This window comes from Malaclemys terrapin, chromosome 13 (assembly GCF_027887155.1).
Source record: "Malaclemys terrapin pileata isolate rMalTer1 chromosome 13, rMalTer1.hap1, whole genome shotgun sequence".
Lineage (NCBI taxonomy): Eukaryota > Metazoa > Chordata > Testudines > Emydidae > Malaclemys > Malaclemys terrapin.
In genome coordinates this window covers 40,774,084-40,895,979 of record NC_071517.1, presented here as the reverse complement: position 1 = coordinate 40,895,979, position 121,896 = coordinate 40,774,084, and the positions used below count along the sequence as shown (strand labels likewise).

The 121,896-nt window shown below is 50.6% G+C and overlaps 5 protein-coding genes across 10 annotated transcripts; 4 read left to right on the top strand and 1 right to left on the bottom strand.

The window, feature by feature from the left end:
• The first annotated feature begins 1,300 nt into the window (after window positions 1-1,300).
• Window positions 1,301-9,220, top strand: LOC128847509 (zinc finger protein 585B-like). The gene is made up of 5 exons (XM_054046987.1): window positions 1,301-1,543; window positions 4,591-4,677; window positions 5,208-5,334; window positions 5,862-5,975; window positions 6,309-9,220. The coding sequence occupies exons 2-5, from the start codon at window positions 4,654-4,656 to the stop codon at window positions 8,138-8,140; spliced, it is 2,097 nt and encodes a 698-aa protein (XP_053902962.1). The 5' UTR covers window positions 1,301-1,543; window positions 4,591-4,653; the 3' UTR covers window positions 8,141-9,220.
• Window positions 9,221-16,955: 7,735 nt separating this feature from the next.
• Window positions 16,956-26,211, top strand: LOC128847382 (myb/SANT-like DNA-binding domain-containing protein 2). Its single transcript, XM_054046773.1, has 3 exons — window positions 16,956-18,020; window positions 18,878-19,052; window positions 26,187-26,211. The coding sequence occupies exons 1-3, from the start codon at window positions 17,483-17,485 to the stop codon at window positions 26,209-26,211; spliced, it is 738 nt and encodes a 245-aa protein (XP_053902748.1). The 5' UTR covers window positions 16,956-17,482.
• Window positions 26,212-27,502: 1,291 nt separating this feature from the next.
• On the bottom strand, window positions 27,503-39,418 carry LOC128847381 (zinc finger protein 271-like). The gene is made up of 5 exons (XM_054046771.1): window positions 39,239-39,418; window positions 32,277-32,327; window positions 30,899-30,986; window positions 29,512-29,625; window positions 27,503-29,208 (listed from the first exon to the last, which is right to left on the bottom strand). Exons 1-5 carry the CDS (start codon window positions 39,416-39,418, stop codon window positions 27,641-27,643), a joined length of 2,001 nt encoding a protein of 666 aa, XP_053902746.1. The 3' UTR covers window positions 27,503-27,640.
• A 4,527-nt stretch (window positions 39,419-43,945) lies between these two features.
• Window positions 43,946-59,949, top strand: LOC128847503 (serine/threonine-protein phosphatase 1 regulatory subunit 10-like). 6 transcript variants are annotated; one of them, XM_054046975.1, is made up of 18 exons: window positions 43,946-44,143; window positions 45,729-45,924; window positions 47,060-47,147; window positions 47,756-47,941; window positions 49,431-49,557; window positions 51,006-51,119; window positions 53,000-53,105; window positions 53,560-53,669; window positions 53,925-54,025; window positions 54,263-54,410; window positions 54,764-54,916; window positions 55,188-55,434; window positions 55,928-56,003; window positions 56,343-56,792; window positions 57,278-57,389; window positions 57,794-57,895; window positions 58,251-58,343; window positions 58,875-59,949. In XM_054046975.1, the coding sequence occupies exons 2-18, from the start codon at window positions 45,860-45,862 to the stop codon at window positions 58,982-58,984; spliced, it is 2,388 nt and encodes a 795-aa protein (XP_053902950.1). In that variant the 5' UTR covers window positions 43,946-44,143; window positions 45,729-45,859; the 3' UTR covers window positions 58,985-59,949. The 6 variants fall into 6 exon arrangements, with proteins under 6 accessions (XP_053902950.1, XP_053902947.1, XP_053902948.1 ...); XM_054046972.1 differs by having other exon boundaries at window positions 43,947-44,143; window positions 58,251-58,499; XM_054046973.1 differs by having other exon boundaries at window positions 43,947-44,143; window positions 44,507-45,924; window positions 58,251-58,499.
• A 30,945-nt stretch (window positions 59,950-90,894) lies between these two features.
• LOC128847525 (butyrophilin subfamily 1 member A1-like) lies at window positions 90,895-114,713 on the top strand. Its single transcript, XM_054047016.1, has 10 exons — window positions 90,895-90,914; window positions 96,429-96,545; window positions 100,050-100,397; window positions 101,590-101,871; window positions 103,155-103,259; window positions 104,710-104,730; window positions 106,065-106,085; window positions 108,667-108,693; window positions 111,871-111,903; window positions 113,452-114,713. The coding sequence occupies exons 2-10, from the start codon at window positions 96,446-96,448 to the stop codon at window positions 113,970-113,972; spliced, it is 1,458 nt and encodes a 485-aa protein (XP_053902991.1). The 5' UTR covers window positions 90,895-90,914; window positions 96,429-96,445; the 3' UTR covers window positions 113,973-114,713.
• The last annotated feature ends 7,183 nt before the right edge of the window (window positions 114,714-121,896 follow it).

Genomic DNA, 121,896 nt, shown 5'->3' with positions numbered 1-121,896 from the left:
GTACATGGCAGAGGGGCATTGCTGGCACATGATGGCATATATGACATTAGTGGATGTGCTGGAGAGGTTTTAGCTGGGGGCTGTATGTGATGGCCAGTGGTGTTCTGTTAACATTATCCACGACCTACAACCTATCCTGGAAAATGATCCCTCACTCTCACAGACCTTGGGAGGCAGGCCAGTCCTTGCTTACAGACAACCCCCCAACCTGAAGCAAATACTCACCAGCAACTACACACCACACCACAGAAACACCAACCCAGGAACCTATCCCTGTAGCAAACCTCGTTGCCTACTCTGTCCCCATATCTACTCTGGCAACAGCATCAGAGGACCCAACCACATCAGCCACACCATCAGGGGCTCATTCACCTGCACATCCACTAATGTCATATATGCCATCATGTGCCAGCAATGCCCCTCTGCCATGTACATTGGCCAAACCGGACAGTCCCTCCGCAAAAGAATAAATGGACACAAATCGGACATCAGGAATGGTAACATACACAAGCCAGTAAGTGAACACTTCAATCTCCCTGGTCATTCTATCACAGATTTAAAAGTCACTGTCATTGAACAAAAAAACTTCAGAAACAGACTTCAAAGAGAAACAGCAGAACTAAAATTCATTTGCAAATTCAACACCATTAATCTGGGCTTGAATAGGGATTGGGAGTGGCTGGCTCACTACAGAAGCAGCTTTTCCTCTCCTGGAATTGACACCTCCTCATCTATTATTGGGAGTGGACTACATCCACCCTGATTGAATTGGCCTTGTCAACACTGGTTCTCCACTTGCGAAGTAACTCCCTGCTCTCCATGTGTCTGTATATAATGCCTGCATCTGTAGCTTTCACTCTATGCATCCGAAGAAGTGAGGTTTTTACTCACGAAAGCTTATGCCCAAATAAATCTGTTAGTCTTTAAGGTGCCACCAGACTCTTTGTTGTTTAAGTCAGGAAAGTTCCCCCCAATAGCGGGACCATGTCCCCGCTTACCTCTGTGCAAGTTTACTGGTTTCTCCTAAAGTTCACTAAGTATTTTAGAAAGAAGTGTCAGTGGCCACCATCCAGAGTTGCTGGCCTTACTCTGAGGCTGCCAAAAATTTGGTTGTGAGAACCCCTGGGCTAGATGCTCGTGTCGGGCCCTACTAACCCTAGAGCCTGTGAGTCTAACAGAAGCCAGACACAGAGAGGCGAGTCAAAGTGCGGTGGCAGGGGGCTGTAGATGGATGGGTTTATCGCTAGGACCCAGGGGCAGCTGGGAGGCGGCTCTGGGGGGAGCGATCGCTGGGCTCAGGCCCGGCAGCAGGAAGTGACTCGCAGCCGCTGCGGGGACTCTGGCTCCAGGCTCCTGGCGAGATCCCCGAGCCCCGGCGGCTGGTGCTGGGAGCCCGGAGCCCGGGCTGCAGCCGGGAGAGGGGAATCTCCAGCAGGGCCCTTCCCGCTGCTCCCCAGGAGCCTCTCCCAGGGCAGAGCCCCCAGCCCGGCCAGGCCCCTTCCCGGCCCGGCCCCTGCCCCAGGGGGCCCCGCTCGGAGGGAAGGTGAGAGAGACCCGCCCCCCCCCCGTCACCCCCGGGCTGCAGGGGGAGGTTTGGCCCCAGGCTGCTCCCAGCGGAGCTGGCTGCGATTCCCGCCCTGGGCCCGGGAAAGCTGCCGCCAGTTCCAGGTATGTGCGGGGCGGGGGCAGGATCACGTTGCCACCCATCCTTTCCACCCCTCCATCTGGTGCTTTGTTTCCCTGCCCCTGGCCGCGCTGGTATGGACGGAGGCTGCAGCTCAGGGAGATCTGAGGGGGGCAAATAGGAAGGGGCAGAAGGTGGGCCGGGGCCAAACTGAATGCAGGATGGGGGGCCCCTGGGGGCCGGGGAAGGAGAGGGGCCCGGGGCACAATCAGGGCCGTGGAAGGAGGGGGGCAGCACAGGCGCTCGATCTAGGCTGGTGGGGCCCTGCCGCACCCCCTGGCTTGAAGGGGTTTCCATCCTATCCAGGGTTTACAGTCTGGTTGAATGGATCTCAGCGCCCCCCACTGTACAGACTGTTTCAGCCCCCCTGCCTGGGACTGGGAGCCGGGGATAAGAATGGGGTACAGCCAACAGGGGGTGAACCTAGGGCTGGGGGAGGCAAGCTCCCCTCCCCACTGTAGGGGCAGGACCCCAGCCCCTGAGCACCACCCAATATCCACCCCCCCCACCCGCTGTGCATGTGGCCCCAGCCTCCCCAGCTCCAGGGCCCAGGGAGGGCACACGGCCAGCCTGAACCCCGGGGGCAGCCTAAGGAAAAGGCTCATCCGCTCCTCACAGGGGCCATGCACCCCACCTCTGCAGTCAGCTGTGACTCTCAGGCCTTGGCTACACTTACCAGGTAGTTCGACGGCTGGAAATCGAAGTTCTGGGTTCGACTTATCGCGTCTAGTCTGGACGCGATAAGTCGAACCCGGAAGTGCTCGCCGTCGACTGCGGTACTCCAGCTCGGCGAGAGGAGTACCGCGGAGTGGACGGGGGAGCCTGCCTGCCGCGTGTGGACCGAGGTAAGTTCGAACTAAGGTACTTCGACTTCAGCTACGTTATTCACGTAGCTGAAGTTGCGTACCTTAGTTCGAATTGGGGGGGGTAGTGTAGACCAAGCCTCAGCCAGCTTGGAAAACAGACGGGTTTATTGGTTGCTGGGAACACAGAATAGAACAGAGCTTGTTAGCACAGAAATCAGGAGCATTCAGCAAAAACCAGGAGACTGACCCACTTCCAGCCCCCCATCCTCAGTGAGGCCCAGCTGCTCTCCTCCCTGCTTTCTCTCTTTCCCAGGAAAACAGGTCATCTGGCCTCCCCCTTGTGGGGAAAAAGAACTAGGTAGCCTTCTTAATGACAACCAAAGTAACGCCGAAGGCCCAAATTCAGGCCCTCTGACAGAAGCTTTTTTACACAGACGGCCTTTACATAAAACAGTACAGGCCAGAGCCTGAACAAAACTAGGCTGTGCAATTCCCTGCCAAATACGGTCATGGGCCATGACCAAAGAAGGGAGGGGAGGAAGCCATGCGAAAGGCCTTAGCAACATGATAACTGCTTATAGATAAAGAACATGATAACTCCTTGGTGATGAAACATAGTAACGGCTTATACGAAGAAATTGCTTCTAGTAAAGGTCAGCTCCTTCTATGGCTCCAGTTACCTGCTATCAGCCAATCATATATCATCTTTGGGCTTCCTATAATAAACCTCCCCGGAAAACAATATGTACCCTGACGAAAAACAACACCCTCGCTGGTGCCAAGCCCCCCCATGTCAAAACCCCTACTCTTATTTTCGCATAAATGACGTATTATTTGTAATACGCTTGCGGTTTGATGGAATAAAGCAGCCTGCGAGTTGCTGCTGGGTATGACAGTTTTCGGACTGTTACCCCAACGCATTGGTATGTATTGCAATAAACTGGCCTCAGGCTTGACTCTGTGAACTAAAATCAATGGGTGGGTGACTTTTTCCAGGACACCCTGTCCCTTGGTTCTCCAACACTTTCAGCTGGCTGGCTCTTTGCAGAGGACGGGCTTCGGTCATCCCTTGCCAGGATACAGAATTTTGGCCATTCTTTATGCCCAGGCAGCCGCTCTGCAGTCACACCTGCCCTCTAGAGGTCTCTGCAATGATCACTCACCTGTATCCCACCAGATTGATACTTGAGTAACACGTGGGGAAACTGAGGCACACACTCGGTATTCAGAGAAAACATTAAAAACATTCCAGCTTCATCACACCCCTCTGAGACCAGCCCAGGGGCACTTTCTCCAGTGGCTGGAACCACTCTGACTATACCAGCTCCTGAGCCTCCAAGTGATGGAGAGACCTGGGGAAAGGGCTGGAGTGGGGCAGGGAAATGACTCTGTACAAAGGGTCCATTTCAGGGACCAGCTGGTGAGTTTGGCCTACAAGGGGAGGGGCTCCCTGTGTCTGTGAGTCCCAGAGCTGCTGCTCTCAGTGACACAGCCGGGTTCAACCCCCGTTACCAGTGTCAGTGACTGAGCTGCCTAATGAGAGCAAAGGCCCACGACAATGGGGCAGTCGCCCGTTCTCCCAGGGCGAGGGAAGAAGATAAAAGGGGAGAGCGGAGAGACTTGAAGGGCAGCAGGAGCAAGAAGTGGGGAGGGAGGTTCCCAGCTCCCAGCCCTGCCCAGATCCATTCCCTGCACCCCCGGGGCAGTCAGCTCTCCTGGGAACAAGGGGAGGAGTTGAGAGAGGAAAAGCCAGTTGCTCTGCTGAGCACTGCACTACTTACGGAGACGGGGGAGAGCTAGAGGGGTTACAATACACTGTGGGGCAGTGCCCTAAAGTGACTCCTTTGATTCTGCTCTTTTTCCAGAGTTTGGCTCAGAGCTGCTGTTCTGGGGAGGTTTAGAAGGGACGTGCTGGGTTTAGTTCTAATGTGAGGGGAGGGGGCCTGGCTGGGGTAGTAATGAACTAACTGGGCTTCTTCCAAGCATGGCAGTCATAGAATCATAGCATCTGTCTGCAGGGAGCGAGCCTTGGGGAATTAGGGAGTGACATGGATTCCAGCCCCTTCTGTAACCTCCCCCATCGCCCCTCTCGCCTGACAGGCTGAGGATCGCGTCCACATTTTGCTTCAGATCGTCCCGACTTCCAGGAGACAGGGCAGGGTAATGGCTGTGCTGGAGCCAGCTCAGGTAGGATATTTTTAGGGAGCTTTTGGTGGTGGGGGAGGGGTATTGTAGAGGGGTTAAACACACACGGTGGGACGGGGTCTGATAAACCTGCTAGAACATGATCAACCTGGGCCTGATTTTCTGAACAGGCCCATTGGCGTGTGGGGGGAGGGGAAACATTCCCATATTTCTGAACCAGGAAACACCCTGCTGAGCAGGGCTGGGAAAACTGACCAGACTCCCAGTGCTGGAGCCTGACCCCACTGGCCAGAGGCTGCTGTGAAATACAAAGGGAAGCCTGTCCCCGGCTCAGAGCTCTGCTTCCAGTATCAGCGTATGGCTGGCAGGTGTGTGGTAAATGACAAGAACCTGCCCTGCTCAGTCTGCTGCGGGGGACAAGGAGCTCTTGCTTGAAAAATCCCCCCCCTTGAAGCCTCCTGGCTGCTCTGAGCAGGGTGGGGGGAGGATTCTGCTACTCTGGCCCTCCCCTGTGACTAGAGGGATTGTGGCTGGGGCAGCAGGATCTCAGTGGGGGATTCTTGTTATTTCAGATGCCGGTGACTTTCGAGGAGGTGGCTGTGTATTTCACCCAGGGGCAGGGGTCTCTTCTGGACCCCGCTCAGAGAGCCCTCTACAGGGACGTCATGCAGGAGAACTACGAGACGGTGACCTCGCTGGGTAAGGGATTCCTGGCGCCTTGGTTATTGGAAACTGGGGGTGGGGGGAGTCTGCATGTCTGACACCGGTTAGGTTCTTCCCTCATCACTCTCCAATGAGACCAGAGAGTCAAAACCTAAGGCACATACTAAATCATCCCCACTCAACCCCGCTAGCTTGCAAGGTGGAGAAGCTGTGTGTTGTCCTGTCTGTGTTGTTTCTCAGTCCCACACAGAATCCCTCTTCTCCCTCCTCCTTGGGAATAGATCCAGCAATGTTTAGGGCTCTGGGCTCTGCAGGTTTAGAAATAGGCAGGGATTTAACACTGGAGCTGGGTGTGCGTCACAATTCCCCTCACCTCGCCAGACGTCTGCCTCCCCCGAGGGGGCTCAGTGACCATTTTTCTGTCCTCTTAGATTCCACATTCCCCAGCATGGCACAGGGACAGGTTCCGCTCATGGAATGTCCTTTCTGACAGACGCTCTCTCTGAGAGATGCTCTCAGTCCTCCGCACACCCTGATCTGGTCTGATTTCACTCTCTGCACAGGATTCCCCATTCCCAAACCTGACCTGATCAGCCGGATGGAACGAGGGGAAGAGCCGTGGGTGCCCGATCTCCAGGCCTGTGAGGAAAGAGAGATCCCGAGAGGCGCCCACACAGGTGAGGACTGACACACAAACCATCTGGGGAATGAAGGAAAAAGTTGAGAATCCCAGAAATGTGATATCAATAAGTGCCCTCAGTTCTTCCTCATCTCACGCAGGGCAGGGCTAGAGTCAGCAGATATCACTGACATCGCTTCCCACGTGTCCTGTTAACAGCAGGAGTTTCCTTCCCAACTTTTCTTCCCTGTAAAAGTTTGGGTGGGAAGTTGAGGCAGAATCCAATTGCTCCATCTGTGCAGCTTTAGTATGGTGGGTTTTCCCTTGGTGCTATTCCTCTTAATTTCTCTCCAGCACAAGACTCCTGTCTGGATTCTCTCTCTCCCCACAGGTGACGAGACAGTGAGTGAGAATGAGGAGGTGAATCAACAGCAGGATGTTCCTGGGTCTGGGGAATCACAGGGGACCTTTGTGAGAAGAGCTGAAGGGAATTTTCCCCAGTGCTTGGAACAGGGAGAAGCCTGGGGAAATTGGCAGAGGTCAGAGAGGCTGCCGGGAATCCACTCAAAGGAGCAAATGGATGAATCTGTTATATATGTGGAAGGACACAGGAATCCCACAGACCAGCAGACAACCCCCAAGGAAGACAAACATTATAAATGCCTCGGTTCTGTTACGCTTCAAGCAATAAATACTGGAGATAAAACACTTCAATGGTTGGACTGTGGGGAACACTTCAATAAGGGCTCAGATCTTGCTAACCATGGGAGAAGCCACCCGGGAGAGAGACCCTCTCAGTACCTTGAGGGCAGCAATTGTTTGATTTGGAAGTCAGCGCTGATTAGACATCAGAAAATCCACACAGGGGACAGACCACATAAGTGTTTAGACTGTGGGAAAAGTTTCACATGGAGATCAGCCCTTATTAGACATCAGGCAATCCACACCGGAGAGAGACCCCATAAGTGCTTGGAGTGTGGGAAAAGTTTCAAACAGAGGTCAGTCCTTGCAAAACATCAGGCAATCCACACAGGAGAGAAACCCCATAAGTGCTTAGACTCTGGGAAATGTTTCAGACACAGGTCAACCCTTCTTAAACATCAGGCCATCCACACAGGAGAGAAATCCGGTAAGTGTTTGGACTGTGGGGAAAGTTTCACACAAAGATCAAATCTTATGGCACATCAGAGAAAACACACTGGAGAGAGACCCCATAAGTGCTTAGACTGTGGGAAAATTTTCATACAGAGGTCAGCCCTTGTCCAACATCAGATACTCCACAAAGGAGAGAAATCCCATAAGTGTTTGGACTGTGGGAAAAGTTTCATGAAAAGATCAAATCTTATGGCACATCAGAGAATACACACTGGAGACAGACCCCATAAGTGCTTAGACTGTGGGAAAAGTTTCATACAGAGGTCAAACCTTCTCGTACATCAAACAATCCACACTGGAGAGAGACACCACAAGTGCTTAGACTGTGGGAAAAGTTTCAAACAGAGGTCAGCCCTTATCCATCATCAGGCAATCCACACTGGAGAGAGACCCCATAAGTGCTTAGACTGTGGGAAAAGTTTCACATGGAGGTCAAACCTTCTCGTACATCAAACAATCCACACTGGAGAGAGACCCCACAAGTGCTTAGACTGTGGGAAAAGTTTCAAACACAGGTCAGGTCTTGTCAAACATCAGACAATCCACACTGGAGAGAGACCCCATAAGTGCTTAGACTGTGGGAAAAGTTTCAGACACAGGTCAACCCTTCGTAAACATCAGGCCATCCACACAGGAGAGAAATCCCATAAGTGTTTGGACTGTGGGGAAAGTTTCACACAAAGATCAAATCTTATGGCACATCAGAGAATACACACTGGAGAGAGACCCTATAAGTGCTTAGAATGTGGGAAAAGTTTCATACGGAGGTCAAACCTTGTCCAATATCAGAGAATACACACTGGAGACAGACCCCATAGGTGCTTAGACTGTGGAAAAAGTTTCAAACAGAGGTCAGCTCTTCTCATACATCAAACAATCCACACTGGAGAGAGACCCTATAAGTGCTTAGACTGTGGGAAAAGTTTCACACAAAGATCAAATCTTATGGCACATCAGAGAATACACACCGGAGACAGACCCCACAAGTGCTTAGATTGTGGGAAAAGTTTCATATGGAGGTCTGACCTTGTTAAACATCAAGCAATCCATACAAGTGGTAGACCATAAGTGCTTGGACTCTGGGAAAGGTTTCAAAAACAAATCAGCCCTTCTAAACATCAGGCAATCCACACATGAGAGAGATCCCCATAAGTGCTTAGACTGTGGAAAAACGTTTCAAATAGATGTCATCCCTTTTTTTTACATCAGAGAATCCACACAGAGGAGAGACCCCATAACTGCTTAGCCTGTGAAAGACGTTTTAAATGGAGGTCAGAACTTGTTTCACATCAGGCAATCCACACAGGAGAGAGACCCCATAAGTGTCTGGACCATGTGAAAAGTTTCACCCAAAGATCAAATCTTATAACATTCAGAGGATCCACACAGGAGAGAGATCCCATTAGTAATCAGACTGGAAAAAGATTCATATGGAAGTCAGCTCTTATTAAACATCAGGCAATCCACACTGGAGAGAGACCCCATAAGTGCTTAGACTGTGGGAAACATTGCAGAAACTGATCAGTCCTTGTTTTACATGAGAGAATCAGGAAGACTCCATAAGTGCTTGGACTGTGGCAAAAGTTGTACACAGAGATCACATCTCATGAAACATTGGAGAATTCACACACGATCTCAACTTCTGTGAGAGCTGGCCCGAAAGAGTTAAGAACCTTGCCAGCTAATTGACCCAGCTTCAACCTTTAGAGACATGTTAGAAAAGTGTATAAATGGTATCTGGGGCCATTCCAAGTAATATTGACTAGAACTTTGAATTGTAACCTGGTATTGTTAAGAAATTGGAAGAAGATAGTAGTGCTGTCGATTAATTGCAGTTAACTTGCGTGATTAACTCAAAAAAAATCATCGTGGTTAGAAAAATTAATCTTGATGAATCACATTGTTAAACAATAGAATACCAATTGGAATTTGTTAAATGTTTCTGGAAGTTTTTCTACGTTTTCATATATGTTGATTTCTATCACAACAAGAATAGAAAGTGTACAGTGATCACAAAACAAAAATAGTATTTTTCAATTCACCTCATACAAGTACCGTAGTGCAATCTCCTTATCAGGAAAGTGTAATTTAAAAACATAGATTTTATTTCTATAAGTGCACTCAAAAATAAAGCAATTAAAAACTTTAGAGCCTAGAAGTCAACTCAGTCCTACTTCTTTCTCTGCCACTCGCTAGGACAAACAAGTTCGTTTACATTTACGAGAGAGAATGCTGCTTTGTTTCTAATTTATGATGTCATCCGAAAGTGTGAGAAGGTGTTTGCATGGCACGTTTGTAGCTGGCAATACAAGGTATTTATGTGCAAGATATGCTAAACATGCATATGTCCCTTCGTGCTTCAGCCACCATTCCAGTGGACATGCTTCCATGCTGACGATGCACGTTTTAAAAAAAATGCATTAAATTATATTTGTGACTGAACTCCTTGGAGGAGAATTGTATGTCCCCTGTTCTGTTTTACACACATTCTGCCAAATATTTCATAATATAGAAGTCACGGATAATGACCTAGCACATGTTTATTTTAAGGGCACTTTCAGTGCAGATTTGACAAAACGCAAAAAAAGTAACTGTGACGAAGTGGGACTGTTCTTAATGTTTCCTCTGAATACTGTGTGGGTGCCTCAGTTTCCCCTATACATTTCTTAAGTCTTCAGTGTGCATAAATGGCTGACACTCTTGTCTCCTGGCAACAAATGGCCGGGGCCCTTCCCCCCTGCAAGGGGATAGGTAAAGGTGAACAAAGAGATCAGGTGACCTCCTGGCCCGGGAAAGAGACAAAGGCCAGAAAGGAGGGGCTGGAGGGAGTTTTGCAGTTTGGAGCTGTCTGGGGATGGGAAGTGAGTGCAGACGGGGTTGTCAGGCTCGCTGGGCCCCAGAATGGACCTGTCTGAGGCATCCCGTTCTCTGTACCTACAAGCTCTGTTTTAGATCGTCCTCCTGTCATCTAATAAATCTCTGTTTTACTGGCTGGCTAAGAGTCACGTCTGACTGTGAAGTGGGGGTGCGTGCAGGACCCTCTGGCTTCCCCAGGACCCCGCCTGGGCGGACTCACTGTGGGAAGCGCATGGAGGGGCAAAGGATGCTGAATGCTCCAAGGTCAGACCCAGGAAGGTGAAGCCGTGTGAGCTTCTTGCCCTGAAGACAGTCTGCTCCAAAGGAGAGGAGGCTCCCCAAAGTCCTGACTGGCTTTGTGGGGAGAAGTTCCAAAGCATCGCCCGGGGACTCCGTGACAGCTGGTGGAAGCAGGGGATGTACTGCACCCCGTGGATGGCGTTTCTTGCAGTAAGTGACTGGGGAGCAGTAAAACGAAGGGGGGTTGATGAGGACTAGGCGTGCTGAAGACTCAGAGAGGGACGGTTTCAGGGGGCGATTAATCTCTGGGAGTGTGTGACCGGTGAGAAGGACGTTTGCAGTAATGGGGTTCCTCTGGGGATTGCAGCAACCAGTCTCGGGGTGGAGGAGCCTGCAGCTCGACCCTGGCAAAGAGGTGGTGACCTTGAGAAGGGCTGGCACACTAGGGGTTCTTTCTGGTGTGGGGGAATAGGCCTGGCTGGCCTCCCTTGCACCGATCAGAACATCGGCGAAGACACGTCATATAGGCCCGCGCTGCAGGCCACAAGCCTAAACTAGGCTTAGTGACACAGCCTCCTGCCAAACTCAGTCAAGGGTCATGACCAGAGGAGGGGAGGGGGGCCAAGGAGGGAAAGAATAAAAAGTCTCAGCAGCAGCACTAATGAAATATGTTCATGGCTGATAAAATATAATAACCACTTGTGTGAAGCAATAGGTAACTTTAGCTAAATGCAAACTGACTAAATGCAGCTTCTCCTTTGGGTGATCTGTGACCTCCCCCGCCGCCCCCCGGTGATTCCAGCTAACTGCCAAACTAGCTAATCATATATCTTCTTTGGGCGTCCTGTGATAAACCCCTATGCCCTTAACCGTAAAACCCCGGAAAAACAATATGTACCCTGACAAAAAAAACACCCCAACTGGTGCCAAGTACCACCATGGCGAAAACCACCAAGAAACCCCTCACCCAATAGGCACCCACTTCTCGTAAAATAATAAGGAAGGTACCGGGAAAAAGGGACAGACCCCAACTCTTATTTCACGCAAATGACGTATTATTTGTACCATGCTTGCGGTTTGAAGGAATAAAAGCAACCTGCGTGCTGTGCTGGGTGTGGTAGTTTTCGGACTGCTACCCCAACGCGTTGGTATGTATTGCAATAAACTGGCCTCAGGCTTGAGTCTGTGAACTAAAATCAATGCGTGGGTGACTTTTTCCACGACAGTTTGGGGGCTCGTCCGGGATCACTCGACGTCCCACCAGACCGGAGGACCGTGGACAGCTTTCACACCGATCCCAGGTGTCAAGTAAGAGACCCTTGTCTCTATTTCGGCTTCGGTGGGGAGCTGCCCGTAGGCTCTGGGTTCAGGTAAGGGCGCGCTGTGATCCGAACCTTTTGAGGCTAGGCTCATTTGCCTGACGCCTGTTTGTTTTGTGTGTGTCCGTTCTGTAACTTGTCTGTGTTGGGTTTTGTTTGTTTTGTGTTAGTTGGCTTCGTGTGGCTCAGCCTTCGGGGATTGGTCCCCCCAGAGGACGATTGACTGGCTGCTGGGTGACCCTGGAAAAGTGGATCCTACTGTGGGTAGGGCGGAAATCCAAGGAATCCCTGGATCCTACCATGGGTAGGCCGGAAATCCAGGGAATCCCGGAGCGGCCGAGGGGATTGGCAGGGCTCCCACCAGCAATAGGCTGTGGTAGACTGGCGAGAATTGCCCAGCAGGGCTCCCACCAGCAATAGGCTGTAGTGGACTGGTGAGAACTGCCGTAACAGATATCCCTCCTGAATTAGGTGTGCTGTGTGACTGTGGGTCGTAAGGGGTCCCCTATCCTTGCCTTTCCGTGAAGTGCCGAATTACTCCCCTCCTTGCTCGGAGAGCAAGGAGGTCCTGGGAAACCGCCCAAGTACTCCTGGGCATTAGAGTATCCCATCCCATTCTCTTAAAGGTGGGCCGGTGCTCTCTGCCAGAGGAGAGGTGTGCAGGGACCGTGCCTTTCCTAACCCTTTGTATGGCCGACCTACGACCGAAACCTTACCCCAGACCTTCCTCTTGGAGCCGTGGGCTCCCTCGCTCGGAGAGAAGGAGAGTCCCTGGAAATCGCCCACCGCACCAGAGGCAGTAGGGTATCCTACCCCCTTCCTTTAACGGATGGGCTGGTGCTCTCTGCCAGAAGGAGCGTGTGCGAGGACCTCCCTTATAAATCCTCCCCATTGGTGTGAATGTTGAGGAGTTAGCTTCACCTGAACAAGGAAGCTTGGGGATTGGCCTCGCCTGGAACGGAGGCCAGGGCTTACTGCACTATTCTAGTCTTGTTTAACTGTTCTTTCTGTATAATAGCAGTTGCTTTATTAAATAATTAATCCTCCCCTATGAGGGGGGGGTTGCATTGTCTAAATTTAATTCACTATATGTATATAGAATTGAGGTGAATCGAGCCCTTCGTGTTGTCCCCGGTCGGGGTGCTGCATCTAGTACCAACAGGGATACTACAAGTCTGCCGGGCTTGGTGTGGGGCCCTGGTGGGGGGAAGGGAACACCATCCCTTGTTTGGGGGTGGCTGGTTTTGTTTGGATTACCTTTGTGGCTCGGTAGGTGGTCCAGGCGAGGGGTTGTTTGACTGCTCACCTGCACCTGTTAAAGGAGGGTTTGTTCGGGCAAAGCCATCTGACCATGGGAACCTCACATCCAAGCAGGTCCCAGTGCCGGAAAAGGGCACTCCGGCCATGTATATGTATTCCTACTATGGACCCTTGACCTGCAAATTTCTAAAGGAGTGGAATTGGAATACCAGGGATAATCCAAGTTTGCAGTTCCCAGAGGAAGAGACTTTTAATTAAATCAAAAAGGGGGAATTGGAGAAACGTATTCGGGATGACCCTCTCCGCTTTAAAGAGGAGTTGGACGTTGTTATTAATTGCTATAACCCCACTATGGGAGACCTAGACCAATTCCTGAGAAGCGTAATGCCCAGAGAAACACAAAGGCGTCTTTATGAGACAATGGAGTGGACAGACAAAGTGGAACCAGATAGAGAACAGTTGGCTGAGATGAGAGGAAAATTGTTAGAAGCTATTCTTAAGGTCTGCCCACCAAAGGCCGATTGGACTAAAATAAACACTTGTAAACAAAATAAAGGGGAGAACCCTGCTGATTATTTGGACCGGTTAAAATCTAAGCATGCTAGATAGGAGTCCTCCAAGGACATAGATACTGGGGTCCATGAGGCTAGAGAGGCTGATTTCTGGTTCTCTTCTCTGCTGTGTGTCTCAGGGACACAGTCTGAGCTGGGATCCCGCCACCATCTGGAGCCAGGGTCGGATTCTCTCCCCAGGGATGGAGCCCGGAAGGAAAGTGAAGGTCGGGACCTCGTCACCAGCATCGATAAATGTCACCTGCCCCCGGTCACAGTCCAGACAAACCCGGATCCTGCTGGGGGCCCGGCTCAGGGGCAGGGGGGTCACAGGGGAGGTGAGAGCTTGGAACTGACCCACCCACTGCACAGCCCAGATCCCCCCCCCCAGGACTAAGGCTGATCCATCCCTTCCTCCCCACAGACTCTCTGGCCACCCCCACAGCCCAGCCTCCCCCACCTCCACCTCCCAGCAATGTCTCCCCGAGGTGAATCCCTCACAGCCCAGCACACAGGGCCGAGTGTCAAATCTCTCAGGGTTGTCGGGCAGTTGCTGCCGTGTGTCTCCACATCTCACACTTTTCCCATCCTCAGACAGAACGAGGTGGGGATGAGCCGTGTCTGGATCCAGAGTCACATTAACTGGGGAGAGAGAGAATCAGAGCATTAGGGGCAGAGCTCAGCCCTGGGGGAGGCTGGGACCATTTCTCACACTCCCCAGCAGCCCAGTTCTGGCTGGGACAGGCCTGGATCCCAGAGAGCTGCCTCTGTCCTGGGCCCCCGAGACTGAGCAGGGATGTCACTGCAGTTCCTCAGTCTGTGTAAGGAGACCCACTTGATTAGTTTCCCATTTGCTTGCATAAGCTTCAGCTCCCAGCTACCCCTGTTGGTTCTGTTCCATTCCCAGCAGGAGAGACACACCAAGAAAGGCTTTAGTGAGGAGGGAGGAGAGAAGCAGGTACAGTTTTGAACCCCAGAGGGAATCTCCCTCCTCTAATGCAGCCTCCATTCCCAGATCTGGGAACAGAGGAAGGTGCAGCATTGGGGAAGAGCTGCTTAATATCAGACAGTAAGAGGTGGCATTGGGTAGGGTTACCATATTTCAGCAAGAAAAAAAGAGGACGGGAGGAGCCCCGCCCTAGCCCCGCCCCTGCCCCTCCCACTTCCCGCCCCCCCAGAACCCCCAACCCTCCCCCCGTTCCTTGTCCCCTGACTGCCCCCTCCTGGGACCCCTGCCCCTAACTGCCCCCCAGGACTCCACTCCCTATCTAAGCCTCCCTGCCTCTTGTCCCCTGACTGCCCCAACCCTTATCCACACCCCCACCCCCAGACAGACCCCTGGGACTCCCACGCCCCATCCAACCACTCCCCACCCCCTGACAGCCCCCCCCTAGAACTCCCGACCCATCTAAACCCCTCTGCTCCCTGTCCCCTGACTGCTCCGATCCATCTCCCCACCCCTGCCACCTGACAGCCCCCCCCCAGAACTCCCAAACACTCCCCCCGCAACTTGTCCCCTGACTGCCCCCTCCTGGGACCCCTGCTCCTAACTGCCCTCCAGAACCCCACCCCCTACCTAAGACTCCCTGTTCCTTGTCCCCTAACTGCCCCCTCCTAAGACCCCCCCCAACTGCCCCCCAGGACCCTACCCCCTACCTGTACCCTGACTGCCCAAAACTTTCTCCACTCCCCCCAAAAAGCCCCCCCCCCACGTTTCTTGACTGCCACCTCCAGAACCTTCCTGCCCCCTGACCTCCTTACCCTGCTGCTCAGAACAGGGTGTTGGGCTCTGTGCAGCCGAGCCGGACACGTGGCTGAGCTCCCCAGCACAACAAAACCCGGTCCCTGGCCCTGCACAACAAAACCCGGTCCCTGGCCCTGCACAGTGCTGCCGGACTGGGCTGCAAGGGAGCTGCCGGCTCAGAATGCAGGGCGGATCCGGCTCCTCTACAGCTGCTCCTGAGTCCAGCCCGGGACTTCCCTGCAGCCCTCCCAGCCGCTCGCTCTGCTCGGCCGGGGGGGGGGAAATCCCGGACATTGTGAGTGCTTTACAAATTCCCCCCGGACGCTATTTTTAGCACAAAAAGGAGGACATGTCCGGGTAAATCCGGACGAATGGTAACCCTACTTAAGACCCATGTCTCTCTGGTGCTTGTGTAACCCACTGGTGTGTGTGTGTGGAGCTGTTACAGTTATAAAGGGTTGAATATTAAGCATAAGCTGGGGCAGCCTGTGCTTTTAGCTCTAGGGGTCCCTGGTTCAGTGCTGGGTGTGTCAGCCAAGGGAGCCTCTGTCACACCGGTTCTTAGCCTGGTGGCTCCTGTTTCTGTTTCCCTGCACAGTCTCCCCAGCTCTCGGGGACTCCTGGCTCTCTGCAGATGGCAGCGGGTGTGAGGGGAGCTGGCCCTGGGGCTCCTGCACTGTACAGGGGATGGGCTAACAAGAGATCTCCTGTCTCCAAGGCTCTCAGGCCACTTGTCCAGTCTAGCTGCAGGAGGGGATCTGGGGACAGACAGAGGGGGCCTGGGAGAGTCTGTGGAGCAGACACCTGGGACCAGACATGGAAATCCAGCTGTGGTGAGAAGGGAGAGCTTCCAGGGATGTGGCTGGTCACAGGGGCTGTCATATAGTTGAATACAATTTTGAAGACTATTTAATGCATTACACTGGGAAATTCCTACATTCTTGCAGCTGGATGGTGTGAGCTGAAATTATTTTCTTACCGGGGAAGGCTGGCACTGCTCCTTGTTTTGCTGGAGAATGCCTGGCTGGAGATCTGTAGCCATCTGTCACACGCCTTCATACTGCTGCTGTTTCCTGTGGCTGGGCACTGCAGGCAGGACTCTATTGCGGCAGAGTGTAGGGTTACCATACGTCCGGTTTTTCCCAGACATGTCCGGGTTTTCGGCAATCAAACCCCCGTCCGGGGGGAATTGCCAAAAAGCTGATCATGTCCGGGAAAAATACGGATGGGCACTTCCTCTCCCGCGACTGCTCTGCTCCTCCCCTGACTCAGACTTTGGCTCTGTTTAAGAGCCGAGCTGCCCGAGCGCTATGGGCTTCAGGCAGCCCCCTTGCCTCCGGACCCCAGCCGCCGGCCGGGCACTTCCCCTCCCGGGCTCTGGCGGCGCAGGGTCCGGAGGCAAGGGGGCTGCCCAAAGCCCGTAGCACTAGCTCGGGCAGCTTGGCTCTTAAAGAGAGCCAAAGAGTCAGGGGAGGAGCACAGCAGCTGGAGCCTGGGAGGGGAAGTATCCGGCCGGAGGCGCAGGGTCCGGAGGCATAGGGGCTGCCCGAAGCCCGAGCACTACCGGCTTCATGGTTTGCCGGGAAGCCTCCAGACCCTGTGCCCCCGGCTGGGCGCTTCCCCTCCCGGGCTCCAGCTGTGCTGGGGAAACGCCGGCCGGGGGCGCAGGGTCTGGAGGCTGCCCGGCAAACCATGAAGCTGGTAGCGCTTAGGCAGCCCTTTTCATGTGGCTGGGAGGGAGGAGGGGGAGTTAGGGCGGGGACTTTGGGGAATGGGTGGGGAATGGGCGGAGTTAGGCAGGAAGGGGTGGAGTTGGGCAGGAGGGGGCGGAATTGGGGTGGTGCCGGGGGTGGGAAAGGAGCGGGGCAGGGCCCCGTGGAGTGTCCTCTTTTTTTATTTTTTAAATATGGTAACCCTAGCAGAGTGGATCTGAGATCAGAACAGGGCCGGTGCAACCACTAGGTGAACTAGGCAGTGGCCTAGGGCGGTAAGTGGTTGGGGGTGCCCAGGGCTGTCCTCTGGCATAGGCAGCTGGGTAGGGCACCTGAAAATTTAGGGCACCACTGAGTTTTAGGCCTGGTCTACACTACGAGTTTAGGTCGACTTTAGCAGCGTTAAATCGATTTAAGCCTGGACACGTTCACACGACGAAAAGGGCCCTTTAAACCGGTTTCTTTACACAACCTTCGACGAGGGGATTAGCGATAAAATTGGCCTTTGCGGGTCGGAATTGGGGTAGTGTGGATGGAATTCGACGGTATTGGCCTCCGGGAGCTATCCCACAGTGCTTCATTGTGACCGCTCTGGACAGCACTCTCAACTCAGATGCACTGACCAGGTAGACAGGAAAAGACCCGCGAACGTTTGAATTTCATTTCCTGTTTGCCCAGCGTGGAGAGCACAGGTAACCACACAGAGCTCATCAGCACAGGTAACCGTGATGGAGTCCCAGGATCGCAAAAGAGCTCCAGCATGGACCGAACGGGAGGTACGGGATCTGCTCGCCATATGGGGAGATGAATCAGTGCTAGCTGAACTCCATAGCAGTAAAAGAAATGGCAAAGTATTAGAAAAGGTCTCCAAGGCCATGAAGGACCGAGGCCATAACAGGGACACACAGCAGTGCCGCGTGAAAATTAAGGAGCTACGGCAAGCCAACCACAAAGCCAGAGAAGCAAATAGAAGGTCCGGGGCAGAGCCGCAAACTTGCCGCTTCTACGCGGAGCTGCATGACATCCTAGGGGGTGCAGCCACCACTACCCCAACCGTGTGCTATGACTCTGTCAAGGGAGAAACACACAGGGAAGAGGGTTCGGGGAACGAGGAAGATGAGGATGGAGGTAATGTAGGTAGCTCACAGCAGCAAGGAAGCGGAGAAACCGGTTTCCCCAACAGCCAGGATATGTTTGTCACCCTGGACCTGGAACCAGTAACCCCTGAACTCACCCAAGACCCTGAGGGCACACAGGGGACCTCTGGTGAGTGTACCTTTGTAAATATTACACATGGTTTAAAAGCAAGCGTGTTTAATGATTAATGATTAATTTGCCCTGGCAATCGCGGCCAGTACAGCTACTGGAAAAGTCTGTTAATGTGTATGAGGATGGAGCGGAAATCCTCCAGGGACATCTCCAGAAAGCTCTCCTTCATGTACTCCCAAAGCCTTTGCAAAAGGTTTCTAGGGAGGGCTGCCTTATCCCGTCCGCCATGGTAGGACACTTTACCACGCCAGGCCAGTAGCACGTAGTCTGGAATCATTGCATAACAAAGCATGGCAGTGTATGGTCCCGGTGTTTGCTGGCATGCAAACAACATCCATTCCTTATCTCTCTTTGTTATCTTCAGGAGAGTGATATCATTCACGGTCACCTGGTTGAAATGGGGTGATTTTATTAAGGGGACATTCAGAGGTGCCCGTTCCTGCTCTTCTGAACAGAAATGTTCCCCGCTGTTAGCCACGCGTTGGGGGGAGGGGTGAAGTGATCATCCCAGAGAATTGGGTGTGTGTGTGGGGGGGTGGTTTAGTTGGGTTTGTGCTGCATGTTAACCCGGAAACCGCAGCCCCTCCTTTTACATTGAAAACCCATTTTAAATGGCCAACCCAATTCATCCTTGATATGGGAAATGAGGGCGCTGCTGTTTGAAACCATTCCCATATGTTACCATGGCTTCCTGCAAGCCGAAATCTGTTGCCTGGCACTGCGTCAGTGATCTCGCATACCAAACCGGCAGGCCCTCACTATAAGAGGAAAAATGCGACCTTGTAACGAAAGAGTGTACCCATTGTTCTCTAAAATGTGTCTTTTTTAACCACCTCTCCCTTCTCCTCCACCAGCTGCAAATGTTTCTCCTTCACAGAGGCTAGTGAACATTAGAAAGAGAAAACGGAGGACGTGGGACGATATGTTCACGGAGCTCCAGATGTCCTCCCACACTGATAGAGCACAGCAGAATGCGTGGAGGCAGTCAATGTCAGACATGAGAAAAGCACAATATGAACGAGAGGAGAGGTGGCGGGCTGAATCGCGGGATGAACAGAGCAAGTGGTGGGCTGAAGATGATAGGTGGCGTCAGCTTGCTGACAGAAGGCAAGAGTCAATGCGCCATCTGCTGTAGCATCAAACTGATATGCTCCAGCGTATGGTTGAGCTGCAGGAAAGGCAGCAGGAGCAGAGACTGCCGCTACAGCCCCTGTGTAACCAACAGCCCTCCTCTCCAAGTTCCATAGCCTCCTCACCCAGACGCCCAAGAACACTGTGGGGGGGCCTCCGGCCACCCAGTCACTCCACTCCAGATGATTGCCCAAGCATCAGAAGGCTGGCCTTCAATAAGAGTTAAAGTTTTAAAATGCAGTGTGTCCTTTTCCATCCCTCCTCCCCCACCCATCCCAGGCTACCTTGGCAATTATCCCCCTACTGCTGTGAGGAATTAATAAAGAATGCATGAATGTGAAATAACAATGACTTTATTGCCTCTGCAAGCGGTGCTCGAAGTGGGGAGGGGAGGGTGGGGTGGTTGGTTTACAGGGAAGTAGAGTGAACTGGGTGGGGGCGTGGCGGAGGGTTCATCAAGGAGAAACAAACAGAAGTTTCACACCGTAGCCTGGCTAGTCACAAAACTCGTTTTCAAAGCTTCTCTGATGCGCACCCCGCCCTGCTGTGCTCCTCTAACCGCCCTCGTGTCTGGCTGCGCGTAATCAGCGGCCAGTCGAGTTTCCTCAACCTCCCACCCCGCCATAAATGTCTCCCCCTTACTCTCACAGATATTGTGGAGCGCACAGCAAGCAGCAATAACAATGAGGATATTCTTTTCGCTGAGGTCTGAGCGAGTCAGTAAGCTGCGCCAGCGCACTTTTAAACGTCCAAATGCACATTCCACCACCATTCAGCACTTGCTCAGCCTATAGTTGAACAGGTCCTGACTACTGTCCAGGCTGCCTGTGTACGGCTTCATGAGCCATGGCATTAAGGGGTAGGCTGGGTCCCCAAGGATCACGGTAGGCATTTCAACATCCCCAATGGTTACTTTCTGGTCCGGGAAGAAAGTCCCTTCCTCCAGCTTTCGAAACAGACCAGAGTGCCTGAAGACGCGAGCATCATGTACCTTTCCTGGCCATCCCACGTTGATGTTGGTGAAACGTCTCTTGTGATTCACCAGGGCTTGCAGCAGCATTGAAAAGTACCCCTTGCGGTTTATGTACTCGGTGGCTTGGTGCTCCGGTGCCAAGATAGGGATATGGGTTCCGTCTATGGCCCCACCACAGTTTGGGAATCCCATTTCAGCAAAACCATCCACTATTGACTGCACGTTGCCCAGAGTCACTACCCTTGATATCACCAGGTCTTTCATTGCCCTGGCAACTTGGATCACAGCAGCCCCCACAGTAGATTTGCCCACTCCAAATTGATTCCCGACTGACCGGTAGCTGTCTGGCGTTGCAAGCTTCCACAGGGCTATCGCCACTTGCTTCTCAACTGTGAGGGCTGCTCTCATCCTGGTATTCTGGCGCTTCAGGGCAGGGGAAAGCAAGTCACAAAGTTCCATGAAAGTGCCCTTACGCATGCGAAAGTTTCGCAGCCACTGGGAATCGTCCCACACCTGCAGCACGATGTGGTCCCATCAGTCTGTGCTTGTTTCCCGTGCCCAGAATCGGTGTTCCACGGCATGAACCTGCCCCAGTAACACCATGATTTCCACATTGCTGGGGCCTGTGCCTTGTGAGAGGTCTATGTCCATGTCAATTTCCTCATCACTCTCTTCCCCGCGCTGCAATCGCCTCCTCGGCTGGTCCGGGTTTCGCCTTGGCATGTCCTGGCTCTGCATATATTCCAGGACAATGCGCGTGGTGTTCATAGTGCTGATAATTGCCGCGGTGATCTGAGCGGGCTCCATGATCCCAGTGCTAGCTATGGCGCCTGGTCTGAAAAAAGGCACGAAACTAGTATCTGACGGACCAGGGGAAGGAGGGAGGGCGGTCCGAGTGATGACATGGCGTACAGGTACAGGGAATTAAAATCAAGAATGGTGGCTGTGCATCAGGGAGAAACACAAGCAACTGTCACACAGAATGGTCCCCCCAAAGATTAAACTGAAAACCCTGGGTTTAGCAGGCCGTTGATTTCACGGAGGGAGGGGAAGCAAATGAATACAGAACAAATCTATTTTTTACATCTTAAGATGACGGTGCAGCATGACTGATAGCATTCGGCATCTTCTGGGTTCTTGGCAGCAAGTACTGGGGGCTTGGCAGTTAGTGCACTAAGACTGATAGCCACCTTTTTTCGTGTATGATGACGATGGCCTTCAGGCCTGTTGCACGATCTGCTGCTTAGGGAAGACTCTGCTAATGTGCGATGATCTAACTTGTAATAGGATGGTTACCAGTTGTAATACACTAGGGTTACCATCCGTCTGGGTTTCCCCGGACATGTCCGGCTTTTTCAGCCTTAAATGGCCGTCCAGGGGGGATTTCTTATGAAGTAGAAATGTCCTGCGGAGTGTGGCGTGGCTGATTGGACGCCTGGCCTGATTGAAAGCAGGGGGGGAGCAGGGGGCACAGAGGCTGCGGGGGCGAGGGGGTGCAGAAGCTGCAGGGCGAGTGGGGAGCAGGAGGCACAGAGACTGCAGGGGGGGTGCAGAGGCTGCAGGGGGCACAGAGGCTGTGGGGGGGTGCAGAGGCTGCAGGTCGAGTGGGGAGCAGGGGGCACAGAGGCTGCGGGGGGGTGCAGAGGCTGCAGGGCGAGTGGGGAGCAGGGAAGCACTTAGCAACCTCCAACCAAGATCAGAGCGGGAGGGAGGAGGGGGAATGCGGGGTGCTCAGAGAAGGGGGCAGAGTTGGGGCAGGGACTTTGGGGAAAGGGTTGGAATGGGGGCGGAGAAGGGGTGGGGTTGGGGCAGGGAAGGGGCGGAGTTGGGGCAGGGCCAGGGGCGGGACCAGGGCCCCCTGGAGTGTCCTCTTTTTTAAATGTTTGAATATGGTAACCCTATAATACACCATCTACTGCCAAAAGGCAAGGGGCTGGTGCAATGCAGCCCTACGGCTGCCAGCCCTACAGCTGCCAGCACCCAGATCGCCGATGAAGGCTACCAGTCATATTGCACCGTCTACCACCAAAAGGCAGTTAGCTGCTGCTGCTGCTGTGTAGCAATGCAGTCCCACGTCTGCCGGCACCCAGATGACATATGGTGACGGTGAGCCGAGCGGGCTCCATGCTTGCCGTGGTATGTTGTCTGCACAGGTAACCCAGGTAAAAAGGCGCGAATCTATTGTCTTCCGTTGCTCTGACGGAGGGGGAGGGGCCTGACGACATGTACCCAGAACCTCCCGCGACACTGTTTTGCATCATCCGGGCATTGGGATCTGAACCCAGAATTCCAATGGGCGGCGGAGACTTCGGGAACCGTGGGATAGCTACCCATAGTGCAATGCTTCGGAAGACGACGCTAGCCTCGGTACAGTGGACGCGGTCCGCCGACTAGAGCACATAGAGCATTTTATGTGGGGACACACACAATCGGCTGTATACAACCGATTTCTATAAAACCGGCTTCTATTAATTTGACCTAATTTCGTAGTGTAGACATACCCTTAGTGTCCACCCTCCTGGTTTTCCTCTCCCTGTTCTGACCCTTCCTGCCAGCTCTGAGTCTTCCTGGGAAGGGGATCTAGTAGTTAAAAGACAAAAAGTCTCCAGCCTGCCAGACTTATTAGCACAACACTGAAACTGTTAAAGAGCCATTCAAGGGGAAATGAAGCCATGTAATGGGCATTTGCCAACCCCCAGGTATCTACTGTCAGTTTCTGAATGTCCTGACAAAAACAGTTGTGCATGACGGTAATATTTACTCAGAACATGTCAGTCTACAGGACCTTAATTTAAAATTTGCTTTAAAAATATTTCATTAGTGAGCTGGTGAAGATTATAAAATCACATCCCTAAAAAATCCTTGCATAGATTTTTTGATGCACAGTCATCTTTAGCCTTAAATGCTTGGATCTTCAGACATATGGTTTTTTAAATAAATTCTTCAAAAGACCACCCTTATCTATAATAAACATTTGAATTACTATAGTAAAAAAACGTACGTCCAAAGTATTCCTGTCCTTTCTGTCCATCCATTTCTCCCTTCACCCCCTCTCCCCCTCCCCCCACAGTGAAGGAAGCAAAAGCCCTTTGCTTCCAGATAGCTGGACAAAAGAGTTTCCCTTTCTTTACTTCTGACTATCTGATGAACTAGTTTTAAGCAAAATCAGTACCTTAGTAAGATATAAAATCCTTTGTTATGCCTAAAATCTTTGGAAACATATTTTTTAAAGTTGGTGACATTTCGTAAACATTTGTATTGTTATGGAGATCACACACAGTAAATTAGTGTTCCCTTTTTCTAAGAGCAATGAACATTGTTCTGAACACAGTAAACCTCTGTGACTGATTAATTTAAAATAATGTCTGTTTCAGTGAGTTAAATATATCCATTCTGTGTGAGGGAGAGGGTATAGGGGTCTCTGTGGGGAACTGTGACTCTCCGCCACCATGAGGCAGGCCGGGTGTCTTGTTATTCTTTCTGCCTTGTCCCTCCGCCCCTGCCCCTGCCAGGCTGCAAGCTCAGGCTGCCATCGGTGTAGGGGCAGCAGTATAATAACACTGCATAGGGCCCCATAAATCCTAAGGATGGCCCTGGGGGCGCCAAAAAGCAGTGCCCTGGCTCGGCAGGGAGGAGCCGCCTTCCGGAGGCACTGGAGAGGGGGAGAACCTGGTCTGAGGAGCAGCCCTGGGGCACGGCTGGGCCGTGGGCAGGCTGGCCCCTGTGGTCTGTAAAGGCTCGTTGGGATTTGCCCCTCAATGAACCGATGTTACGGGGGGTGGAAGTTTCACCTAGGGTGCTCTCTCTTGTGTGGATTGCCTGATGGGTAACAAGGCCTGATCCCTGAGTGAAACATTTCCCACAATCCAAGCCCTTGTGGAGTCGCTCAGCTGTGTGGATGGCCTGATGTTGAACAAGGTTTGACCTGTGTATGAAACTTTTTGCACAGTCCAAGCACTTATGGGGTCTCTCTCCTTTGTGGATTGCCTGATGTTTAAGAGGGCTGACCGGTTTCGGAATCTTTTCCCACAGTCCACGCACCGATAGGGTCTCTCTCCTTTGTGAACTGCCTGATGTTTAAGAAGGTCTGACTTCCAAATGAAACTTTTTCCACAGTCTAAGCACTTATTGGGTCTCCTGTGTGGCTTAGCTGGAGGTATCTATAATGTTTTTCTTCTGTGTGGCTTCTCTGATAGTTATTAAGGTCTACGTGGTTAGAGAAGATTTTCCCAGGGGACAAGCACTGAAGGGGTTTCTCTCCAATACGGATTGTCTGATGTGTAACAAGCTGTGAACTCAGAATGAATCCTTTCCCACACTGCAGGCAGTGGCAGGGTTTCTCTTCTTGTCTCCTCCTGTACATTTAATGGATTCATCCACTTTCTTCCTTGGGTGGTTTCCCATCAGCCTTTCTGACCTGTGCCAATTTCCCCAGGTTTCTCCTTGTTCCACGCACAGGGAATAATTCCCTGCAGCTCTTCCCACAAATGTCCCCTGTGATTCCACTTCCCTGGGAATTTCCTGCTGTTGAGTCTCCTCCTCATTCTCACTGACTCTCTCAGCACCTGCTGGGAGAGAGACAATCCAAACTGGAGTCATTGTGATGGGGAGACAGAGGAATAGCACAGAGGGAAAACCCAACACAACATAGTTTCAAAGACTCAAGCAATTGGATTCTGCCTCCACATCCCACCCAGACACTCACAGGGAAGGAAAATTGGGAAGGAAACTCCTGCAGCTAACAGGATGGGCGGAAAGCCGTGAGCGATATCTGCTGACTACAGCCCTGCCCTGGGTGAGATGAGGAAGAACTGAGGGTGCTTACTCACACCATATTTTGGGATTCTCAACTTTTTCTTGCATTCCCCAGATGGTTTGTGTGCCAGTTCTCACCTGTGCGGTCACCTCTCAGGATCTCTCTTTCCTCACAGGCCTGGAGATCGGGCACCCACAACTCTTCCCCTTGTTCCAGCCGGGTGATCAGATCAGATTTGGGAATGGGACCTCCTGCTCATGGGATAAAATCAGACCAGATCAGGGTGCATGGATGATTGAGAGAGTGTCTGTTCCAACCAGCAAATACTCACCAGCAACTACACACCACACCACAGAAACACCAACCCAGGAACCTATCCCTGTAGCAAACCTCATTGCCTACTCTGTCCCCATATCTACTCTGGCGACACCATCAGAGGACCCAACCACATCAGCCACACCATCAAGGGCTCATTCACCTGCACATCCACTAATGTTATATATGCCATCATGTGCCAGCAATGCCCCTCTGCCATGTACATTGGCCAAACTGGACAGTCCCTCTGCAAAAGAATAAATGGACACAAATTGGACATCAGGAATGGTAACATACATAAGCCAGTAAGTGAACACTTCAATCTCCCTGGTCATTCTATTCTATTACAGATTTAAAAGTCACTATCATTGAACAAAAAAACTTCAGAAACAGACTTCAAAGAGAAACAGCAGAACTAAAATTCATTTGCAAATTTAACACCATTAATCTGGGCTTGAATAGGGACTGGGAGTGGCTGGCTCATTACAGAAGCAGCTTTTCCTCTCCTGGAATTGACACCTCCTCATCTATTATTGGGAGTGGACTACATCCACCCTGATTGAATTGGCCCTGTCAACACTGGTTCTCCACTTGCGAAGTAACTCCCTGCTCTCCATGTGTCAGTATATAATGCCTGCATCTGTAACTTTCACTCTATGCATCTGAAGAAGTGAGGTTTTTACCCACGAAAGCTTATGCCCAAATAAATCTGTTAGTCTTTAAGGTGCCACCAGACTCCTTGTTGTTTTTGTCTGTTACAAAGGACATTGTGAGTGGAACTTCTCCCTGTGCTCTTCTGGGTGATCATGGAACCCAAGAGGTCGGGAACATGATCACTGAGCCCCCTTGGGAGAAGCAGACGTCTGGGGAGGTGCGGGGAATTGTTACGCCCTCACTAGGCGTTCCCAGTATTTGTGCTCTTTGGGGGCCTTGCTGACACACACACACAGCTCTGGAGTTCAATCACTGCTTATTTCTAAACCTGCAGAGCCCAGAAGGAAGATGAACAGTGATTCTATTTACAACTGAAAAACAACAGACAGGACAATGAATGAATTTTGTCCTCCTGAAAGCTGGAGGGATGGGGATGAGCTAGCATGTCCATTAGGTTGTGACACCGCATCCCACTGAAGGAGGTACAAAGATGCAAGCCTTTCTCACACGGCAGCTGTGCATTATGGAACCCACTCGCCTCTGATCTAACTGACCAGCGAAGAACCTGACCAGATTAAGACACGCAGACCCCACGGCTTCTAATAACTAAGGAATGGGAATCCCTTACCCAGGGAGTAAGAGACCACAGGTAGTCAATTCTTTTTTGTCAAGGTCAAAATTTCTTGGTCAAGGTATAGACAAGGTCCAAACGCCAGAGAAAATAATAATTAAAAAAACACAACAGTAATGATAATAATAGATGAAAAGATTTCAGAGGTCCATTCAAAAGCATCTGGCTGTCTACATTTGCCTCACAGACTGCTTATTGACTACCCCTGCCTTAAAACAACCAGCTTTGGGCTTCCTCCCAGACAGCCCAGTTAAATACAATGCGAATTACTGAAAATCTCGTTCATCATCTAAAAAGTTCTACCAATCCCAAAGGATTGGACACATTACGCAAGTCGTTAATGAATGCTTCAGTTCTTACCCAAATACACGCTTACAGCCAGTTCTTATTAACTAAAGTAAAATTTATTAAAAGAAGAAAAGAGAGAGAGTATTGATCATTATACAGACAAACATGAATAGAGTCCTTAGGTCAGTTTCACTGCAGAGATGGTGCTTTAGAATTGAAGAGTCCCTTTCAGAATCATTTCATCAGGTTCTAGTCTAATGTCCAAATGTTCGATATCAGGGCAGTCCAGAGGGGACTGGAGATCTCAGTCTTACGACTCAAACTCCCTCTGAATAAAGCTTACGAAGATCTGAGAGAAAAGGATCAGGTCCCAAAAGTTTTTATACAGATTTTTGCATCCTCTCAACAGCACAAAGTCCTATGGTGAACAATAGGCTTTTGAAGTAACCTTGTATTTCGTAAACATCGCCGGCAATTAACTACATGGATTAACATAAGGCAATTATCCATTAAGCAGTTCATAGACTGTTTACCACAAACTTTAAAGAGACATGCAGACAATGACAATGTTACACCCAAGTTTTATCTAAATGTTAATATTTCCTTTTGATCTCCGAATTAACAGAATACACCCCTAGAGAGGAAACCGTTTGGTTACATTGTTAACCTCTAACAAGACACAGGTAAACAGTCTACTATAGTTACCATCTTCTTCCAATTCTTTAGGAATACAAGTTTTCATTTCAAAGCTCAAGCCTGTAGAACATGGAAAGGACCTAAATACCATTTACACACTTACGAAGCGTGTCTCTAAAGGTTGAAACTGGATCAATTAGCCTGCACGTTGCTTCACCCTTTCTGGCCATGGGTCACAGAATTTTAGATGCTGTGTGGATTCTCCCATGTTTAATGAGGTTTGATCTCTGTGTGAAACTTTTCCCACAGTCTAAGCACTTATGGGGTCTCTCTCCTGTGTGGATTCTCTGATGTAAAACAAGGGCGGATCTCCACATGAAACTTTTCCCACAGTCCAAGCACTTATGGGATCTCTCTCCTGTGTGGATTGTCTGATGTGAAACAAGGGCAGATCTCCGTGTGAAACTTTTCCCACAGTCCAAGCACTTATGGGGTCTCTCTTCTGTGTGGATTCTCCCATGTTTAACGAAGTCTGATCTCCGTATGAAACTTTTACCACAGTCTAAGCACTTATGGGGTCTCTCTCCTGTGTGGATTCTCTGATGTGAAACAAGGGCAGATCTCCGCATGAAACTTTTCCCACAGTCCAAGCACTTATGGGGTCTTTCTACTGTGTGGATTCTTTGATGTCTTATAAGGTTTGAGTTCCACCTGAAACTTTTCCCACAGTCCAAGCACTTATGGAGTCTTTCTCCTGTATGGATTGTCCGATGTGAAACAAAGGCAGATCTCCATGTGAAACTTTTCCCACAGTCCAAGCAGTTATGGGGTCTCTCTTCTGTGTGGATTCTCCCATGTTTAACGAGGTCTGATCTCCGTATGAAACTTTTCCCACAGTCTAAGCACTTATGGGGTCTCTCTCCTGTGTGGATTCTCTGATGTAAAACAAGGGTGGATCTCCATATGAAACTTTTCCCACAGTCCAAGCACTTATGGGATCTCTCTCCTGTGTGGATTGTCTGATGTGAAACAAGGGTAGATCTCCGTGTGAAACTTTTCCCACAGTCCAAGCACTTATGGGGTCTCTCTTCTGTGTGGATTCTCTCATGTTTAATGAGGTCTGATCTCCGTATGAAACTTTTTCCACAGTCTAAGCACTTATGGGGTCTCTCTCCGGTGTGGATTCTCTGATGTAAAACAAGGGTGGATCTCCATATGAAACTTTTCCCACAGTCCAAGCACTTATGGGGTTTCTCTCCTGTGTGGGTTCTCAGATGTGAAAGAAGGACTGATCTGTATCTGAAATTTTTCCCACAGTCCAAGCACTTATGGGGTCTCTCTCCTGTGTGGATTCTCCCATGTTGAATGAGAACTGATCTCCGTGTGAAACTTTTCCCACAGTCCAAGCACTTATGGGGTCTCTCTTCTGCGTGAATTCTCTGATGTGTTATTAGTGCTGACTTAGAGTAGAAAGATTTCTTGCACTCAAGGCATTGAAAGGGTTTCTCTCTTGTGTGGCGTCTCCCATGGTTTTTCAGGTCTGAGCGATTATTGAAGCTTTTGCCATGGTCCAAGCATTGAAGGGGTTTCTCTCTAGTATGGATTGTCTGATATGTCAGAAGCTGTGATCTTAGAATGAATCCTTTCCCACATTTGAGGCACTGATAGGGTTTCTCTTCACTGGGATTTGTCTGCTGGGCTGTGGGATCCTTGGGTCTTCCCCCACATATAATACATTCATCCACTTCACTAGGAACATCCTCATGATTCCCCTCCTCATTCTCACTCCCTCGCTCAGCACCTGCTGGGAGAGAGACAATCCAGACTGGAGTCATGGTGCTGGGGAGAAAGAGGAATAGCACCGAGGGAAAACCCAACACAAAGACTGAGCAATTGGATTCTGCCTAAACATCCCACACAAACACTCACAGGGAAGGAAACTCCTGCAGCTAACAGGGTGGTTGAAAAGCCGTGAGTGATATCTGCTGACTGCAACCCTGCTCTGGCTGAGATGAGGAAGAACTGAGGGTGTTACTCACACCATATTTTGGGGATTCTTAACTTTGTCCTTCATTCACCAAATGGTTTCTGTGTCAGCCCTCACCTGTGTGGTCGCCTCTTGGGATCTCTCTTTCCTCGCAGATCTGGAGATCCGGGACCCACAGCTCTTCCCCTCGTTTCAGCCGGGCGATCAGCTCAGGTTTGGGAAGGGGAAATCCTGTGTAGGGGGTGAAATCAGACCAGGTCAGGGTGCATGGAAGATTGAGAGAGCATTTGTCAGAAAGGACATTCCATGTCCTGCTGCTGTGCTGGAGGAATCGGAATGCAAGAGGATGGGAACAGGGTCACTGAGCCCCCTTGTGGGAGGCAGATGTCTGGGGAGTTGGGGGGAATTGTTACACCCTCACTAGGAGTTTGCGGGATCTGTGCACTGTGGGGGCCTTGCTGACAAACACACAGCTCTAGAATTAAAGCCCTGCCTATTTCTAAACCTGCGGAGCCCAGAGCTCTCTCCATGGCTGGAGCTAGTCCCAAGGAGGGAGGTGAACAGTGATGCTGTGTATGAATGAGAAATAATACAGACAGAACAATGCACAACTTCTGCCCCATTGAACAGTGGGGGTGGGTGGGAATGGTTTAGCATATCCATTAGGTTTTGACACTGTGGTCCCATTGGAGAGGGTACAGAGATGCACGTCTCTCTCATACTGCAGCTGTGGACTATGAGACAAATTCTCCTCAAACCTAACTGATCAGAGAAGAACGTAACCAGCATCAGATATGCAGGCCCTACACTTTCTAATAACCGTGGGGACGGGAATCCCTTACCCAGCGAGGTCACCGTCTCATAGTTCTCCTGCATGATGTCCCTGTAGAGGGCTCTCTGAGCGGGGTCCAGTAGAGCCCCCTGCCCCTGGGTGAAATACACAGCCACCTCCTCGAAGGTCACTGGCACCTGCGACAACAAGAGTCCCCCACTCAGCACCTGCTGCCCCAGCCACAGTCCCACTAGTCACGGGAAAGAGGGGGGAAAAAGTGAAGCTCTAGCAGAGCCAGAGTTGCAGAATCCCACCCCCACCCTGCTCAGAGCAGCCAGGAGGCTTCAGGGGGTGGGGAGAAGGTGAGAGCTCCTTGTCCGCCCCAGCACACGGAGCAGGGCAGGGTCTTCTCATTTCCCACACACCTGCCAGCCACAGGCTGATACGGGAAGCAGAGTTCTGAGCCGGAGACAGGAACAGGAATCCCAACAGCTTCCCTTCGTATTTCACAGCAGCCTCTGGCTAACGGGTTCAGGCTCCAGCACTGAGAGCCTGGAAAATGTTCCCAGCCCTGCCCAGGTGGTTGTGTCCTGTTTGACAAATATGGGAATGTTGCCTCCTTCCCTGCTGCTAATGGGCCTACTCAGAAAATCAGCAGGTTTATCAGACCCTAACTCCTCCCTGCCTCTACCTCCCACCCCCCCGCCCAGCAACTCCCTGAGAATCCCTTACCTGAGCTGGCTCCATCACAGCCATTTCCCTTCCCTGTTTCCTGGAAGACGGGCCGATCTGGAGCGAAACGTGGACGTGATTCCTCAGCCTGTCGGGGCGAGAGAGGCAATGGGGGAGGTTACAGAAGGGGCTTCAGTCCATGTCATACTCCGATTCCCACCAGGCTCTTCAGTCCCTCCCAGTAACAGCATCTCTGAGCCAAACACTAGAAAAAGAGCAGAATCAAAGAGGCCACTTTGAGGGATTGCCCCCCATTGCAGTGTAAACCCCTCCCCCTTAGCAACAGCCGGAGCCCTCTGGTGGCATCACCTGAAGAATGAGCTGCCCTGGACTCTCCCCACCGCCAGCAGCCCCCAGGGACAGGCAGGCAGAAGCTGATCTCATTGGCCTATCTGCACCTCCCCCCGCCCCCCAGAGCCAGCAGTGACTCCGGTCTGACACCAGGTGCGGCTGAGATCTAAATGCTGCAGGGAAATCAGACCAGGACCTGGGGCAGCTCTGAACACTCAAGAGACAGACCCCTGCTCACCCCCCTATGCTCGTTTTACCACTTCCAGGGTGAAAAATTCCCACTGGCTGCTGGGTGGGGCACAGAGTCAGGGAGCTGCCCTTGTATCTCTCCCCACCCTTCTTCCTTATCCCTAGGGTTACCATATCTAATAAATAAAAAAAGAGGACCCTCCACGGGCCCTGGCCCCACCCATTTCCCCACCCCCAGCCCCGCCCCAACTCCGCCCCTTCCCTGCCCTAACTCCGCCCCCTCCTCCCTCCCACTCCCAGCCACGCGGAAAGGGCTGCCCAAGCGCTACCGGCTTCACGGTTTGCCGGGCAGCCCCCAGACCCTGCGCCCCCGGCCGGCGCTTCCCCAGCACAGCTGGAGCCCGGGAGGGGAAGTGCCCAGCCGGGGGCGCAGGGTCTGGAGGCTGCCCGGCAAACCGTGAAGCTGGGCACTTCCCCTCCCGGGCTCCGGCGGCGCAGGGTCCGGAGGTGTGGGGGCTGCCCGAAGCCGGTAGCGCTCGGGCAGCCTGGCTCTTAAACAGTGCCTTATACTATACACCTCTCCTATCTACAGCCAGGGCTTTGGGATTTTGCAGGGAACCGGGATTCCGCACAGCAATGACCAGTTACTGCAGTGAGTGCGATTCCCTTCCTGCTGCCAGGAATGAGGAACTCCATTGATTGCTCCCACTGGGCTCGATCAGTAAAACCCATTGTACTGAAACCCCCCCGCCCCAGACCCTGCCCCTCAGAGCCTCCACATCCCCCCGCCACAGCACTATAGGGACATCATCCATAAAAGCCACCGAGTCGATGGAAGGACAGAAAGGAGACATCGGGATCCTGGGGAGGGGTGGAGAAGGGGCATTTCTATAGATACCCACAGTTCTTCCAGAGACTCCCCAATATCGACAGTCATGGAGTCCTGGTCCTAGAGAAAACAGCAGGGGACACATTTCACGGTGACACTGACTCTAACCCTAAGCTTAATATAGTTTTGTTACAGCTGCCAGATTGCGCCCTCACACCTTTGTGAGCATCGCAGTCACAGACTCACTGACATGACCATCCCCATATATGACAGGGGTAACAGACAATGCTGTCTGTCCGAGTTACATTTCCCTGGCTGGCAGTGCCTAGTTAGGAAGAGATATACACCGGACCCTCGCTAGAACACACATCTATATAATGCAAATTCCAATAGAACGTGGTCACCGATCCCAAATTTAGTAACGGTCATTAATTTTCATTGTAATGCGGTCCCCGCTAGAACGCGGGACTTGGCATGGATCCCAAATCCCGCGTTCTAGTGAGGGTCCGGTGTAGTTTAGCTACCGTGTGGTTACCAAGCAAGGAGAGGCTGAAGTCAAAGAAGAGTTTCTCTAGAGTGTTAACCTCTCCCCATTGGCCCTGGGGACTAGTCTCAAGGTATTTATTTCTCATTGGCCCTTCCCTGGCTTTTGGGAGAGGGTCAACCAAAGCCGCCCCCACCCCCATTAAATTTCAGTGAGGGGCCAACAGTCCCCTTACCCATAGACACATCAAAATCATTGTAATTTATTTATTCTTAGCTAGTAGCTCTGCTGCTGTTAAAAGTGATATTTGTATGTTGGTTAATATTTTCCACAGCCTCTCAGCTAGCGACTTGGGTTGCCAACCAGGTAATATTTTAAAACCAGACACTACAGCAGGACCTCTCCTGCCCTGCTTCTTCTCCCCAAGGTCCCACCCCTACCACTCCTAGTCTCCCCAAGGCCCTGCCTCTTCCCCCAAGGCTCTGCCCACATCCACTCCTCTTCCCACCCTCCCTGCCCTGGGTCGGGAGGGATTTGCCTGTGGAGCTGGGGCTGGGAGCTGCAGCCACCCAATGCAGGTAGGGGGCAGCCCTGGCTGAGTAGGGGCTGGTGAAGGTGATGACCCAGTGCCTCCCCACCTGCAGTAGTTTGACTTTGGGTGTCCAGTCAGTAGATCTGACCAGACACTGTCAGGTCCCCTTTTTGCCTGGCCACCTTAACAGCACCCAATGTGCAATGAGTGCTGAGAATGCATCAGGGACAACTTCTGCTTTCTGATGGTGGGGGAAGTAACCAGGGGGTAGGTGGGTTAGACTCAGTTCTGACCAGCAGGGAGGAATTCGTTGGTCTAGATCAGGGGTAGGCAACTTATGGCACGCATGCCGAAGGTGGCACGCGAGTTGATTTTCAGTGGCACTCACACTGCCTGGGTCCTGGCCACCGGTCTGGGGGGCTCTGCATTTTAATTTAATTTTAAATGAAGCTTCTTAAACATTTTAAAAACCTTATTTACTTTACATACAACAATAGTTTAGTTCTATATTATAGACTTATAGAAAGAGACCTTCTAAAAACATTAAAATGTATTAGTGGCACGCGAATCCTTAAATCAGAGTGAATAAATGAAGACTCGGCACAGCAGTTCTGAAAGGTTGCCGACCCCTGGTCTAGATGAAATTACTAGAAGGTGGGTGCACACTAAAGAATGCACTCAGAGTAGTTATCTATGGTCTGGTGTCAAACTGGGAGGGGAACGGTGGAGGGCGCGGGGGAGAGAAGCCCCGGGTGGCTTCCTCCACTCTTAGGGGGAACAGCCCACCCAGAGCTTGCAGGGCAGCCTGGCTTCTCGGAGGGAGCTGCTACTGGAGTGAAGAAACTGGGCCCTCAACTCCCCACACTACCCCTCTTAGGTCAGTGGAAGCGCTCCTGGTGAGGACGCACCCTAGCCACCCAAGCAGGATAGGGTGAACATCGGCTACAACAGTCATTACTATGGTGGCTGTAAGTCAACCTAATACAGGTCAACTTAGGTTTGGAGTGTAGACGTACCCTTACAAGCAAAAGGATTTCTCTCACCCAAAATCTTTCAGCAGTCCCTACTCACTGGAAAGCCTTCCAGCTAGGACCACTCCCCCCAGCTCAATGATGCTCCTATTGTCTTTCAAGTGATCTTGCTGCCCTGAGTAGAGATGGGGGAGGGGAGATGTCCAGAGGCCTTTTTTCCCCCCTTCTTATACTCTAACCCTTTATACTGGAAAGGTCTTTGCTGAGTCATGGAGTCAGGCAACTCCATGGTGTAGGTAAGATCCAAAGGGTCCTACAGATGAACTGTAAATGTCTTTGTTTACCCCTTTCTTTCTATTGGTAGACAGCCAAATAAGAGTTTCCTAACACCCATGGCCAGTCTTTTGTCATCTCTGAGGAGCTAGTCTGTGGGTGTTCCATATGTCAATAAGAAATAGGGTTAACATATGCCTGGGACTTATCAGACAGAGCCTCTTTATTTAGCCTAGTGTCTCTGTCCGAGTGACTTTCCCATAACAGCAAATGTGGGGGGCGGGGAGGGGGGGAGGGTTGCAGAGCACAGTGTAGCTCAGAAACAGCCCTGATTGGTCATCTACCCAATTGGGTTCTTCCCCTGCACCCACAGCTGATTGGTCCATTCCCCTGCATACCTGCAGCTGATTGATTGCTGCCGGATCCCGCCCACCCAGGCCCCAGCCCTGAGGAGGGGGTCCCGCAGATAGGCACTGACTGACAGCTGTCACTGCATTGTGGGCTTGTGCCAGCGCCCCAGGGGCGGCTCTATGGTTTTTGCCACCCCAAGCATGGCAGTCAGGCGACCGGCAGGCCGCCCCCCATGGCTTGCCATCCCAGGCACACGCTTGCTGTGCTGGTGCCTGGAGCTGCCCCTGCAGTGCCCTGACACTGTGACAGCGACTGACATTGTCCTCACCTTATGAATACCCCCACCACAACCCCTCTAACCCACAGCTTCCTCCCCCCACCCAGTTCCCATCCCTCAGCAGTGTCCTCTTTTTCGGCACCTGGAATATGGTCACCCTAGTAACAACCATACAGTAAAATCTCACCATTCTACATGCACTGGTGTCACACACATTTCAACAGCACAATATTGAGCAGATCATGAGTTTTCCAATGATCCCTCACCAGGCACACTTTGCACACTATATATCAGAACCATACCCAGTGGTGAACATGGGGCACAGGGGGTTAGTCACAAGAGGGATCAATGTGGGGTGAATGGGGCAAAGATAGTCTCTGTCATCCCAACACAGGTATATGCGGTGAGGGGCAGGCGGAGACTGGCTGGGCTGTCAGGTTCCTCATCTCCCCCCTGCCTCAGTGATGGGGGTTGGCCTGGCTTCCAGGCTGCCCAGGTGTGTTGACATCCCCGGCTCCCTTCTTCCCTGTGCCCAACGTCGGCATCTCAGCAATATGGAAATGCTACCTGTTACCCAAAATTGGGCCAGCTAGTAAGTTTAGGGAGGATTAATGACCCAGAGTTTGGCAGAAAGCAGCACGTTTATTACACTGAAATCTAAGTTCCAAAGAAGAGCGGGGGAAAGGGGGAGTAGTCAGGTCACATTCACATCCGCATACTCACGCTTCCAGGACAGGCACGGCACTGGAGATGTCAGGATCCTTCAGGGTAAGTGTACCACAGCACAGCGATAGATGGTGTGATGAAGGTAAGTCTTCCTGAGGCACGATGGAATGTAATGCGGCAAACCACTGGCCAGGTGGTCTGGGCGAAGGGCCTTCATGGGAGATACAAGCTTGTGAGAGAGCCTGAGCACATGTCCCCGTCCCCTTTTAAAGACCTGATCCTCATGGCTGCGACTAGAGATGACTTGGCCGCATCTGGTTGGTCACACTCCACCTCAGGCAGTGTCCATGCAGTGTCCATGCATTGGGTGTGTGATCGCTGCCTAATTAGAGTTCCAGACACTTTGTCTACCTTGGAGCTCTTCTGATCTGTCAGCTTTTAAAACAGCCCATTCATCCCACAGGCATTCCAGGAGGGAGGGGTCGGGGGAAAGCCACTTCACAGGTATTCTAAGAGGGAGAGGAGACAAAGGGGGATGGAGGATGTAACAGACTTTTTGAGCATACAGGTATACATAGCATACAGATCACTGCTGCTCCTAAAACACTCTGCCCCTTGATCGTTGTAGGGCACAGGTGATCTGTTGCAAACAAACCAAACAATCATAACTAGGTGAATATAACTAAAACCATTATAATTAACTAAACACCAGATATAACATAAACATAAATGCAAACAATCATAATCATAAGTAGAAATACGATAAAACCATCACCATTACAATAATTGGGTACATTGACAAATAAAATGAGGCCCAAGTTTGATGCTGCAATAACCATCAAACAAAAAAGGTTAACTCTAGCCCTTAAGTACATACAACAAATAAGATCTGTAGGAATACCACAGTTGTCATGGAAGGTTAAACTGATTTGGAAGATACATAGGAACAGAGAACTTGGTGAAATCGCTGACACTTAAACTAACATTTAGTTGTTCAGGTTATGGGGGCCCATGAACTACCCTTCAGGGCTTGGAGAAGTAGAACCAGGGTGCATAGAGGAAAGTGTGGAATTAACAATACAAGAAAATCTAACTAACAATACAAATGTATCAATAACAAAAATCAACAATAAAATGATTATTAGAGAATCTAACAAAAAATTAAACCTGGGGACCAAAATCTTTTGGACAGAGGTGGATGTGATTGATAATTTGGCTGGAGATGGGGTGAGTAGAGAGAGAGGAAAAGACATTTACCCTGTCTAGTGTAGTATCCCGTTTCTCTCTGGACCCAATGCTAGCACAGGACACCCATCAGAGACAGACACAGAACATACGACACAGAGCACTGAACACAGACTTGGTTGCGACACTATAACCATGGTATTTCTGTAGTTCTTCAGCTGGTACCAGCTCTCCTGATGTTCTGGTTCAGAGGCTGAAAGATAGAAGCTTAGAAACAAATTGCACAGCGCTCCCACCGCGGCGGACCCTGCTCGTTTGAGTTGTCCGCGGTGTACCAATTTTCCCTCCGGGTTTTATCTATCAAATACACTGTTGCTCCTGCCCTGTTCACCACGGTATAGGGTCCCTCTCACTTCGCTGGCAGAGGACGAGAGGTGAATTTACAATACATTACCTGAGTCCCGATGTCCCATGGTTCCACTGCTGACTGCCCCTGGTCCCTTTTGACTCTGGCCTTACTCGTGGCTTCCTGCAATTGCTGTGCTAGAGCTGGCTTTTCTTCAGTGAGGGTTTTAGGCCAGAGAATCCAATCCTCGGGCTGATCCTGTGCGGGGGGCAGGACCTCTGGGACTGATCGAAGGAGTACTATGCGGATTCCGAATAACAGCTGATACGGGGTAAGGTGGGAATTGAGGCGTTCTCGGCTGTGGACAGTGGCCAATACAAGGGGCAATTTCTCCACCCATGACCCGCCTTGATGTTCCAGAACCTTACCTAGTGACTCCTTGATGGTCCTGTTCATGCGTTCCACTTGTCCGGAGCTGGGGGGGTGTCGGGGTATATGCAGCTGTCGCCGGATACCCAGTGCGGACAGGAGGCTTCCCCACACCTCCGACATGAACTGGGGGCCCCGGTCTGAGTCGATGACTTCTGGTGATCCCTACTGACATATGATCTCCCTGAATACCACCTTGGCTGTATCCGCTGCCGTGTGTCTGTTCATAGGGAACGCTTCGACCCACCTGCTAAAAGCATCAATTATTACCAGACAGCAGGTTTGTCCCTGTAGGCCTGGTGGGAGTCCCTCAATGAAATCCAACTGGACCCGAGCCCATGGGCCACCGGTAGCCGTTAGTGGGTTAAGGGTAACTGCTCCTCTAATCCCCCACCCCCCCAGCCCAAGCATTGTGCATAGCACATATCAAGCAGTTTTTAACCCAGTCTGTTACCTGTTGTCGCTGTCCCGGCCAGCGGGCTATTTCTCGGACCCGCTGGTAGGTGGTCTCTATCCCTTCATGCCCTAGTCCATGGGCCCAACAGATGATATCCTGTCGATCCCACCTTCCGGGTGCCACGTCAGGCAGCTCCGAGGGATCTTCAGCAGCCTGTAATTTGTCTGGTGGTAACCGCGGCTACTACTCGGATCTTAGCCAACACATCCACTTGATGTTTATAGAGAGTCTCCGCGGTAGAATTGGGGTTCTGGTGACCCCCCACATGTGTTAAATACAATTGCCCCAGATGGGCAGTCACCCACTGGTGCCCAGACTGCCAATCTTCCTTGTGAGCTAATGGCTTCCCATCTGCGCTTTTCCATTGATCGCGAACCCGTTGCCACATCCAGTTCCTGGTACCCTCCACTACATATTTTGAGTCACTAAACACCACTAGGGGTCCCAGGTTTTCAGCCCACAGGCTCAGGCACTCAACTATAGCTTTTAACTCTGCTAGCTGAGCTGAACGCGCGGACCAGCTGCAAACCACACTGCGATCCAGCAGATTCAGACACACGGTCTGAATACACAGTTGTCCTTCCACTCGCAATGCAGAGCCATCCGTAAACCAGATGTTCTCGGGATGGGGGATCCCCTGTGCCTCGGCCACTGAGGCCACCTGTTTGATTAATTGCTCCAGGGATTGTATCGGGCATTCATGGCCGGCTCCGGTGCATGATAGCAAAGCGGCTGCCACTTCGGCTGCCCCTGGAGTGGATTCGTATTGGATCCTGAGGTTCACTCTAATCCTAACTCGATTGCTTGCGCGGGCGTGAACTCGGTCTCTGCCACAGTGTGTCCGGTACTTGGGGTTGCTCTTCCCCCTGCGGGCGCAGGCCCATAGTTTCGGACCACCCTCCGGACCGCTACAACACGGTGTCTTGGGTCTGGCTATCTGTGGTCCGGATCCGGGGGATCCAGATCACACCAGATATCCTTGTTCCAATCATCATATGGTCCCTCCCCCCTGGGCTTTCACCCCAACGGCGGTGACCCAGGCTGAATAAGCCCCCCAGACCCTGTTCTCCCAGGCGGATCCCTCCAGGACCAGATCCTTCAGGCAGGTAACTGCCTGGCTCAGAGCAGCATTCTCTACTTCCACCCGCTCCCGCTCCTCCTCTGCTGCCGCCACCTGTACTGCAGCTACAGAGAGGGAAGACGCCTGGGCGCTAGCAGTCGGAGCCTGCACCTTCCACATATCCCGTTCCTTCTCCAGCTCATTACATCAGTCCTGGAGTGAATCTACTTCAGTGGTGAGCTGACTCTTTGCCACCTGCCATTGCCAGCCTGCTTGCCACAGCAGCCAGGCGGCTGCACGATCCAGTCCCGCCTTGTTGGACCGTATATAAGTACGTATTTATCCAACATGAGCTCTAGTTCAGGAATTGTGCTCCCAGGTGCAACCGCCCCGGCATCCAGGGGTCTGCCCCTTTCTTTTGGAGCCATTCTAACAACACCCCTGGCGGTGTATTCTCACTCGGGCTGCTTCGCCTCTTTCTTCCCCTTGCTCCACGGTGGCATACTTAGCAGCGGCGTCCTTTTCTCCCTGCAGTGGGTTGCTAGCCTACCACCTTTTTTACACAGGCTCGAGCCAGACCCACCCAAGAGACCACCAGGGGGCACCAGGGGGTTTACACCTAATTCGTTCCCTTGCCCTACACCGGCACTCAAGAGTGGCGTCCTTTTCTCCCTGCAGTGGGTTGCTAGCCTACCACTTTTTCGTGCAGGCTCAAGCCGGACCCGCTTAAGAGAGCACCGGGGGGCACCAGGGGACCCCTACTCTTGGGTCAAATCCTCCACTAAGCTACCTGCATTCTCTACCATTAATGTTACCTGAAATTGGGCCAGTTAGTAAGCTTAGGGAGGACTAATGACCCACCAGAGTTTGGCAGAAAGCAGCACGTTTATTATACTGATAGGTAAGCTCAAAAGAAGGGCAGGGGGGTCACACTCACACTCGCATACTCACGCTCCCAGGATAGGCATGGCACTGGAGATGTCAGAATTCTTCAAGGTTAGTGTCCCACAGCACAGCGATGGATGGTGCGATGAAGGTAAGTCTTTCCGAGGCACGATGCAATGCAACGTGGCAAACCACTGGCCAGGCGGTCTGGGTGAAGGGCCTTTACGGGAGGTACAAGTACTGCTGAGCACATGGTCCCTTCTCCTTTTAAGGACCTGCTCCTCATGGTCTGCGACTAGGGATGACTTGGCCATGTCTGGTTGGTCACACTCCACCTCGGACAGTGTCCATGCAGTGTCCATGCATTGGGTGTGTGATGAACTGGGACTGTTCTTAATGTGGTCTTTGAATGCTGAGTGGGGAGTTTGGCTGGGACGGTCTGCATTGCCGGATGAAGACTGGCCTTGAGGGAAGATACCTGAGCATGTAATGTGAGAATCCAGGAGGGGGGTTGGAGCCAGGTGACACCTCTGCCCAGGAAACTGGACAAAGGCTGGGGGAGGAGCCAGGGGAGGCTGGGTGAGAGATGCTGGAGGGAGTTGGAGTTTCAGGAGCTGGCTGGAGTAATGAAGGGGAGCCCAGACGGGACTCTGACCCCCCCCCAATGGGGCTGTGGTGCCCCTGGGACCCCAAGATGGACCTAACTGGGAGGGGTGTCCTGTTGTCTGTACCTGCAAGACCTGTCTTGGACTGTGTTCCTGTCGTCTAAATAAACCTTCTGCTTTACTGGCTGGCTGAGAGTCATGGTGAATCGCAGGAAGCCGGGGGTGCAGGGCCTTGTGTCCCCCCACACTCCGTGACAGGGTGTGTGATCGCTGCCTAATCAGAGTGTCATGGCTTGCGACTTGGCCACGTCTGGTTGGTAACACTCCACCTTGGGCAATGTCCATGCAGTGTCCGTGCATTGGGTGTCTGAGCGCTGCCTAATTAGAGTCCCAGACACCTTGTCTACCTGGAAGCTCTCCTGATCTTCTAGCTGTTCAACCAGCCCATTTATCCCACAAGCATTCCCGGAAAAGGGGGGAGGGGAGCATAACAAACCTTTTGAGCATACAGGTTATACATAGCATAGTCATACAGAGCATACAGATCACTGCTGTTCCTACAACACTCACACCCCCTCACACTTCTTGAGACTGGGCAGGGGCTTGGACACCAGGTGAAAGCCACGACTCCCCAGGGCACCTCAGCACAGTGTGGACAGGAGCCACATTTTCTCTACTTTCACTTTGTTCAAGTTAGCCTTGAGGTTTTCACCCTGTGAACAAAATGGTGGATTTACCCATCCAGTGGGAAAGATTATGAACTTGTTACATCCCTGGGGGATTGGCTGCCTGTAGACACTGGGATATAATTGGGGTTTTCACTGCTAGGTCTCTGCTTACCAGAGGCGCTGACTTTTATTTTTCCCCGGGGGTGCTCCACCCCTGCTCTGCCACTGAGGCCCCGCCCCCACTGTGCCCCTCCCCTGAGGCTCTGCCCTTGCTCCCGACCCCACTCTGTCTCCTCCCCTAAGGCCTTGCCCTCTGTCTGCCTCTTCCCACTCCTGCTCCAACCCCTCCCCAAAACCATAGTCAATCAGCAGCTCACTACTCTCCGCCCTCCCCCAGGCACCTCCCCTAGCCACCAAACAGCTCATTGGCAGCCCCACAGAACAGCTGTGGCTAGTGGGTGCTGAGCTTCCACTATACTTTTTCCATGGGTGTTTGAGGTCCGGAGCACCCATGGGGTCAGCACCTCTGCTGCTTACAGGTCTGGTCTATACTACCCGCCTGAATCGGCGGGTAGAAATCGACCTCTCGGGGATCGATTTATCGCGTCCCGACGGGACGCGACAATCGATCCCCAAATCGGCGCTCTAACTCCACCAGCGGAGGTGGTAGTAAGCGCCGCCGACAAAAAGCGGCAGAAGTCGATTTTGCCGCCGTCCTCACAACGGGGTAAGTCGGCTGCAATATGTCGAATTCAGCTACACTATTCACGTAGCTGAATTTGCGTATCTTAAATCGACTCCCCCCTGTAGTGTAGATGTACCCACAGTCATGGGACCGAGCAGTGGCCAAGTATAAACAGCAACTTACAGTGAGACTTAGCCCACGTCCTGCTGTCAATGGGCAAGTCGGTAAGGCCTAAATTTACAGCAGTGGCCTAATTTTGTGTGTCTTCGTTTATCTCCTCGAAATACAGGAGTTCAGGGTGTTGTCAGATGCTACCGGTGTGGTGCGCTGCTTTCTCCAATGCTGATATCACTCGGCTGCGTGCGTGTGTTCCCTCTGTGTGCTGTCCCAGCTCTGCAGATAGCTGACACAGCAAACCCGACGAGAACCCCCAATAACCACAGAGTCTAGTAAGATGCAAAGTCACGTCGACGAGGTTTATTGCGACCTCGGACACAATTGCAGTTCCCCGTAGATTACTTAGTCTACCGGGCATACTACTAATAGGTGCCTCTTGGCAATGGACCCAGCTCAGTTAGTGGCGGGACTTTCCACTACCCCCTCGGCCGGACCCAGACACCGCCCCAGGGATGCATTCTTATACACAGATACAAACAAGTTACACATCACTCCTGACGTATTGAGGTGCAACCCCTCTACGCAGCAAGGTACAACCCCTCTACGTAGTAAGGTGCCGCCTCTCACCTTGGACATGTTGGTTCGATCAAAACAACTCTATCCATCATATTCCCCTTTTGGCCCTGTCATTGGGATGTGTCGGCCTGTTCCTTGTTATGTGTGGAATGTACAAGTATTGGAGTGTTCTGCTATCTAGTGTTCAGTACTTTTTAGGTATGTCTCTTTTTGCAGCATCAGCCCTTTCCTTGCCAGCTTCTGCGAGCAGGGCCTGCCTCTGGCTCACAGCTTAACTTTGCTTTATGTTAGCAACGTCTTGACCATTACTTTAGTTCAGGCCTCAAGCCTCGTATTGGGCCTCTGATAAGGGTTTATATCTCAGGGCCTCCTCTTACTACCCAGGACACGTGGTCCACCTGCATTCGCAGCTGCAGCCGGAGTCAGTGGGCGCTGCGGGTGCCCAGCCCCTTGGAGAACCAGCCCCTCAGCACTTAGGTCAGGACCCAAATTTGGACCCTAAATCAAAAGAGATTCTTGACGTTTGGACCCAGCCCATCATTGTGCTCTGGCTGCTGTGCCGGCTAGCACGGCTGTTTGTGCCTCCTCCCCAGCAGCTGCAGGCACAGGGAGTGCTCCTGGGAGGGGCGGGAGGGAGTGGGGTTGGGGCATGGACAGGCTGGAGGAGGAAGGGGTGGAAAGGGATAGAAGGATTTGGCCAGGGTGAAGCTGCATCTCTTATACGCTGCACCCTGGCAAAGCCTCTTAGGACCATTAGAAGAGGGATGCAGCTCTGGCTGGAGCTCAGGACTTGCCTAGTTGCTGCTAAGGTCTGCATTGGCCCTTACAGCCACTGAATAGGGGCTTATTGAACCAGCCCTCTTCCTGCCTCAGTTTCCCCATCTATACAATGCTTGTGTATCTCTTCACATTACAGTCTATGGAGGACGAGGCCCCATGGGCTGAGCTTTGAGCAGCCGCAAAAATTTGTTTGAGAGAACCCCTGGGCTAGGTGTCGTGATGGGAGCCTGTGAGTGGAAGAGGAGCCGGACACAGAGATGCTGCAGCGCGGTGGGTTTATCGCTAGGACCCAGGAGCAGCTGGGAGGCGGCTCTGGGGGGAGCGATCGCTGGGCTCAGGCCCGGCAGCAGGAAGTGACTCGCAGCCGCTGCGGGGACTCTGGCTCCAGGCTCCCGGCGAGATCCCCGAGCCCCGGCGGCTGGTGCTGGGAGCCCGGAGCCCGGAGCCCGGGCTGCAGCCGGGAGAGGGGAATCTCCAGCAGGGCCCTTCCCGCTGCTCCCCAGGAGCCTCTCCCAGGGCAGAGCCCCCAGCCCGGCCAGGCCCCTTCCCGGCCCGGCCCCTGCCCCAGGGGGCCCCGCTCGGAGGGAAGGTGAGAGAGACCCGCCCCCCCCCCGTCACCCCCGGGCTGCAGGGGGAGGTTTGGCCCCAGGCTGCTCCCAGCGGAGCTGGCTGCGATTCCCGCCCTGGGCCCGGGAAAGGGGCCGCCAGCTCCCGGTGTGTGCGGGGCGGGGGGAGCCCGGGAAAAAGACAAGTGGGGAGCAGGTGGGGGGTGAGAGCCGGGGCACAGACCCTGCCAGGCAGGGCCGGGGGGGGAAACCCAGGAAAATGAGGGGCAGAGGGGATAAAAGTTCCTCCAGATGGGTTTAGCCAGCTGCAGTGGTTGCAAAAAAAAAAAGGGGGGGGGGCGGGGCTTTTCCTCCCCCGTTTACCAGATCTAACTCCCATTTCCCAGGGCCGTGTCCTTAAAGGCCCAGTGCATCGCAGAACCCGGACAGGGCCGCTCCCCCCTGTATAAGATGTTACTGAGCTGCTAAAGGAGACTTGATCCAATGAAATATTTACAGACACCCCCACAAAGATCTCACTGTCACACCTGCTTCGAATGTTTAAAGAATCCAGGTCTCAGTTCCTGTGTCTGTGTAAAGCCGCCCAGCGCTTCACCAGTGTGTCCCAGCCACTGTCCCTGTTCCCCGAGTTTCACTCCTCTTGGAATCCAGTCTGGGCAGTTTCACTCCTGCACATTAGTTCCTTCTGAAAATATTCTTTTTATTACTCTGAGCTCTTCATCCTAAGCTTCATCAGCGTTGTGCGGAGGGACGTCAATCTGCCATGGAATTCATATTTGTAATGGCAAATCATCATGGGAAATATGAATAGTTGCGAGTAGCTTCAGCAATCGCATCTCCCGGGGACACTGTAACAGTTCCTGTTTCTATTGTAATGTTGTAATTTGAGGGCAGTGCTGACTGATTTCACGGGCTGGTCTCAAACCTCATCAAACAAATGAAGTGAGCTTAATATGTTTTTGTTACACCTGCCAGACTGCGTCACACCTTTGTGAGCATCGCAGTCACAGACTCACCAATATGACCATCCCCATGTACGACGGGGTAACAGACAATGCCATCTGTCCAAGTTACATTTCCCTGGCAGTGCCTAGTTACAAGGCAAATATCCACACACACGCCCTCCCTTCCTGAGCACACATTGCTCCCAGTTTACGTTGGATTTATTAAAAAAAGAGAAATAACAATGAGGAGTCCTTGTGGCAACTTAGAGACTAACACATTTATTTGGGGATAAGCTTTCGTGGTTCTAGCCCATGAAATAAGTTTGTTAGTCTCTAAAGTGCCACAAGGACTCCTGGTTGTTTTTGCTGATACAGACTAAAACGGCTTGTAAAAGCAAAGTCAAGTGGGCCTAAACTCTTGTCAAGGTAACTGTGTCTGTGATAAAAGGACAGGAGGGGTGATGAGGAAGCTCAGAGAAATGCAATTGCAACAGCTAACCGTAAGGAAGCCGCTAACCACAGAAGGAAAAAAACACACCTGTTTGGACTAGAAAATCTTTTTGCTGTGTTACTAACAAGGAAGCATTAATGAGCAAGTGTGCTCATCTGGATGTTGCTATAGATCTATATAAGCTTCTGTGTTCTTTTTTTCTTTGTGGAACAGCTCGGAGCGTTGCTTCTCAGCTGTCTCTCCCTGCATGCTTGTATTATAATAAAGGAGCCGCCGGCTGTTCTGATCTAAACACAATGCGTGGTTAATTTCCATGACAATTTCTTGTGCCATGACTCGGATCCATGGTATACCGCCGAACCGGAGGACCGCGGACCGTTCCCCACCGGACCCGGGCGCCATCTGAAAGGTGAGAGACCTTTTAAATCTCTATTTTGGGTTTCCGGTGGAGGACTGCCCGTAGGCTCTGGGTTTGGGTGAGTTGCGTGCTGGATCCGGACCCTTTTGCTGCCAGACACGCCTGATGCCCTCCTGTATTGCCCCAGGAAGAGCCACGGGTGTTGCTAGGTAGGACTTTCTGTGTGTGTGCGCGTTTGAGTGAAGATCACAGGGAGACCCCCAGAGCTCTCTGCAAAGCCCATAAGCTCATGGCCGGAGATGTCTCTAAAGCAAGCCCTGTGACTGTAACTAGTAGGGCTGAAAAAAGGGTCCTGCCCGAGGCAGGGTGGCTCTGCATGGCCTGACTGGCGAGGGGCCTGCCTGGGTCTAGGATTGTGTGACCCCCCATCCTTTTCCCCATCCTCGGACAGTCCATGAGCTCTGTTCGATCCTCTGGACTGGAGTAAGGCGCATTATCCGCTCCAGAACCAAGATCGGGGGAGACCTCCTTTTCCGTAACCTCTTTCCTCCCTTTCCCCTCCCCGCCTGAAGGCGGTCTATGAGCCACTGACTGGTCTGACCATTTCGCCTGAAGCATCAGAGTGAGCGGCGCCATTCTCTCTGAGACTAGCCGACGCTCTTTGCAGAAGGGGGTGTAGGAGGTTCGTGGACGTCCTCAATAAGCCTTTCCTGTGTGAGTGACCAGAGTGAAAATCGGAGGTGGTGGGTCCAAAATGATCCCCGTCCTGCCAAAAGGCACTCCCGTGTACTACATGCACACAAATTACAGTCCTTTCACTTGCAAGTTTCTGGAGAAATGGAATTGGTCTATCAGAGATGACCCAAAATTACAGTTTCCCTCAGAGGGAAGTTTTGACCTTGACAAGATTGTGCACCTCAGAGGCGCACTTCTGGCCAATAAGGTTGGGCAAGGCCAGTTTAATGCATATTTTGATTTATATGGAAAAATGGAAAAACAGCGTCGTGAATCTCAAATGAGGAGTCTTAAGTCCCCCACAGTGGCCTCTTTGATTCTGCTCTTTTTCTAGCATTTGGCTCAGAGATGCTGTTACTGGGAGGGTCTGAAGAGCCTGGGGGGAATCGGGGTGTGACATGGACTCCAGCTCCTTCTGTAACCTCCCCCATCGCCCCTCTCGCCCCGACAGGCGGAGGAATCACGTCCACATTTCACTCCAGATCGTCTCGTCTGCCAGGAGACAGGGAAGGGAAATGGCTGTGATGGAGCCAGCTCAGGTAGGGGATTTTCAGGGAGCTGCTGGGAAGGGGGAGAGAGAAGCAGGGAGGAGACAGGGTGTGATAAACCTGCTGATTTTCTGAGTAGGACCATTGGCGGCAGTGGGGGAGAGGGACATTCACCCGTGTGGCAGGGCAGGGGTAAACCCCTTTTGAACCCTGCCAAAATGCTGGCTGTGGCCTGTTTTCTGGCCTGGAGACCGGGGGCAGAGTCACAGGTATTCAGCAGGGAGCCCAGCTGCAAGCCCTAACGAGGGCTGGCCCAGAGGAGCGTGCTGAGCTAAGTGCTGGCAGCGGGGCTGAGGCACCAGGAAGGCTGTAAAAGCCCTGGGCAAAGCTCAATCAGGAGGCGAGCCTGAGAGGGGACAGGAGGGCAGTGTTGCGGTCTCCTTACCCAGTAAGGAAGCCTCAAGGACCAGGAGACCCTGGGGAGGGTCTGGGGGTCTCTATCTGTCAGGGGATCTGGGAACTGCACCAGCACTGTAAATAAAGACACGGGTGAACCAGCAAAAGAAGGCGTGGAGGACTCTACTACACCAGCCCAAACACAGAGGGTGGAAACCTGCGTGGACCCTGTGACCCTGGGGGCTTGTCCGGGATCTCCCTAGTTACGGCTATTTGTGGCTGCCGTGGGGGAGACCTTGAAGTGGCTGGTGAGCACCGTGCAGGAGATGCAGCAGGCCCAGCAGGCGGACAGACAGGCGCTGATGACATGGCAGGCGGACCAACAACGGGCCCTTCAGGAGTTCATCGGGGAGCAGTCGGCAGCCCAGCAGCAGATGCTACAGAGGGTGGTGAGTCCGGCATCTGGGGATGGAACCAGGCCGCCAAAGTGGGGGCTTTGCAAGATGAGTCCCACGGATGACCCCGATGTGTTCCTGGGGACATTCGAACGGGTGGCTATGGTGGCCAGTTGGGAGCAGGCAACCTGGGCCTTGCGGCTAGCCCTGTACCTGGGGGGAGAGGCCCAAGCCGCATTGGGCGAAACCCAGGCGAGGGACTATGATGAGGTAAAGGCCACAATGCTGGACCGGGTAGGACTCTCAACCGAGAGATACCGTCAGTGGTTCCGGGCGGGCCCGCTGGACGGAGGGTCTGCGGCCCAGGGCATTCACCCAGAGACTGACCGATTGGGCCACCCACTGGCTGAGGCCCACAGCCCAAACCACGGAGGAGGTAATGGATCAAATAATCTTAGAACAATTCCTCTTGGGGCTCCCGGTGCAGGTGTGGTTCTGAAAATATCATCCAGCCCAGGTGGCGGATGCCGTCCCGCTAACAGAAGAATATGTAGAAGCAGAGGGGCCCAGGCGGGTGGTGAAGCCCAGTAAGGGGGCAGGACCAGGAGGAAGCCCGCTGGACGCTGCTCCCAAGAGGGGGTCAGACCCGGGGCCAGCCTGCAGTCGGGCCATAAGAAACAGGACTGTCCACAAATGGAGTGTGGGCTGCGGACTTTTGTGGGTGGACTGGGGGACGGAGGAGATCGGGGAGACAGCCCCTGACTATGATACCAGTGTTGCTGGGGGGGGGGGGGGGAAGAGCCCCAGAGGGGGGTAGTAGACTCCGCCTCCACCTGCTCACTGGTGTGGAAGGGATTAGTTAAGCCGCACTGGGTGATTCCAGGGGCAAAATGACCCTGCTGTCCATGGGGACACCCAGAGGTATGAGATGGCCCGGGCGCCTATGGAGGCCCAGGAACGCTTCCTGTGGCAACGGGTAGGATTAGTAAAGAACTTGCCCTACCCTGCCCTACTGGGAGGCGATTGGGGACCCCCATCGGGTGAAGCCCGGAGCCGGCATGGGGAGCCGGAGGAAGGGGGTAGGGGACACCCAATAGAAGGAGCAGAGGGGGGTGAAGAGAGGGTCGAACCCCAACAAGTACAAGGACCCCCCCTCCTGTGGTGCTGGGGGAAGGGGGCAGAAGGGAAAGAAAACTAGACAACAAGCCGAGCACCTCAAGGAATGTTGGCTGTGTGGCACCAAAGGACCCTCCGGCAGGAGTGCCGGGAGTGTGGCTCTCAGGGAACCGAAGGAGATAAAGACCAGGGGGCGGGGGAACCAAAACCAGAGTGGGGGTACCCGGGCCAGCAGGCACTGCCAGACCAAGTCTGTGGTCTCTGCCGTGCCAAGCCTCCTGAAGCCTCCTGGCTGCTCTGAACAGTAGGGGTCTGATTTTGCTACTCTGGCCCTCCCAGAGCTTTGAGTTTTTATTTCCTTTCCCTGTGACTAGTGGGTTTGTGACTGGGGCAGCAGGTGCTGAGCGGGGGACTCTTGTTGTTTCAGATGCCGGTGACCTTCGAGGATGTGGCTGTGTATTTCACCCAGGGGCAGTGGGCTCTGCTGGACCCCACTCAGAGAGCCCTCTACAGGGACGTCATGCAGGAGAATTATGAGATGGTGACCTCGCTGGGTAAGGGATTCCTGTCCCCTTGGTTATTAGAAGCTGTGGGGTCTGCGTGTCAGACTCTGGTCAGGTTCTTCCCTGGTGAGTTAGATCAGAGGCGAATGGGTTCCATAATGCACAGCTGCCATGTGAGAGACTTGCATCTTCGTGCCCTCTCCAGTGGGATACAGGTGTCAAAAACTAAAGGACATGCTAGCAAATCTCCATCCCTCCATGTTTCAAAGGGACAGAATTTGTTCATTGTCCTGTCTGTATTGATTCCCAGTCACACACAGAATCCCTGTTCACCTCCCTTCTTCGAAATAGCTCCAGCCATGGGGAGGGCTCTGGGCTCTGCAGGTTTAGAAATAGGCAAAGGTTTAACACCAGAGCTGTGTGTGTGTCAGCAAGTCCCCCAGAGAGCACAGATCCTGGGAACTCCTAGTGAGGGTGTAAAAATTCCTGTCACCTCCCCAGACACCTGCCTCCCCCAAGGCGGCTCAGTGACCATGTTCCTGTCCTCTTAGGTTCCATATTCCCACCAGCAGAGCACGGGGACAGGTTCCGTTCACACAATGCCCTTTGTGACAGACACTCCCCCAATGCTCCATGCGCCTTGTATGAAGAGTTCAGTCACAGAGACCCCCTTGGGACTGTAACCTGATGTGCTGAAATGACCACTGAGCCCGTTTTCCCTGCCAGCTTGGGCCCCCAGTACCCTCTCTTGTTGAACCAGACACGCTAACCTGCTACAGCACAGATTCAGGGTCCGGGCTACGCCCCCAAGCTGCAAATCTTAACTGAAAACAGCACAGCAAGATACCTATCTCCAGCACTCAGATACCCAGCCCCAATAGGATCTAAACCCCAGATAAATCCGTCGTACTCTGTATAAAGGTTATACAGGGTAACTTCCTAAGTGTTCACCCTCTTTATCACTAAAAGAGTGAGATGCACAAATTGTTTGCCCCCTCCCCACCAGTAACAATTACTTACATTGGGTTTATTAATACGCAAAATGTATTAAGTATAAAAAGTAGTTGTTTTAAGTAATAGAACAAAGAAAGTCACTAAGCAAAATAAAGCAAACATGCAAGGCTCAGCTTAATACGCTAAGAAACTGGTTACAAATAATAATTTCTTACCCTCACATAAGTTTCCGTAAGTTTTTCACAGACTAGACTTGTTTCTAATCTGGGCCCAATCCTTTCCCCTGTTCAGTATCTGTTAGTTGCAGCAGACATCTTGGGTGATAAGCAGGGGTCTCCTCACTTAATTTTAAATCCAAGAATGATGCATACATCCAAATAGGAAAACCATATTCAGTAGATTACAACCTTTCCAATGATCCCTTAAATGGGACCTTTTGCATAAAGCATGTTCCAGTTATGTCATATTCATAATGATAAGCATATTTTCAGCATATGGAGCACCCCGTAACACCCGGATATGGTCTGATTTCACCCCCTGCGCAGGATTTCCCATTCCCAAACCTGAACTGATCACCTGGCTGGAACGAGGGGAAGAGCCGTGGGTGCCCGATCTCCAGGTCTGCGAGGAAAGAGAGATCCCGAGAGGCGCCCACACAGGTGAGGACTGACACAGAAACCATCTGGGGAATGAAGGAAAAAGTTGCAGGAGTTTCCTTTCCAGATTTCCTTCCCTGTGAGTGTTTAGGTGAGAAGTGGAGGCAGAATCCAATTGTTCAGTCTTTGTGTTCGGTTTTCCCTTTGTGCTATTCCTCTTTCTCCCCAGCACAATGACTCCTGTCTGGATTATCTCTCTCCCAGCTCATCATGAGAGAATGAGTGAGAATGAAGAGGAGAATCATGATGCAGAAGTTCCTGGTAAAGTGGAATCACAGGAGACCTTTATGGGAAGTGCTGCATGGAATTTTTTCCACTGCTTGGAACAGGGAGAAGCCTGGGAAAATGGGCAGAGGTCAGAGAGGCTGCTGGGTAACCACCTGGGAAACCACCCAGAGAAGCTGCTGGGAAACCACCTAGGGCAGAAAGTGGCTGAATCTATTAACTGTGGGGGAGGAGACAAGGATCCCAGAGCTCAGCAGACAAGGAAGAGACACCCTGGCACTGCCTGCAGTGTGGGAAAAGATTCATTCCGAGCTCACAGCTTGTAACACATCAAACAATCCATACTGGAGAGAAATCCTCCCAATGCTTGAACCGTGGGGAAAGCTTCAATAACCGCTTAGACTTTAATAACCATGGGAGACGCCACACAGAAGAAAAACCCTCTCAATGCCTTCAGTGCAGGAAATGTTTCATTTGGAAGTCAGAACTAATTACACATCAGAGAATCCACACACGAGAGCCCACATAAGTGTTTCGTCTGTGGGAAAAGTTTTTCATGTGTTGGTCAGATCTTGTTAAACATCAGGGAATCCACACTGGAGAGAGACCCCATAAGTGTTTGGATTGTGGGAAAAGTTTCAGAATCAGATCATCCCTTGTTTTACATCAGAGGATCCACACAGGAGAGAGACCCCATAAGTGCTTGGACTGTGGAAAATGTTTCACACAGAGATCACACCTCACTAAACATGGGAGAATCCACACAAGGTCTAAACTTCTGTGACACGGGGCCAGAAAGGGTTAAGCAACTTGCAGGCTAATTGACCCAGATTCACCCTTTAGACACATGTTAGAAATGTGTGTAAATGGAAATTAGGGCCCTTCCACATTAGATAACCTAGAGTTTTGAAATGTAAACTTTTATGGTTAAAGAACTGGAAGAAGATATTAATTGTATTAGTCTATGTTTAGTCACATCTTGTTAGAGGTTCACAGTGTAACGAAAGGGTTCCTGTCTAGGGCTGTATGTTAAATCTGAGATGGAAAGGAAATATTAACATATAGATAAAACTTGGGTGTAATACTGTCATTGGTAAACTGTGTATTAACTGCTTTATGGATAGTTACCTTATTTTAATCCATGTAATTAATTACCATCGATGTTTAGGAAATAGAAGGTTACTTGAAAAGCCTATTGTTCACCTGATGAAGTGAATCTGAAAGAGACTCTTTGCAAGTCTAATGCACCATCTCTGCAGTGAAACTGACCTAAGGACTCTATTCATCTCTGCATGAGATGGGATAGCTCAGTGGTTTGAGCGTTGGCCTGCTAAACCCAGGGTTGAGAGTTTAATCCTTGAGGGGGCCATGTAGGGATCTGGGGTAAAAATCTGTCTGGGGATTGGTCCTGCTTTGAGCAGGGGGTTGGACTAGATGACCTCCTGAGGTCCCTTCCAATCCTGATAATCTATGAGTTATTTCCTGTGAGGCTTGCCACCTGGACATAACACATGGCCAGTTGGTGGCTGCATTTCTCTGCTGCGTGACCAATCCCAACATAAAAATCCTTTGGGATCCTTGCAGATGAGATACTATGGAAATCTGTGGGGCTTATCCCCTTGCTGTATTCTACTAAGCTGAGTTTTGCTTTGCCGTAGGGTTGGAATTGGCAACTCCCTCGCTGGTTCCTCTGAAGAAGAACCTCAGCGCTGTAGTGGTGTCTGAAAAACACAACCTGAAGCCGATGCCGATGAAGAGGCAGAGGTTGGTCTGAGCATCCTGCCCTGCGCTGGGGAAAGCGTCCAGACCTTGCGCCTGTGGCTTCCTCTGTCTGCCTCACCTTTACACTCTGTTCCTCAGCCCTGAGAAGCACTCTGTGTGGAACTGGGAGGCAGGACTCCTGGGCTCTATCCCTGGATCTGGGAGGGGAGTTGGATCTAGTGGGTTACAGTGTGGGGAGCTGGGAGGCAGGACTGAGTGCTGAGGGCATTTGCCCGAGGCCCTGTGTGTAGTACGGGTCCAGCATTGGTAACCTTCCCCAAGCCGCCCCTGCTTGCCCCTTCAGCCCCCTGCAAAGCAGCCCTAGGGTTGTGCTGTGCTTTCTCTGCTCTTCATGCCAGATCATCACGTGATCTGGGCTTGCCTGCTCCTTGCCTGATCCCTTTCCTGGGCCGTGGCCTCAGCGTCTCAGTGCCGTGTCTGCTTTTCCCTCTCACAGCACGTCCGCCCCCTCTGGAGACAATCCACCAGTAGAGAAGAAATACAAACCTCTGAACACCACCCCCAACAGCACCAAGGAAATCAAAGTCAAGATCATCCCCGTGCAACGTGAGTACATTTGAGGCCCCAGTAGTCAGGATGCCTGGGTTCGGTCCTCAGCATTGGGCGGGGAGTGAGGTCTAGTTGGTGAGAGTAGCGGGGTTGCAGGGGTGGGTCTGAGAGTCAGGACTCTTGGTTCTATCCCTGGTTCTGGGATGGGAGTGGGGTATAGCATGGGGGAGGGGTAGGATTATATGTGAAGTTGCAGGTGTGTGGAGCTTTCAGTTTGTGTAACCTCTTTTGTTCCCCCCCCATTCTCTGCAGCAATGGAGGGCTTGGGCTTCCCCGATGCCCTTAACTCTGCCCCCATCCCGGGGATCAAGATCGAAAAGAAAAAGAACGTCTTGTCTCCTACAGCAGCCAAGGTACAAACACCTCTGGGTGGGGGATGGTGGGTTAGCGTGGGGAGGGCTGAGAGGCAGGACCCCTTGGTTCTGTCCCCAGCTCGGGGTGTGGGGGGATCTGGTTGGTTAGAGCAGGGGTCTGGGAGGCAGGACCCCTGGGTTCTGACTTCAGCAATGAGAGGGGAGTGGGGTCTGGTGCAGGGGCTGGGAGTTACTGGTTCACTTCCCACTGATCCCACATTTCTCTCTGTGTCCCAGGCGAGCCCCTTTGAAGGGAAGCCAGCCCCAGAAGCGAGCGCTGCTAAACCATCCTCACCAGAACCCGCTACTGCATCTGAGCTGATGGAGGTGGATCGGCCCGGTACCCCTGTGCCGGCAGTAGAGGTCCCAGAGCTGATGGAGACCGGTAAGGATGGGGAAGGCGTTAGAGCCAATGGGTTCTGTTGTGCTAACCCTGGGCGGGTGGTAGGTGTCAGCCCAACATCCTGGCTGTGTTGGATCAGACCTGATGTTGCCACCCAGGAGGCCATAAAACCTGTAATGCTTGTGGCCGGGTGTGCCGTGCCAGCTGGGATACAGCTGCCTTGGTGGGGGGGAGGAGGGGCAGCCTCTGTGTCAGCTTAACTGTGGGGCTGGCAGGGCTGTCTTCACCTGGGGGTCCTGGGTTGGCTCAGGAGGCATTGGTGCCGGTTGTTAGATCCAGGCTCTGTGGTGTGTGTTTGTCTGATCGCTGAGCCGCTCTGTGTCCCGTCCCCGCAGCCTCGTCCGAGCAGAACTCAGACACCAAGCCGTCCGAGAGCGCCGCTGACTCCACGCGGCTCACCAAGAAGGGTAAGAAGAAGACAGTGAGCTGGCCTGAAGAGAGCAAGCTGCGGGAGTACTTCTACTTCGAGCTGGATGATACTGAGCGAGGTGAGTACTGGGGCAGGGGCCTTTCCCTCTAGGGGGCACCAGCTCCCATCTATCGCCAGGGGACTGGGGCAGGGGGCCTTTCTCTCTAGGGGGTGCCAGCTCTGCTCCAGCACCAGGGGACTACCTGGCTTCTGCAGGTGGGAAAAGGGATACGAGGCCTTTGAACTCCTATTACGGAGTGGGGGTGTCGCACCCTTCCCATCGGCTGGATGGCAGTGACCTGTCTGTCCCCTGACTAAACCCCTCCCCATTTCTTCTCCTCCCCCGGCAGTCAACCTGAACAAGATCAAGGACTTTGGCGAGGCAGCCAAGCGGGAGATGCTGAAGGACCGGCAAGCCTTCGAGACGGCGCGCCGGCTCAGCCACAGTGCCATGGAAAATGAAGTGCCCTGGGTTTACCCCAAGCTCATCGACCTGCCTAGCTCCCTGGTGCAGCCGGGCAGCGGCAGCCACGAGAAGTTCACCCAGGCCAAGAGGGAGAAGGGCATCCTGCCGGAGATCTTCCTCTTCAAGGAGTGGTGGGTGTGTCCCTGGGGGGCAGGGTGAGAGGTTGGAAGGATACTGGGGGCGAGGCCGGGGCACCATTTCCCAGTTGCGCAATGTAGGCTCTTTGTCCTCCTCTAATGGCTGCACCGTGCAACAGCCAGTGTGTCAAATTTAAGGCCACCTACCTGAATCCAGCATGGCTCTGTCCCTCTCTAGCGGCATATGAGGCGGCTGCTGCCTCTGAGCCTGTCGACCTGGTTGTTTGACTCAGGGAACACAGAGGTCCCAGCAGATGACCCCACCAGGGGCCTCTCTAGGTTGCTGGGCACCAGGATCCCCTCTGACCCTTCTATCTTTGCTTCCCATGGCTGGTGGATGCTGGCTGGGTGTGTGGACCTGGCCTGTGAGGCTGTGCTGGGAGCTAAGAGGCGGGGGGGCATCAGGCTGTGCTGAGAGCCCCATAATGGGGGGCTACGACCACGTCTCTTGGTGCTGAGATCTGACCAGCATTTCTCCTCTCCGCAGCATTCCAGATAGTCCCCACGAACCCGACCCAGAGTCTTACGAACCCCTGCCGCCCAAACTCATCCCGCTCGACAAGGTACATCTGGCCCAGGGCCCCGGGTTCTCTACCCTGCTTTGGGGGACAGAAGGAGGGGGCCTGTTGGGATAGAGCGGGGGGATTGGTAGTCAGGACTCCTGGGTTTGCTCCTCACTGTGGAAGGGGTCTAGGGGTTAGAGCAAGGGGTTCATATCCCAGCTCACTGGGGGCCCTTCCCCACTCTGTGTCTCTGTCTACCTGTATAAACAGGGATGGGATAGAGAAAGGCAAAGGCCCAGGAACCTATGCGTCCAGCCATGACCCCCAGCCCCTGAGGCTGGGGCGTCCTCCCTGCCCTCAGCCCGTCCTGACTCCAGTGTCTCCTCTGTCCCCACTCAGGAATGCACCATGGACGAGGCCGCTCACCAGGAAGGACTCGACCCGGCCACCATCTCGCAGTCTCCCGACGAAGCCGGGGCCTCCAAGCTGCCCCCAGTGCTGGCCAACCTGATGCCAGCCCCCACTCCCCCCCAGAGCCCTCAGGGCCAGGGCCGGCTCCAGCATTTTTGCCACCCCAAGCCAAAAAAAAAAAAAAAAAAAAGCCGCAATCGGCGGCGGCAGTTCAGGAAACAAAACAAAACAAAAGCCGCGATCGTGATCGGCGGCGACAATTCCTTCATTCCGAGCGGGAGTGAGGGACCTGCTGCCCCCGAATTGCCGCACGTGCCGCCCCTTTCCCTTGGCCGCCCCAAGCAGCTGCTTGTTAAGCTGGTGCCTGGAGCCGGCCCTGCTCAGGGCCCCAACCCCAGCTCCTCCATGAACGTGCAGGAGATCCTCTCCTCCATCATGGTAATTGGAGCTGCCATGTAGCCTGACTGACCCTATAGGCTCCCTGTCATGGGAGGCTCCACCACCAAAAGGGTAAACTCTGTGCTGCTCTGTGGGTGGGGCCTCCCTGGCCCATCTATCCCCAGAGCGGGCCATTGCTTACCCCCTTCCACCCCACCACTGCTGGAGCAGACCATTGGCCTGGTCTCCCTGCCTCCAGCTTGGTTGACGGTCCAGCGTTTTAGGGGGAAGGGGAAACTCAGATAATGCACCAATTGAGCAATAGTTGGGGTTCGGGGATGCGTGTTGGGGGGTGGTACTCTTTCCTGTCACCCCCTTCTCCCAAAGTGGTTGGGTCAAGCCAGCCCCTGGCCCCAGCTAGAGGGGCTAATGGACTAGCACAGCACCCTAGAGTTAGAAGTCAGAGAGAGCTGGGGGGGGTGTAGTGTGGGGGAGGAGGGACACTCTGTCTAACCCTGCCCCTCCTGTCTCCCTTCCCTGCACAGCGCGGGCCCAACAACCACAAGACGGAGGAGCTAATGAAGCAGCCGGATTACTCGGACAAGATCAAACACTTGCTTGGCAACCTCCAGCCACAGCCCCTGGGGCCCTCAGGAGGTAAGAGACCTGTTGGGAGGCACTGACCCTGTTCCCACCTCCTGCTGGTAGGAGAAAATCATGTCCTGCCGGTTGCCTTCTGGCTTCTGTTTCTTTGCCTTCTGTCTGTCTCGATGGGGCGCCTGGAACTTCTAAACCATCAGCTCTTACAGCTCTAGGGGCTCTGGCAGGCGGGTAATCTGAAGGACGTGACCTTGCTTGGTTCGAATGGCTGTGGCCAGGGGAGAGCTGGTGCACCCAGCATCCTGATGACATCATGGGTGTGCGAGTGCATGTCTGTGATTTCCTGCTCTGGGGGTTCCAGGAGAGGTGGTCCTGTAAACGTGTCCTGGGTTAGAATGGGAAGGGATGGGAAGTGTAACCCCATTGGCTGTATTTGACCCCTCTGCTCTCTTGTCTTCCAGTACCCCATGGGCTGCTGGGCCCAGGGCTCCTCGCCAATGGATTCCCACCTGGACCAAAGAACATGCAGCATTTCCCTCCTGAGGGGCCAGGACCCATGCCTGGTAAGCAGGGAGCTACCATCTTCTGGGGCTGGGGTGGGGTGAGGGGTGGGGGGACTGTCAACCTTCAGCTGGAGTGTGCCGGAGTCAGTAGGGACTGCTGACCCCAGTGCGGTGCTAGGGGGCGCTGTGCTGCAAGGAGCAGGTGGAGGCTCAGTAGGGGACACTGTCCTGGCAGTCTGTGCTGGCACCAATACCCCAGTATGGTGCTAAGGGGCTCTGTGCTGCAGAGTGGGGGGCTCAGTAAGAGGTACCGTGTGGCATGGAGTAGGGTGGGGGTTCGGCAGCAGGTGTCTTTTTGCCCTTGGTGCTCAGACAGGGGGTCTCTAATCTTTGTGCCTCTCTTCCCCGCCCCTAGGTCCTCATGGTGGCCCTGGGGGTCCCAACATGCCCCCAGGTCCCGGCATGCCTGGTGGGCCCAGGATGATGGGCCCTCCCTCTCCCCAGAAAGGCGAGTTCTGGGATCCCCCTGATGGCGGAATGCGAGGAAACCCCCAGGGGGGTATGCGAGGGGGTGGCCCCAGCCCAGGGCCCGGCCCAGGCCCTTTCCACCGGGGGCGAGGTGGGGAGCCCCCCTTCCAGGGTCATGATGGAGGCTACAGAAAAGGTAATTGCAGGGGGCTTGGTTTGCCCTCTAGGGGGAGCAGAGGGCCATGGCTTTGAAATGGCCCTGCCCCTTTGTGGGAGGGGCCTGTGAGTGCCCCCTCCACTCCCCCATTTTTATCCAGCAGGTGGCGTGGGCCGATGGGAGAGACCCAGCATGCATTGCACCCATTCAATCCTGCAGGCCCTGCTCCTTGGGGGCGGGGCCCAGAGTGGCAGAGAGCCCCCTGTAGGCCTGTGAGAACAAGGAAGACCGTTTCAGCTGCAGCATTGCATGCTGGGAGCTGTAGTTTCTTCCCCATCCCCATCCCTGCTCTGCCACCCCTCTGGCCATGCCCTGCCATCGTGGCTGACCTGTGCCCCGTTTTCTCTCACGCAGACATGTCAAGCCGCCCCGTGTGTCGCCACTTCAAGTTGAAAGGCAGCTGCAGGTACGAGAACAACTGTGCCTTCTACCATCCTGGAGTGAACGGGCCGCCCCTGCCATAGCGCCCGGGGCCCTCCCCCCAGCCCGCCGACGTCCTGTGAAACCGCCCAACACAGCCGCCCCCGCTTCACGGACTCTGGGGTGCCAGCTGTCGGACTTGGGCTGCGGCCACCACATATGGCTTCTGTGAGGCCTTGTAACACCCAGGGGGGGGAAGGAGCAACCCCCCCTGACGGCTGCTGCGACTGAGAAACCACTGCGCGGGGAATTCCCCCTGCCACTCCGCTCCCTCCTGTGTTTTAACATGATGGTGGCGCTGATGGGACATGACTCCGCGCCCCCCCAGTGACTTTTTGCAAGCACAAGAGCAGCCGCCTGCTCTGGGACCTGGGGATGAGGGGGGCAAAGCGGGTTGTTAACACTGTGTATATCTCTGTGGAGCCAGCAAAGGTGTAAAGGGGGGGGTTGCCTGGCTGCCCTACCCGGCTCCGGGCTGCGATCTGTCCGCAGGTTCGCCTGCTGCAGACCTACTCTGAAGACATTGTGCCTGGGGAGCCTTGGCCCTGGGGAGCAGCCGGCCACACTGCTCGGCTCCCCCAGAAATACTGCCCTCCTCGGGCACGTGGTCCGGAGACTTCTCCCTCCATCTGGCAGCAGCAGGATACCAGTCCTTCGGTTGGGGAGGAGAGGGGTCCCTTAACCACTGCCCCCCACCCACTGAGCAAAGGGGGTGCTTGTTAACTCCACCCCCTCAATGGGGTCATTGTAGATAAATCTCTGCATTAAGCATCTTCACATAACTTTCATATGACTTTTTGTATTATGTCTCTTCATATAACCTTGTATTAAGCCTATCCACATATAACCTCTATTTTCATACAACTTTGTATGAAGTCCTTTGATCTAGGAACTTTGTATCAGATCTGTGGGAGAAAACAAACCTTCACTCTGCATTTGTAAGCAACAAGGCAGAGACAGTTTATTCAAGCAATTGGAAGGGAAGATTGCAGTTGGACAGGGGGGTCCCCTTGCCTAGGGTTACCATACGTCCTCTTTTTCCCGGACATGTCCGGCTTTTCGGCAGTCAAACCCCCGTCCGGGGGGAATTGCCAAAAAGCAGAACATGTCCGGGAAAATGGCGGCTCTGTTTAAGAGCCCGGCTGCCTGAACGCTACCGGCTTCGGGCAGCCCCGTGCCTGGAGACCCTGCGCCGCCGGAGCCCGGGAGGGGAAGTGCCCGGCTGGGGGCGCAGGGTCTGGAGGCACGGGGCTGCCCGAAGCCGGTAGCTCTCGGGCAGCCCGGCTCTTAAATAGAGCCGCGGGGACTGGAGCCTCCAGCCGCCGGGGCTGTGTGTAACTGACACAGTGTCAGTTACACAGAGCCCCAGCCGCTGGAGGCTCTGTTTAAGAGCCGGGCTGCCCCAGCGCTACCGGCTTCGGGCAGCCCGGTGCCTGGAGACCCTGCGCCCCCAGCCGGGCACTTCCCCTCCCGGGCTCCGGCGGCGCAGGGTCTGGAGGCACGGGGGCTGCCCAAAGCCGGTAGCGCTGGGGCAGTCCGGCTCTTAAACAGAGCCTAAGAGGAGCAGAGCCTCCAGCTGTGGAGGCTCTGCTCCTCTTCGGCTCTGTGTAACTTATACAGTGTATAAGAGTAACTTATACAGTGTTACGCAGAGCCGCCGGAGCCCTGGAGGGGAAGTGCCCGGCTGGGGGCACAGGGTCCGGAGGCAAGGGGGCTGCCCAAAGCCCGAGCGCTACCGGCTTCACGGTTTGCTGGGCAGCCTCCAGACCCTGCGCCCCCGGCTGGGCGCTTCCCCTCCCGGGCACCAGCTGCGCTGGGGAAGCGCCGGCTGGGGGCGCAGGGTCTGGGGGCTGCCCGGGAAACTGTGATGCTGGTAGCACTGGGGCAGCCCTTTCCCCCCGGCTGGGAGTGGGAGGGAGGAGGGGGCGGAGTTAGGGTGGGGGAAGGGGTGGAGTTGGGGCGGGGCTAGGGTGGGGAAATGGGCGGGGCCATGGCCCGTGGAGGGTCCTCTTTTTTTATTTATGAGATATGGTAACCCTACCCTTGCCCTTAGCAAATCTTTGAAAAACAAGCAATTTAAGACAAGTATTTATACACTCCCATTACATCCATCAACGGCCAACAGCTGTGTCCTGTTTATACATTTTTCTTTCTGATATTTTACTTATTTCAACGGTTCCTGCTAAAGTCAGCATTCCATTTTTATCTGAAGGCAAGGCTAAAACAGCATCCCTTGCACTTTCCCACTTGCACAAGTCCTGCTGTTACGAGTCTTGCGTGGTTAGGGTTAGCCTGACTTTTGCTCTATCTTTAACAAAACTAAGATGGCTACGCTTAAATCTCCTTTTTTGCTTTTAGCACAACTATTCTTTTTAAACCTTTATTTGTATTAGATCTTGTATTTTTGATTTTAAATTAAATGGATTAGCCTTATAAGCTTTGGATGTAATGATAATGTGTGATTAGTATGGACATGGAAGGTATTTTTGTTGTTACGTTTTTTACAACAACAATAACATTTCTAAACTAAACAAAAGCAATAAGTATTAACATTTTTATTGTAATAATATGATGGGGTTGTTTTGTAGCCTTAGTTACATAATCCAATACATTATAATTAGTACATAAGGTAGATACTTTATAGGTTGTATGAAAAACGTGTTTTTTAATTTGATCTATGTTTTGAAGCACATGGATTTAACCTTTGTAATTTAGAAATTTTTTTTGAACCTTTTGGTAGGAGTGAAAGTAGGTTTTAGAATTGGTCGGGTATTAAGATGGTTCAATTAAAAGGTGTTTGAAACCTAAGGGCTAATTGTAGGACTCTATCCACAGGCCAATAGATAATATGATTTTTCCACACCAGTGGTGAGATTAAAATGTATGTCTTGCAAAGTGGTGGCCTTAACATTTACACAGCTGTTATTAGTTTGGAAGAGCAGGTGTTTTGTTAGGGGAGTTTTTTGTTCCATACTCTTCCAACAAACGTTGTTCTGGACCGTGACAACATTTTCATGCTTTAGCTTTTGTATATACAGAAACTGTGGGGGTTTTAAAGGCCAAAGTGTTTAATGGCTTTTTTTTTATTTAAACATTGGGTGTTATTTTAGGAGCACTGACTATAAATTGGCTAGGCATACCAGGTGGTTTAATTATTTAATTTCACATGCATTTTTTTCACGGACCCAGCAGGATTTGATAGGTGGGAGCCCACACCCCTTCAACCGGCCCATAAGCTAGGAAGGAGCACTGTGACTGCCTGCACTTTTACCCTGAAAACCTCCAAGTAGGTCTCCATGGCCACAAATTAGATGGTACTCCTGAAGCATTAGTAAGGGCAGTGGGCCAAGTCTGATGCTTAAGATTACTCTGAATGGCCATGAGCTGGTCATTTAGGAAATCCCGAATCTCTGGACAGACCTGGTCTCACGACAACTTCTTTTCCGCCCCAGTGATATTCAGTACCATCTCTGTTAGCAGTTCCTGGGTCATCGAACTAAGGGCGGAGATAACCCAGGTGCAGGCTGAAATTGGTAAATTACATGTTAACTGTGCTTAGTAATAAGACCCGTGGCTTTTTTTGGCTGCCGTAGTTTTTATCATGTAATTGGGTAACCAAATAACAATAAGGACCCCTTTTATCTGACATACTACAGACCCCGGGAACGGTAGTTATATTAACCCTGCTATGAAACCCACTATTCTTAATTTTGGATTCTTGAGGCTCATTTGTAGTGATATTATATACTTTTATCTTTACTGACCCGTCTGTTTTTCACTTAATTGTTCGCTCATGTGGGATATTCTGAACCTTTAAATATTTTTTTGAAAAAAAAATTTTAATAGATTACTAAGGTGTGAAGGCTTTGGCCATTGGGCTTCATTAGAATATATGGTATTGTCTGTATTTGGGTATGTTACATGGGGTGGTAGTGGAAAAAATGGTGGGGGCAGTCGCAGAAGGTGCCTTTGGTATTTGTTATCTGAAAGCCAATTAGGGAGGGCAATACATGCTGAAGGTACTTGGCCAAAAACACAGGGCACAGCCTGTGGAATAAACCCCAAAGTTCAAGGGGAGAGGGATAGCTCAGTGGTTTGAGCATTGGCCTGCTAAACCCAGGGTTATGAGTTCAATCCTTGAGAGGGCCACTTAGGGGTCTGGGGCAAAAATCAGTACTTGGTCCTGCTAGTGAAGGCAGGGTGCTGGACTCAATGACCTTTCAGTTCTATGAGATAGGTATAATCCCAACCATGGGTCCCACAAGTTTCTCCCTGCCAGTGTATAATTTTGTATTTATTTATTTATTTATTTATTACCAGGGCCAGTTTTTAATGTCTTTTGTAGTCAGGAATCCCTGGACTTTGGCAGTTTCAGCAGAGCGAGCATTCCTTCTTTCCTGGAGCAGTCATGGTTTAGTACCATGCAGGGGAGAGGTTACCAGCACCTTATCCTGTGGTATTTTGTTTTTTTTAGCAGATGTTGGATGTATGGTGGTTTTGTCAGTGGACAAGGCAGAGGTTACTAGCACTTCACCTTGTCCTTGTCTCCTGCTGTCCAGAAGGAGGAAAATAAATACCAGCAGAAGAGAGAGACTGATCCACAGTCGGAGTGGGATTATCTCTAGGCGGAAGGGCCTTTTTGCAGTGAGAAGCATGGGTCCAGGCAGTCAGTCCTTGGCACTTCACAGCGGTGTTGGTAGTTAGCAGGTAAGGCCCTTTCCAGCGTGGGGCCAGAGCAGTCTTTCGCTGATGGACCTTTATGTAGACCCAGTCTCCTGGTTTTAACGAATGATAGGGTTGCTTAGGATCCTTGGGTAGTGCTTCTTTCACCTGTGAATAAAGAAACCTAGCACATTTTATTAATGCCTGGCAGTAATTAAGCATTGTATTACAATGAAGGATTTTGCAGGCTTAAAGCAGCAAGAGCGGCCCCACTACTCCTGTTCAGGGTATCCCTGGGTTCTCGCTATTACTTCCTGTCCAGGTATTTTGCTGGGGCCCCTCTGTGGCAGTCTAAACCGGCTTTCTGTGGTCTTTTTTAGGATTCCAAAACAACGCGGTTTCAGGGACATGAAGCTTGGCTCCCCCTTTCACTATTTTGTCTGTTTTTTATTTTTGCAGCCCCTAATCTTTGTGTTTTGTAGGGTTACCATTCGTCCGGATTCCCCCGCACATATCCGGCTTTTTGAGTTAAAAATAGCGTCCGGGGGGAATTTGTAAATGTCCAGACTTCCCCCCCATGCAGAGCGCGCGCGGCTGATGGCATCCGGTCGGATGGTGCCACTTACATGGGGCTCCGACAGCCAGAGAGAGCCCCTTCTCTGTTTCCCCCTCCTCTTCCCTGCAGCTGAGATCACTCTCTCCCTCCCTGCATTCGCCGTCCGTTCACATCGGGCCTCTGGCAGTCTGGAGCTCCTCCCCCTGCTCCTCCTCCCCTGCTGCCCAGCGTGCCGCCCCGGCATGCTGGTCTGAGCGGCACGGTAAACGGGCCAGGGGGTCGGAGAAGGGGCAGGGAGGTTCTGGAGGGGGCAGTCGAGACAGGGAGCGGGGGGGGGAGGGTCGGGAGTTCTGGGGGGGGCTTTTTGGGGGTGGGGGTGTGGATAAGGTTTTGGGCAGTCAGGGTACAGGTAGTGGGTAGGGTCTCAGGACAGTTAGGGGACAAGGAACAGGGAGGCTTAGGTAGGGGGTGGGGTTCTGGAGGGCAGTTAGGAGCAGGGGTCGCAGGAGGGGTAGTCAGGGGACAAGGAGCGGGGGGGTGTTTGGGAGTTCGGGGGGGGCTGTCAGGGGGCAGGGGTGGGGAGAGGGATCGGAGCCGTCAGGGAACATGGAGCAGAGGGGTTTAGATGGGTTGGGAATTCTGGGGGGGGAGCTGTCAGGGGGTGGGGAGTGGTTGGATGGGGCGTGGGAGTCCCAGGGGTCTGTCTGGGGGTGGGGGTGTGGATAAGGGTTGGGACAGTAAGGGGACAGGTAGGGGGTAGGGTCCTAGGCAGCCAGTTAGGATGGGGGGAGGGTCTCAGGAGGGGGCAGTCAGGGGACAAGGAGCGGGGGGAGGGTTGGGGGGTTCTGAGGGGGGCGGGAAGTGGGAGGGAGTGGAAGGGGCAGGGCTAGGGCAGGACGGGGGCGGGGCTCCTCCCACCATCTTTTTTGCTTGCTGAAATATGGTAACCCTATGTTTTGTTTTGTTTTTTCTGCTGGCCTTGCTGTTTTGCAGAGTTGTGCAGCTGGATTTCTCTTTTTTATGTCCGCTCGGGCACATTCAAGCCCCCCTCTTTCTTGGCTGTTAGCCAAGTCTTGGCTGTGAGCAGTGTCCTTGGGCATCTTATCTTCAGACTGAGCTTGCTAGCTGCAGTGTTGAGCCAACTCATTCTCTGCGTTTTCCTTTTTGGTTTCTTGTAACCTACAAAGGAAACTTTCACTTTTCACTTACACACCTTTTTTTTTTTTTTTTTTAAGAATTAACACATACACATTGCCCATTATACAGTACTTTAGTCTTATTTAATTTATGCCACATACACCCTTCTAGTGAAATGCCTTTATTACAGAGCTTTGGAGCAACAAGCCAGGACAAGCACACCCACTTTTGAGGAGTCCACTCGGTACAACCTCTGGTGTTTAATAGCTTTTCTTTCTTCCCAACCCTCTGGCTTAAGATCCAGGGTAGCCAGAAGGATCCCATGTGCAATATGGGGAGTGGGCTAACTTTTTATGTCGTTGCTTCCAAAGTCTGTTGGTGTGCAATTTTAACATTTTTTTCAATTAAGAGGTCTGGCCAGTTAATTTCTTTTTTTACTTTAGCAAGTGCATTAGAACTTTAGTGTATCATGTACCCTGATATTATCCAAAACACCTGTGTTCCAAGTTGGATAAATCAAGTATTTGCATTTTGGTTTAACCCTTTCATTTGATTTTGAACTAGGCTGTCCTGTAGAAAAATTAAACACAATAATTGTAGCCATATGACAAAGAACACAAAACACATTTTCTATTGTGTCAGTAAATTCATGGTATGTTGGATTGCTCTGGCTTTCTCTCTTTTTTTGAAAGACAAAAAGAACATATAAATAAAATAATAAATAAAATAAATTAATGGAGATAGGATATCTCCTAGAACTGGAAGGGACCTTGAAAGGTCATCGAGTCCAGCCCCCTGCCTTCACTAGCAGGACCTAGTCTACCCCTTCACTATGTCTACGCCTTTTGGGGCGATCAGTCATTGCTTAAAATATTTTTTTATACAAATACCCTTGCTGATTGCAGGCAAAACAGAAGAATTACCCCCATATTTTTCTGTGTTTAGTTTTATAGGCAGGCCAGGTTTTAGTGGCTTTTACCTTGACCAGTTAGGTAATTTGCATTAACACAAATGTTTTCTGGTTTGCTTTTGGATCCAAAGCCATTCACAAAATAAAACTCTTACTTAAAAGGGACACAATTAACCTTTACCAGAGTTCTGATTGCCTTTTACTTTTAACTTCTGCTTTCAAAATGCACAGCGATCTGAAAAGGAAAACACCACCTCTTGTAGCCCCTTAGAGCCTAATAGGATTGTAATTAAGTAGCACTGTATATTTACTTTCCTTTTTTACAATATAGACTGCAGATGTTTGTTTGTTTTTTCTTAACATCCCTTTTATACATTTGGGGCGGTTAAGTTCCAATAAAAACCCCTTATGTTCTTTTAGCTAATTTGACTAAGTTGTTTATAGCCAAATAATTTCAATCACATAGTCTTTTTGACTGGATTTATTTACAGACATTTCTTTGGAAAAGAGCCCATTTTTCTTTCAGAATGGCTGCAAAGAAACAAAATATTTTTTTTAGCATTTTACAAAATTCATCTGCTAAATTTTCTCCAGCGACTAGAGTTAACTTTTTACTTTTGTTTTTAAATCACTTACTTATTTCCCAAAACAACAACCAATTATATTTTCCATGCCTGTAATTACTGCTTCCCTTACTTCCATCACATTTTATTTTTTATCTGTTGTATAACTGCTTGTCTGGGCCCGATCCTGCTTTTCTCACTGAACCGTCTCTTTCCATGGGCACAAGCTTTGTTCCACTATCAGTTTAGCAAGGAGGGTGGGCTTTTCAACTAGCCCCCACCCCTCCTGGTCTCTTTCCTTAAACATTCTCACTCGCTATGGCTACCCGAGTCCTCCCCCATGAGGCTTGCCACCTGGGCAGAACATATGGCCAATGCGCGTTTTAACTGTTCAATTTCCTTTTTATGGCAGACACACTGCAGTTGTGGTGTATGCTGAGCACAAATGGTTAATTTATTTATTTTTTAACAAGTCCCTGAAGGACTTAGCCAGTGCTTCCAGGCGGGTGCGTTCGGCTTTTTTCTGCCTGGAAGTTCTGTCTCGAGGCTTGCAACTTGTCCATTTTTATCTTAAGGCAAGGCTAAAACAGCATCCCTTGCAGTTTCCCACTTGCACAAGTCCTGCTGTTACAAGTCTTGCGTGGTTAGCGTTTGCCTGATTTTTGCTCTATAACAAAACTAAGATGGCTGCACTTAAATCTCCTTTTTTCCTCTTTCACAGATCCTTATATAGAAACTTTGTATTGAACCTTGATATAATGTTATAGCCCTTAAGATAGTATAATTGAGGTAGAAGAAAAATGTCTTTTTGCTAGGAGTAGAATAAGATCTCCCCCCCACACCCCCACTTTGTAATCAATTGCCCTGTTGAATGAACGAGGTGTGAATGAGTAAAGGGTGGAAGGCAGCACCTCCAGACAGCCGCAACCCTTGGAGAGGGGATGGAATCCAGACCCAAGAACAATAAAACTTGTCAAGTGGGCTCACTAAAGAGGATCAGACATATTGATGCCTTGCCGGTTAGAAGCCAACACCTTCTTTTGGGAACACCCTCTTTGCAGCATTGGGACAACACCCAGAGAGAAGTAGCTTAAAGGACCAACGGACACAGACCCAGATTTTGAATCTGGAACAGATTTGCATGAGAGGGAAGCTGCTATAAATGTGAGGTGTCTTGCAGAGGACTCCGGGTCTCGTCTTGTCAACTTCGGAGCATCGATCTGGATCAGCAGAAACCCGGCTCCACCCCTCCCTATCTAACTCACCTGGCCAGTGAAGTTAAGGGGAGCAACTAGTTGGTAACAACAACAAGACGGAGTGTGCTTGTGTGTGTATGTGAGTGCATGAGTGTAATATAGATCATATGCATTTGATACAGTGTTGATACATGTATTACTAATAAATGTGTTTTGCCTTATTCCCCCTGAAAAGATCCTGTGCAGTACTTTAAGTACAACATCGTCTCCCCACATGCATGAGAATGAGTGAGATCAGAGCTACTCCCCTTACTGTAAAAAGAAGAACAGGAGTACTTGTGGCACCTTAGAGACTAACAAATTTATTAGAGCATAAGCTTTCGTGGACTACAGCCCACTTCTTCGGATGCATCCGAAGAAGTGGGCTGTAGTCCACGAAAGCTTATGCTCTAATAAATTTGTTAGTCTCTAAGGTGCCACAAGTACTCCTGTTTTTCTTTTTGCGGATACAGACTAACATGGCTGCTACTCTGAAACCTCCCCTTACTGTAAATACCCATCCTCACCCCACGGACTGCAAACACACGACACCCCTTGGTGCTAGCGAGTCGTTGGAGGGGGAGAGGCGTGAAGCTGTTTTCTGTGAAAATGGACTGACTTTATTGCTGTTGGCATCTGGGGACTTGGTTTGTTTCCTTTCCATTGTTTTATTTGTTTAGTCTCTCCCTGAGACATGGACTGTCCTCCCCTCACCCCACCCCCCCAATGGTGCAGCCTCCCTCTTTTGTTTTGTATATTTTGCCTATTAGTAATAAACATGGTGATTAAAAAATGGATCATCTAATTTAACCTTGGTGTCTGTGCTGGCTGGGTGGGGAAGGGACCATCTGTACAGCGGCTGGCGCGGCAGGGTCAAGGTCTGTGGCTGGAGCCCGTGGGCACTAGCGCACTACCAAGATAGGTGCCCTGCTGCAGCTTCTGTCTCTGATTGTTTCATTTTGCCACTGAAATAGGAATGAGCTGGATGCACAGGGGAGACATTTCCTCGTTCTTAAAGGCCTGCTGGTAGCTGGGATACAGCAGGGTCCTGGGAGTTGGACTCTGATTCCCACTGGCTGGGATCCCTCAATCCACCCTGACTTGGTACAGCGCTTGGAATGCTGGGATACCTACCCAGGGTGCAATGCAAGCAAAATGGTAAAGTTGCCCAACGCTTCCCTTTACAAGCCTTGTGTTCAGTTGCTTATAACTTTGCCGCGCATCATCCATTTGGGCTGAAACTTTCCATGTTGTGTGTCTGCCTCGGGTTGAATATTTGGGAGAAATTTCAGCCAAAACAGTTCAGCCATTTCCAAAAAATGAGGCTAAGGGCAAGCACCTTATTTTGCTCAAGTTAAAAATGTTATGACCCTTTCTTTGAGAAGCTCTAGTCTCCCCATATTTCAGAGCAGGGACTCAAAACTGGGCGAGGGCATAGTCTGTGTGTCAAGGCTGATGTGCTTTTAGCCAGCCCCGGGAAAAGTTTGCCTAAATGTGGCCACATCATAAGCCTTTGAAAAATTGTGGTCTGCACACGCTCACTGGAGATGCTTTAGATTTTAGCTGCTAAGTTCTCCAAACATCCTGTGTGCGCGCTCCAGCCTCGGGCTGAGCTACGCTTCCCCGCGCTTGCAGCTCTGGGCAGCCTGTGCTGGGCTCAGAGCTGGGAATGGAGAGCAGGCAGCCTCTCTCCGGTGCTCTCAGTGCCTCTCCGCTGGGCCCAGGCTGTGTGAAGAGAAACCCGCCTGATTCACATGTGGATAGGGTTACCATTCATCCGGATTTACCCGGACATGTCCTCCTTTTTGTGCTAAAAATAGCGTCCGGGGGGAATTTGTAAATCACTCAAAATGTCCGGGATTTCCCCCCTCCCCGGCAGAGCAGAGCGAGCGGCTGGGAGGGCTGCAGGAAAGTCACGGGCTGGACTCTGGAGCAACTGTAGAGGAGCTCCTCCACCCCCCACCCTCCCCGCCTCCCTCCCTGCATTCTGAGCCGGCAGCTCCTCCTCCCCTGCAGCCCAGTGCCCCGGTCCGGCAGCACTGTGCAGGGCCAGGGACCGGGTTTTGTGTTGTGCTGGGGAGTGCAGCCACGTGTCCGGCTCGCACAGAGCCCAACACCCTGTTCTGAGCAGCAGGGTAAGGGGGCCAGGGGACAGGAGAAGGGGCAGGGAGATTCTGGAGGGGGCAGTCAAGAAACGGGGGGGAGGGGTCAGGAGTTCAGGGGGGGGCTTTTTGGGGGGAGTGGAGAAAGTTTTGGGCAGTCAGGGTACAGGTAGGGGGTAGGGTCCTGGGGGGCAGTTGGGGGGGGTCTTAGGAGGGGGCAGTTAGGAGACAAGGAACAGGGAGTCTTAGGTAGGGGGTGGGGTTCTGGAGGGCAGTTAGAAGCAGGGGTCCCAGGAGGGGGCTGTCAGGGGACAAGGAGCGGGGGGGTGGGGGGCTGGGAGTTCTGGGGGGGAGCTGTCAGGGGGCAGGAGTGGGGAGAGGGATCGGAGCAGTCAGGGGACAGGGAGCAGAGGGGTTTAGATGGGTTGGGAGTTCTGGGGGGGGCTGTCAGGGGGTGGGGAGTGGTTGGATGGGGCATGGGAGTCCCAGGGGTCTGTCTGGGGGTGGGGGTGTGGATAAGGGTTGGGGCAGTCAGGGGACAAGAGGCAGGGAGGCTTAGGTAGGGGGTGGAGTCCTGGGGGGCAGTTAGGGGCAGGGGTCCCAGGAGGGGGCAGTCAGGGGACAAGGAACGGGGGGAGGGTTGGAGGTTCTGGGGGGGCGGAAAGTGGGAGGGGCAGGGGCGGGGCTAGGGCGGGGTTCCTCCCATCCTCTTTTTTGCTTGCTGAAATATGGTAACCCTACATGTGGATGGACCCTGGGGCTGAGAACCAGTCTGAAGGAGGAGGGCAGATGGGTGCTTGTGTGGAGAGGGAGAAAGGGACAGGCACGAGGGTGGAGGGCATGCTGACTGGAGGCCAGGGTGAGGGGAGGAGACAGGGACAATAGAAGAAGGGGCAGAAGGTGTCATGCTGAGGGATTGCTGGCGGTGGGGTGAGGAGGGTGAGAATATGCAACGGAGTCTGTGCCTGCTAAAACACTTCCCTCCAGGCCTGGAATGGGGCCAAGATCCTGAGTCCTACTATACAGTCAGCAACTAGCTTTGAAACCCACCTGCAAAGCATCTCCTGGCCCTCCGGTGCTAGGCTATAGAGACGATGACAACCTACTACTGCAGTCAGTTACTCTGGTAAGCTCAAGTGGCAGAGGGCTGGGTGGTGGAGCTAAAGGCTCCAACCTTGCTGGGTGTTAGTATGATGCCACAGCATGGAATTTGTTTTTTCAGTTTGCTTTTTAAAAAGGGGCCCTGTGCAGCAATTGCTGTGAGGGGAGGGGTGGTGAGCACCTCCTGCTGCACTGGTTGCTCTAAGAAATGGGGGAGGGAAGTGTCAGAGTCTGAGGTTTAATCCCCTCCCTCCTGGGCAGCAGGATTCTGTGTAGCTGCTTCCCCACACCAACCTAGAGGCCAGGGTAGAGGGGCTGCCATTAAGTGATCAGAACCAGTACCACACCATGTTGGTGGAATAGTGCACCTGATTGTCCCCTGCCACCCCTTGTATGGCTGCAGAGAAGCTTCCAGAGGTGCCTTGAGCCACAACAGCTGCTTGTACAATGGCCAACAGCCTCACACTGTGGTGTCCCCCTCTCTAATCATCTCAGTGATGTGTTAACTCTGAAACCTACCGATGGCTGTTGGACATTCACAGGTGGTCCAAGTAGGACAGCTGCACAGTGCTCAATGAGCCAGTCTACTATACTGGCCATTCAACTTTCCAGCCGTTAACTCTGAAACCTACTGTTGAGAGTGCAAGTGGTAAACAGGACTTGGGCCACAGGGGGTTGTAAGATGAACAGCTCAACCTCCTCACCTTGTTTACATCACGGGGGGGGGGAGGGGGTTGAGCCTGAAACTGACCAATGATGACTTGGCCATCATTAACTACCTCACACTGAATCACATTCACTGACACGGCCTCGATTGTGTCAAGGGCAAACAGACCCAAATACAAGGTCACTTCCAGCCTTGACTCACCCTTGCCATATCTAGCACCTAGAGGCCCTGCTGCAGTCACCTTCAGCTCAGTTTTTCCCCACCCCTGCTGCCATTGCTGATTCATGGAGCATTTAACAGCTAATGCTGAGACCCACCCCCCCATGCAGCATCAGCTCAATGGGGTGTATTAGAATCAAGTGCCCACCACAGCCCCAAAGGGCCACGACCCAGCCTGTGCTAAAGGAGAGCGGCTGAAGGAACAGACCTGCTCCCAATAGATGCAGGGTAACAGAAGGATGCATCAAGGGAGGGCTGAATAGGCCTGGCAGAGCTGAACACAGGGGCTATGGCTCCGAGGGCACTAGGCTAATGTGCTGGCAGGGGGAAGCAGCTGGGGAACAAGGTGGGTGTCTGTACTTGTCCCAGCCTGGGCTCAGCTCCCAGGGACTGGTTCGCTTAAGGCAGTGGTTCTCAACCAGGAGGACACCCCCCCCTTTGGGTACAGACATCTCTTCCAGGGGGTACATCAACTCATCTAGACATTGGCCTAGTTTTACAACAGGCTACATCGAAATGCACTAGCCAAGTCAGTACAAACTAACATTTCATACAATGACTTGTTTATACTGCTCTATATACTGATATGTAAGAACAATATTTATATTCCAGTCAGTTATTTTATAATTATATGGCAAAAATGAGAAAGCAATTTTTCAGTACTAGTGGCTGTGACACGTCTGATTTTGTGAGCAAGTCATTTTTAAGATGAAACTTAGGGTACACAAAACAAATCAGCCTCCTGCAAGGGGTACATGAGCCTGGAAAGGTGGAGAAACACTGATTTAGGGAGAAAGACACAGGGGCCTTTCCACACTGCTAGGCTGGGCTCTGATCCAGCCAGTTGTAAGAATTGGGCCTTTGACTTTACCCTAATTGAGCCTCTCAGGGTTCCCTCCGCACTCTGAACTCTAGGGTACAGACATGGGAACCCGCATGAAAGACCCACCCCCCAGCCTATTTCTAGCAGCTTAGGTTAAAAACTCCCCAAGGCACAAATTTTTCCTTGTACCTTGGATTAGGTAACGCTGCCACCACCAAGTGATTAGACAAAACTCAGGGAAAGGACCACTTGAAGTTCCTACTCCCCCGTAATATCTCCCCAAGCCCTACACCCCCTTTCCTGGGGAGGCTTGAGAATAAACAAGATGAGCACAGACCAACCTTGGGTTTTTTTAGGGCACTAAAAAAAAAACAATCAGATTCTTAAAAAAACAGAATTTTATTAGAAAGAAAAAGGGTAAAAGAAGCGCCTCTGTGAAATTAGAATGGAAGATAATTTCACAGGGCAATCAGATTCAAAACACAGAGGGTTTCCCTCTGGGCAAAACTTTAAAGTTACAAAAAGAAAACCAGGAATACACCTCCCTCTCAGCACAGAGAAAATCACAAGCCAAAATAAAAGTACGCTAACGCATTCCCTTGCTAGTACTTACTAATTCTAATGGAGTTGGATTGCTTGCTTTCTTGATCAGTCTCCGGAAAGCACACAGAGCAGACAAAAAAAAAAAAAAGCCCCCCGCATTTGAAAGTATCTTGTCCCCTTATTGGTCCTTTTGGTCAGGTGCCAGCCAGGTTACCTGAGCTTCTTAACCCTTTACAGGTAAAAGGATTTTGTGCCTCTGGCCAGGAGGGATTTTATAGTACTGTATACAGAAAGGTTGTTACCCTTCCCTTTATATTTATGACAGAGCCCCCTGTGAGTAACAAGTTCATTAGTTGACACCATACCAACCCTGTGGACTGGAAAAGGTCTGAAAGGGCGAGAACTCCCCCGGCTTAGCCCAAACACACAGCCCTGGAATTCTAGTAGGAGGCCTGGGCTAAGCTCAGGTCTGGTTAGAAACAGCCAGAGCTCCATGACCTCATAACAGTGTGTCAGAAACTAGGCCAAAGGGGGGGTACAAAATGAGGGGGATGGGCTAGCCTCCCCCTCCCCCCACATTCCTTTTGAGTGTTCTTAAAGAGACTCAAGGGAGAAAAATTGGCAACTGGAGTGGAATTGGCTACTGTCTGGCAGCCTCTCCCAGTGGTTTCTGGGACCCCGGGCCCACCTTCAGCCAAATGGACAGAGATGGCCTGAGCAGGGTGGGTCAAAGAGGGACCCAGAGACCCCACTGCTTGCTGCAGTGAAATCCCAACCCCGACCTGGGACGTGACTTTATCCCCCGCCCCTCATGTGTCCTTTTCCTTCCTCAACTCTGCTGTGAGCCTACCACCAGAGAAGTGGTCTGAACAGCCCGCTGCTGGCACACAGATCGTTGAGCAGTTGATCAGCCCCCCAGGGCTGGGCTCATGCTTCTCCATTGCAAGCGCGCCAGAGAGAAGCTGCATTGTCCCTCAGTGCTGTGCTTTCATGTCCCCTCTGGTGAGCGGTCAGCTCGACCTGTCTCCCAGCAAACGGGATGGGAGCTCAGCTAAACTCCTCCAGCCTTGCTCCCATCTCAGGGCCCACTCTCTCCTGCTCAAGGGAAAGGGACGCCGTTCACACGACAGCCTTAGTGGAAGTGTAAAGAGTCAAGGTTTTGCCTGGTTTTCCTCCTCCGCTGTGTCTTTAGTCAAAAGGCTGGTGAATGGTGCGAGTGCCAAATCCCGTACCCCGTTCAACATGGTTTAGCCTTTCCCTCTCCACAGCAGTAACACAGATGGGTCCATCCCATGGTCAACCATTGGCCCCATGTGTGTCACAAGTTGTGGGGGCTCAGCCCAGCCTCCAGCAGGGCAGGTACCCTGATCCCAACGCCCCCTCCCCACCGGCCATGTTGGCAGAAGTGGCCCCAGCTCCCCTCTGCCCCCTTGAAGGAGTGAGTGGGCCGGACAGACACCCCTCCACCCCCAACCTCTCCGGCCATGATGAATCCCCACCCCCTGCACAATCAAAGCCATCACCAGCCACTTTTTCCCTTCCTGTTTTAATTGAATCCTGTCAAACAGAAGCAGAACGAGGCTCGATGCATCCTCAGAGCAGCTGGGGGGGGGAGAAAAGTCCAGCAATGGGGCACAGGACCCTCCCCACCTGGCCCAGAATAGACCATTCTAATACAAACTCCCCCCCCCCGCCCTTCATATAAATAACCAATGGCCCTTCCCAGAAAGGAAGCAGGTGGCAAAATACCCACCCCACCTTCACAGGTTTAGCCCCACCCCGTCATTATAGCCACACCTCCTCCGCTATCCAGCTGCACAAAAGTCCTGCTGCAAAGGGGCAGGTGGGTGAATGGGGAGTCCATGATGTTGGGGGGAGCTTTGGGAGATCCCGCCCCTGCCTCACTCGCGGGGCTGGTTGATGATGACCTCGCCCAGGGCCTCTAGCAACTCGCGCTTGTAGTCATCAAAGTTGCCGTCAATCTGCTTGACGCTCTGCTCCTCCACCACCCACAGCTGGCAATTGGTCTCCGTGATCAGCCGGGCGTCGTGGCTCACAATGATGACGGCTGCAAGGGGAAGCGGGGGTTAGAGGAGCAGAGGGATCCCTCATTCCAAGGGGTGGGGGATACCTTCACACATATGCTCCTCCGCCCCCATCTGTGGGATGGTATCGCCCAGGAAAATGCATGCTGGGTAGTTTGTGCAGGCCCTTTTGTGGTGTGGTGTCACTCGGTGAGGGGCATTATAGGAAGTGGTTTTTATCCCTAAATAACCAACTTCCTCCCCTTGGAACAGACCAATGGGGCCCATCCAGCCTCGTATTCCCTCCCTTCCCCCCAGAGCAGACCAATAGACCCATCCTGCCCCAAATTCCCACCCCAGTCCCAGACCAGATCAACAGACCCCTCTAGTCCAAATTCCCTCCCGCACTCTTGGACCAGACCAATGGGCCATTCCAGCCTGGAATTCCACCCCCCACCCCAGCACCAATTGGCCCTTCCGGTCCAGAATTCCCTCCCCACCACCGCAATGGACCATTCCAACCTGGAATGCCCTTCCCCGTGACCTGGACCAAACTAATGGGCTGTTCCAGCCTGGAATTCCCTCCCCACCAGGGCAATGGGCCCATCCAGCCCAGTCCAAGCACCCACTGGCATCACTCACCTCCTTTGTACCCATTGATGGCATCAGCCAGGGCGTCGATGGACTCGATGTCCAGGTTATTGGTAGGTTCGTCCTGGGGAAGAGACAATGGGCTGAGATGGCGAAGGGGCAGATCCCAGAGAGAACCCAGGAGAACTCCCAGCCCCCCTGCTCTAACCCACTGGACCCCACTCTCCTCCCAGAGCTTGGGATAGAACCCAGGAGTCCCGGCTCCCAGCCTCCCCTGCTCTAACCCACTGGACCACACACCCCACCCAGGGCTGGAGATAGAACCCAGGAGCCCTGGCTCCCAGACCCACCCCCCACTCTAACCCACTGGGCCTGGTGCTCGCCAGGGCCCTGTCCCACCCCTCGCCCCAGAGACACTCACCAGAATGAGGACATCAGGCTGCCTGCAGATCAGCTCGAAAACACCACGTGAACCTTCTGGCCTCCTGGGGGGAAGGGAGAAGTGGGGCAGGGTGCGGGATGAGACAGGGGAACCCCCTCCCCACTTGTCTGCATCATCCCCCACCCCAGACAGCCAAGCCCTTCCCACCTCCAACTTAAGCTGCTGGCTGCCCTCCCCCAACCCACGCCCCCCACCTCCCCTGGGTGTCCCCCACTTCTCCAGACCCTGCCACTTACTCTATATACTCAACCCCAAGCCTTCCCTAGAGCCCGCTCCAAGGCCCCCCACTCCCGAGGCTCCGCCCCCGGTACCGGAGAGCTTGCAGATCTGGATGGTGTGAGCATGGATCTCGAGGCCAAAGCACCCCAGGCACTTGCGGGTGTCCTGGTAGGACAGGTTGAAGTCACGCTGCAGGTACTCGGTCGCCGTCTCCTGCATGTTCAGCTGGTCGGCGTATTGCTGGTTAAAGAAGCTGATTTTCTATGGGGAGAAAGAAAGGGGCAGAGTCACCACCAAAAGCAGTGCCCCCTGGCTGCTGTTTCCCCCTCCCTGTCGCACCCTGGCTCTGCTGGTGCCCCTCAATTGAATCCTGCAGCCCCCTGCTACCCCAGCCCTGGGCTTCCCCTCCCCCCACCCAGCTTGCCAGTGCCCCCAATCCCAACCTGCAGCCCCCCTGTTATCCCAGCCCTGTGCTCCCCCCCAGCTCTGCAGATGCCCCCTATCCTGACCCATAGTTCCATTATCCCAGCCCCGGGCTGCCCCCTGCTCTGCCAGTGCCCCCCTGGACCGGACCGGCTTACTTTCACCTCTCCCAGTGGTCTAAACTATTTTGCCACCCCCACATCTGCTTTCTCTCCTTTTCCTTCTCTCTCTCCCCTACAAACCTGGCCCAGCCACCTGAGACAACCAGATGTTTTGCACCAGTGCCAGTAGCCTGTGACCAGAGAGGCAGGTTAGAGCAAGGCCTTAGCCAGCTGGATGTGGAGAGAAGTTTGCCACAGACAGACTTGTTGCCGGCACAGAGTGCCCGAGGACAGCAACAGCAGGGTTCATTGCCCGGTGTGCGTCGCACCAATGAGCACACCAGGGTGGAGAAGCAATCAAAGTTTATTTGAGATCTCAAAGCGGTGCAAGGAGACTGGCACGTCTCAGATCAAGCACACCAACATAAGCAGTTTTTCTCTTTTTATACTTTACTTTAGCAAAGCTCTTCCCTTCCCCCCCATTCCCCCCTCTCCCCCTCCCTTCCCTTGTAGTAGTTACATTAAGCAGGTAGCAATTACATTTAAGCAGTTAAGTCATCTTGGCGGCTATAAGTCTAGCTCGTTAGTAACTCTTCTTTGAATTGTTATCTCGTCCCTTTAGCCAGAAACATGCAGGCCTCATTATTACCGCTTGGTACCGGTATGAGCGGTGTTGCAACAGATAACTGCCCATTACACATTCCGATTTCTGCATCTGGCTTTTGAGGTCGATTAGAGTTTAAACATGGAGGGACTTTGGTTCATTTAGGCCTAGTGCAGGAAAGGTTCATCGACACTCGTGGTCTTCCACCCTCCCGAGTTACCTAGGGTTATGCCTAGTGACACCAACAGGCTGATCAGCCAGCGGCCCATGCCTGGGTTTGTCCTGCAGGGAGCCTGCAAGCGAGACTGAATGCTGACAGGAGAAGTTTCTACACAGCATTGGGAGAAGCTGCCCGCGCCCAAGGATGGTGGGGTCCCCAGGGGGGCGGGGTCTGGGGCAGGGGGCTGCAGCGTGATGGGTTTATCGCTAGGACCCAGGAGCAGCTGGGATGCGGCTGGGAGCAATCGCTGGGGTCAGTCTCGGTGTAGTGTATTAAACTGCTCCGCGTAGCAATGTGCTACTGGTAGCAGTTACCGGATTGTAAGGAACTGCTATTGTAGTAAACTGCTACCTGAGGTAGCAAATGCCTACTGATAGCAGTTTCTTGCACTGTAGTGTATGTGAAATTGCTACATGTAGAAATGTGCCACCTGTAGCAGTTATTTATACTTATAGATTGTAAGAAAGAGCTTTTGTAAAAAGATACTACTTCCCTCATAGGTCATGTTTTCTAGACCTTAAATTTTCTTTTCTTTTCTCGGGACTCTCTCCAATTTGTCCACATCTTTCCTGAAATGCAGCGCCCAGAACTGGACACAATACTCCAGTTGAGGCCTAATCAGCGCAGAGTAGAGCGGATATCCCAGAGTGATGTTCTGGTTTTTTGCATAGATCCCTTTCCAGAGTATTCGTATTCAGCTTGTGGTCCAGATCCCTTTCCGCAGTACTCCTTCCTAGGCAGTCGTTTCCCATTTTGTGTGCGTGCAGCTTGTTATCATTCACAAACTTTATAATTGTGCTCTGTATGCCATTAGCTCAATCATTGATTCAGATTGGAGAACCCCACTCATTGTTCCCTTTCAACCTGACTCAGCCCTTTCAGCCTGTGAATCACTGATAACTACTGTCAGAACTGTTTTCCAACTAGTTTTGCACCCATCTTATTTTAGCTCCATCTAGGTTGCATTTCCATAGTTTGTTTATGAGAAGGTCATGGGAGACAGTATCAAAAGCCTTACTAAAGGCAAGATAGACCGGTCCTACAGATAGCATTTTCACACACACACGTGTAAGAAATCGCAATCTGTAGGGATGTGCTACCTGTAACACTGCAATCGGATGAAGCTAATCCCTACAGATAGCAGTCTCACATATCTATGGTGTGAGAAACTGCTCTCTGCTTGAATTAGCTACATCAGATGGCCTTTTTAGCAAAGTAGGACCTGTCGCTGCTGCAGGTAGCACGGTCCTACAGATTGCAGTTTCTGTGTTAGAAACTGCAATCTGTAGGGATGTGCTACCTGTAACACTGTGTTATATGTGATGAAGCGAATTCCTACAGAGAGCAGTTTCTGACACACTGTGAGACTGCTATCTGTAGCAATTTGCAACCTGTAGCAGAGAGATAGTGAATTCTTACCATTAGCAGTTCCTGTGAGCTGCGAAGGGCCGTACCTGTGGACGCTCAGGTAAACAGTGTCTCGTGACCTGCTAGTGATTTTCCCTTACAACCTGAAATGCATAGTTTGAAAACCCCTGGCCTAGCAAAATAAGCAAACCTACCCTGCTATTTTCATTAAGAGAAAAAGAAACTAATGCTGAATACTGCAGCTGACAGAATGTGATATAAACAAGTATCACGCAGATCTCTGCCTTGTTAGAAGAGCTTTCTGCTAAACTCTGCACATGCCCAGCCCAATCATACTCCCTACCTTCATCTGGCTTCTCTCACTCAGCACAAAACAAAATACACACAAGATGACATTTGGAAAGATGAGAGTTTCAGCTGATTAACCTGCCAGATAATAGCTGCTGCTGCTGGAAATATAGTGGGGGAATATACCAGAGAGATTACACTGATCAGGCCTTTTGAGAATTTACCAGGGAAATCCAGAAATTTTATAATTCAGGATTCTGAAGAAAAGTACAGGGAAATGAGAGCCAGGATTTCCACTGACTTGCTGTGTAACCTTTGGCAAGTTATATCACCTTGTGTGCCTCCAGTTTGTCCTCTCAGCTTTCCCCTGCCCTGTTAACTCAAGAGTAAATAGGCCAGCTCCAATTCTGATTTCAGCAGCAGATCTTTTCACCCCTCTGGCTCTATCACCAGGTGTTAGATAGAAGTTGCTGTGCCTCCCACCTCTCATTTGGTGTAGTGTACAAAAGAAATAGAGAAATGATTTTTGCAAACAAACATTCCATTCCTACACGGAAACTATTGACATGCTTGATAAATGGAAGTGTGTCAACAAATTCTTTAAAAACAACGGTGTGGTAAGCAACACCTTTGAGAAGCCATTCTCTGTCTTCCTCAGCCTCCGTAACCATGTCATCAAAATCACCTGGATGACCGCTTGAAACTCTTGACACTACACACTCCTCAAAAAGAAGAACAGGAGGACTTGTGGCACCTTAGAGACTAACAAATTTAGTAGAGCATAAGCTTTCGTGGGCTACAGCCCACTTCTTCGGATGCATATAGAATGGAGCATATATTGAGGAGATATATATACACACATACAGAGAGCATGAATAGGTGGGAGTTGTCTTACCAACTCTGAGAGGCCAATTAATTAAGAGAAAAAAAAAAAAAAACTTTTGAAGTGATAATCAAGCTAGCCCAGTACAGACAGTTTGATAAGAAGTGTGAGAATACTTACAAGGGGAGATAGAGTCAATGTTTGTAATGGCTCAGCCATTCCCAGTCCTTATTCAAACCGGAGTTGATTGTGTCTAGTTTGCATATCAATTCTAGCTCTGCAGTCTCTCTTTGGAGTGTGTTTTTGAAGTTTTTCTGTTGTAATATAGCCACCCGCAGGTCTGTCACTGAATGACCAGACAGGTTAAAGTGTTCTCCCACTGGTTTTTGAGTATTTTGATTCAGAAAAACTTCAAAAACAGACTCCAAAGAGAGACTGCAGAGCTAGAATTGATATGCAAACTAGACACAATCAACTCCGGTTTGAATAAGGACTGGGAATGGCTGAGCCATTACAAACGTTGGCTATCTCCCCTTGTAAGTACTCTCACACTTCTTATCACACTGTCTGTACTCGGCTAGCTTGATTATCACTTCAAAAGTTTTTTTTTTTTTTTTTTTTTTTTTTTTTCTCTTAATTAATTGGCCTCTCAGAGTTAGTAAGACAACTCCCACCTGTTTATGCTCTCTGTATGTGTGTATATATATCTCCTCATTATATGTTCCATTCTATATGCATCCGAAGAAGTGGGCTGTAGTCCACGAAAGCTTATGCTCTAATAAATTTGTTAGTCTCTAAGGTGCCACAAGTACTCCTGTTCTTCTTTTTGCGGATACAGACTAACACGGCTGTTACTCTGAAACTACACACTCCTCCTTTTCCATGTGTGTGACCTCCACTTGGCTGTTGTGAGGCTTGTTAGATACGTTGCCTCCCATTTCTCCTACCTCTGAGGTTTTCACAGTGTCATCCACAGCAGTTTCCTTTTCCATGTTTCTCTGTGATATGTTTTCCTCACCTAATTTTGGAGGCTTTTTAAATACTTTTAGTTGGGAGATACTGTACAACTTTGTTAAATCTTTCCCTAACTTGTTTTCTAATTTTACTCTTTTGCCCTCTACAGCGGCAGTTTTGTATGGTCCCACGTAGGTAGGTTGTAGCAGCCCTCCCTTTCTTGTTTTCCTTCTCGTATTCAGTAACATGACAGTGTCCCCAACCTTGAATGTTATTTCCCCATGTTTACAAGTCTTAGTTTTGGCATACTGTATTTGTTGCTTTTCTTGTGCTTTTGGAACATTACTAATAGCCAGTTTAGTTTCAGCATCACGTCTAGCTTCAATTTTCATGATGTACTCTTTGTAGTATTCTTCATCAGATTCCTCAAAATCTGTTGACTTTGGAAACAAATGGAGAAGGAGTTGTGTTTGTAAAAAGAACAATCGCAGAATAACATATGCACCTGAAAGCTGAAGGACACTTACCGTGTAGTTGTCTGAGACTTGGTCTGGGAATCTTGCCTCAAAGCCATACAGTAGTCGATAGGGTGACAATTTGGTTGTCATGTTTGGTTTTGTTCTCAAAGAAAATACGTCACCAAGAAATTCATCCCAATTAGTCGCACTGTCATCAACCAACTTGTGCAATGCTCTGTAAAAAATGGGGATGGATTATTTGTGGGGGAAGGGGAAAGGACTGTCTTTACTGAGAGAAATTGTATGCAATCGAAAAGGCGTAAAGAGGCCATCCTAGTGCAGTGGGATAATTCCTTTTACTTGAAATAAAAGATAAGTTGAGTTTCAACGTACTAAACGTTTGAAGCAATTTGTAGCTTCTGTCATAGTGCATTCTCCTTTCTATTAATACTGTAATTTTCCCTGCCCTAAAATTACCTTTTGATGGATTTGTTTGTGTTTTCAGTTAGTCCATTGGTTTGTGGATGGTATGGGTTAATGAAGCTATGTTGTAGTCCCAATTTTTTGCACATCTCTAGGTTAAGCTGAAAGGAACAAAGGTATTCTAAAAACTTTCCTTTGGACAGGTTTGGTGTGTAACCCTAACTCTAACCCTCTCCCCTGATACCTTACATGGCATGCTTTATATGTAAGATCACAGTTATATGAAAATAAGGAACATGGGGTACACTCCCCCAAGGTATAGAATGTCACACATTCATTTTCTGATATAGCTGTAAAACTACTCTTAAAAGTTTTCTAAATACAGTAAATCACTGTCTAAAAATGTATAGTGTGTACCTTTTAGAAATGAAACTTATATCTAACTCTGAGTTGTGAAGAATATGTATTAAGGCTATAACAACCAACGAGAATGCACTTTTATCTAGAAAACCATGATTAAATCGAGTCTTCCTGACTAATGATTTAAATTATGATTTAAATCAATTTGATTTAAATCAAATCCACCATGGTTTAGGGCCAGTGTCACAGCCTTATGTACATGTTTATTACTCAAGAAATCTTTACTGACACTTTCGCTGTATGACAAGATGCTTAGTCGCCATCCTCAAAATACCCATTAGACAAACACTAGATACCAAACTCATTTTTGGAGAAGAGAGAGCCAACCCCACATTCCTATATTTTCAGGACTGTTTAAAAAACATTTTGTGAGTGGAATTTAATGACTCTTGCATGAAAAACCTTAATGAAAGTCTGAACATTTAAAAAGAAATCTTTATTAGTCCCTTTCCACTGCATAGTAGGTCATACAGTCTATTAATAAAAAAAATGAATGCACACAAAACATTGAGAGTAGTGAAAAACATTATAAGTAGTATGTGAAATACTTAATTCCTTTGGAAAGCAAGCTCATAGGCAGAACATCTACCATTGTGCTTTATACAGAATTCCACTTCTGTCACTGTTACACACACATAAGGAGCAAAGAAGTATCACCACAAAAATTACACTCAAAACTGTGGTACTCATTGTGCTCTCATTTAATTTTTGAGACATTTTCTTTAGCCTTTGTCTTCACTGTTAAAACTTAACTTGTCTTGTGTTGTTTTCATTAGTGTTATTAGCAGTGAGAAAAAGGTCTATGCCTGCATAATGGGGACACAAGATATATTATACACACCTGGATTATTCTTCAGTGGTTGATAATGTCAGATCCTTCTCATTCTCAGTATGCTGAGCTGAGCTGAAGTGTCTGTCTTCCCATCATCCGGATTGCTGTGACAGTCACTTCTCACTGTTCAGTCTTTATACCTCAGGTGTTTCCGGTTGTTCTTGTAGGCTGTCATTGTCCACCTTTTCTTTCTTCCCCCCAATTTCTGGAAGGCTCTTGTGCTGTGACCTGGGTTAAACAGCACCCACTGTGTAGAGTAGGGTTACCATATGTCCTCTTTTTCCCGGACATGTCCGGCTTTTCGGCAGTCAAACCCCCGTCCGGGGGGAATTGCCAAAAAGCCAAACATGTCCGGGAAAATGGCGGCTCTGCTCCTCCCCGACTCTTCGGCTCTGTTTAAGAGCCGGGCTGCCCGAGAGCTACCGGCTTCGGGCAGCCCACGTGCCTCCAGACCCTGCGCCCCCAGCCGGGCACTTCCCCTCCCGGGCTCCGGCGGCGCAGGGTCCGGAGGCACGGGGGCTGCCCGAAGCCGGTAGCGCTCGGGCAGCCCGGCTCTTAAACAGAGCCGAAGAGTCGGGGAGGAGCAGAGCCGCCGCGGCTGGAGGCTCTGCTCCTCTTCGGCTCTGTTTAAGAGCCGGGCTGCCCGAGCGCTACTGGCTTTGGGCAGCCCCCGTGCCTCCGGACCCTGCGCCGCCGGAGCCCGGGAGGGGAAGTGCCCGGCTGGGGGCGCAGGGTAGGGAGGCATAGGGGCTGCCCAAAGCCCGAGCGCTACCGGCTTCACGGTTTGCCGGGCAGCCTCCAGACCCTGCGCCCCCGGCTGGGCGCTTCCCCTCCCGGGTTCCAGCTGCGCTGGGGAAGCGCCGGCTGGGGGTGCAGGGTCTGGGGGCTGCCCGGCAAACCCTGAAGCCGGTAGTGCTGGGGCAGCCCTTTCCCCCTGGCTGGGAGTGGGAGGGAGGAGGGGGAGGAGTTAGGGCGGGGAAGGGGCGGAGTTGGGGCGGGCTAGGGGTGGGGAAATGGGCGGGGCCAGGGCCCGTGGAGTGTCCTCTTTTTTTATTTATGAGATATGGTAACCCTAGTGTAGAGGTATCTGATCTTGGTCAAGTAGTCCCCATTGTATAGCACTATCGTTCAGAGGCACAGTTCCTGGGGTAATCTTTATGTCTTTGTGCATTCCTTCAGTAAGCCATTAACATTGTCTGGCCTCATCCAGCAGAGCACATTTGAAATACAGAGACATGGTCAATATTTCTAGCCTCAGATACAAATGTTACATGCATACAGGTTGGATAAATACAGTCAATAGGTCTTAAGTTTTGCAATGATACCCCACATCAGCCATCTTGCATAAAGTATATATTAACTATGTCATATTCATATCATAAGCATATTTTCATAAAGAATGTAGAGTATAATGTCACACCCCACATGTATGTTTGCTGATCTGCAAAGAGTAAAGGAGCATGCACCTTTGGGTGCAAACGCTCATGACAATAATGCAGAGCCATGCAAGCTCCATGATTCTGTGTGAGATGGCAGGCAGTGAGGTGGGCCAGGCAGGTTTGTGGGTTTAGAAAAAAAGGTGTAAACATTATGTATACATATATGTATGGGATACATATAAAATTAGTGGATAGTTAACAACGCATTATAAGAAGTTGGATTCCATGGCCATATCCACCCCCGTCTGACCTGTCTGGTACCCAGCATACACTGCCAAACCAAAGCTTCCCAAAATATAGTGGGATCTATTCATGGTGCATCTCACTCTGAATCTATACAAGTGCTTCTGGTGAGTCCCCTGACTGCTGAGACAAGGAGTCCAGGAGGCATGCACACAAGTGACATAGTAACCGTAGTGACTCTACGCTGACATAACTTGAGTTAACCACACTTAAAGTGTAGCTATGGCCTTAGGTATATTAAATGTTTGGGAGAAGTAACAGGAAAGTATGAGGGTAGACTAAGAATCATTCAGGTGTTTAGGCTCAAGGCATTGGAACTGGCCTTACTGCACCCTACAGGCCCAGGACCAAAGAGGCACATAATAAAATAGATCATTTATTTATTAAAATGTCTTGACTCGAAGGTGTATAACTCATGATTTTAGAATTCTTGTGGTTGTGAAGGTATCTTGGGGTTGTGGATGTGTGTTCATTATATTTTGAAAGGCAAAACTATGAATGGGTTGAACAAAGAATTAGATCAGTCCCTCAGGATAAGTACATTGGCTATTAGACAAGATAATCAGGGATGCAGGCCCATGCTCTGCATGTCCCTAAACTGTCCTTTGACCGCCAGATGCTGGGAGTGGACAATGGGATGGTTCACTGAGTCATTGCCTGGTCTGATCATTCCCTTAGAAGCACCGGCATTGTCCACTATCACAAGACAGATTAGGCGGAATATTGGTCTGATCCACAATGGCTGTTCTAATTTTCTGCAAAAATTACAATAGATTTTTTTTTCCAGGGAGAAAGACGTTATAGGAGATAGTATCCTGCCTTTATTGAATATTTGAGGATCAAGTTGTACACAATGGCATGCGGAAAAACACTAGGGCTGGACTGAGAGGCAAAATAACAGTTGCAAAAATGCAATCCCCATTGGTGGATTGACTCAAAACAAAGTTTTGACACTAGGCCAGAAATTCAGTCACCTCTAAAATGAGAAGAAAAAAATAAATTTAAAAATTCAGGGAATCCCAGCAGCAGATAAGACAATTTAGGAAACTGCTCGGAGACTCTATGTGAAGGACATAAATCCACACCGTGTAGAGGTCATAGCATAGGGGTTTATTACACACAGCGCTGGCGGAGTGTCACCTGGCTTATTATGCTCAGAGACACTGTCAATTAATTGATTACAATGAAATATATAGATTTTCCATGGGCGGGGGAAAGTGACGGGGTAGGCAGTTCCACACCCCGGGATAGGTTTTGCAGCAAGACAAGATAGCACAATAGCCAATGGTTAAAAGGTTACACAATGTCTCCGCCCATGGTCTCAAGTTAGCAAATTAACATTTGATTAATACTTTGATAAAATGTTATTAGTATAAAATATATATGTTGAATTCTGATTTGGGGTCCATAGGAACGGAGTAACTCCTTTGATTGTCCGACAGGTACATGTCTAGGGGATAAAGCAAAGAAACAGTGAAAGCATATGAAAATAGAGATTGTCTCCTTTATGTCTTAAGGCAGGGCATTGGTCCCTTGGAAGGGAGGTGGAAGGGTGCCATATCATTATAGTGACATGTGCCAATATTTCATAAACTCAAGGTTGGAGCTGTGGGAAGACTGTTTTCCCTTCAGGAGAAACACAATAGGAACAGGGATCCTTTGTTCAATTTGAAACATTGGATGAAACATAATTATTCAGTTATTGCTTCAACATCTGGCATTTCTACTGACCAAGCAGATCTTAGCAAAGACAATGTTATTTTGTTTACCCCAGCTTTCTCGTAGCTGATCACTATTAGTTAGGCCTCTGGTCTCCAGACCAAACTCTGGACTTCGGGTCTGAAAAAGAGCTGGCATAATTCATATACCAGGTTGTTATATAACATGCACATGGATTTTAACCCTTCAGTCCCTCCTCTTGACCCTAGGGTTCCCTAACCCGCCAGGTCAAATATACCAATTTTAATGTACTCAGCCTACTGCGGAGTCGCCGATAAAGCACCAGTACCATCAGGAATGTTAGGATAGACAATCCCCACATAACTTGACAAAATAACACCCAGATCCATCCCCAGGGGGCCTTGTCACCTGAGATGGCATCGCCCATAATCATTGCTTTAACCTCCACTGCCTGGTTCCTTGCCTTTGAGTACTTCACATTGGCCTGGTCCACGGTTTCTCCTATCTGAGTGTACCTCAGACGGCCTTCCCCAATATGCCTCTGGGCCTCGGCCACCAACTCCTCGATCTTCGCCTGCAGGGCCTGTAGACCCTCCTCTAGATACTTACTGCCGTAGTGCCATTCCGGATCCCATGTTAGGTTACCCATCATTGGCGGAGTACGGTGGAGCCGCGTCCCGTCAACAGTCAGGGTTGGCCTTCGGGGGACCGTCATGCACACGGATGGATGTCTCGAGGGGCAGGGCTTTCCATTTAGCTCGATGGAGTGGTTCTGGGCAGTCACACACCAGTAGGTACCGTTCATCTGGACCAGCTCCGTGTGCGCCAGTTTCTCAGTAATGGCCACTTCGAACCTAGACATATTCGTTAGAACATTATATGGACATGTACACAGAATTTCCTTATCAGAATGGGTGCAACATTCACTAGGATACAATGCTCTCCCTGCGACCTCAGCGTATGCAACGCCTTCTATTTTAATAACATGACCCCTTCTCCATACTGGCAGGGAGGTCACCATTCTAGCTTGTTGCAAATGAGGGATGCCTAAAGGTACCAGAAGGCTAAAGAGTATACTGTTACCTGTCCAAACTGGTCTTTGGACTCTCATTGATTCTCTGTTTCCCCATGCCCACGGAGGGGTACTGGGGAGATAGGGTCCCACCACTTCCATAAGGGCTGGATGGTCCCCTTCACTAGTAGTACGCAGCTGTCCCCCTTTAAAGGTAACTCGGACACTGGTTGCATTAAGTATAGACACTGTCCCTCTAAGAGGGCCACAACATCGTCTAAGAGCGTCACCCTGTTCAAAGGTGTAGCTCATACACTTCCATGATTCCTTCCAAATGCCTCCATGAAACTCCATAATCTCTGGTACTTGACACCAGCGGATAACAGGGCAGTCAGCTGTTATCAAAATTGTAATGTTACTAGCCTCCCTGTTGTTATGAGCATCAGTGTATGATTTTATTTGGACCTTCTTGCGTTCTACTGTGTGCTCATGTCCTAACCACAGTGCCACCTTTACTTCTGGCCAAACTTGTTTATTGGCCACTGCACGTGTCTTGCAAAAGCTAAGTGTTTCCTTAGTGCGGCAATTAAAACGAAGCAAACCCGGAGGAGGGGGGTTAGTGACCCATTCCCAGTCCTCCTTTTCACATGGCATACTACTTGCGTCCTTCCTCATGCACCACATGGACAGCAGGAGCCACAGCAGAAGCCTCCCCATGGTCGTTCTGGTTGTCCTGGTGACCCTTCAGTCCTTCCTCTTGTTGTTTTCCCGTAGAGACACCTGTGGAAATGTCGTTAGTATTGACAGATACTGAGTCAAACAATTTTAACTGATTTTGGTGACGCCAAAATGTTCCCAATTTTCCCCCAATCTTTGCACATGTATTAGTAGTCAGAAGGACCCTCATAGGGCCTTGCCATCTTGGCTTTAAAATTCCTTTAACCTCTGGGTAAATGCGACACATTACCAAATCCCCAACTTTAAATGCAGGTTTGTCCAGACTGCTATTATCATCCAGCTGGGTTTGATTTTCCTTCACCTGATTGTATAAATCCTTCAACTCTCTGTCCAATGCCTTGATGTAGTTTTGCAGCCTGTCTGCAAAAAGCCCTGACTCCCCCGCAGGGAGGATCACAGTGCTAGGCATTCTCATTGCTCTTCCTGTCATTAGCTCAAAGGGTGTCAATTGAGTCAGCCTATTTGGGCTGCCTCTAATTCGGTACAATACAGCAGGAAGCATACGAGCCCACCCTTCTCCTGTATCCAGTACTGCTTTTGTTAAGGCTGTTTTCATTGTTCTATTCATTCTTTCCACCATTCCCGAACTTTCAGGGTGGTATGGTATATGGAATCTTTGCTTTATTCCCAGTGTCTTGCATGCCTCCTTCATTACTCGCCCTGTAAAGTGAGTTCCTTGGTCAGAGTCTATTGACAGTGGTAAACCCCATCTGGGTATTATTTCTTTTGCTAGGATTCGAGCTACTGTTGTAGCAGTACAGTTCTTGGTTGGGAATGCCTCTACCCATCGGGTAAAAGTGTCAATAATTACCAAAATGTAAGTGTACCCTCTGCTTTGTGGCAAGGGTCCAGTAAAATCAATTTGCAAATTTTGCCATGGTCCCTCTGGTCGTGGTTGGTGATTTAGAGGCACCTTTTTCCTTCTACCCACATTCACTTGTGCACATGTTACACATCTTTTGAGAAATTGCAAAGCATCTTTTTTCATGGCTGGCCACCACCAGTATTCCAAGGCGGCCCTCATTTGTCTCCACCCCAGATGAGCTGGAGAGTGGATGGCATGGAGCAGTAGAGCCCGTATGCACTCCGGGGCTACCAGCTCCTTCCCCCCTGGCCCATACCAGAGGTGATTTTTATATACACAGCCTTGTTTTTCCAATTTACTTTTTTCTTCTGGGCTTATGGTTGCATATAGTTTTCTTAAATTCACTTCCTCTTCTGGCACTCTAGCTGCACAAATCTTAATAGGACTTGCTTGTGCAATTTCTTTGGCACGTTTATCTGCCCAATAATTTCCTTTTTGTTCCTCACTTGAGATCTTACTGTGGGCTTTTATCTTTACTACTGCTAGTTCTGATGGTAGTTTGGCAGCTTTTGTTAGTCTTTGAACTGCTTCCATATTATTAATCGGCTTGCCAGTTGTTGTTATAAAACCTCTGCGTGACCACACGTCCATGTAGTCATGCACGACTCCAAATGCATATCTGCTGTCTGTATATACAGTGAGCTTCTTGCCTTCCCCCACTCTCAAAGCTTCTGTGAGGGCTGTTAGCTCCGCTTCTTGTGCTGACTTTGATTCTTCCATCTGACCTGACGCTATCTCTGTCCCATCACTGAGTACTACTGCCTATCCGGTGTGTGGCACTCCATTTTCATACTTTCTTGATCCTTCTACATACAAAACTATATCTGGATTCTGTAATGGCCCTTTTTTAATTCTTCCCAACATTTCCTCTTTTCTATCTATAAGACATTTGTGTACCTCTCCCTCTATGTTCAGACATTTGGCTACATTCATTCCCTTGTCTCTTACTATGGAGTAGTTCGGGTTTTGCAAGCACAATGTTGATTCCCACTGACTCCTGCGGGCATCTGTTACAGATCTTAGTCGCCCGGTGTTGAGGAGATCGATAAGTGTATGGGGAGTATGAAGCACTAATTTCCCTGTGAGAGTGTATGATTCACAAGCTTTCACAGCCCACGTAACACAATCTAGAGCTGCGACGCACTCCGGTAATCCCTGGGATACAGGGGGTCTTATGGTAGACAGGGATGCTACTGGACGCTGTCTGTCTCCGTGAAGCTGGGTTAGTACAGCAGAATACTGGGTCCCGCTATGGCTACAGTAAAGGTGGAATGGCTTTTCTATACCCGGTAAGCCCAGGCTGGGGGCGGAGGCTAAAGCCTGTTTTATTTTTATAAATGCCTCCTCTTGCTCTGTGCCTCATATTACTAACTCATTTGCAGGCTTTCCCCCCCTAGTGAGGTTTTGAATTGGTTCCACCATCTCTGAGTACTCTGGTATATATGTTCTACAGAAATTAACGAGTCCCAGGACTTTTTGGACTTTCTTAACTGTCCGTGGTTTCTTTAACCCTCGAATTGCTTGCTTTCTGTCTATTGTGAGTGCCTTTTCTCCCTGTGATATGTTATGCCCTAGGTATAAAACTTGCTGCTGTTGCAATTGGGCTTTCTTCGGGCTTAATTTAAATCCTGCCTCGCGAAGATACATGAACAGTCTGTTTAGGGTTTTTAAATGGTCCTTTTCATTTGAATTGGCAATTAGCAAATCATTTATATACTGCAGTATCACAGTATCCCCTTCCAAAGGCACTTGTGCTATTACTTCTGCCATTGTCCTGTGGAATATGGAGGGAGAATTATGGAACCCCTGAGGTACTCGGGTCCAAGTGTACTGCTGGTCTCTTACTGTAAATGCAAATTTCTTCTGACTCTTCTTTGCAAGGGGAATACTCCAAATTCCATTAGCTACATCCAGGACTGAAAATACTGAATGTTCCGGTGTTAGCAAATTAAGAATCGTGGCAGGGCTTGCCACAATAGGATGTGCCTTTGGAGTCACCTGGTTAAGGTCGGTGTAGTCTATAGTTAACCTCCAGGTCCCATCTGGCTTTCTGATGGGCCACATTGGGGAATTAGTTGTGGAGGTGGTTTTTCTAATCACCCCTCTGGATTCCAAATTAGTGACTATATCTTTAACTGCCTCTAAGGCTTCCGGTTTAATTGGGTACTGCCTGTGGGCTTTGTGAGTTGGTTCTTCTACAGATATAGGCTTCATGTTTACTAGCCCACAATCTTGTTTATCTGTTGCCCACACTTCAGGGTGAAGGGAACACGGGGCTTTTACTGGACTTCCCCCCACTCTGGTATTATTACTTTATTACTGGCAATTATGGCTATATTTTGAGATGATCTTTCCTGTTTGGACCCTTTGGCCCATTCAATGCAGCTAGCTCTGCGGTTGATTACTCCCCTGAGCTCCTTTTACAACTACTGCATGTTTTGATTTTATTTTTATTTTTACAGTCACGTGCCAGATGTCCAGGCTTATTGCATGTGAAGCAGATAGTGGTTCTGACTGCAGGAACCGCTACTATTTCTTCGGAGGGGGTGGTTGCTGCTACTTTCCTCTTTTTTCTGTTTTCTACTTCTGTGGCCCATTTCATTACTGCTGAGTATGTTTCTCCCACTGAGATGCCTAATGCCAGGACTGCTTGGTGATCTGCAGACAGCCCCTCCTTTAGGATTTGAAGGAATACATCATGGTCTTGGGATCTTATATTCTCCAGACCGGAATAAGCTCGGAATGCATTCCATTTCTTTTCAGCATAGGACATGGCAGACTCTCCCTTCTGCTGAACCACAGACTGCAGAGCCCTCCAGTTAGTGGTCTGGGCTCTTAGAACAACAGATAGTGCATTCCTAAATTCTGTTACAATGCCTGCGTCTGGGTTTGGGATTCCTGCTGTTTCTTCAGCCTGATCCCCTCCCGCTGGGTTGGGGTTACGATCTTCAGTCCAGCGCCCTGTCTTCCATTTATTATCTAGATTCTCCCACACATCCCTGGGGCACTTGCACTTGACCAGGATGTGAACATCCTTCCTGGGGAGGCCATGTATTTCTGTGAGGCCATCCAGCTTGTCCCAGAACTCAGTATTCTTGTTATCACGCTTGAGTTCAGGTTAAATCAGACAGTAGTGCCTGTTTTTCCTGGGGGGTGAAGGGACGGTAAATTTCAGTTGTTTCTGTTCTAAGTCCCCTTACTGGCTCACCCTCCGCGTTAACGTTTCTGAACTTCCTTAACTGTGTTTTGATTGGAGCCATATGCTGTACTTACTCCCCTGGGGCAATTAATGCTTGTGGTGCTCCTTTATTATCTCTGTGGGTGCTTAAATTTGGCCTGTCATTTGAAGAAATGTATGGAGGGGGTTCTGATTTCTCCCCTTTGCTTTGTGCTGCTGAGTTTTCCCACAGATAGTTAATCGGCGGAGCGGTGGGCTGGCATATGCCAGGAGTTTGCTCTCCCCCTCCCAATCTGGAGGTGTGTTCCAGACATGATGATTCTTTTTCTCTGGGATCTTTTCCAATTTCCAGACAGTTACATATTTTAGAACATAGGCTCTTATCTCTCAGAGCCTGGTTTTGAGATCTTAACGTTGCAATTTCTTTCTCCTTTATGTTAAGAATATCCAATAAAACTATTACTGCTTTGTCTGTTTTGTTACTTCTCTGATGATTCCACCAAGTAACCAGATCTGCCTCTGGTCCGGCTGCAGAGTAGTTTGCTTTTTTAGCTGCTGCCTGCCAAGTTTTGACATGTTTATATTCCAAGTACTCTCGAGGACTAATTATTGCCTCTCCTTTTGACACCATGGGTTTTTCGTCACCCCGGCTGCTGACCTTGAAGGGAACTTGCGTCTTCCCCCACTAAATGCTTGTCAGCCTTTATGAGGAGTTACTTTTCCCCCTTTTTATGCTATGGTTCCAACTCCCCACAGCCTTGAATTTCATGAGGACGTCTCCCCACCCTTAATACCAAGCGTGTCTTCAATTACACACACATGCCGGACTTATTGGTTGGAGACTTTGTGCTATTCGAAAGTATGTACATCACATGCCTGGGGGGGGGGAGGGGAGGCACTCCCCTAGGACTTGCAATGTTATGTGCAATGAGGAAATGGACCACCAGTTTGCACTGCCTACCGCTTGCGTACCCAGCCAATCCTGGGCTTAACTCACGGCCAATCGCTTGCTGGTGGGTTATTCAAATCCTCCGTAACACACCCCTTAGTTGTTTAAACAGTACATGACCCTCTTGCACAAGTTTTCCCTCCCAAGTGGTACCCTTATTTAAACCCACTGCTTTGACCACATGTGTCTAAGGTCCTTCACACAAATTAAAAAGGAAACAAGATGTGTCTGAAAGGGGATGAGAGACTTCTATCCCTGGCCTAATGAGGTGGTAAAGTAAACATACTCACCTCTTTTGGATTTCAGTCTCAGATCCTCAGCCAGTTCACAAACTTGCATCCCGGACGAGCCCCCAAACTGAAGGACATAAATCCACACCGTGTAGAGGTCAAAGCATAGGGGTTTATTACACACAGCGCTGGCGGAGTGTCACCTGGCTTATCAGGCTCAGAGACACTGTCAATCAATTGATTACAATGAAATATATAGATTTTCCATGGGCGGGGGAAGGTGACGGGGTAGGCAGTTCTACACCCCGCGATAGGTTTTGCAGCAAGACAAGATAGCACAATAGCCAATGGTTAAAAGGTTACACAATGTCTCCGCCCATGGTCTCAAGTTAGCAAGTTAACATTTGATTAATACTTTGATAAAATGTTATTAGTATAAAATATATATGTTGAATTCTAATTTGGGGTCCATAGGAACAGAGTAACTCCTTTGATTGTCCGACAGGTACATGTCTAGGGGATAAAGCAAAGAAACAGTGAAAGCATATGAAAATAGAGATTGTCTCTTTTATGTCTTAAGGCAGGGCATTGGTCCCTTGGAAGGGAGGTGGAAGGATGCCATATCATTATAGTGACATGTGCCAATATTTCATAAACTCAAGGTTGGATCTGTGGGAAGACTGTTTTCCCTTCAGGAGAAACACAATAGGAACAGGGATTCTTTGTTCAATTTGAAACATTGGATGAAACATAATTATTCAGTTATTGCTTCAACATCTAGCATTTCTACTGACCAAGCAGATCTTAGCAAAGACAATGTTATTTTGTTTACCCCAGCTTTCTCGTAGCTGATCACTATTAGCTAGGCCTCTGGTCTCCAGACCAAACTCTGGACTTTGGGTCTGGAAAAGAGCTGGCATAATTCATATACCAGGTTGTTTATATAACATGCACATGGATTTTAACCCTTCAGCTCAGAAACTAAATGGCAAAAAATAGGAACTCAAAATGTATATTTAAAATATTGATTTTTTTAAGTCAATCACATACCTTTTTAGACCCAATTTGTGATTTTTTTTTTTTAAAATGTGTGTGCATGTGGGGGGATTTTTTTGTATTGATTTTCATAAAGCAACAAATATTCTAAAGCACAAAAAAAACCACCCCACAAAAATGTACAGCTTGTATATGTTCCCATAATTAAGCAGTTATGCAGTTTTACAGCTAATCAAAGCTACAAGACCAGACAATCATAGGCACGGGAAGTAGGGCTGTGTGGGGGGTGCAGTGTCCCTGGGTTTTATACGGGGCTCCACTCCTGGTCCCAGAGATCCAATCATGGCCCCGCACGTGGGGATCCACTCCTGCCCACCACTAGCTGTGGCCCCAGCCTTAGTCCCTTTACCCCTGTCTATGCCCCACCCTTCTGGAGATACAGCCCTGTTCCCAGCCCCAGCTCTGAGGGGAGGGCGTGTGGGGTGTGAACAGAGGTAAAGAGGGAACAAGGTAAAAATTTTGGGGGCACTTTCACTGGCTTTCAGCACCCCCACTGTGTAAAAACTGTTCAAGGGCCACTGCAGACAACACAAGACCAGACAATACCACACACACCTAACACATTAGGGTGGGGGTGACACTGACTTTTGAATACTGGATTTGGCAGTGCTGCTGCTCTGTTTTTGAAAGGCACAAACAAACTTCAGTTTTCTGCAATAATTCATCCAATCTACACAAACCAATGTATCACACCTATTCATTTAATTCATCAAAGTGCTGTAGTTCTTTGGCAATAAGGGTCTGAAGGAAATGGTAGACACTCAGGGTGGATGAAAATTGATCTTTAAAAAATGATTTAAAAAAATTAAACCAGAGGCTTTTCTTTCACTTGGATTTTTTAATTTGAATTAAATACTGGTTTATCTTTCAAATTAAAATTATGACAACTGATGCAAGGCGCATATATATATATATAGAATTTAAATTTATATATGTATAACATTTAAGCAGTATATGTTTGCTTCAAAAGTTTTAAAGAAAATCAGATGAAGCGGTGGCAGTCACTGGCTAAGCATCTGGAAGCAGAATTTATTTAAGGGCGCACTCAGCTTTTGACAGCAATAGCCTCTTCTGCAGGTACAGAGAAAATATTTTATTTGTTTCAATGTACCCAACTAGCTCAATTCAATGACTCGTCCATTCAAAGTTGAGAAACCAGTTGGGAGTTGAAAAATCAGGAAAGTTTGTTTTCCACTTCGAACCTGTCATTAAAAACAAGGTGTGAGAGGATGAGATCTACCAGCTCTAAAATCTTGAAGGACACGGTGACCAGAAACAATCAGTTCAATTCACTAACTACAGATAATAGTTCCTTTTTCCTAACAAATCAGATTTGAATGCAAAGCATGTTTTAGTAAAGTATTTTTCTCTTCTCTATCCTGTTGTCCAGATCAAGTTACAGTGAAGATGAAGGTTCTTTCATCCTGTCCTAGCTCCGCAGTGAGCACCTCTCTGCCTAATTTGATCATTTTCTTCATTATTTATCACATTCACAAGCTGGAATCAGGTAGGAATCCCACTGGTCCTGCTGCTGCTTGTAGGATTTGTTTCATTGTAGTGATTTATAAATCATGCCTATTCCACTCCTTTATACAAAACTGAAAAAACCCCAAACAAACAAACAAACAAAAAACCACCAACCCCAAACCCACCCCTACAACAAATTTCAGATTGGCTCAATATCAGTAAATAAGTCTCCACTTCCTCCCCAACCCTTCTGGAGGAGTAATTCTCCATCCGCTGCATATGAGGCAACTCAGTTGCTCTGTCCATCTAGGTACTTATATCATCATAGTATCTGAGTGTGACGCTGTATGGAATATGGGTGACCATTTATAATAGCATTGATACCAATATTACAAAATCACAATAACTCTTATACAAGATATGCCACGAGAAGTAATTATGCCGCTCTACCCTGTGCTGATTAGGCCTCAACTGGAGTATTGTGTCCAGTTCTGGGCGCCACATTTCAGAAAAGATATGGACAAATTGGAGAGAGTCCAGAGAAGAGCAACAAGGATGATTAGGGGTCTGGAAAACATGACCTATGAGGGAAGATTGAAAGAACTGGGTTTGTTTAGTCTGGGAAAGAGAAGACTGAGAGGGGATATAAGTTTTCAAATACCTAAAAGGTTGTTATAAGGGGGAGGGAGAAAAATTGTTCTCCTTAACCTCTGATGATAGGACAAGAAGCAATGGGCTTAAACTGCAGCAAGAGAGGTTTAGGTTGGACATTAGGAAAAACTTCCTAACTGACAGGGTGGTTAGACATTGGAATAAATTGCCTAGGGAGGTTGTGGAATCTCCATCATTGGAGATTGTCTAACCTGATCTTAAAAATCACTTGTCAGGGATGGTCTAGATCAGGGGTAGGCAACCTATGGCATGCATGCCAAAGGTGGCATGTGAGCTGATTTTCAGTGGCACTCACGTGCCCAGGTCCTGGCCACTGGTCCAGGGGGCTCTGCATTTTAATTTAATTTCAAATGAAGCTTCTTAAACATTTTAAAAACCTTATTTGCTTTACATATAACAATAGTTGAGTTATATATTATAGACTTATAGAAAGAAACCTTCTAAAAATGTTAAAATGTATTACTGGCACGTGAAACCTTAAATCAGAGTGAATGAATGAAGACTTGGCATCGCACTTCTGAAAGGTTGCCAACCCCTGGTCTAGATGGTGCTGGTCCTGCCATGAGTGCAGGGGGCTGGACTTGATTACTTCTCGAGGTCCCTTCCAGTTCTATGATTCCATTGTAAGGTGTCCGTGGAAAAGGCTTGATTTGCTAAATATGATAAGTTTGTTTATAGGTCTGTATCATCTTTGTATGGTGAGATATAAATGTGTGGTATATTTGTGTCTCAAACTTGTGCTGTGCATTTGGGTGACACCCCCAGACAGACCGGCATCAGCACTATCCAGCCTGCTGTAGAATGAACCATTGAGAGAAGCCTGGGGCTATGATTCAGCAGGATATGTAGACAAGTATCAGAGGGGTAGCCGTGTAGTCTGTATCCACAAAAACAACGAGGAGTCTGGTGGCACCTTAAGACTAACAGATTTATTTGGGAAACGCTTATACCCAAAATAAATCTTAGTTTTTAAGGTGCCACTGGACTCCTTGTTGTTTTTCAGGACACGTAGGGACATGCATAGGCGCCGACTTCTACTGGTGCCGGTGAGTGCTTGATACCCCCCTCTGTCCCTGCCCCATCCCCATTCCGACTCCTTCCCCAAATCCCCGCCCCAGACCCGCCACTTCCCTGCCTCCTCCTCGGAGCATGCCACTTTCCCACTCCTCCCGCCTCCCTCCAAGAGCTTGCTACAGCTGTGTGGCAGCAGCAAGTGCTGGGAGGTAGGTGGAGGAGGAGGTGTTGTGGGACAGGGAGTTTGGCTGCCAGTGGGTGCAGAGCACCCACTAATTTTTCTCTGTGGGTGCCCCAGCCCTGGATCACCCACAGACTTGGCGCCTATGGAGTCATGCCGATGGACAAGGGACTCCAAGTACCTTTTCATGCCCATGTGCTTTGAGTTTGTGTTTGGGACAAAGGATGTACGCGCCACATGACAAAGGATATAAAAAGGCAGCTGCATGTTCTCCATTTTATCTGCAATCCTGTTTCTCACCTCTGGAGTAACTTCCCTACAAACTGAAGCTTTGAACAAAGGACTGATAGACCCATCCAAGCTTTGGATGTGTTCCAGAGGGACTTTGCAAGCTAGCAAATTCACCAGTTCTGCTAAGAACCTGATATATGGGTTCTGAAGTGTGTGTGTGTGTCTCTCTCTCTCTGTATATGTGAATATATATGAAAGTATCTGACTGCTTTGACCATTTAGCAACTCTCTTCTTTTTCGTTCCTTTTCTTTTCTAATAAAACCTTTAGATTTAGATACTAAAGGATTGGCTAGCAGCATGGTATTTTGGGTAAGATTCAAACTAGTATTGATCTGGTAATGTGTCTGGTCCTTTGGGGGGAATTAAAAGAACATTTGTAAAGTGAATAGAGTTTTAAGTAACTTTTCACTGTACTGAACCTATTCGCTGATTGGGAGCCAGAGACTGGAATGCAGTAAAGGGGGCTGTGTGATTTCTTTTCTAGATAACCAGTGTGGGGGATCAGGAGCACAGTTTGTGACTGGTTGGTAAATCTAACTATAGTGTAAAACACCAGTTTTGGGAGAATCTGCTCTCCTTTTTGCAGCCTTTCCTGACGTTGGCATTTCCACTGTGGGCTGCCCTACGCACCTCTGGTCATGCTGAGCATCCTACTTCACATGTTTGCATCCTCTGTGACCCAATCCTTTCTCAAACACCAAGGCAACCTGGCCTAAAGCTGAAGTGATTTGGGGTCAGTGAGGCCAAGGCAAATGAGTCCCAGAGTTGAAGACCCTTTACTGAAAATGTCCTGGCAGTGACCCCGTCTGACTAAAAACAGGTGGAGGGGGGCAAAGGAGGAAAACTCAAGAACCTCATCTCATCGAAAATTGTGTCCTGATATGAGGTGAGAGGTGGTGGTCTCCAAAGAAGCTGGGTCCCAAAACATTAGGGTAAAATTCTAGGTGATCTCTGTTGACTTCAATGGAGTCAGGATTTCATCTTTTCACCCTTCTCATATTGAAACCAATGCTGAGAATCACATCAGAAATATAGTGAAGGCAGGAACAGATCAGAGCTCAGGTATACAGTGTATATACTCAGGTCACTCTGTCCGTTCACGGGGCACTGAAATGTCTCTGTGGCATGTCAAATTAATATAAGGGGAGTTATCAGTGACACCTATACCTGAGCTGGCCTGTTACTTTTTAATGTAACTCTTCCCCCCCCCCCACCCCCAGTTGTTTGTTATTGTGCCAAAATTTCAATGTTCAGGCTGGAAATTTGATTGCCAGGTGTCTGCCCCATGCTGAATTTTTGGAAAGTTTGAACCTATTGAATCAGTCATGAATATATATTTTTTTCCCTCTGAGCTTCTTCTCTTTTTGCTTTGGTGTATTTCACAGCCCAATTCAGTGTGACTGGTCCTGGCCACCCTGTCACTGCCATTGTGGGTGAGGCCACTGTGTTACCCTGTCACCTGTCCCCCAGGATGAGCGCTGAGAACATGGAGGTGAGATGGTTCCGATCTGAGTTCCTTTCATTTGTGCACCTGTATCAGCATGGGAAGGATCAATATGGGAACCAGATGCCAGAATATCATGGAAGGACAGAGCTTTTGAAAGCTGCCATCACGGATGGGAACGTTTCCTTGCAAATTCTTAATATCAGACGCTCAGATGAAGGACAATACAGCTGTTTTGTTCAAGATGGTCCTTTTTATGAAGAAGCCCTATTGGAACTGAAGATAGCAGGTCAGCTGCTCTTGTCTATATTATCTTAGTCTGGGCTGCAGTTTTTGTTCTTTTCTACTGCAATAACTGTGACTAGCAACTTGTGAATTATTTTAGAGTAACAGCGTGTGACTAGATTTCAGCACATGACCACATTCATACACTTTGGAAAATATGCTGAAAACTTTCCCAACGTTTTATTAAAGACATTTTCAGAATGGTCAAGAGATTTCCTTGCCCAAAATATGTTTTTGGCTGACTTCAAAAGCAGGGAGAGAAAGGAGGGAAAAGACTTCTAGACAAATATGGGCCTGGTTTATACTAGAAAAGTAGATCAGCTTAACTATGTCACTCAGGGGTGTGAAAAATACACACCCACTGAGTGACAAAACTAAGTTGACCTAAGTCCCCATGCAGGCAGCGCTGGGATCAACAAAAGAATTTTTCTGTCAACCCAGCTACTGCCTCTCAGAGAGATGTATTACCAATGACACCAGGAGAAGTCCTCTGTTGGTGTAAGTAGTGTCTACACGGAAGCACCACAACAGTGAAGCTGTGCTGCTGTAGCCTTTCGAGTGTGGACAGCCCATGGTCTTCCAATTTCTCTGCAGTCATTTTGAGGCGTGGCTAAGGTGGGACTGCCAGGTTTACATGGCCTTCTGCTGTGGTTACTACAGGTAGTTAGTTGGAGTGCGGTCAAAATCAGTTGTAGCTTTCTGATTGCGTGAGGCCACATACAGGTGGTGGTGAGGGGGGGGAGACATTATTTATTTACCGCTAGTGGATGAGGCCGAGTGTTTGTCCCCTGCTGCTCTGACACAGTAACCATGGAGCCAGTTAGATTTATTTATTTAAAAATAGAACAAACAAAATGTCTATCCAATATACAAAAAACTGGCTTTCTGAAAAATTCATATCCCACTAGGTATTTAAATGAAGTGGCCAGATTTCCAAATTTGTTCAATGCTCCATTACTCTTGGGTGGAGAGGACAATATCTCTCACTTATTCAGTGAAATTATTTTAAATATTTGTTCACATCTTTTCCTGTGTACATGCATATTGGGAATTCAGAAATTCCAGTGTTCATTTATCCCTTCTACATGAGCAAGTGATCTCTCATGAGAGTAAGGGATTCACAATCTATCACTCATCCTTTTAGCTGTTATGTTATCCCATTGATTTATCACACATTTTATGTAATTTTCTTCTAGCTTTGGGCTCCAATCCTCTCATCTCTGTGGAGAGTCACCAGGATGGAGGGATCCGGATGGTTTGTCAATCGGCTGGGTGGTATCCAGAGCCCAAGGTGCTATGGAGAGATCTCAGTGGGCAAGAATTACCATCACTCTCTGAAGCAAAATCCCTAGGGGATAGTGGCCTGTTTGAAACAGAAAATTCTATTATTATAAAAGAACATTCAAACCAGAACCTGTCCTGTTGGATCAGGAACACCTTTCTCAATCAAGAAAAGGAATCAACAGTTTATATAGCAGGTCAGTTACCAGCTAAACCCACACCCTTAAATCACCTTGATCGGAAACAAAACAAAACAAAGAACTGAAGCATCTGTTGTGCATATTTTACAACCTACATAAAAACAAAGAAGTTCAGAAACTGCTACCTTAACAGGGCACAACTCAGGCAAACTGATTGCCTTAATTTTGAATATTCAGAGTTATCAGAGTTTTGGGTTTCATGTAAATTTAATCTTAACTCTGATACTCTTGAAATTCCTACTTTTTTTTTTTTAAGTATGATTTTGAGAAGAAATATTCACCAAACCTTGAAAGAGTTTGTTCCTACAAACTTAACTTCACCACAGTGATTTTGTGACTGTAGCAATTTTTACACTATGATTTGGTTGCTACCTTTTCAATAAGTGAAATGTCACCAAATTATGTGGGCTTGTTTCCATTGACATTCAATGGGAGTTGTGCTCATAACTCACTTTGCCTTTGTTTAAACACACACAAACTGCACTACTGAGTTATTGATGAACCCCCTTGTTTGAATGCTCTTATTTCAGTTTCAGAGTGTCCTGTGTATTTCGTTTGTCAGTTCCTTACTGATTTATACTAAATGGATAAAGGACACTATTCAGCTGATTTACAATTTAAAGTTTTGTCAACCAGTTTAGTTAAATTGGGGCAGTTCTGTTACGTGGTCGGCTGTGGAATCAATGTAACAATGACTGCATGAGTGTTACACCAATTTCACTAAACTAGTGCACAAATCCTGTGTGGAGAAGGCTTAGGCATGTTTGAAATGCCCACCCTGGCTAGATGATTTAAATGCTATAAACACAGGAACGGCAAAAGAAGATGAATCAATTTTCTGCACTTAATGTTTGGATTAATTGCATCGAAATAATTGGGGAAATTATTAGTGACTCACCAAAATATTCTAATTATTCTTGCAATTTCTGAATGTTGCTCAACAGTGAGGACCAAATTGTTTGCTGCCATAACTCCACTGAAGTCAATGCGGTTTTGTGAGCAGAGAATTTGCCCCTGAACTCAATGAAGCTCTGAATACCATGAATCAAACCAGGCCTGTTCATTCACAGGTTAATCAGAGCTAAAGCTGTGTTGGTTGGAGTAATTTTTACAATCAGGTTTTGGTCTTTTGTGTAGCATAGGGGGTGGTGGTCATGTTTTCACTCTTATTTCACACGTGTCCTGCAGGGGACTATTTACGTAGTTACGTGCAATAGAGAAAAAATTGGTGTTGTTTCTGCTTCCAAACTAATGCAAATCCTGTGGGGTTTATTTTTCAGATTTCTTTTTCCCGAGGGTGAATCCATGGATGGTGGCTCTGAGTGTGATTCTCCTGGTTTTGTTTGGTTTCATTGTCCTCTCTGTTTATCTATTTAAAATAAAAGGTAAATGTCACAGGGGAAAATTTTAGTGAAATTAACAAGAATTTTCTTCTAAGAAATGAAAAAAGGGAAGAATGAGATTTTACACTGGGCTAAGCATGGATCTGCACTACGCTCCCCTCAGCAGCACAGGGAAGGAAACATTACTAAGGTTCCCATTTGCTCCAGGAGGCAGTGATCTGCACCAGCCCTTTACAGGCACAGAATAGTTCTCCCCCAGAACTGCCTGAGTTAAGCTGAATGGAGCATTTGGGGAAGGGGTGGAGCGAAGATTGATCCAAAACCTTCTCTACTCCTCACTCTTTTCTGCCCACTTCCCACCCAGCTGTGCAGTTATTCCCTCCGCAGTCCCCATGGACTTTGTGAATTAAAAAATGTATTTTCCCCTCCTCTGTACAGAGTTGGGTCCCTATAAAGATTGTGTGTGGTTTTATTTTGGGAGCAGTTGTCTGTGACTTCATTTACTGTTAAAAAGTAATTGGGATGAGACAGAGCCTGGCAAATTTCACCCCAATTGGCAATATTAAAAAAATATACACAGTAGAAAAGAGGGGTCTGAGTAGACATGAGCTCTGAGCCTGAAACTGAGTTCTGACAATGGTGAGAAACAATAAGTCAGAGATGGAGATGGGAAAACCTTTTTCTCCTGGTGCTGAGACCATGAAACCCATCAAAGGCTCACAAATTTTATAATCAGTATGCAACTTTCACAAAATGCAGACAACTGTATAACCAAGGGAAAAATGCTCCTAATAATAATTTAAATTTATTGATGTTTATTTTTAATGGACCAGGATATAGAATTCTGTATGTGTCATGCTTTTTCCTCCAACAAGTAAAACTTTTGTACAACTTTGTCTCTTCATAAGGGTGTTTGTTTATTTTTGGGAGGAGTTTTATAGCTAGAAAAAAATGAAAGCCCTCATACTGCATCACTAATATCAGTTAGATCTTTGTCATTGACTTCAATGAGTGTAGGATTAAGCACTGAATGAACAAGTCATATCGCTAAAAAACTAATGCTGATAATTTAAAGGCCAGAAATTCCAGTCTGCATCCCCAGAGCTCCCAGCAAAGCCAGTGGGAATGTGAGAGATAATACAAAGAAGCAGGACTGGGCTCTAATGGCTAGATTTTTTAAGGTATATGTTCAGCTAACTCCCATTGAAATCAATGGGTGTTAGGCTCCTAAATGCCTTGAAAAGTCAGACCCTAATTCCATAAGGAATTCAAAACGTTCACAATTGTAAATCCTTCCAGAATTGTAAATAGTCAGTTACAGTTGGACACCTAACTCTTGTGTGGCCACATGGTTAATAAAACATGAATGAAATGTTTGGTATTTAGGGGCCAGGTGTTCATATCATGAAAACACTCCTTTAAATCGCCATTAACTGAAAATTTTCTTAAATAACTTGTATTTACATCTGTTTGCTTTATTTCATTTCTTTAGGGAAACATCTTGGAGAAATCAGTAAGTTCAATTTTTCTCCACATAGAACCTTTTCCATTAAGTTGTTTGCTGTTTTATTTATTATTATTTATGATGATTATTATTAAAGAAAGATCAAGTTGAAAATCACATGAAATATCAGTGATAATGTATTGATAATGATTCAGTATGTGGGTAAGAGGAAATCACAAAGAAAATGTTCTTTGAAATGTATCTTCTCTGAGGGTGAAATCCACGTGGTGCTGGAGGCACCGTGACATGGGGAACCAGGAGGACTCTGTGCCCTCAAATGTCCTCTTGCCTCATCTGACAAGTAAATAGTTTGGTCCAGCGTAGATCTAGTGTGTAATTATATTTGAGGAGGAGTTGTTCATTTTTTCATTTAATGTTAAAAGGAAATTGGGATGAGATTAAGCCTGATAAATTTCACCCCAACAAGTAATATAAAAAGTTATACACAATGTTCAGCTTTTACAAAACTCAGACAACCATATATCCAAGAGAAAAATGCTCCTAATCATAATTTATATGTATTTCTGGGATTTTTTTTTTTTTTTAGGGAAACGTGATACAGAAATCATTAAGTGTTGTGCCCTTATCTCCAACAAGGAAAACTTTGTACAAATTTGTCTCCTCGTGTTTTATTTTTTAAATGAGAAAAACATGAATGCCCTGATGCTGCACCACTAACATCAGTTAGAGCTGTGCCTTTGATCTCAACAAGTGTAGGATCCAACACTAAATGCACAAGTCACATCACTAAAAGAATAATGCTGATAACTTTAGGGTCCAATATTACATTCCGTGCACTCCTAATGCTCCCATCAAAGTGAATGGGAACATGGAATATGCAAGGAAGCGGGAATGGACTCTAAAGTAGCTTTCTAAAGGTATTCGGACACCTAATGCTAATTGAAATCAATGGGAGTTAGCAACCTAAATACCTTTAAAAATCTGGCCCTAATTCCCTAGGGAATTCAAAACTTTCAGAACTAAGACCATGCAGATAATCAGTTATTTTTTGATATTTTACTCTAATGTAGACACAAAATGAGCCCAAAGGTCTACACCACAATTTTACAGGCCCGCAACCCATGCCTTGTGAGCCTAGTTAGCTGACGTGGGTCAATTGGGGGTATTCAATTGCTGTGTAGCCGCACCCTATGGGACTTTGCAGGTACTCTGTGCCCTGCTTGTGGGTTGGAAAGGGACTCTTCTCCCCAGACCTCAGTTGTTTCCCTGCCCATAGCCTGGATCAATGGGTTTGTGAGGGACAGGCTGCCTGATGAGAGGTAGATTCCATCCTAGAAGAGAAGCAATTAATCTGTATTTGTTTCTGGTTCTGTGTTACCTAGATGATCTTCAACGAGAACTTGGTAAGTGTTTGTATTTCTCAAATGCAGCTTTTTCCTTGGTGTTGAAACTATCTCTGGATCTATCGGTCTCTCGTCCTTCTGCCAGGTGGAGTCGGCAGCAAGACGGGCTGGGTTCAATGTCAAGGGTTCCTCTTAGCAATACAAACTAGAACACACTTGAGACCCCACCCAATAATCTAGGAAAATGTAACTCCTGGGCATTTTTAAGGCTATAGAGAGGCCCCTTTAAGGCTTATAGCAGCACAGCTTTACCACTGCAGCTGCCCTGCAATCAGGTCTCCTTTGTAGCTGCTCTATGCCGACCTCCCACCAGCATAATTCAACCACCCCCGACGAGCGGCAGTAGCTCTGTCGCTGGGAGCATGTCTCCTGCCAACATAGCATTGTCCACACCAGTGCTTTTGTTGGTGAAACGTATGTTGGTCGGGGGGGGGCTTTTTTCACACCCTGACTGACAAAAGTTTTACTGACAAAAATGCTGGTGTAGACACAAGATAAAAAAGAAAACGTCCCACTCACCCGCCCTGAGTCTGGCTGTAACAAAAGAAAACATTTATTACAAGGCAAAGGGAACGCAGCATTGTTTTGGGAAAACACCACAGCCATGATTCGAAAGCATGTAACCCAAAGCAAACCCCCACCCCACAGTACATTGGGCAGTGTCCTTTGCCTCAGTTTCCCAACTTGCCATGTGAAAATCCAATGAGGGAATGACCTGTAACACACCACTCCCCTCTCCTGCCACTGCAGCCCATTCGCAGTTGGTTGTTCTTAATCAGCCAAGACCCAGAGTTCAGAGCTGCCCTCACATGGCTTCACCTCCCACCCCTGAAAAGCACGTGTGTGTAGGGGGAGCATTGAGCAAGGCGTCCACTGTTGCCTCCACTTCTGCAATTGGCTTGCTGCTGCTATCACTCACCACTGGCCATAGGTGCCGACAGCCCCGGAGCACCCACGGGGAAAAATTCGTGGGTGCTCTGCACCCACCCAGAGCCAAGCTTCCCCCTCCCCCCAGGGCATCTCGCCCACTGGTGGCCTGGCTGACCAACTCTTCCCCCTTCCTCCCAGTGCCTCCCGCCTGCCGCAAATCAGCTGTTTCACGGCACTCAGGATGCACAGGGGAGGAGCGGGGATGCGGCACACTTGGAGGAGGAGGTGGAGAAGAGGCGGGGTGGGGCCGGGGACTTCAGGAAGGGAGTGGAATGAGGTGGGGTAGGGGTTTGGGGGAAGGGGGTGGAACGGGGATGGGGCCTGGGGTGGAGCAGAGAGTTGAGCACCCACCGTCCAGAGGGGAAGTTGGCTCCTACGCCATTGGCTGATCACTGCCTCCCATCCCTGAAAAAGTGTGAGGGACATCGAGCAATGCCACGGCTGCCTCTGGAACTTGCTGACTGCGGCTGCTGGCGCTGCCACCACTGGCTGATACCTCTGCCACTGGTTCTGCTGTTTTTTCTGGTGCTGTTACCTCTGCCACTGCTCAGCTCCACTGCTGTTATCACGGCCGCTGCTGGCCCCCCACTGCCACTTCTGCAATGGTGCGTTCTGAGGTTCCATGACCTACCCAGGGATTCCAGCAGGCCGTGGCTGTTGCTGTGTCTCCATTGTTCGCTGCAGCCCTGTCCCTGCACTAGGTCTATGACCTGGCCCCTAGGCCTGCTCATTAAGGGTTTCAGCTCTTGCCATCACTGAACTGGAACAAGGGCTCTCCATGGAGTCTAATCAGCTCTGGCTTTAAACACAGGAGAGGGGAGGGGAGGGTCCAATGGTACCTAGGACTCTCTAAGGGGAATTCATAGCATCAGGCAGGAACACGTGTCTCCACCCCCTCTGATTTTCACTGGGTTTTGGTATCTCTATCCCCTGTGTAGCCAGTGAGCTTTAATTTAGGGTGTCACTGTGACATACCCAGGGTACAATCCAGACTAATGGGTAGCTGTGTCACCCCTGCCCTGCAACCTGGGTGTCCTATACAATGCTCTGCCTCTGTAGCCTCCTACCTGGACACCTCACAAACAGCCTCCACAGGGGCTGGATTCTTTAATTTATTTGTAGATTAAAACCAAGGCCTTAAACTGGCATCAGAAGGGGACTGGGAGCTAGTGAAGGGACTGGAACATGGGCCTGATGTGTCACTGTGGCCTAAGCCCTGGAGAAGGCCGGCAGCTGCATTAGGTACCTGCTGGAGCCTTCACACTCAGCTCTGGATTCAGTGATCTACAGTAACCCAGCCTGGCGGTGGCAGAGACAGGGATCACTGTGGCCAGATCCTTGCCCACAGGAAGATGCAGAGTTTCCTAGTGAGCTGAGATCTTTAGACACTGATGCTACCTGGTCACCTAGGCTTAGTGAAGGATCACATAGGGCCTGAGTCTTTGCACCTCGACTTTGGTGAATGGGGCTATAGAAATTCAATGGAATGAAGGGAAGTGTCTCATCTTGTTCTTCAAAATGTATCACTGCTTCTGAATCACTTTACTCTTGCCTGGGTTCAGCTTAAACCAGCTGCTCTTCATCCCAGAGCCCTGGTGTTGCTGCATTTGCTCAGCTGAGTTCTCATCCCTCGCTCTGTTTCTCGTTTCAGACTGGAGAAGAAACATCGTCTGCCCAGGTAACTACAGCTCCTATTGCATCGATATCCAAAGCTCTCCCTGCCCTGAGACTTCCAGTCCCTTTTTCTCATACAGTTAACATGTTGCAGTAGCTCTTTGGGGCAGGGACAGCTCTGTACTAATGTGAAAAGACTCAAAGGTTTGTGTGGCCAACGTTGTGATTTTGGGTGCCTAAGGAGCTCTTTTGTGCACACTGGAAGCTCAGAGGATTCTCAGCGAGATGCTGTTAGAGTCCCTGATGGGGCTGGAGGCTTAGGGAGGGCAGGTGGACAAAGGACTGGGCTGGTCCAGGTTAATGTCTAGGCTGCTCGTTTCAATTTTCAGAAGCCCTAACAGCGTTGCATGTGCCCAGACAGCTGCTGCTGCTACTCTAGCCATGGCACAGGTACATGGCAGCCGGCAGGGGTTGGCACATTCACTGCACACGGACACCCATTGGTCACACCCAGAGATAGAGACCCCATCACACACTGACTGCAACCCCCCAAAAACACGGCAGGATCCAAGCTGCATGAGAAGCCAGGGAAGCCAGTAAGGGCCCGGAGAGAGCCAGTGTGGGCTCTGGAATTCTTTGGGGAAGATGGGGCAGGAGAGGAGAGGTATGGGAAGAGATAAGGTTAGGGAGTGGGAGAGGAATAGAGGGATGCACAGGGGATTTCGGGTGTGGTCCCTGTGGGGAATGATTCTTCTTCCAGGGGGCCACAGTTGAGGTTGGCTAGTCAAGTCCAGTGAAGACTGTGAGGCCGTTCAGAGGGACCTACCCCCCCTCCTCCCCCAAGCTGTGTGAAAGGTAAACATGGTGGGATATGAAATGCGCTGGTGATAAATGAACGTACCATGGAGGGAAAAAATTGAACATCTCATTCACATTACAGGGTTTGCAAATAAGTGCATCAGCAGCTCAGTAATCCAACCTGGAATTCACTGTGACTAGCTTGACAAAAACCTCTCTCACTGCGCAGCTCTGGGGAAAAGGTCAAACAAAATATGAGAATCCATAAAAATGGGATAGTGAACATGGAAATATTATACAGCCATTCTATCAATGTGGTTTGCCCTTATCTGGAGTCCTGTTTTGGGTACCGCTCACCCATCTCAGAAAGGGTATTGAAGAGGAAAAGGGGGCTCAGAGAAAGGCAATGAGAATCAGTATGAGGAGAGATTGAAAAAATTGGGAATTTTTACCTTTCAACGAGAGGAGCGAAAGGGGATATGATACATGTACAGAATATTGCACAACCCCCCTGAACAGAATATGATTTAGGCTGCCATGTTGAAGACTTGATAGTTAGGAAATGCCAGTTTTATGCCTGCCTACATCCTTACTTCTCACCCCTTGTGCATCCATCCTGGGCAGTGAAAGAATGAGGCAGGGGTCCTGTGGCAAAAACAGTATGTGAGCATGTAATTGGTGATTGTATCATCATACACACACACACACACGGGCTAATGGTCCAACCCCAGGGACATAACATGTTGCCAGAGAACACAACAGAAGGGTAGTGAGAGTGGAGAAAGGAGCTTTACAGGCAATAACAGGTAGAGACACTGGGAACTGGTGGGAATAATTTCAGTTCTTCCAGCTCCTTGTGCAGCTCTGGCCTGTGGTCTTTGCAATCAGTGTGTGACGGGGCCGATACAGCATCGGGCCAAACCTAGGGGTGTATGTGTGTGTGTTAACATGTGTCTGCTGACTTAGTCCGGTCTTTGCCAGTGTCAGTCAGGAAGATGAACCATGCAGCTTTGGAAATTAACAAGACAGCAGAGGAATGTAAGCAAAAGAAATGGACACACGTTATTTGCATTTGCTCATTTTTGCACCACAACTCACATGCTTGCCAGAGAGTTTTCTTTATCTTTTGCTTGTGCTAAGCATCAGTGCACTAAGAGAGACATCTATGCTGGTCACACACCCAACTCTGAAACTGAATGGCACAGGCTGGGACGGGACAGATTGGTCAGTGAAGGAGGTAAAAGCCTGAGAAGTAGGTCAGGGTCAGTACACTGGGGAAGGGTAACATGGACATGAGTTTGGTGGTGGGGAGAGAAGACTGGACTTAAACTCCCAGGAGCCTTTGGAAAATGGGGCCTAGGCACTCCGTGGATTTTGAAAATTGTACCCAAAGCCAACAAGTTCATGCTCATTCTCTATCTTTAGTTAAGGAGGGCGACCCCTGACCCCTGCAGGGACAAAAACCTGCTACAGTGGACAACTTGGAAGGGAAAATATCAAATCTTCTCCTATGCCTCAGCTGCCCTCTGGCCTTTATATCATATTCACAGGAGCAAAAAAAAAAAAAAAACCCTTTTCTCCCACTCAGGGCTGCCGATGGATGGGTGGAGGGAGGCAAAAGGGGCAACTGCCCTGGGGCCCGGAGATTATTAAGGGACCAGGGCCCCTGGCCGCTGTGGCTGCGGCCAGAGTCCCAGGCCCTTTAAATCACCGCCAGAGTCCTGGGCGGCAGGCCGGTCAGCACTGCAGGGTTGGGTGAGGGAAACTATCCCTCAATTCAGTTGGCAGCCCTGCTCCCATCCCTTTCAGAATTCCCCTTCATGCCTCAGGCCTACTCCCATTGAATTCCAGGGGAGATTGGCTAGTGACATGAATGGCAGCCGGACCAGGTCTTTGTTAGCAGGCTTGCAATGTCACTTCAGAGTGTCAGAAGGGAAAGTCTAATTTATGATTATTAATCATTATAAAAGTGATAGGAAAAAAGAGTCTGTTAAAATTGTAGCCACTGACAGAGAAATGCTCACACGTGTATTTGGGGATTGTTTACTTTATGCTGAACTCTAGAACTTATTTTTTTCCCAGTGTAACATTTTATACGCATAAGGAGCCACTCAGTCATTCCCAGAACACTGGACATTTCCAGACTGTCGGGATTGGTTTGGGCCCACCCGTGCCACCCCATCCTCATTGGTGTGATGATGCGTGTGAGGTCATGCCGCATGGGGGACACCATTTTTCAGAGATGGAAGGGGTGGAGTGATGTTCCCCCATCCAATACTGAACAAAATCACATCCCTTTTAGCACCCGTGCTGGACAGCAGACAAACCTCTCAAACAGAGGCCTGTCCATTTTAATCCCGGACGAGTGGCCTCCCTCTATACAACACTAATTTCTGTTAATATGCTTGTTCAGATGAGCTCTCATCTCTGATTCTGTTTCCAGGGCTGGGAAGTTCTGCGCCACCTGTACAAGAAGGTAACTGAAGTTCAGATTCTATCAATGTCCCAATCTCAGCTGCTGTTAGAACGTTTTGCTTCTTTCCCCTGATTGTGGCCGTGGGAGGGAAGTTCATTGCTCAGGGCAGAGCTCACAAGCATCCTGCATTTCACAGCACATTGGGAGGAGAGGGAGGTTGTGTAGCCATGGCCTGATGTACAGCAGTAAATCCAGACACTATTGTGTCTACTCCTCCTGTCGCTCCTCTGCCTTCATGTGCAGTGCGACCTGCAGAGCTTTCTGGGCACATCGCCCAGCCTGTCTGCACAGCCATTGACATGTCCCTGCCCCTAGCACAGGGCCAAAGACACAGCTCCTTCTCCCACCAGCTCCCCAGGGCTGTCCCTGCTCAAATCCCCCTCCCTGCCTGAGGCCCTGGGAGATGGAGCCATGGTCTGTGGAACAGGAGCAAACTGAATTCTGGGTCTGTTCTTAAATGCCCAGCAACTGAGGATTAACAATTCAGAGTTTGGAAATAGAGGAAATGAAGTGTTAATGCTAAAATTCAGAGATTAGAGAGAGAAACAAAAATATTTCAAGTGACAAAATGGGGAGGGGAGGAAATAAAATATGCCCAGTGACGAGACCCCTGGTGCTAGAGTACAGGGAGAGCCCAGGGGGAAAGTCATGAGAGTGCAAAGAGGGAGACACCTCGGGATTGGGAAGGGCCCAGAAGATTGAGGGATGGGGCAGCATTTGGAAAGGTTTGGAGAGCAGGCAGTGCCTGGCAGGAACAGGAGGGTGGGGGGAGCAGCAGGCCGTCAGCTGAAGGGGGCTGGTGTGGGGGCAGGTGGAAGGGCCTGGAGGTTTGGTGATGGTGGATGCTTGGAGGAAACAGGCAGGTGAGTTGCTATTTTCACACTCATAGCAAACTCTCTATAACCTTTTACTTCCTGCTGCCCTGGGTCTCCCCTGCCCCATCTCCTCCTCATCCAATATGGTTTTCTCTCCCCTCTGGGATCCCTTCCATCATGTCTCCATTCATCTCTCTGCTTGCTCTCCCTCCTTCCCCACCTGCTCCTTCTCCCACAACACTCCCCTTGCTCTCATGTAGGCTGAGGGTGCCGGGGTGGGCGGCATCTATTCTCCCCTCCTAGCGATGATCTCTCTCATCTGGAAATATGGGGTTTAAGATGGGAAACTGCAGGGAGAGGTGAGGCGTGTCAGTGAGCACTGAGGAGAGGGAGCTCAGTTTCTCACCACTCCATGGGGTCCCCCATGACACCTGGGGCTCTAGTCTCCTCCCTGGAGAGATGTGGAGCAGGACATGAAGGAGCCTGAGTCCCAGACCTGGCTCAACTGACCCTTTTGCTGCACGGCTGGCCCATCTCTGCCAGGGGCGTGACTCTCCCCTGCACTATGCTGACATTTCAGAGCTGCTCCCCATTCAGTGCTGACGGGTAAATCCTGCAGGAAGGAGATTCCCTGGTTCACTCTCCAGCTGGGGCAGATTCTGTCACTAACACCATCAAACCCTCCCCCAGGGCTGAGCTCTGCCCCTCATGCTCTGACTCTCTCTCCCCGCAGCAAATGTGACTCTGGATCCAGACACGGCTCATCCCAACCTCATTCTGTCTGAGGATCAGAAAAGTGTGACATGGGGAGACACACGGCAGGATCTGCCCGACAACCCCGAGAGATTTGACTCTTGGGGCTGTGTGCTGGGCTGTGAGGGATTCACCTCGGGGAGACATTGCTGGGAGGTGGAGGTGGGGGTGGGGAGTGGGGGAGGCTGGGCTGTGGGGGTGGCCAGAGAGTCTGTGGGGAGGAAGGGAGGGATCAGCCTTAGCCCTGAGGGGGGGATCTGGGCTGTGGAGTGGTTGGTGGGTCAGTTCCAGGCTCTCACCTCCCCTGTGACCCCCCTGCCCCTGAGCCGGGCCCCCAGCAGGATCCGGGTTTGTCTGGACTGTGACCGGGGGCAGGTGACATTTATCGATGCTGGTGACGAGGCCCCGATCTTCACTTTCCCGCCAGGCTCCATCCCTGGGGAGAGAATCCGACCCTGGCTCTGGGTGGGGGGGGGATCCCAGCTCAGACTGTGTCCCTGAGACACGCAGCAGAGGGGGGGAACAGGAAATCAGCCTCTCTAGCCTCATGGACCCAAGTCTCTATGATCTTGGAGGACTCCCATCTACCCAACCCCTTTCTCATCTCTATGGCTGCTGGAAGCACCTCCCCCTCCCTCTCTGCAGCCTTGGGGATGAGGGGGAAGAACCCCTGGGGCTGCAGGAGGGGCCCTGAGGAACAGAGGTGGGGGCTGGGCAGTGGGTAGCACTAACAGCCGGGTAGGGGACAGGCAGAGATGGGGGTGGCAGGGACACAGCATGAATCAATCAGGGTTTGGGGGGTTGGGGAGAAGCAGCAGCAGCAGGGATCTGTGTCCTTAGATCTCATTGGGGTCTCCCAGCCGGGGATCAGCAAGAGGGGAAGGGATAAGATCAGGGAAAGAATAGAGCAGCCAAGGGGGATGATCTGTGACAGGGAGGAGAGACACAGGGAAATAAACAGGGATGGGAAGTGAGGGCTAGAACAATAATGAATAGAAAAGGAGAGTATGAAAGGAAAGGGAACGTGAGTGAAACGGTGAGATTTATGCCATGTTACTGAAAGTGAGACTGTAACTCATTAATTCCCTATATTAATCCCTGGCCATTGGTGCTATTTTAGTGCCATAAATAAAACTGTTCTCAGTAGCTGGGGATCTCCTTGCCATGCTGCGGTTATTAAAGCTGTTCTTAGCTCCTTTTACTTTGCTACTTTCCAGCTACTAATTGTAAATAAACCATTACAAACAATTCTTGTTTGTTCCGCTTTACTGTCCCAGCTGCAGGTGCTGGGGGCAGCGTCATGGGATTTGCTTCCCAACTTGGTTGTGTCCCCCCAGCACCCAGAGGGAATATTGCACCCAGGGCCGGCTTCAGGCACCAGAGAAGGAAACAGGTGCCTGGCGCGGCCGATAGAAATGGGGGGCAGTGCGTCAGTTGTCGCAGCGGCTCAATCTGCCCGCTTCAGTGTTTAGCGGAAATTCGGCCGGGGGTCCTTCACTCGGTGTCTTCCTCTTCGGCGGCAGCTCAATCGGGTTCTTCCTTTTTTCGTTTTTTTTTTCTTTTCACCGCTTGGGGCGGCAAAAAAGCTGGAGCCAGCAATGATTGCACCTCTAGGAAGAGACTTTGGGTTTTACTCTGTGATGTGTCACTAACTAGCCTGTGCTCTGTCTCTGTCCTGTACACACCCATGTCAATCAGGAATTGCTCAGCTGTGCTCTGTGCAGAGGTGACTGGTTACACAGGGTGCGATCCATGAAGGGACTCGGGTGTTGCAATGCTGAGCATCACACTAATTTTTAGGCAGCGAGAAAATCACAGGGACAGCAGCACTGTGACCCTCAGAGCTGAGTCAGGTGCCTAAACTCCCTAGACAATCCATGGGTAACACAGGCATCTTACAATGCGATTCACAAAAGCCACCTCCGTAGGCGGGAAGTCATGTAAGCTAGCCAATGGGAGATGCTGACAAGGGGGGAAGGGGTGTCCTAAGCCACACCCCTCTCATGAATAGGTGCTTAAATCTGGGCTGCAGAGGGGTGTCTGTCTCTGCTTTGCAACCCACAAACAGGAACCCACCACCTGATGTCCAGAGCCTCCAGTCGCAGTGGCTGCCAGTGCTTGGTAGTGGTGGCAGTGGCTGGGAGTCCCAGGCCCTTTGAAATCTCCCCAGCAGTCTGAAGGGCTCCTAGGTGCACGCACTGGATGGGTGCAGTGACACATTAGAGGAAGGAAAAGTCCTAGACCCTGGTAGGAGCCGCACCGAGCAGGGGTGGGGAGAAGAAGACCTGGACTCTGATAGCTGTGTGAGGGGCAGGGGAAGTCCCAGACTGCGACAAAAGCCATGCAGAGTGTGTGGCAGAAGCCCTGGACCTGGCAGGAGCCACACTGGGTGGGGTGGGGGGAAAAGAAGAAGCCCATGACCCTATCAGAAGATGTGGGGCTGAAGCCCCCCTCCCCATGGAGCTGGCCTGAGCCCCTCCATCTTCCATGCCCCCTGTGTGGAGCCCAATCTACTCACATTGGTATCTCCATTTTCCCCATCACCACACAGCCATGAAGGGATTGAGCCTAGGAGGCAGGATCAACATTAGCCCCATTTGGCAGGTGGGATCTAGGGTACACAGAGGTGAAGTGACTTTCCCAAGACTAAGCAGGGAGTCAGTGGCAGAGCAGGGAACCAAATCCAAGACGCCTGAGCCCCAGGCCTGAGCCTTAACCACTGGGTCACCCTTCCTACCCGAGGAAGGGGATCCTCCTCTGCAGGCACTAGTCAGAGCCCCCAGGAAGTGGGGAGCAGAGAAATGAGAAAAAGGACACGGGTGGGAAGCAAGAAGGGGGAAACATCAGGAAGGGGAGGGAGCAAGGACTTAGAGAAGAAACAAGAGGGAGGGAAAGGGGCAGGGAGAGCGATAGGAAGGGAGTGGAGAAAAGAAGAAGGGGAGGGGAAAGACCCCCCACAGCTTGTGCCTCCCATCCACCTTCTTCCCACAGCCAGCAGTGGCCCCCAGCTCCCAAACAGGCACGAAGCCAGGGTGAGGCACAAAGTGAACAGTGTCTTTACACAGGGGTGTTAGTGAAGGCAGTGTGTAGCTGAGGGTGATGATTTTAATACACTGTAATTCATGGTCACGTAATGATGTAGTTCATTTCTATTTTAATAATCATTGCTATGATACCAGTGATAGACACACATTCAATAACTAGAATATGAAGGAAGTGTGTGTATAAATATGCTGGAAATTGCCATTTTGGACGGGGAGACTGAGCCAAACACACACACCTCACCCTTAAGGCAGGAGGGTGCAGAAAGGAGTGAGCAATGGGAAGGAGGCGCTTGGGGGAGGGCACCTAGGGGGCAGAGCGGGGGCAGGAAGAGGTGAAGTGGGGTGAAGTGAGGGCTTGGTCTTCAGAAAGGGGGCAGAACTGAGAGGGGGCACCCACCAGCAAAACCAAAAGTCAGCACCTATGGCGCGTGGGGTGGTACTAGCGGTGGCAGCAAAGGTAGCCGGGTGGGCATGTGGAAGCCCTGGCCATGCCGGAAGAGCGCGCCCAGCAGCGCAGCCGGCAGCTCACTGGGCACCAGCCAGCACAGGCGCAGCACCCCCTAAATGTCAGGCGGACGGAGTCCTCGCGGGTGCGGCTTGTGCACGTGGACACCAGTAGGGGCCCATTGACTGTTCTGCCCTGGGGCCTGGAATTGCTGTTGTTGGGCCTGAGGGGACTGTGCACATGTCCAGCTTGGGCCCACAGCCCGGCTCCACGTGCATTCCCATAGCTTGTCCTCTGGGTCTGTTCCCCTTTCTGTTCACTGTGCTGTATTAGATCAATGATAACACTCATTTAGGGGGCTTCCCTTGGGTAACTGATAGAGATTTACAGTCTGAATTCTCACTGGCACAGTACTTTAAAAATCTTAAGCAGACCAGCCCCCCAAAATCATGTGATTTAATAATAACAATAAATAGTAAATAGTAGTGTAGCGGGGTAGTTACCCACTCCTGCCCTGAGGGGTCTAAAAAGCAGCCCTGGTGTGGGCTGCAGCTCTAAAAGCCTGGGCTGATTGGGGGAAAGTAGGCTCAGCTGGGGTCATGTCCCAATCAGGCCCAGCTGGCCCCTATAAAAGGCTGTGAGCCAAAGACCCAGGGTACCTAACTGGAGCAGGGCTAAGGAAAGGCTAAGGAGCTCTAGCCTGGAAAGTCCCAGGCTGCAGCCTAGGAGAAGGCAACAGGTACTGGGGGTTGCAGAGGGCAGCCCAGGGGTAGGCAAAAAAGGCAGCAGGTCCAAATCCAACTTTGCCAGTGATGAGTGGCTGATACTGCAGTCTGCCCCAGGGTGTGGGGGCTAGAGGATGACTGGCAGTGGCCTTAAACTGAGGTGAAGTGGAGATAGTGAGTGGGGGTTCTCTAGGGAGGGGAGACCCTGAGAGAAAGGGGGTTACTGCCAGGGGGCAGCACCCCAGCTAACAGGGCACCGGAGTCCAGGGAGGGACACGGGGGGCCAAGCAGTAGTGGATCATCGGCCTGCAGAGGGTGCTCCGGGCTGGAAATCGAGCTAATTCCCTGAGAGACCAGCAGGAGGTGCCACGGGTAGGGTTACCATATGTCCGGATTTCCCCGGACATGTCTGGCTTTTTTGGTCCCCAAATCCCCGTCCGGGGGGAATTGCCAAAAATAGGGTTACCATATTTCAGTGAGCAAAAAAGAGGACGGGAGGAGCCCCGCCCTAGCCCCGCCCCTGCCCCTCCCACTTCCCGCCCCCCCTGACCTCCCAACCCTCCCCCCGTTCCTTGTCCCCTGACTACCCCCTCCTGGGACCCCTGCCCCTAACTGCCCCCCAGGACTATCTAAGCCTCCCTGCCTCTTGTCCCCTGACTGCCCCAACCTTTATCCACACCCCCACCCCCAGACAGACCCCTGGGACTCCCACGCCCCATCCAACCACTCCCCACCCCCTGACAGCCCCCCCCAGAACTCCCAACCCATCTAAACCCCTCTGCTCCCTGTCCCCTGACTGCTCCGATCCCTCTGCGCACTCCTGCCCCCTGACAGCCTGTGAGGGAGCAGGGCAGATTTGACCTGGGAATGTTGCAGGGGGGTTGCAGTGGGGATGTGGGACTTCCCTTGAAGGAAGCTACCTGAGCTGTAACCTGAGCCAGGAACGGGGGTGGGGAGAATTAACACCTTCTGCCCGGGAGACTGAACAAAGGAGAGGAGCAGCGGGAGGAGTTTGGAGTTAGTTTCGGTTGGGGCTGGGTGGTGCAACGCAGGGAACCCCAAGCTGGGGTCCAAGCTCCCTGAACCTCCCCGAGGGACCTAATTGAGGGGGTCTGGTCGTACCTACACGCTCTGCTTGAGACTGTGTTCCTGTCCTTAAATAAACCTTCTGCTTTACTGGCTGGCTGAGAGTCACAGTGAATCTCGGGAAGAGGGGTGCAGGGCCCTGACTCCCCCACAATCCGCAACACAGCCCCCCCCAGAACTCCCAACCCATCTAAACCCCTCTGCTCCCTGTCCCCTGACTGCTCCGATCCCTCTCCGCACTCCTGCCCCTGACAGCCCCCCCCAGAACTCCCAACCCATCTAAACCCCTCTGCTCCCTGTCCCCTGACTGCTCCGATCCCTCTCCCCACTCCTGCCCCCTGACAGCCCCCCCCAGAACTCCCAACCCATCTAAACCCCTCTGCTCCCTGTCCCCTGACTGCTCCGATCCCTCTCCCCACTCCTGCCCCCTGACAGCCCCCCCCCCAGAACTCCCAACCCATCTAAACCCCTCTGCTCCCTGTCCCCTGACTGCTCCGATCCCTCTCCCCACTCCTGCCCCCTGACAGCTCCCCCCCAGAACTCCCAGCCCCCTACCCCCCCCCCCCCCGCTCCTTGTCCCCTGACTGCCCCCTCCTGGGACCCCTGCTCCTAACTGCCCTCCAGAACCCCACCCCCTACCTAAGACTCCCTGTTCCTTGTCCCCTAACTGCCCCCTCCTAAGACCCCCCCCCAACTGCCCACCAGGACCCTACCTGTACCCTGACTGCCCAAAACTTTCTCCACTCCCCCCAAAAAGCCCCCCCCCCGTTTCTTGACTGCCCCCTCCAGAACCTCCCTGCCCCTTCTCCTGCCCCCCTTACCCTGCTGCTCAGAACAGGGTGTTGGGCTCTGTGCGAGCCGGACACGTGGCTGAGCTCCCCAGCACAACAAAACCCGGTCCCTGGCCCTGCACAACAAAACCCGGTCCCAGATCCGGACCGGGTTGCAGGGGAGAGCTGCCCTTGTATCAGCACAAAGTGCTCTCGCTCCCGTTTTGCTACGCTGCATGGCAGTAACCGCTCCCAGTTGCAAAAGGGGAGGGCTGCACTTTGTGCTGAGACACTTGCTCAGAATGCAGGGCGGAGCTCCTCTCCAGCTGCTCCGGAGTCCAGCCTGGGACTTTCCTGCAGCCCTCCCAGCCGCTCCGGGGGAGGGGGAAATCCCGGACATTGTGAGTGCTTTACAAATTCCCCCCGGATGCTATTTTTAGCACAAAAAGGAGGACATGTCCGGGTAAATCCGGACGAATGGTAACCCTAGGGCCAAAAAGCCGGACATGTCTGGGGAAATAGGGAGGCTAGGATTTCCGAATTTGTGTGTGTGGGTCGCCCGCTGTGACATCATCTCGGTGCGACACTCGGCTCCTGCCCAGGGCATGCTGGGGGCTGTAGTCTGGCCGGGCCTCACGCTCCAGGGAGAGCCAGGAGAGGGGAGCGGCCGAGAACTACAACTCCCAGCAGCCCCTGCGATGTGACCAACCTGCCCCTGTGAGACAGCAAGCTGTCGGGGGAGGGGAGGTGCGGGCCCCTGTCCTTTGGGTGGGGGGTGTCTGTGGGCGCCGCTCGGCAGCCATCGCAGGGCTGGGGGGCACCCCCGGGGGGGTTGTGGACGCCAGCGCGTTGCGTGGAGCCGGCACTGTCCGGATTTGCGTCCCCCTGGGGCTGGAGCTGCACCCCCGGCCCCGGGCACCAGTCACGTAGGGTTACCATACGTCCGTTTTTTCGGCAATCAAACCCCCATCCGGGGGGAATTGCCAAAAAGCCAAACATGTCCGGGAAAAATACCGGACGGAGACTTCCTCTCCCGCGGCTGCTCTGCTCCTCCCCTGACTCAGACTTCAGCTCTGTTTAAGAGCCAAGCTGCCCGAGCCAGCGCTACCAGCTTCGGGCAGCCCCCTTGCCTCCGGACCCCAAGCCGCCGGCCGGGCACTTCCTTTCCCGGGCTCCAACTGCTCTGCTCCGGCAGCTGGGGTCCGGAGGCACAGGGGCTGCCTGAAGCCGGTAGCGCTGGCTCGGGCAGCTTGGCTCTTAAACAGAGCTGAAGAGTCAGGGGAGGAGCACAGCAGCTGGAGCCTGGGAGGGGAAGTGCCCGGCCGGGGGCGCAGGGTCCGGAGGCATAGGGGCTGTCCGAAGCCCGAGCGCTACCGGCTTCGCGGTTTGCCGGGCAGCCTCCAGACCCTGCGCCCCCGGCTGGGCTCTTCCCCTCCCGGGCTCCAGCTGCGCTGAGGAAGCGCCGGCCGGGGGCGCAGGGTCTGGGGGCTGCCCGGCAAACCGTGAAGCCGGTAGCGCTTGGGCAGTCCTTTTTGCCTGGCTGGGAGGGAGGAGGGGGAGTTAGGGCGGGGACTTTGGGGGAATGGGCGGAGTAGGGGCGGGGCCGGGGGTGGGAAAGGGGCGGGGCCAGGGCCTGTGGAGTGTCCTTTTTTTTTTATTTTTTAAATATGGTAACCCTATCCCTGACCATTGTCTATAGTTCAGAACAAATGCAATTTACAACACAGCAATTAATAAAACAAATAGGGACACAATCGGAAAGGCAAAAGGAAAATTCTTAGCCCCACTCTGCAGGGCCAGATGAACTTTTCATGGGCACGGTGCCAAACATACTTGTGGGCCTGCAAGGTGCAGGGGGCGGGATGGTCAGTCTCCAGAGTGAAGGGCGGGCTGGGCACAATGAGGCAGGAGCGGCCCCACTCTATACAGCCCAGCAGAGGGCGCTGTTTACAAACCAGCCCAGCGCTGTGCTGCCAGTGTTCCCCTTACCTTTGCAGATTCCCCTTGCCTTACCTGCCCAGAGCCCCATCCTTGTGCCAGCGCCCCCTCGCCCTGAGACCTCCCCCGCTGGCCTCCCACCACAGCTGCACAGCACCCTGCACACCACACTGCTCACCCAGTGCCCCCTGCCCATAGACCTCCCCACTGCCCACCTCCTTCCCCAGTCCCACCATCACAGCAGCACTGCACCCATATTCCTGAGGGGATTCTGCACCAAACAATTAAAAATTCTGCACATTTTATTTGTCAGTAAATAAACGTGGAGGCTCCAACACGGCAGTGGGGAGCAAAGGCCACTGGTTGCATGGAGGTGGGAGATCACCCTGCAGCCTCCCCCCACCGCACCCTGGGACA

What these genes read in the sequence shown, in the direction of transcription:
- LOC128847509 (XM_054046987.1), top strand. Translation starts at nt 4,654, where the DNA reads ATGGCTGTGCTGGAGCCAGCTCAG. An exon ending in CTGTGCTGGAGCCAGCTCAG is followed by an intron (nt 4,678 to 5,207) that starts GTAGGATATTTT and finishes TTGTTATTTCAG; the next exon opens with ATGCCGGTGACTTTCGAGGA. An exon ending in CCCGAGAGGCGCCCACACAG is followed by an intron (nt 5,976 to 6,308) that starts GTGAGGACTGAC and finishes CTCTCCCCACAG; the next exon opens with GTGACGAGACAGTGAGTGAG.
- LOC128847382 (XM_054046773.1), top strand. Translation starts at nt 17,483, where the DNA reads ATGGAGTCCCAGGATCGCAAAAGAGCTCCAGCATGGACCGAACGGGAG. An exon ending in GGGCACACAGGGGACCTCTG is followed by an intron (nt 18,021 to 18,877) that starts GTGAGTGTACCT and finishes CTCCTCCACCAG; the next exon opens with CTGCAAATGTTTCTCCTTCA. An exon ending in CAATATGAACGAGAGGAGAG is followed by an intron (nt 19,053 to 26,186) that starts GTGGCGGGCTGA and finishes CTAAACCTGCAG; the next exon opens with AGCCCAGAAGGAAGATGAAC.
- LOC128847381 (XM_054046771.1), bottom strand. Translation starts at nt 39,418, where the DNA reads ATGTGGAAGGTGCAGGCTCCGACTGCTAGCGCCCAGGCGTCTTCCCTC. An exon ending in GATCCGCCTGGGAGAACAGG is followed by an intron (nt 32,328 to 39,238) that starts GTCTGGGGGGCT and finishes TGTTTTCTCTAG; the next exon opens with GACCAGGACTCCATGACTGT. An exon ending in CCCAAGAGGCGACCACACAG is followed by an intron (nt 29,209 to 29,511) that starts GTGAGGGCTGAC and finishes CTCTCCCAGCAG; the next exon opens with GTGCTGAGCGAGGGAGTGAG.
- LOC128847503 (XM_054046972.1), top strand. Translation starts at nt 45,860, where the DNA reads ATGGTATACCGCCGAACCGGAGGACCGCGGACCGTTCCCCACCGGACC. An exon ending in TGTCTCCTACAGCAGCCAAG is followed by an intron (nt 54,026 to 54,262) that starts GTACAAACACCT and finishes TCTGTGTCCCAG; the next exon opens with GCGAGCCCCTTTGAAGGGAA. An exon ending in GCCCCTGGGGCCCTCAGGAG is followed by an intron (nt 57,390 to 57,793) that starts GTAAGAGACCTG and finishes CTTGTCTTCCAG; the next exon opens with TACCCCATGGGCTGCTGGGC.
- LOC128847525 (XM_054047016.1), top strand. Translation starts at nt 96,446, where the DNA reads ATGAAGGTTCTTTCATCCTGTCCTAGCTCCGCAGTGAGCACCTCTCTG. An exon ending in TGATCTTCAACGAGAACTTG is followed by an intron (nt 106,086 to 108,666) that starts GTAAGTGTTTGT and finishes TTCTCGTTTCAG; the next exon opens with ACTGGAGAAGAAACATCGTC. An exon ending in TGCGCCACCTGTACAAGAAG is followed by an intron (nt 111,904 to 113,451) that starts GTAACTGAAGTT and finishes CTCTCCCCGCAG; the next exon opens with CAAATGTGACTCTGGATCCA.